General features: G+C 44.1%; 1 protein-coding gene across 1 annotated transcript; it reads left to right on the forward strand.

Moving 5' to 3' along the window:
* Positions 1-26000: 26000 nt before the first annotated feature.
* Positions 26001-93418, forward strand: KCMF1 (potassium channel modulatory factor 1). Its single transcript, XM_040324937.1, has 7 exons — positions 26001-26131; positions 77064-77231; positions 80659-80798; positions 81985-82086; positions 86956-87130; positions 89121-89403; positions 92128-93418. The coding sequence occupies exons 1-7, from the start codon at positions 26116-26118 to the stop codon at positions 92387-92389; spliced, it is 1146 nt and encodes a 381-aa protein (XP_040180871.1). The 5' UTR covers positions 26001-26115; the 3' UTR covers positions 92390-93418.
* Positions 93419-144179: the final 50761 nt, after the last annotated feature.

Here is a 144179-nt window from a genome sequence, read left to right on the forward strand (position 1 = left end):
TGGCCACTTGGGCCGTCAACCTTCACAACACAGGAACCTACCTATGGAGTTTGGCACAGCCTACTGCTGGGCAGACACTGCTGGTCTTCGAGCAGAAAACAATAGTCTTTTTGATTTTCTTATCACACAGCAAAGATATCAACAACCACTTCACCTTCAGAAGTCTTCCTCAGCTCACTGCTCTCCTTAACTCAACAAGCCCCAGGATGCAGCATTCAGTAGTAATCCTCTGGACAACTTATAGAGGCCTTAATTTTCTCATTCTGAACAGCTGAAGCTATTCAACGTCCTTAAACCTTTCTGGCTACCTCTGCAGCCGACACCTGATAGTAATTGGTGAATTTTCTAAACAAGGCAGAAATGTATCTCCCGTCTGTGACAACACCCCCAGATTTACCTGGCTTCCTGTCACATATCCCCCCTCTTGTTTCAACCCTAGGGTTGGGACACAGGTTGCCAGGCACGCATGTACTCGGGACAAGTCATCTGCATTCCCCATTTTAACACCGGGGCGATGTGTTACCACAAAACTAAATTCCTGAAGGGCCAGGAACCAACTATTTATTTTCCTATTGGTCTCCTTGTTTTCTGCCATCCACTTCAATGGGGCATGATCCGTCACCAGTTCCAACTGTCTACCCACAAGGTAGTACCGGAGAGAATCCATTTCACCACCAAACACTCTTTCTCAATGGTGGCATAATTCTCCTCATGGGCCTTCAACTTTCGGCTGAGGTAAAGAATAGGGTGTTCCTCCCCCTTAATAATCTGGGACAGTACAGCTCCTAACCCCACATTTGACGCATCTGTCTGAACCACAAAGTCCCGTGAAAAATCAGGCGAATTTAAAACTGGCTGACTACATAAGGCCTGTTTTAAAGCCTGAAAAGCTGTTTCTGCTTCAGGAGTCCATTTGGTCATGACAGACTCCTTCCCTTTTGTCAAATTGGTCAGGGGAGCAGCCTGTGAGGCAAAATGGGGGAAAAAGCGGCGATAATAGCCCGCGATCCCCAAAAATGCACGAACCTGTTTCTTGTTGGTGGGACATGGCCAATCCTGAATAGCCTCAACTTTGTTTATTTGGGGCTTGATTAGACCTCTTCCAATGGTATACCCCAGATACTTTGCCTCTTCTAGCCCAAGGGTACATTTTTTTGGATTGGCTGTAAACCCGGCTTTCCAGATGGAATCCAACACAGCCTGAACTTTTGGTAAGTGTGAGTCCCAATCCTCACTGTGGATGACAACATCATTGAGGTATGCAGCAGCATAGGCTCGATGAGGCCGAAGGGTCTTATCCATGGTGCGTTGAAATGTGGCGGGAGCATTCTGTAACCCAAAAGGCATCCTCCGATATTGGAAAGATCGGTCTGGAGTTACAAATGCTGTTTTTTCCCTGGCCGACTCTGAGAGAGGAATTTGCCAATAACCCTTGGTCAGGTCTAACGTCGTCATGTACAGGGCAGTACCTAGGCGATCAATCAGTTCATCTATGCGGGGCATGGGATAGGTGTCAAACTTAGTGATTTGATTCAGGTGGCGAAAGTCATTACAAAACCGCCAACTCCCATCTGGTTTGGGCACTAAGACAATGGGACTGGACCAATCACTATTTGACTCTTCTATCACCCCCAGCTCAAGCATTTTATTTACTTCCTGGCGAATTGCCTCTCGCCGGGCTTCTGGAATTCTATAAGGCTTCAACTTGACCTTATCCCTATCACTTTGGGTGATAATGTCATGTTCAACTCCGGAGACCCAACCTGGCAGGTCTGAAAACTTCTCCTTATTACGGAGCACAAATTCTTTAACCTCCTGTTGCTGAGTTTTGGATAGAGTCTCCGCTATCCCAACTTCAGGGACAGACAGGTTAAATGGAGCAGTAAATCTGGGAAGTCTTCACGACCAAGCACTCTCTATCCTTCCAGGGTTTCAGCAAGTTCACGTGATAGAGCTGCTCAGGTTTTCGTCTTCCCGGTTGGCTAATTTTATAATTCACCACCCCCATTTTCTCCAACACTTCATAGGGACCCTGCTATTTGGCTAGGAATTTACTTTCGACCGTGGGGACCAGCACCAACACCCTATCACCAGGTGCAAAGGAACGGACCTGGGCCCCACGATTGTAAATCCTTTGTTGAGCCAATTGGGCTTGGGCTAAATGTTCCTTCACAATCGGCATCACTTGGGCAATTCTATCTTGCATTTGGGCCACATGTTCAATCACACTTCAATGAGGGGAACTCTCACTCCCCCATGTTTCCCTGGCAATGTCCAGTAGGCCCCTGGGGTGCCTCCCATACAGTAGCTCAAACGGAGAGAACCCTGTGGACGATTGGGGAACCTCTCTTATGGCAAACATCAGATAAGGGAGCAGATAATCCCAATTCTTTCTGTCTTTATCCACCACCTTCCTCAACATTTGTTTTAAGGTTTTATTAAACCTTTCCACGAACCCGTCTGTTTGAGGGTGATATACTGATGTACGTAATTGGGTCACTTTCAGGAGTTTACAAAGTTCTTTGGTCACCCTAGACATAAACGGGGTGCCCTGGTCAGTTAGGACTTCCTTAGTGATCCCAGGCCAATAATTCCTCTAGGTGATCCTCTCCCGGGTTTTTTCTGCTCCCAAATGTCCCCCAAGAATGTGCCCATGGGCTAGTTCCAAAACCATCTCGCGGTACGGTTTAGGCACTACCAGTTGCTCAATGCTGTCCTCTATCATCTGTGACATGCGATATAACAGGTCCCTTTCAATAATGAAGTAAGGGAGGGCAACCCTCTCATCAGGGTTAACTAACTCCCCATCTATCTTCACTACATTCTCCCGGGCTTTTAGCAATGTGGGGTCCCTCAATTGCTCAGTGATGAAATTTTCTCTGTGCACCTCGAGGTCATCAAACCCTATCGGCCGCTGTTCCTCTTCTGAGGTAGCAGGCTCCTCCCTAGGGACTGGTGTTTCCCCTGCTAAGACTGAGAATGGAAAGTCAGGAGAATCCTCACAGTTAGAGGTTTCTGGAGTCCATGTTTCAGGCTCAGAAGAACCACCTACTGGGGAATCTGGGCAGTCCCAGAGTTCCCAGAACTTTGGGAAATCTCTTCCCACAATGGCGTCATGTGGCAGTTTGGGAACTAAACCCACCTGGTGACACAAGTTATCAAGGGAAGTTTCAAAGAAAACTGTAGTCACCGGATATTCTCGAGTGTCCCCATGTACACAAACTACAGCCATTTTCCTAGGATGCAAGGTTTTTCCCACCACTAGATCACTTTTCACTAAGGTGACCAGGCTACCTGAATCCAACAATACCACAACATCTTTACCATCTAAGCACATTCTATATAAAGGTTTCTCATTTCCCTTTACTGCAGTGCATGTGGTTGCAAAAAGGGACTGTCGTCTCTCTGTCAGAAAGTCACACTGCATGGGTTTATCACCCGCTGGGCAAACCGCTGCTACATGTCCCTCTTCCCGGCAACGGTAACAAATCAAACTTCTGGTCCTCTCCTGTGGGATGGGTCTTCCAGGCCGCTCTCGCCAAACATTAGCAGTAGTCCCGATAATTCCTCTGGTTGCTCCTTGGTCCCGCTCTCCACCCCCATCCCTTGATGCAGTCTTACCTATAGGTGGGGAGGGTCTGGTCTTGGATTGGAAAGTCTGTGCGTCTCTGGTGGAAGAGGATAAATTCTCTGTTGTTAGGTACCTTTCGACCAGGTCTACAAGTTTGTCTGCGGTTTCCGGACCACCATGGTTCACCCATTTCTGCAGGGTGTTAGGAAGAGACCTAAGAAATGTGTCCATGACTACTCGCTCCAAGATTTTTGGTCCGGACAGAGTTTCTGGCTGCAGCCATTTCTTAGCCAAATGGATGAGGTCATACATCTGCGACCGAGGTGGCGTCTTCAGCTGATAACTCCAATTGTGGACCCGCTGAGCACGGACATGCAGGGTTACACCAAAACGTGCCAATATTTCCTCTTTTAACCGATCATAGTTTTTTGCGTCTGCAAGCTCCAAATCAAAATATGCCTTTTGGGCTTCTCCAGCTAATAGGGGGGCCACTAGTCCAGCCCACTGTTCTTTAGGCCAACTCTCTCTTTCCGCTGCTCTCTCAAACGTGGTCAGAAACATCTCCGGGTCCTCATCTGCAGTCATCTTTGGCAATAAGTGTCTTACCTGAAAAGTCGGTATGTTACTGGCCTGACTCCCAGCCTCGGTCTGCTGTTTCTGAAGCTGTGTCACAATGGCCTCCATTTGCTGCTGGTGTCTCTGTTCCAAGCCTGCAATGCTCTCTTGGTGAGCCTGTTGTTGAGCTGCAATGCTCTTCTGGGGAGCCTGTTGTTGAGCTGCAAGGCTCTCTTGGTGAGCCTGTTGTTGAGCTGCAATGCTCCGCTGCAAACCTGCATTCATCTGCTGTTGATTTGCATTTGCTATAGCCAGCTGTTTCAGTATCTCCTCCATTTTGGGTTTACTTTAACTGCCCGTGGCACTCCACCATGTGTAAGGGATTAGCTCGTTACCGGGGGTGTGTGACCCCCTGGATGGGTTCACTACACACTGAACGATACAGAGAAACAGCCGAAGACGGTTGAAAACAAAGAATTTGGTTTATTCTTCCATCTTGCTGGAAACAATTGCAAGCATCCAAACAGCATAAACAAAATCAAACATAAAATAAACCCTGGCCACTTGGGGCATCTACCTTCACCACACAGTAACCTATGGAGTCTGGCACAGCCTACTTCTGAGCAGACACTGCTGGTCATACAGCAGAAAAATAAATAGTCTTTTTGATTTTTATCTCACAGAAAAAAATAAACAGCACTTTACCTCTTCAGAAGTATTTCTGTTCACTGCTCTCCTTCACTCAAAAAACCTCAGGATGCAGCAATCAGTAGTAATCCTCTGGATTACTTATAGAGGCCTTAATTGCCTCATTCTGAACAGCTGAAGTTTTCCAACGCCCTTAAACTTTTCTGGCTACTTCTGCAGCCGACACCCGATAATAATTGGTGTATTGTCTAAACCAGGCAGAAATGTATCTCCCGTCTGTGACAACACCCACAGATTTACCTGACTTCCTGTCACAGTTGGCATACTTGTTGCATACTCCTTTGGAGTGAAGACAGGTGTTTGATGTTTGTATGGAGGCTGGGTACCTTGTGGAGTAGAAGGTTTGGTTGGGACTGGATAGTCTGGATCTCCATCAGATTGTTCTTGCTTGTAGCACTGGGGTCCAAGGTCGGCTTGTTGCTGCTTTATTTGATGTGACTCACTGATGTCATGTTTAATTTCTTGTTGTGGGATGCTGCTTGGGTGACAGTGCTGGTAGACATAATCTGAAGTGCGTTGCAAGGAATCTTGGTGTTTCTCCTCTAGAGCTGGCATGCTGCTACCTACTCTTTGCTCATCGTAGATGGCTGCTTCTAAAGCTTCTGCAATGGTGGCGGCAGCGTCTCAGGCCATTGCCAGCCTCTCCATGTTAGCTTCTAACATAGCTTGCTGCAATTTCAGAGATGCCTCCTGCTGAGCTAGCTTGTCCTCCATGCGTACTCCTGCTTTCGTCTCACCTTTTCTGCTTCAAGGTGGGCCTTTTCTTTTTTCATCTGCAGCTCTTGGTCTGCGAATGCAGCCCTGGCCCTTGCTGCTTCAGCCTTTGAACGGGAGATAGCTGCTATATTTGCGACAGATGACCTAGATGAGCTTGCTTGTGATCATGTTTTGTAAGAAGATGTCCCACTGTGAGACATGGCTGCGGGGAAGAAGCTGTCTTGCTGTATAGAGACTGTTCTAGTGTCGATGCTGCTTGACAGAGCGCATCTCTGTGTAGCGTGGCTGCTTGTTTCGCCTGCCACGGGCCTGTTTCCTTAAGGCTTCTGACTGTATGGCTACTGCATAGCCCTGGGCTGTATAGACTTCCGAAGTCAGCTTATCTTCCTTTCACAGGTCAGCTTAAAAATGTCACTGTTCTGTCTCAAGGACATAGCCAAACCTTCTTGTCCCATAAACTTCAGATACCATATTTGTTTGATCTCAGTTTTATTAGAACAAGCCAGGTGAAACTACAAAATAACAGAAATAGACCTCAATAATGCATACATTACAGAAACAACGATATACACCACAAGATGAGATTATAAAAACTATGGGCCAGATCCACGTACCTCAGCGCATCTTTCCGTCCGGCGTAGCGTATCTCTGATACACTACGCCGCCATAACTTACAGCGTATTTTCCTTATCCGGAAAGAATTTGCACCGTAAGTTACGGCGGCGTAGTGTAACTTTGTCGGCGTAAGGACACGCAATTCAAATGGATGAGATGGGGGCGTGTTTTATGTTAACACGTCTTGACCCGACGTAAATGACGTATTTTTTAACCGCGCATGCGCCGTCCGTGGGGGTATCCCAGTGCGCATGCTCCAAATGAACCCGCAACAAGCCAATGCTTTCGACGTGAACGTAATTCTACGCAAAGCCCTATTCGCGAACGACTCACACAAACGAGGTCCATACTTAACATTGAGTACGCCTCATATAGCAGGGGTAACTTTACGCCGAAAAAAGCCTTCTGGAAACGACGTAAAAAAATGCACCGGCCGGACGTACGTTTGTGGATTCACGTACCTAGCTAATTTGCATACTCAACGCGGAAATCGACGGAAGCGCCACCTAGCGGCCAGCGTAAATATGCACCTTAGATCCGACTGTGTACTAAGACGTACGCCAGTCAGATCTAGCCCAGCTTAAGGCGTATCTTGTTTTGTGGATACAAAACAAAGATACGCTGGAGCAACCTAGCAGTTACGCAGCATATCAATAGATACGCCAGCGTAACTGCTTCGCGGATCTGGCCCTAACTTTTTAAGTTCTCTAAGGGGTGATGATGGCGATAGATTTAGAAAGATATGTCCTACTTTCTATGGTATCTTCTCAAAGAATGGTGGATTCTTCACTTCCTGTGAAAATTCTACCCACAATTCCCTGCTGACTAACAACTTCCTTAACTACACAGTAATAAAAAAAACAGAACACTGCAGCAATAACAAAAATGAACACTAGATGGAGCCTGCACTCCGCATATGATTGTCTTATGTAAATGACAAACTTTACATGTTATTTTTACAACACAGATACAGATAATCAGAATAGAAGTCTGGTGGACAGAACAGTACTCACTTTTGCGAGATACTGTATATATATTGTCATGGACCTTGGAATGCTGAAGTGTATCTCTTTGAAATCTGTTACACAGTGGGGGGTCTTCTGCCCTGACTTAAGGCTCCAGACGGCTCCATTGTTCTGTGTCTGGCTATTGTGTACATTGATTGCCCCCTGGGGCTTCTGTCTCAATACAAATAACAGTCCCTTCATTCAAGCTATTGGACCAATTCCTGCTGAACTAATTTTCAAGTCCTCATTTGCATGGTTATGAGGACCTAAAGAAGAACTCCATGTACTTTACAATTGACCAATAGGAAAGCGATTGTTGGGGGCGGGATGTTCCAAATTCTGTTTAAAAGTGTGTTGTGTACTTCCAATAAAGGTCTTCCTGTTTGAACTTACATACAGCCTGCCTGGTGTTTGTTCTAATGGATCCCGAACGGCACATAGCTGTAGTTCGGATCGCGGAGCCTTGGATGACCGAACCATCAGACGTTGCGATCTGCAAGCTGACTCACTAGTAGCAGAGGAGTGTCGGGAGAGCGGAAGCGAGCGAGCAAGGGTCTCGTTACATATATATATATATATATATATATATATATATATTATGTAGGGGGACTATTTATTTTATTAACACAAGGTGGGTCGTCTGTCCGTGTACTGAGCAGTGATCATTTATCACTGCTTAATAAACTGACACCTCAAGTGTTTTGGTGAATTTATGGTACTGTAATCTCGCTATGTCTCACGAGACTCCCAGATTCCCAGATCAGGGGGCATTCTCCACTGTTTGAAGCATTTGTAGATCGCTTCACTTCATAAAAGGAGAAGCGATTGTGGCAGGCGCAGCACTTTAAAGTGCCTCATGCGCTGTGGCTTTAGAAGAATTGTGATATCTCTGACTTTTTAGTCCAACAAGACTGTCTCTGAAATTCCTCTAGCGCCGTTCTATGGAAGCAGTAGGTTTAAAGAGCACACCAAATGCTTAAAATAACTTCTTTATTAACTTCACTTTTCTTCATAGATAACACTGCTGCTTTGCAGCAGACAGTCCATGTACAAAAACACGTGTTGAATAAAGTATAACAGAAAATGGCGGTTCAAATATTCAATCTTGTTGTTTAACATAAGATGGTGGATATATTTCTTTCTTCAGTATTTACACTCTCTCTGTAAGTTATTAAAGCATTCTCTAATTTCTCTGAAAGGTATAACTCTGTGGTTTGCAACTTGGTTTGCAGGGTTTGGTGAGGTTGCTTTAGTTTGTGAATTAGTTCGGTTAGGCTAGATGAGTTTGCTGAGTTTGTTGAATTTGTTTGGTGGAACTACAAGTGAACACATAACTAGTTCAGTATACAGTTCTAATGACATTATTTACAATAGGAACATATATATATAACTGTGTGACATACCTATTTGGCCCCTTGCTTCCATGAACTGAACTCTGATTCTGTGTGTCTGTTCTGTTCTCTGTCTGTGGTGGAATGAATTTTCCAGCCCATGTGCTGGGGAACTTCACAGACAGAATGGATGCAAAGCTGGCTGTGATAGGTCAAGACTCTGCTCAATGTAAGATTGGCTGTGATTGGCCAAGACTCCCGATGAGTCACAAAAGCTTAACTCTATACTTTCTGGTATGAATTCTACTGTGTTATCAAGCTTACCTTTACTGTCATATAAATAAATGATTCTTTTGCTTCTGTGAACACAACATACAACTGTTATATGACATCCAAGCATAATATCACAGTGAATAACTCTGCTTTTGTCTCTCAGATAAACATGTGCACTACATTTAGGTTATTAGCAGGTCTAGCTGTAGGTTATATTAGCGACCTAGGACGGGTTCTAGCTGGCCAGCTACAGCGATCTCCACAGCTTCATAAACTGGCACTGAGAGGAGAACAATCTCCTCTGTGAATGCCAGAGAATGGAGCAGTGCTTTTCTACTGCTTCATAAACTAACACCTATAAGCATGAAACTGTGGATTCACCATCTGTGAGGGTTATACAAGATCTAGTAGCTTGCTGTCAAAGGCCACAAACACACCTAGTGTTGAGCGGAATACGCCATATTCGATTTCGCGATATATCACGAATATATAGGCGAATATTCGTGAAATATTCGCAAAAATCGAATATTCGTGATATTTAAAAAAAAAATTCATTGCGAAATTTCGCTAATGCGCATACGAAAATGATTGCAAAATTCTCGTCCGCGCATGCGCGCGAATAACACGCGAGAAAGAAGAGCATTTCCTGGATCTTTGCCAGTCGATTTTCGGATCGCTATTTTGTGCTGCCCAGCGAAGCGAAGATGGTGGGAAATAACTTTTCATCCAGTGAGGAAAAACTGTTGATTAGTGTAAGTAATTTCACCACTGTTATTTCATTATCTTTAACTGCATTTTAGACTAGTTTAAAAGTTAGGATATAAGATCAGATATTAGTATTTCCCAAACAGTGTGTCTCCAGCTGTTGCAAAACTACAACTCCCAGCATGCCTGGACAGCTGCAGACACCCTGGTTGGTAAATGTGTATTTAGGCACTTTCCTTGCTATTTAGCATAATTAACATGTTGTGGACATAGGACGTATGCGAACGTCCTGACTTCAGGGTCCTTAAGGCCCAAGGACGTTCGAATACATATTGCCCTCTAGATGTTTCAGAACTACAACTTCCAGCATGCCTGGGCATGCTGGGACTTCTAGTTTTGCAAGTTCTGCAGGCCCACATTTTTCAGACCACTATACACGGGTCTCTAAACGGTGGCACTCTAGATGCAGCAAAAGTAAAATTCTTAGCATGCACTGACAGACCATGCCTGATGGGAGTAGTAGTTTTGCAACAGCTGGAGGCGCACTGGTCTTGAAACCCTGAGTTAGGTAACAAACTCGCAGTGTTTTGCAACCATTGTGCCTCCAGCTGTTGCAAAACTACAACTCCCTGCATGCAACTGGCTGCAATAACCCCCCCTCTCCCCCAATGTGAATGTACAGGGTACATTCACATGGGCTGGGGCTTACAATGTGCTTCTATCTGAAGCAAATTTGGCACTGCAGCTCAAACCCTCAGCGGGAAACTACTGTGAACCCCACGCCCCTCTGACTGTACCATAAAAACACTACACCACACTAAATAAAAATTAAAAAACACAACATATACACATACCCCTACATAGCCCCCCTCCCCTCCACAATAAAAAAGAAAAATGTCTGGTACGGCACTGTTTCCTAAACGGAGCCTACAGCTGTTGCAAAACAACTCCCCAGTATTACCGGACAGCCATTGACTGTCCAGGCATGCTGGGAGTTAAAGTATAATTGTGGTACAGCTGGTGACGGTGAGCTACATGGTGTATCAGAGCATGCTGGTAGTTGTAGTTTTTAAATAACATCAACTCCATTATTTATTCAAAATTTATTCATGAAAAAGTCAAAAGAAACAAACATATTATTGTTCATATATAAAGATAGGGATGAAAAAAAATAATCTATTGTACAGGCCCAGAATAAGGGTCAAAAAATAATTATAGCGGTCAGATGAATAGCAACTCATTTCTCCCCTATACGTGTATCCTGTGTTGTTACTCATATATACATAATTATGCAAATGATAATGGCTGCTATATTTATGCAAAAAAGGTGGCGACCAAAATGGCAAGATATAAAATCTGTCATGTTACCCCTGTCAGTGATTAATAAGGCGAGAATGCTTCCAATTGTTGAATACCATACATTTACGTCATATATCCATAAGGGTTTAAACAAAAGTATTATAATATACTTTGTTCTTCATCTTGCAGAGGTTCCTGCAACAGGGATATGATGAAATCCGGAGCCAGCAGGACAAAAAAAAAATAGTCCACTCCCTATTGCGGGAGTTACGGAAAATTCATGGCCGCACACATGACCACATGGCCATCCTAAAAAAGTGGTCTGACCTAAAGAGGCGCCACATGGCCCGGGTCACACAGATCCGAGATGAATTTCATCCAGGTAAGTTATTGGTGACAGTTATGTAAGGTCATATGTAATTAACCTTAGGGCAGATGTTGTTAACCCAGACGCCATGGTGTGGTAACATATATCTTCACCACCCAAGGTATTCATAGTACTGTTGAAAAAAGACATGGGACAGCAGACAGGAAGACTTATTAACTATAATTAAACTAAATAAACAAGACACACCATTATTGGACTAATGCTGGCCGAGGCTGCTTTATTATTGGATTTCAGACATATATTTTAAATAAATACTTTAATAACTTAAAAAAAAGCCTAGTAGTCACTACGGCTCAGGCTGTACATAAATATATTCCAACTTTAAAATTTATCCAACAACAACTAAACTAAACAGATTTGTCCCCTTAGTATAATTTAAAATTGATTTTTTTTTTTTTAAAACAAAGGTGACCATCCCACATAATTAGCAGCCGCGACAAAAAGAAAAGAAAAAAGGGGGGGGTTGGGGAATACCACAGTCCTGTCTACTGAGGCGACAGAGAGCAAGGCTGATGGAACCCTACTTATATACCCCTAACTAACACTGGATTTTTCCAGAACCAACTGGTACCAGGCCCACAGGCCTAAAAAGTGCGGGAAAAGCACGTGTAGGCCGCGTGATTACCTCGTGCTCACCAAAAAAACAGGAAAACACGTTTTCCAGCTAACTAGGCCACGTGAGGACCAGCTTACACCTAAAGAGCCCTATTAGGTTCCCAAAAGGGGAACTTGAAACCGTCACTACTAATTTTATTAAGTCCTGCCGCTTTCCCATGAGAAAAGGGGGAATTGAAACCTTCTCCCCCTTTTCTATCATTATTCCATCAAGTTAAACCATGGAATTAAAGTGGTGGTGTGGTGGGTTAAAGGGGAAGGGGTGGTATTTTATAACTCAATTACCACTAAATTCCTGTGCTAGGCGTGGGGTTATCATAGTAATCCCGTGTACTCCATCAGGCCCTTTTTTTAACATGAGATCTTCAGAATAATACAAAGGAAACACAAACAGCTCATTTTACCATGGTGGCAGCCCAGCTCACACTCAGTCCCCTGTAGTGCCAGCAAGACCCTTTAATATAACATTATCCCATTGGTTAACTGTCTATATAAATACATTTGTATTCATATACAATACAGCAGAGTACACAGAATTTGCATACGTTATTAGAAATCATTTTTACATATATGAACATTGTGTTATTATAGGAGCTCCTCTACCATCTGTGCGCCCCAAGCGCACAAGGCGATAGGCCGCAGAGGAGGAAGAGGAGGATGAAGAGGAGGAGCAGGAGGAGGATGCACAGGAGGAGCAGGAGGAGAATGCACAGCAGGAGAGGGATGAGGAGCAGCCAGGGCCCTCCCAGTGTTTACCACCCCCAGCTCCTGTTGAGGAGCAAGAGGAGGAGCTGCAACCCCCCCCAAACTCCTGGTGAATCGGGTGATGGAGAAGAGGAGCAGGAGGATGAGACGGTTCCTGTGAGCCTCAGTCAGGAGGGTAAATATGTGCACAAAGATTAATAACATTTCAACAATAAGTTGTAGATATAAAAATGGACAGCATTTAAAGCGCACCCGTCAGATTTCAGAACAATAATATGGTATTTATAAAAGAAGTATATGTGCTAGACACATAACAATTGTATAGACATGATAATGATTGTTTAATAAGCAACATATATATATTATTTATTTGGTAACGGTCTTTGAAATCCTATTTTTTTTTCTTATATAATAACAGTTTTAAAAAAGATGGAGGAAAACCACAGTCTCATCCAGAGGACCAATGATAAAATCCGGTCAAATCGCCGCAAAATGCGGATCCTAGACCTCCAAAACCAACAGCTGGAGCAACAGCAGAGGAAGAATTTTGACGCGATGGCTGAGCTTCACAAGCTCATGCAAAATTACATTAAAAATTTTTTTCTTTTAATAAAAAATGTTATTCTTTTAAAATGTTTCCTTTCTTATTGAGATTGTTAGGTTTTTCAACACATCTAACTTCACATCTAACACATCAACATCAACATCAACACATCTAACTTCATAATAACCAAAAACATTTTATACTATTATTTTATTTAACACAAACCTAAGACAAACTTAAATACACGGACACAGACACTACTAACACAAACTAAACTGTTGAAAAATTAATATAACAAAAGCTACAATATATATATATAGATATAGAGAGAGAGAGCGAGAAAGAGAGAGAGAGTGCAGATTTGCTCTTGCAGACAGGATAATGGTTGCAGTATAAAGGCCGCAAACCAGGGTTTAACATAAAGTTCAGTGTTTTAGTCACACTTGCTGTTACGATCCGGTCTGGTAGCTTGTAGCGGAGGCTGTTGGTGGATCCGCTGTGCCAGAGAGGTCATGAAGCATTACTCAGCATGAAGGCAGCAGCAGTAGTATTAAAATATAATGTAATTATCACACAGGCAACATTTACAAGCAGTAGTGGTAATAGTACTAGATAGCATCTAAACACTTGGGCAAGACTTGACAGCAGCAGTAGTGGTAATAGTAGTATATAGTGGCAAATAACTGACATAGGTGTCGTGAGCAGCAGCAGTAGTAATAGTAGACAATATAGTGTCAAATCACTCGGGCAAGAGGTGCCATGATGAACAGCAGCAGCAGCAGTGGTAATAGTAGTATATAGTGGCAAATAACTCGTGACATAGGTGTCGTGACTGAGCAGCAGCAGTAGTAGTAATAGTAGACAATATAGTGTCAAATCACTAGGGAAAGAGGTGCCATGAACAGCAGCAGCAGCAGTGGTAATAGTAGTATATAGTGGCAAATAACTTGTGACATAGGTGTCGTGACTGAGCAGCAGCAGTAGTAGTAATAGTAGACAATATAGTGTCAAATCACTCGGGCAAGAGGTGCCATGAACAGCAGCAGCAGCAGTGGTAATAGTAGTATATAGTGGCAAATAACTTGTGACATAGGTGTCGTGACTGAGCAGCAGCAGTAGTAGTAATAGTAGACAATATAGTGTCAAATCACTCGGGCAAGAGGTGCCATGAACAGCAGCAGCAGCAGTGGTAATAGTAGTATATAGTGGCAAATAACTTGTGACATAGGTGTCGTGAGCAGCAGCAGTAGTAGTAATAGTAGACAATATAGTGTCAAATCACTCGGGCAAGAGGTACCATGAACAGCAGCAGCAGCAGTGGTAATAGTAGTATATAGTGGCAAATAACTTGTGACATAGGTGTCGTGACTGAGCAGCAGCAGTAGTAGTAATAGTAGACAATATAGTGTCAAATCACTCGGGCAAGAGGTGCCATGAACAGCAGCAGCAGCAGTGGTAATAGTAGTATATAGTGGCAAATAACTCGTGACATAGGTGTCGTGACTGAGCAGCAGCAGTAGTAGTAATAGTAGACAATATAGTGTCAAATCACTCGGGCAAGAGGTGCCATGAACAGCAGCAGCAGCAGTGGTAATAGTAGTATATAGTGGCAAATAACTTGTGACATAGGTGTCGTGACTGAGCAGCAGCAGTAGTAGTAATAGTAGACAATATAGTGTCAAATCACTCGGGCAAGAGGTGCCATGAACAGCAGCAGCAGCAGTGGTAATAGTAGTATATAGTGGCAAATAACTTGTGACATAGGTGTTGTGAGCAGCAGCAGTAGTAGTAATAGTAGACAATATAGTGTCAAATCACTCGGGCAAGAGGTGCCATGAACAGCAGCAGTGGTAAGAGTAATAAAAATGGCAAATCACTCGGGCAAGAGGTGCCATCAGCAGCAGCAGCGGTAAGAGTAATAAAAATGGCAAATCACTCGGGCAAGAGGTGCCATCAGCAGCAGCAGCAGCAGCGGTAAGAGTAATAAAAATGGCAAATAGCTCGGGCAAGAGGTGCCATCAGCAGCAGCAGTAGTAATAGAAAGTGGCAAATCTCTCGGACAAAAGGTGACAGCAGCAGTATGAGTAATATATCGGTACATAATCACTCAGCCTTTTGGCATTAGCAGTATGGAGCCCATATGGTGGCAAAATTACAAAAGCTTGAAGTTGCAGTAGCATGGTGATTAAATTTGAAAAGCAGAATGGCACAGGCCTTAAGTAGCTGTAGCCTGACTATACCATAGTGCCTCATAATTTAAAAGTTGGTTAACGTTATTTCTATGCTATACGTGACTTTTTAAATTCGTGATGAGCAATTACTTTTCAAAATAATGTGGCAGCAGCATCAGGACTCCTTATAGTGGCTTAATGACGCAGCATGGAAATATTTATGCCCTTAACACTACCTGCCCACTATGAGTTTCAAAGGTATAAATACATCAGGGAATGAATGACAAGGGACCTTTCAGCGCCCTGAACCGAAGGCGGGTGCCAGAAAGTCACCGCCGATCCAGGACTCATTCATCTTGATGAATGTGAGTCTGTCCACGGAGTCTGTGGACAGACGGGTCCTCTTGTCCGTGACCACCCCACCTGCAGCGCTGAATGTCCGCTCAGATAGTACGCTGGAGGGGGGGCAAGACAATAACTCCAGCGCATACTGAGAGAGCTCGCGGCAGGTGTCTAATCTGGCAACCCAGTACTCCATGGGGTCGTCGGTGCTCATACTGTCAGAAGCACCGACGGACCCCATGTAGTCTGCCACCATGTGGGTCAGCCGCTGGTGGTGACTGCTGCTGCTGCTGGTACTGGGTCGCTCAGATTGGAAGAACATCCTCATCTCACCCATTAGGTCCCCTGCTCGGCTGCTGCTGCTGGGTGCAGCCACCTGCTGGGTGAGATGAGGGGGGACAACTGGAGGCCGGGGAGTTGCCTGCTCCAACCGGCTGACTATGCGTGCCTGCAGTTCCTCCATCCGGTGCTGCATCCGGCTGGCTGGGAGGAACTGCTCCAGTTTCCCCTTGCATCTTGGATCCAAAAGGGTGGCCATCCAAAATTCATCCCTCTCCTTGATAGTCTTAACCCGGGGGTCCCTCCTGAGGCATCTCAGTGTGGGCAGCCATGGGGAAGAGCACAGCCCGATGTGACTCCTCATGGCTGCCCGGGTCCATGATGTCTGACTCTTCATGCTGGAGGCGCTGCTGCTCGCGCTCAGAGATGCCCAACCCCCAGACTATCGGTGCCCCCAACACCGGCTCTCCCTCCTGACCAGGCCCTGACTCCAGGACGTCACCAGTAACCTCCTCATAATCATCATCCTCCTCCTCCTCGTCCTGGGCCTGGTCTTGGTGGAGCAGTGTTTGCCTCCTCCTGCTCCACCAAGGCACTCTCCCCAGCTTCGAGCAGGCGATCTAGTGCCCTGTCCAGCAGGAACACTATAGGGAGCACGTTATTGAGGCTGACATGCTCCCTGCTCACCATCTTGCCAGAATTCTCACCGCTCCAGGTGAGCCTCTTGATGATCAGGGGTTGTTGAACCACCAGGGTGCTGGCGATGCGGTAATAGCAAAAAACAAAAGAACAAAAGCTGGACAGCCGCACTCCAAAATTTTCTTTAAAAGAGATGTCTTTTATTTTCAACTGTGCATACAGTCACTGCAAGCCCACAAAAATCAGTATGGCCAACGTTTCGCACTGGCGTCAGTGCTTAGTCATGGCTGAGTGCGGAGTGCGGCTGTCCAGCTTTTGTTCTTTTGTTTTTTGCTCACCATCTTGGTCGCCTGCTCGAAAGGGGCCAACACATGGCAGACCTGGTGTATCTGCCCCCACTCCGCACTGGTGATGTACGGGAGTGTTTGTGATGGCCCGGCAGTGCCTTGCTCCAGCAGGTATTCCTTCACCGCCCTTCGCTGCTCCCACAACCTCTCCAGCATGTGGAGGGTGGAGTTCCACCGCGTCACACTGTCCACAATCAGCCTGTGAAGGGGCAGGCTGTTGTCCCGCTGCAACTTGGACAGGGACGCGGTAGCGGTTGGGGAGCGCCTGAAGTGGCTGGCAATCCTACGTACCCTTAGCACAATGTCACTCAACCCGGGATAGGTGCGCAGGAACTTCTGCACCACGAGGTTGAGGACATGTGCCAGACAGGGCACGTGGGTCAGACTGCCAGCCTGGAGGGCGGAGAGTAGGTTGCTGCCGTTGTCACAGACAACCATACCTGCCTGGAGCCTTCGGGGTGTCAGCCACTTCTGGACCTGAGCCTGAAGTGCGGTCAGTACTTCTTTTCCAGTGTGTCTCCGGTCCCCTAGACTAACAAGCTGGAGCACGGCCTGACAGCGCACGTGCCCCACACTTGAGTAGCTACGGGGGCGCTTGCTGGGAGGCTCAGCAGCTGCGGAGACAGTGGCTTGACGGAGACCAGCAGTTCTCCCCTGGACACCCCAGGGCGGCACCACAAAATCTGATGCCGCCGATCCCTCCCCGGCGCCTCGGAGGGAAACCCAATGGGCCGTGAAGCTGATATACCGGCCCTGCCCATGCCTGCTTGTCCAGCCATCCATTGTGAGATGCACCCTGTCGCTGACAGCGTGATCCAGCGACAGGGTTACATTCTGCACAATGTGCTGGTGTAGGGCAGGGACACCAGTCCTGGCAAAGAAATGGCGCCTGGGGACACGCCATTGGGGTTGGGCCTGCTCCAACATCTGCCTGAAAGGGTTGCAGTCAACAATGTTGAAGGGAAGCAGATGTTGGGCAATAACCCTTGCCAGGAGCCCATTGAGGGAACGCACACATCGGTCTCCAGGGGGGAAGGGAGTGGTGCGTTCGAAGGCGTCGGAAAGCGACGCCTGGCGCCGGACGGCAGTGCAGGACACAGACAAGGAGGGTGCTGTGGAAGTAGAGGTCTGGCTGCCGGTACCAGTACCTCTACTAGAGGGAGCGGGGGGGGGCATGACCTGCTGGGAACAGATAAAGCTGTGGCAGGGGCTGCTGTACCCTGCTCATTTGTGGTGGTGACGCTGTTACCACCACCACGCTTCATCTGGTCATAGTCCCGCCAGTGGTTGATTCTCAGGTGCTGGTTCAGAGCTGTGGTACCCACCCGAGCCAAGCACTTCCCTCTCTTCACCCTGGCACGACAGATCTGGCAGATGGCTATGGTCTGGTTATCTGCTACCAGGGTGAAGTAGGCCCAGACAGGTGACTTCAGCGCCGCCCTCCTGTCAGATGGGGTGACGCTGACTTGCACCTGCTGGGACTCGGTGCGCACAGGTGGAGCTGCCTGCTGCTGCTGCTGACACCTCCTGCTGCCATCACCAGTGGAGACCCTGACGCTGGTCTCCCTGGTGACCTGGCGCACCGTTTCCCCAGGGTGCCTACCTTCCTTGTCGTCACTGCTGCTGTGAACCGACAAGGCAGGTGGCACCCATGTTGGGTCACCCTCCTCTTCGCCCCCAGATATGTCAGACCCAGGGCTGAAATGTGGTGGTCTGAGGGAACCAGCTGACATGGAGCCGCTAGCCTGTCTCCGCTGCCCCTCACCGACGCCTGGGTCTGACTAGGTGCGGGTGTTTCCTGCCCAAAAACACCAGCACCACTTGGAAGGGATGTCTCTGGGATACTGACAGCAGGTACCCCATCCTCCTCCTCCATCATCCCTTCAAAAAGGTCCTGACCATCAGGACAGAACTGGAGGTCTGCCTGATGCAGGGCCTCCCCCAAGATATCCCTCTCACTGTCGCTGTCAAACAGTAAGAGGCTGGACTCTTGGGGGCTGGGGGTGGGTCCTAAAGGCACCAGTGTACTGGTGGTGCTACTGGGAGTCGGGACTGACGACTCAGTGGCACTGCTGTGCCCCATATACTCCAACACTAATAGAGCCTGAGAAGGCAATATCGGGCGGCTGCCCGAGGGAAAAAAGTCGCGGATGAGGCGGACTCCCCTTCCACCTGATCCTCTACCACTAGTAGGGGCGCGAGAGGTACCCCGTGCTGGCACAGACCCAGCACTGGGAGTAACTCCCCTACCCCTGCTGCCACAGCCACGGCCAAGTATGCTGCTCATACTTGCTGATGTGGGGGGGGGGTAAACTTTATTGGGGGGGGGGGGAATGTGAGAAAGGAGTGTTTGTTTTTTCAGCAAGACAGGCACGCAGACAAAGACGCAGACAAAGACGCAGACAAAGACGTAGACAGCTACTAAACTAGAAAAAAAATACAACACCTAAAACTTTTTTGGGTTTTTTTTTTTTTTTTTTAGACTGAAGGACGCAGACAAGGACGAGGACTACAAATACTAAACTAATATGCACCAAACACTAACTCTACTTACACAAACTTATATGACTAAACTAAAGCTAAAAAAAAATTGGGTTTTTTTTTGTTTTTTTTTACACTGACTGACAAGGACAAAGACGAGGACTACAAATACTAAACTAATATGCACTAAACAAACACTAACTCTACTTACACAAACTTATATGACTAAACTAAAGCTATTTTTTTTTTTTTTTTTTTTTTTTTTAGACACAAAACACAGACACTAAACACACACTAAACTAAGCTACCTTAAAGAAATGTACACTTACACTAACTACACAGAAATCTATCTAACACTAAGCTACACTAACCTGGACAAAACAACACAAATCTGAGCTTTTACAAAAGCTGTTGGGTCTTTTGCTTTGAAAAAAGCAGTTTATTAGCATGAAAATCAGAACTGAAAGCACTATAGGAAGCACAATGCTGATGCTCTAAGCTCTAAGGGGCAAATCCACAAAAGAGATACTCTGGCGTAAGCCGTCGTATCTCTGGTTCTAACTTTGGAACTGATCCTCAGAAGCAGTTTTCCTAAGTTAGGCAGAAGATCCGACATCTGTAAGGGACTTACACTGCCGGATCTTAGGATGCAGTACCGCATCCGCCACTGGGGGCATTTCGAGTCGAAATGCCTCTGTTAGTATGCAAATTAGCACTTAGGGCGATCCTCAAAGCTTTTGTACCTAGTTTTTTCGCCGTAAGTGTTAGTTTGCCTGGTGTAAAACTAGGGCTGCTTTTACAAGGTGTAAAGTTAGTCACACCTTGTAAAGGCCCATTCAAGCGACGGCATTTGGTATGCATTCCAGAGGGAGAACTCCATGCCAATTTTCAATGAAAAAAACGGCATGGGTTCCCCCTCAGGAGCATACCAGGCCCTTAGGTCTGTTATGGGTTGTAAGGAGACCCCCCTCCGCCGCAAAATTGACGTAGGGGGTCCCCCTACAATCCATACCAGACCCGTATCCAAAGCACGCTACCCGGCCAGCCAGGAAGGGAGTGGGGACGAGCGAGCGCCCCCCCCCCTCCTGAGCCGTGCCAGGCCGCATGCCCTCAACATGGGGGGTTGGGTGCTCTGGGGCAGGGGGGCGCACTGCGGGCCCCCCCACCCCAGAGCACCCTGTCCCCATGTTGATGAGGACAGGACCTCTTCCCGACAACCCTTGCCATTGGTTGTCGGGGTCTGCGGGCGGAGGCTTATCGGAATCTGGGAGTCCCCTTTAATAAGGGGGCCCCCAGATACCGGCCCCCCACCCTAAGTGAATGGATATGGGGTACATCGTACCCCTATCCATTCACCTGTAGGCAAAAAGTAAAAGTTAATAAACACACAACACAAGGCTTTTTAAAATATTTTATTATTCTGCTCCGGACGCCCCCCCTGTCTTCGTTATTAGCTCAATTACCAGGGGGGGGCTTCTTCTTCCACTCTCCGGGGGTCTTCTCCGCTCTCCGGGGGTGTTCCGCTCTCCGGGGGGGGCTTCTCCGGACTCCGGGGGGCTTCTTCCATCTTCTCCCCTCTTCCGCTCTTGACTCGGCGAACCCCGGTTCTTCTGCAGCTGTCCGGTGCCTTCTTCTTCAGCGCTGGCTGCCTGCTATGTTTGTGTGTTAGCTCGATTTCAAACAGGCAGCCGGCGCGGTCTTCTGTGGCGTCAGGGTCTTCTGGTCTTCTCCCCTCTTCCGATGTTGCCTCGTCGCCTGTTGTCGCTGTAATGATGGAAGCGCGCCTTGCATCACATTTATATAGGCATCACCGTCCCATCATGCTCCGGTAGGTACCCACGTGGTGGGTGCACGTGGGTAGGCACCCACCACGTGGGTACCTGCCGGAGCATGATGGGACGGCGATGCCTATATAAATGTGATGCAAGGCGCGCTTCCATCATTACAGCGACAACAGGCGACGAGGCAACATCGGAAGAGGGGAGAAGACCAGAAGACCCTGACGCCACAGAAGACCGCGCCGGCTGCCTGTTTGAAATCGAGCTAACACACAAACATAGCAGGCAGCCAGCGCTGAAGAAGAAGGCACCGGACAGCTGCAGAAGAACCGGGGTTCGCCGAGTCAAGAGCGGAAGAGGGGAGAAGATGGAAGAAGCCCCCCGGAGTCCGGAGAAGCCCCCCCCGGAGAGCGGAACACCCCCGGAGAGCGGAGAAGACCCCCGGAGAGTGGAAGAAGAAGCCCCCCCCTGGTAATTGAGCTAAGAACGAAGACAGGGGGGGCGTCCGGAGCAGAATAATAAAATATTTTAAAAAGCCTTGTGTTGTGTGTTTATTAACTTTTACTTTTTGCCTACAGGTGAATGGATAGGGGTACGATGTACCCCATATCCATTCACTTAGGGTGGGGGGCCGGTATCTGGGGGCCCCCTTATTAAAGGGGACTCCCAGATTCCGATAAGCCTCCGCCCGCAGACCCCGACAACCAATGGCAAGGGTTGTCGGGAAGAGGTCCTGTCCTCATCAACATGGGGACAGGGTGCTCTGGGGTGGGGGGGCCCGCAGTGCGCCCCCCTGCCCCAGAGCACCCAACCCCCCATGTTGAGGGCATGCGGCCTGGCACGGCTCAGGAGGGGGGGGGGGCGCTCGCTCGTCCCCACTCCCTTCCTGGCTGGCCGGGTAGCGTGCTTTGGATACGGGTCTGGTATGGATTGTAGGGGGACCCCCTACGTCAATTTTGCGGCGGAGGGGGGTCTCCTTACAACCCATAACAGACCTAAGGGCCTGGTATGCTCCTGAGGGGGAACCCATGCCGTTTTTTTCATTGAAAATTGGCATGGAGTTCTCCCTCAGGAATGCATGCCGAGCGACGCTGTCATTTTTTTTTATAATTATTTGTTTTCCCGGCGCGTCTTTTTTTCACCCGTCGTAACTTTAGTGTCCCGTCGCAATCCACAAAGCCGCCCGGCGTCAATTACGTTCGCGCGATGCACGTCGGGAAAATGACGTCACACGCATGCGCAGTACGGCCGGCGCGGGAGCGCGCCTCATTTAAATTGTAAACGCCCCCCGGAGAGGAGGAACGCCTTACAACGGCGGCACTTAACTTACACTGCTTGAAATTTTTACGTAAGTGCTTTGAGGATCAGGCACTTAGGTAAAAACTTTAAGTCAGTGTAACTTAACTGCTGAAAGTTAAGTTACGCCGCCTGGCTGAGGATTTGGCCCTAAGATCACACAGAAACACTCCACTCTCTCTAGCCACCTTGTGAATCTGCACTGAAATACTGCTGGGAGTGATCTTATATACTGGTCGTGCAGGCAGGTTCCTATTGGTTGCTATGGAGGTTGCTAACCTCTGACAACTGTGGTAGGAGAACTCTGATTGGCTCTGATGCAAAAGAAGGGCGGAGAAAGTATTCGCGAATATTCGGAAATCGAATATTCGCGATTGCGAATATTCGGCAACATAAAAGGATCGCCTCAGCTTAGCTACTCGGCCCAGGGTCTCTAATCATACCAGCAATGCTTTTAGATGTCGATGGAGATCACTAGGATGTGATCTGTTTTAAAAATAAATTTGAAAAAATATGAATATTCGGAATAGCGAATATTGGCCGCGAAATTCGAGTTATTCGCGAATACTCGAATATGCCATATTCGGAACGAATATTCGCAATGCGAATATTCTTGAGCAACACTACACACTACTATGCTGCGTACACACAATCGGACATTCCGACATCAAAACTGTGGATTTTTTTCCGATGGATGTTCGCTCAAACTTGTCTTGCATACACACAGTCACACAAATGTTGTCGGAAATTTGATCGCCAAGAAGGCAGTGACGTACAACACTACGACGAGCCGAGAAAAATTAAATTCAATGATTCCGAGCATGCGTCAAATTAATTTCGAGCATGCGTAGGATTTTTGTGCGTTGGAATTGGCTACAGACGATCGGAATTTTCAACCAGCTCTCAAACATTTGCTGTCAGAGCATACACACGATCAGATTTTCCGACAACAAGCTCACATGGAACATTTGTTGTCGGAAAGTCCGACCGCGTGTACGCGTCATTAGATTTTCTGCAGATTTTTGTCTTCAGATTTACTAAAACCATAAAATATATGTGAACACAGCGTCTCCCCGCAGGGATGTAGTCCCAAGGGAGGGGGCGAGCATGTTGACTAACCCCCAGCCAGAACGGCTCGAATGATGGGGGCAAGCTTACTGAGGAGAAACAGTAAGGCCGGGTACTCACAAGCAAACATGTACGGTGAAACCGGTCCGTCGGACCGTTTTCACCGTACATGCCTGCCAGAGGGCTTCTGTACGATGGTTGTACTAACCATCGTACAGAAGTCCGCGCGTAAACACTACGCGGGGCGTGTCCGCGCCGTTGCCGCGACGATGACGCGGCGACGTGGGCGGGCCTGCCATTTAAAGGCTTCCACGCATGCGTCGAAGTCATTCCACGCATGCGAGGGACGGCGGGCGCTCGGACATGTACGGTAGGTCTGTACTGACGACCGTACATGTCCGAGCGGGCAGGATTCCAGCGGACGGTTTTAAAACACGTCCAGGAATATTTGCCCGCTGGGAAAAGGCCCGGCGGGCAAATGTTTGCTGGAATTCGGCCTGCTCGCGCCTACACACGACCGAACATGTATGCTGAAACTGGCCCGCGGACCAGTTTCAGCATACATGTTTGGTCGTGTGTACGGGGCCTAAGTGAGAAATTCAGACAAAGAAAAAAAACATTGAGAAGGTAAATCGAAGGAAAAGGTAAGTGAACCAACAATGCACTAGCTTAAAGAATCCTATTTAGAAAATAAAAAACAAATCTTTACAACCCCTTTAACCACTTCCCTACCGAAGCATTGTCAAATGACGTCGGCAGGAACCCTCCCTCGATCCGGGTGGACGTCATATGACGTCCTGTATTCCCGGCGTTCTAGGGCGCGCGCGTCCGCGGCACCGCTCGTGACCCGGCACGCCTGCCCGGCGGCTGCGATTGCCGCCGGGCACCCGCGATTGCTGGTAATCACGGCAGGAGTGTGGATCTGTGTGTGTAAACACACAGATCCACCTCCTGTCAGAGGTGAGGAGACCAATGCTGTGTTCCCAGTACAGAGGAACACACATCGGTCTCCTCCCCTTGTGAGTCCCCTCTCCCTACAGTTAGAACACACTATAGGGAACATTTTAACCCCTTCAGCGCCCCCTAGTGGTTAACCCCTTCCCTGCCAGTCACATTTACATAGTAATCAGTGCATATTTATAGCACTAATCACTGTAAAAATGTGAATGGTCCCAAAAACGTGTCAAAAGTGTCCGATGTGTTCGCCGCAATGTCACGGTCACAATAAAAAAATCGCAGATCGCCGCCATTACTAGTAAAAAAAATTATAAAATAAAAATGCCATAAATCTATCACCTATTTTGTAGACGCTATAACTTTTACGCAAACCAATCAATATACGATTATTGCGATTTTTTTGTGTTTTTAAAAAAAAAAATCGCTCTTCTTTTGTTTATAGCGCAAAAAATTAAAAACGCAGAGATGAACAAATACCACTAAACAAAAGCTCTATTTGTGGGGGGAAAAAAAACATAAAGATTTCATTTGGGTATAGTGTTGTATGACCACGCAATTGTCATTCAAAGTGCAACACTGCTGAAAACTAAAAATTGGTCTGGGCAGGAAGGGGGTGAAAATGCCCTGTATGAAAGGGGTTAAGGGCCCTTTCACACGGGGCGGATCATTAATCCGCCTCCGTGTGTCCGTAAGCTCAGCGGGGATCGCTCCGTATATCCCCGCTGAGCCGGTGGCTGACAGGGCGGTCCCCGCACACTGTGCAGGGACCGCCCTGTCTTTTCTCCGCTCTCCCCTATGGGGAGATCGGATGAACACGGACCGTATGTCTGTGTTCATCCGATCCGCCGACGGAAGAAAAAATAGGACATTCTTCCGTCTGCAAAATCGGATCTTTGCGGAGGCGGGTGATTACGGGTGTCAGCGGATGTTTATCGGATGGATGAAAAAAGCGGACAGACGTCTGAAAGGGCCCTAAGAGTTTCAATTTGTATGCAATCAGGCATACCCTTGCACTACACGGTTTTTGGAAATCTGAAGACAAATATCTGCAGAAAATCGAATAGTGTGTATGGGGCTTTAGTGGAGATGTGACCAGCCTGTGGATATACACTATGCCTGTTTGACCACCTATGACCTAGTGGTCCACTATTTTGGGTAAGAGGCCGGGTGTGTTGATGTTCGGTAAAGGATATCATTATTTCACTCTAGTCTGTCTGAGTTGGGTGACTCCAGAAAAGAAACATGGACTTTTGTGAGAGCGTTTGTGGACTTTTATAAATGTAAACATTTCTTTTCAGCGCTGCGTATACCCATCTTTCTAGTATCCAAACATGCCCTGGTGGTCATAATAGCGCAGATTGCCCACACGCATAAACAAATGGCTCTTGCGGTCTCTGCAACCTGTGAGAATGAGCCCTAAATATCCCAGGGAGTGTAAATTTTGGTATGCATTGAACTTGCTATGCAGACTTATTTTTGTTATTGTGAAGGCCAGGGCAGAGCTGCTGGTGTCAGCTGACAGTGTGAGGAAGGTTCCCCCATAGTGTGTTGACATAGGAGATAGGTGGAAGAAATATGTATGAGGTGAGGTAGTCTGGTGTGTAGTGTGTCAGGAGGAGGAAGAGGAGGAGGGTGTAGAGGAAGCACACACACTCTCTCTCTGCTCTCTCACTAGGAGGAGGAGTCGGAGGAGCAGCTGCAGCGGCGGCGGCCTGAGCGATAGGATGTCCCGACATGAAGGTGAGTGGCGAGGGGAGGACACAGGCGACAAACCGCCGACTGAGCCCCCTTCCTCCGCCGTCTACACCCACGTCTTCCCGGGCAGGCCCTCCTGTCCGTACACTGCATACACAGTGCTGTGTTCTCAGGCCCCGGGCCTCCTCCCTCCCTCCCCCAGTGTAACCGGCTCCTCTTCCCCATTCCTGCAGGCCTCATACTCCGACATGTATCCTCCTCTATCACCCTCTCCTACCCCCCTCCGCTCTCACACCTGTCTCCCTGGCTAGGCCTTGTTTTTCCTCCCCCCTCGGCTTCCCCCGCACAGCTCCCGGGGACACCCTCACTGCCAGGCCGAGGCTTTAGGCCCTCAAACTGTGTCCGCCCTGGTGACACTCTATGACTTGACACACGTGTGTATGGCCGGGAGCTCCCCTATGTGTGGGGTAGTGTGAGCAGGCTGGGGGGGCCCCGTCAGGTGTTTGCGGTGCGGAGAGGAGGGAGAGGCCTGGGAGGAGGGATTGCACTGTCATCGGAGGGAGGAGGAGGGGGAGCCGTGTGGACACACACCGGCACAGGAGCCTCTTCCTGATCCCCCATCACTGGGGAGACACAGGCACCTACTGCTCGTCAGCATTATTATGGTGGTAATAATGGGATCAGAGGGGGGAGCTGTCAGTGTGGGACACCTGTGGATGTATAGGGCTCTGCTCTCTACCTATGGGACACCTCCTGTCAAACTTTACTGCACCCCTTGACAGCTACAGGGCCAGTGTTTGTACTGCTGGAGATCAGCTCTGTTTAGATAATGGGAGATTGGTTGCTGGGAGTAACGGCAGGTTACCAGAAACATACACACACTGCATTTCCATCATTGCTTTCTGACTTAATTTTACTGTATGCAAATGGTCAGGATCGTGGCTGGGGATCATCCTTTCTGTTGTATTGATGCATCTGAAAACCCCGGGTCACTAGACTTGCATAAGCTTTAGAATATGACTAAAGATTATTATTATTTGGGATTTTGGTATAGTGGTGAGGGGTTAGAACAGCTGGCAGGTTTTACAAGTGGAACTAAACCATCAATTTTTAAAGCTGTTCTTCCCTTTGTATATAAAGTCACCATCTACAAATACTGTAGTTGATGACTTTTAATATAAGGGCACTTACCTGTCCAAGGATCCAGTGCTGTCCTCAAGCCGGTCCTTCAGCTGTCTTCGGGTCTGTATTGTTTACTAAGGGAAGCTGGCTGTGACTGCTGCCCGAGCCACAATGCGGTTTCTGAATGGTCCCTCAGCTTTCTGGGACGTGTAACTTGTCCCAGAAGGCTGCGGGCAAAGGGGCGATCTGGATTACCTTGGTGATCTGAGCAGGAGGGGGTACCTGTCAAAACCAGGTAATGACCCCCTCCCTGCCAAAACTGAAATGGGCAGACAAGTGGCACCTCCCCTTTTGGGTGAAGTTCTTTAAAGTGCAACTAAACCCTCCTATTGTTTTCAGCCAAGGAAACTACAATCTTTTGGCCTCTGTTTAAAGGGGCATCTGTAGATAAAAACAAACACCCTTTACCTGCATAGGCATTTTTTTTGTAAAGGTGAACTATCTTTTTATATTTCAACTGCCAGTTGCTGCACATGTGATCAGTTATGACACCAGCCATTGGATGGTTTGACAGTTACATATTTGGCATGTTCCAAAAAAGTAACTGTTAAAGCGGAAGTAAACCCATTGATTTAACAGTTTTTAAAAAAAAATAGTTAAATTCCCAGCAAGTGCCAGGAATCTATCACATTGGTTGCGTTCCCAACCAAACTGTCAAACCATCAAATATCTGGTGTCATAACTGATCATATGTGCAGTGCCATGGCAGTTGAAGATCAGAGGCCCAGATGGCATCTTCCTTGGCTGAAAACGATAGGAGGGTTTAGTTCTGCTTTAATTCTGTCTGTGTCCCTGATGGTGACATTCCCTCTCTTATGCTGCATACACACGATCTGCATTTCGACAACAAGACCGTGGATTTTTTTCCGACCAAATTTCATCATAAACTTGTCTTATAAACAAGAACGCGGTCACGTACAACACTACAACGAGCCGAGATGAAGTTCAATGATTCCGAGCATGCCTCAAATTCCATACATGCGTAGGATTTTTGTGCGTCGGAATTGCATACAGACGATCAGAATTTCCGACAAAAACTTGCTCTCAAATTTTTCTTGTCGGAAATTCCGACAGAAAATGTCCGATGGAGTCTACCCACGGTCGGAATTTCTGACAAAAAGCTCACATCGTTGTCGAAATTTCCGATCGTGTGTACGCGGCATAAAGCTGGCCATATACAGAAGATAAATTCATAGCTAAACAGTGTGAGTGGAGGAATCTCCACTGCCTGGTGATTGTATTCTGACAGCTGCTGAATGCTTGAATAGTGACTGCTTCTGACCTGGATGTGACCGATTTTCGGCTGACAAATTCCCCCTCTGGCTCCTTCGATTATTTATTTTTCAGATTGAAGGATTTTAGGCAGTATGGTGCAGGCAGAGCCTCCCCATGGATCGGATTTTTTTTTTTTGTAAACAATTTTATTGATTATTCAGCAAACAGAAATTCACAGTACGTGTCAGGACTGGGTGCAACCAGTAGCATGCGTAAGACGGTACAGGAGTAATCGCAGTCAAAACACATAACATTTCAAACTTGAAGCATTACCACTAAGTAAGAAAGTTAAAGTGGAGGTTCACCCAAAAACTTAATTTTCAACATTAGATTGAGGCTCGTTTTGTCAAGGGGAATCGGGTGTTTTTTTTTTAAATCAAAGCAGTACTTACCGTTTTAGAGATAGATCTTCTCCGCCGCTTCCGGGTATGGGCTGCGGGACTGGGTGTTCCTATTTGATTGACAGGCTTCCGACGGTCGCATACATTGCGTCACGATTTTCCGAAAGTAGCCGAACGTCGGTGCGCAGGCGCCGTATTGAGCCGCACCGACGTTCGGCTTCTTTCGGCTACTCGTGACGCGATGTATGCGACTGTCGGAAGCCTGTCAATCAAATAGGAACGCCCAGTCCCGCAGCACATACCCGGAAGCGGCGGAGAAGATCTATCTCTAAAACGGTAAGTACTGCTTTGATTTTAAAAAAAACCACCCGATTCCCCTTGACAAAATGAGCCTCAATCTAATGTTAAAAAATTGTTTTTCGGGTGAACTCCCGCTTTAACCATCAAAACAGCGTAAGTACATCGACAGGGAAAATTCAGTGTCATGGCATTACTAGGAGGCCACGGTTTGTATATAACACCGCCTCGGGAGTAAGAACGGCTAACGTTGCCGAGAACCGTAAACGGATCTCCCCTCTATCCGCCCACCCCAATGGGGAGCTGTCTGTGAGCGGCGGGAGTCCCTGAGGAAGGCTATAAAATCCTTAGTAATACATGGTTCACTTCCGGAGCGAGGAGGAGGGGGAAAAAAAAAAAAGGGGGGGGGGGTGAAGGAATATAGATAGGTAAGGGGCCAGAGGAGGAGGATGAGCGCGATCACAAGATAGACAACCAAGTTGGAGGCCGACTCATGGATCGGATTTAGGCTGATTCATCAGGAACTGGCAGATGTTCATTCTGTGTGAGGCTAGCTTTATTGTTCAGATTAACGATTTCCCAAGAATTGAAAATGAAAGTAAATCCAACATTTTGAGTTGCGGTCAGAACAGAGATGGGAAGTCTTCCTATGGGTGCACTTGTTCTGGTGACAAAGAGGGGGTTGCCTCACATGTGTATCCTCTCACTTCCTGTTGAGTTTACAGGAAGTGAAGGGAAATCTCACTAATGAGACAGAGATGGCAAAAAAAAAAAACGAACACCTCCAAATTCTTTTTAAAATGGGGGATTGTGTTTTGATGTTAGGCGTACTTTAATGCTATATCAAAAGGTTGTTTCATTCTATTTTTAATTTACAGCGTTCATTTACAATAATATCTAATGATAACCCAAAGGTCCTTGTTCAGGCGCTTCCGGCTGTGGTGTTACCTTGTCAGATGTGCCCCTGGTTGAGACTACAAGTGGCTGTGAGGAAACGCATTACACTGGCATTGCCTTCTCTTGATGGGCAGCCAATGGTAAAGCAAGTGCATGTGGCTGCAGGTGATCTGCTGCGTTGGGATGCAAATGAGTAAAAACACAGGATTGTTTAGAGAAAAAAAAAAATTGTTTATGATTCAGAGTGCTTAAAGTGGTAATTGGGAATGTCATTATTTTAAACCGATTGCTATTAGCCTTTTTTTTCTTACCTGTATACTTGTGAAGTTACAGGTGCATTCACGAGTGGGGACGTGTACCGCGCATGCGCCGGATCCCTGTTCATTCCGGCATACAGAGCCTCTGCCGGATAGATTCTGTGTCGGGGCTGCGTCATTTCCTGTTGTAGACGTCAGCCCCGACATCCCGCGATGCTTGGTCTGAATTTTCCCCCCAGGGGATCCTGGACTCACTACGTCACAGGGTGGAGGGTTTTCTCCTGTATTGGAGCAGCTGTGATTCGCTATGCTTCGTTTCCATAGTAACCGGAAACGAAGAAGAGGCTTGGATATATTCCTATTAGTGCGCATGCACGGTATTATTACCGAGAGGAGTATGTACTGTGGGCGGAAATCCATAGCTTTACAGACACGGAAGACCACAGTGGAGATGGCGCCAGCTAATATGCAGAGAAACTTTTACAAGATAAAGAATATTTGCAGTAAGAGCGACATTGTATATATATATATATTCAAAGTAACCATTTGAATCGTAATTGCTATTTATTTAATAATAATGTGAAAATCGTTTTTATGTGGGAGGGTTTACTACCTCTTTAACTAACTAGCAAAGGGATTGAATCGTTAACCTGGATCTGTGGGAATAAATTCAAATGCTTAAAGCGGGAGTTCCCCCAATTGTTTTTTTTTTTTCATTTCCCCTTAGATGGATGCTCGTTTTGTCTAGGGGAATCGGGTAGTTGTTTTAAAATATGAGCCGTACTTACCGTTTTCGAGATGCATCTTCTCCGTTGCTTCCGGGTATGGGTCTTCGGGAGCGGACGTTCCTTCTTGATTGACAGTCTTCCGAGAGGCTTCCGACGGTCGCATCCATCGCGTCACTAGTAGCCGAAAGAAACCGAACGTCGGTGCGGCTCTATACTGTGCCTGCACACCGACGTTTGGCTTCTTTCGGAAAATCGTGACGCGATGGATGCGACCGTCGGAAGCCTCTCGGAAGACTGTCAATCAAAATAGGAACGCCCGCTCCCGAAGACCCATACCCGGAAGCAACGGAGAAGATGCATCTCGAAAACGGTAAGTACTGCACATATTTTAAAACAACTAGCCGATTCCCCTAGTAAAAACGAGCATCCATCTAAGGGGAAAAAGTGTCCTGTGCGGGTGAACCTCCGCTTAAATGTTATTACCCCACCCGGCTGATGAAGAATGATCTACTACAGAGGAATACTTGCTTTACTCCTAAGTCACAGGGCACTCACACCTATGTTATCATGTACAATACAAGACCAGTGATTGCCACTGGTTCTGCTTTCTACACAACAATGAAGAGAGGGGCAACAAGAGGACTGATAAGAACAACAGCTTTTGGGGAAACGTCATAACTGAAACCAGCAGGGAGAAAAACAGAGATAGGTGGATTCAGGTAAGTATTCCTCTCTAATAGATCATTTCATAGTAGAATGAACATCATATATCTCATTACCTGAGGGGGAATAGCCTCTACCTCTTAGGATTGTCCTCTGCCCAGCTTAAAGGATCACTAAAGGAATTTTTTTTTTTTTTTAGCTAAATGGCTTCCTTTACCTTACTGCAGTACTGGTTTCATGTCCTCATTGTTCGTGTTTGCTTTGAAGTAGCTGTAATTCTGCTGTGATCTCCACACTTCCTGCTTGTCTGGCTCCTTATGAAAAATCTCATGGGAGCTTCTCACTGTGGTCCAAGCTGTATGTCTAAAACTCCTCAGAACCAATCGGATTCATTTTAAAAACAAAACACTGCCCTGGATTTGTTTGTTTTTGTTCTGTGGGTCTCTTTACTTCACAGAAACATGAAACCAGTTTAAAAACGAAAGTGAAACTGCAGGCACATTATATGATAGAATTTAATCTATTTTTAAAAGGAATCAGTTAACTTTTATGTCTCTATACCCTGTAAACAGTCATTTTAGCAAAAAAAATGTTTTCCTTTAGTGACCCTTTAATGTTGTTTACTGTACAAATCTAAAGCAGCGTGCGCTAAAATGATCTGGTTTAGTGTGTGGGCTAGTGTCTGCTGTGTGTTTGTAGTGCCTTGCAATTTTACAATGCAATGTGCTACCACAGTGGTGCAGCGATCAACATTGAAATTGGGTGAGCTCTTGTGCATTGTGGAAAAAACGCAGCATGTCTGCATTTACCACAATGCACTGCAACCTTGCATGAAAGCAGCTTAGGAGTGTGAGCAGGTCACACGTTTTAAAGTGAAGGTTGGTGTCCTTGCTGTGTTTGCTTTGGGGAACAGTGTTGGTTGTTACAATGCAAGGCACTGTTTACCCCCCCCCCCCCTTTTATTTTTATTTTTTTAACTTTTTTTGACCTTGAAAGTGCTATTGCATTCACATCTGCCTTTACCGGTGCTGAAATCAGGTGAGCTCCAGAAGAATGCAGCATGAATACTGCACTCACATCACACCAGAGTAGTGGTGTAAAAGGGGCAAATAGGATTACATGGTGTGAATGGGTCTTCATCCACCACCTCTCTCTGCTTGGCATTTTACCAAACTCCTTGCATTCTGTGAAAAGAATACAAAGCTTTTTGTGAATGTATGAGGAATAAATATGACTGCATAACCTTCTCTGTATGACACCCAGAACTCTGTTCTAGTGGTGTATCCAGGATGCATGAAATTACAATTTGTACAGTAAACTGCAGTGAGCAGTCATGAGCTATTCAGCATTAGAAGTAACATTTGATCTGTGGCTATTCTAAAACAAAAATAAGTTCTACTGAGTTCTACTTTAAGTGGCCATTTCTTGACATTGACGCTATTCGATATCAAAGATCACATACCTACATCTCCGTGCAGGTGGTGAAGATAAAGGTTAACAAATCGTATTGCTAAAAAAAAAAAAAAACTGCTTGTGATTATGCAAACGTTTGGTGTTTTTTCACAAGTCTTCGTCTTTTAGAAATCTGCCAAGATTCCAAGAATTTACTAGGCCTGATCAGCTAATGCCTTACTTGTGCCACAAGGTGTGCTGTTTTGTATTCCTTATCTGTAAAACTGGCATTCAACTTTCACTTTCCTTCATGTACTTTTCTAGTGGAGAGACTTGCTTAATGTTCTTATATTGTTTTGATTGCTTGGTTTGTCCTGTTTGGAACATGAGCCTTGGAACATTGAAACTTTCAGCTAATATCTAAAGATGGAAGAACTTATTCATATTGGGATTGTATATATTGTTGGCTTCTACATTTGACTCACTGGCTTCTGAGTGTTCTGTGGTTTGGGCTATTTTGCTTCTTTAAATATCGGCGTATAAAACGCACCCTTACTTTAAGAGGGAAGTTTCAGGGAAAAAACTTTGCACAGCCCCCTGTGTATAACACGCAGGCACAGTTTACCCTCTATTTTCAGGGTAAAAAAAGTGAGTGTTATACGCCAATAAATATAGTAATTCCAATACAAGCACAAGTTTTGGAACAAGATTCTGATTGGTTTCCGTCTAATGTAATGCGTTTTGGATAGATAACTCCACCTAAACTGATATTTACATTCTGCATATATGCTGGTGGGTTAAATGCCATCATGATTATACTGTATCTGTTGGGCAGTACTGGTGGTGTAACTCAAGATTTGAGTTTCAAAGTCTATTAGTTTGCTGCAGTAATTACATGGCTGTCACTCTTACCATTCAGTTAACCATGTACTTTGCATTGCAGAGAATGCAACACAAGCATTGAAATTGACCCTAGTAGGGCGAGTGAGACTTCATAACAGGTGTTAGAACCAGTACAAGTAAGATTTACCCACTGTACATACCAAGTGATATAACCTAATGGTTACTCTAGCCAGCAAACTCCACCATTAACTAAAATATTTTTACTTTTGGCTTGCACTTAATTTTTTTTTGGTGCAATTACACTTGTGGACGTGTTTCATAGCTTTACGAATAGCCAAAAAGTTTTGTGAATGGGTTTGTTGACACGGATTTCATTTTAGATTGTAAGCTTTAACGAGCAGGGCCCTCTGATTCCTACCGTATTGTTACTGTGCTGTCTGCTCTCATGTTGTAAAGATCTGCATAAACAGTTGTTGCTATATAAATCCTCTATTATGAATAATAATCTAAAATGGATTGGCAAGAGATCCAGAGATGTCATATTTTAAATACAGTATATTTTTGATTTTTGCGTAATTATGCTGTCTTATATTTTTATCTTTAGGCTATTTTAATATGGGCGATTTACAACAGTGCATTCCTGCAGCAATCAGCACTTTCTGTGGCAGGAATAACAGGTGAGCAGCTGTGGCCAGGAAGTCTGTTCAAAGGAATGACATGCGCCTGTGGCTGTCTGCATGTAATAATTGCATATGGAGCGGTACCTGTGACTAGGCACAGATCAGCCCTGGACGCAGAAATATAGGCTACAGGGTCAATCGTCTGTACTTAACCACAGGCAACAAGCTTCATGTGCAGTTATATGCAGACGGCTTTGGCCACCTGTCTTTTTCATTTGTACAAATTCCCAGTGTTTCGTCAGATTTGGCGACCTGTCAGAATTTGTAACGGCCGTGACGGAATGTCACTTCCATCTTGCTACACCCCACACTCGGCCACAGTAAGGATACAATGAGAAGGTGGCAAGCGGATATCTTGTTACACCCACCAGAGCCTGGCATTTCAAACTTATTTTAACCACTGATTGGAGCTTATATAATGGCAAGCCTGCTGAAATGCCAGACTCTGGTGGGTGTAACAACATGTCCGCTTGCCACCTTCTCACTATATCCTAAGGCTGCTTTCACACCGAGGCATCGGTTTACTATCGTTTTTGCAGCGCTATTTGGCCGCTAGTGGGGAGCTTTTAAACCCCCTCCCCCCACTAGCGGCCGAAAAATAGTTAAAATTGCCCACAAAGCGCTGCTGCCGCGGTGCTTTGCTGGCGGTTCGGCTGCGCTGCCCATTGATTTTAAAGGGCAGGAGCAGTGTATACACTGCTCCTACATCACCTCAAAGATGCGGCTAGCAGGACTTTTTTTTTTTTTACTGTGCTGCCAACGCACCGCTCCAGTGTCCGCTCCGGGCTTTCAAATTGGAGTGAAAGGAGAGGCTCTTTCAAGGCCCTATTTTTAGCGCTATAGTGCCTGCAAAGCACCTCGGTGTGAAAGCAGCCTTGTTGTGGACAAGTGCGGGGTGTAGCAATGAACGTCACTTCCGTTTTAAAATATAATGGGTCGCCTAATCTGATGAAACACCGTCAGCTGCAGGAAACTGCTCATTTTTGCTGCAGGACTCCACTGTTCATAACTGCTTGTGTGTACATGGCCTTAAGGCGGAGGTCCACCAAATATTTTTTTATTTTTTTTTTGAAAGCCAGCTACAAATACTGCAGTTGCTGACTTTTAAAAAATGGACACTTACCTGTCCAGCGCGCCCATGATGTCGGCAGCCGAGACCGAGCAATTGCTCGTCTCTCGGCTGCCCCCGCCGCCATCCTCGTGAGGGAATCGGGAAGTGAAGCGTTGCTGCTTCACTGCCAGGTACCCTACTGCGCATGCGTTAGTAGCACGGTGCGCCCTCACTGGTCCCCGCTCTCTCCTGAGACCAGTGTGTTTCCCAGGAGACAGCAGGGGGGGGGAGTGACATGACCCCACCCCCTGAAAGGTGCCAAATGTGACACCAAAGGGGGGATGGTTCCGAAAAGCGGAAGTTCCATTTTTTGGATTTTAATAGTAAACAGCACAAATAGGGTAAATCTCCCTAACAGGGCCATAGGCAGCAATAAAGACAGGACAGGGGTTCTAATCACTCTCCTCTCTATCCAAAACCAACAAGATGGTTACAATGCTCCAGATCTGGTCTGCTCCACTTTTAGTAAGTTCCCCCCACAGTGTTTTGTAAACTACTGAGGACCCTAGACTGTTAGTGTTTTTTTTTTTTTTTTCTCTTCCTTGCAAAGGTGAACTTGGCATTTAAAGCTGAACTAAACTGAATAAGGGCTCATTCATACAGGCGCAAAGGGATGTACCCTGGCAGAATTGAGCACGTTTCTGCACCAGGTGTTGAACAGCCTTAGCCAGCGGCTAAATCGGTGTCATGCCTGTCCATCCCTGTATACATGTAACCACTGAAATATGTATACTGCAGCTGTACCTGAAATTTAGGTTCAACCCTCTGCCTCCATTTAAAAGAGCATTTACAGTTTGTTTTCTTTTAAAAGCAGCCACATAAACCTGTTTCTATTTAGGATGCTGTACAGGCGTACGCTTGCTCTCTGTAGATGTGGTCTCTCACCAGAGGCCACTGACATTTTTCCACACTTGATCAACACCAGTCACCTCAAGGGCATATAGAAAACAATTGTTTTCTGTGTTCTCCGTTTATACCACAACTCTGGTCTGACATGCTTCATTTTTCTGTAACGTTGCAATGCAGGGTGCCACTCCCCATGACAGTCACAGAATGGACATCCATCTGCATGCTAAGTGCCAGTTCTCACCTGAATGCGGTGTGGAAAACCCACATTCCGTGTGCTCAAAAAGCAGTTGCGATCTGCAGCAGGTTACATAGTAGGTGAGGTTAATAAAGAGACAAGTCCATCAAGTACAACCTATGTGTGTGATTATATGCAGGGCTTTTTTTCAGGGGGAACTTGGGGGAACTCAGTTCCACCACCTCTGGCTCAGACCCTTTGGTGCCTCCTCACCACAATCACATGTATACACAGAAGTCTGGTTGTAACCCCCTGAACTCTGCACTCTGTATGTAATGCAATTCTGGTATTTAATGCCCCTTTAAGACCCTTCTACTGTTTGTGAAATCTGAACAGGGTCGTGGTTGAGTTCCTGCACCTATTTTCTGAGAAAAAAAGCCCTGATTATATGTCATTGTATATACCTGTATGTCGCGGTCGTTCAGGTGCTTATCTAATAGTTTCTTGAAACTATCGATGCCCCCCCGCTAAAGGTGTCTGTGTTATTGACCAAATGTTGGTCACAAACGCAGTGCGCATGACTGCATCAGGTTGCATGGCAAAGAAGTACCATGCAATCTGGTTGCAGTTCATGCACTACTTTTAGTGCGGTGCAATCTGAGCCCATTCAAACATGAATGTTGTTTATCAATGGGAGACCTGAGCCTTCATGTTTATATTTATTTGTAAAAAATGTTGAAAGCCATTTATCATTTTCCTTTCACAATTATGTGCCTCTCTGTGTTGGTCTGTCACATAAAATAAATTGACGTTTTTGGGTGTAACGTGACAAAATGTGGAAAATTTCAAATTTATGGTCATTTTCATCCGCAGTATTGAGAAAATTTGAAGGAATGAGTTGGAAAATGTTGCTTGAACAAATATCAGTGAATGTGTTTTTTGTTCTGGAAAGTTAATTCACGCAGCAAAATTTCGTAGTACTTTTGAATGACATTTGTCAAGTCATTGAACGTACTGAGGATTTGTTTGTGCTTTGAGGTTAGGGGGTGTGATGTTACTGTGGTGGCAGCTTGAATGCAAAGAGGGGAAAGAGCTGTGCTAGGGATTGGATGCTTCCTGGAGTGCTGGAAATTACATTGCAAGTGAATAAAAAATAACTATCTCAGGGTTTGACAAATTTGCTTGGAATCTAGGAGCCAGCTAAAAAAAGTTAGGTGCCAGAAACGTGCCCCGTCCCGCCGAGCTTACGCCCAGAAGCGAACGCATCCGTGAGTTGCGCCGGCATATGAAATCAGTGTTCAAACCACACGTGAGGTATCACCGTGATCGGTAGAGCGAGAGCAATAATTCTAGCCCTAGACCTCAACCTAAACGTTGCCTATGGAGATTTTAAAGGGTAAAAGTTTGTCACCATTCTAGGAGCGGACGTAATTTTGAAGTGTGACATGTTGGGTATCAATTTACTTGGCGTAACATTCTCTTTCACAATATAAAAAAAAATTGGGCTAACTTTACTGTTGACTTATTTTATTAAAAAAAATTGTATTTGTTCCCAAAAAAGTGCGCTTGTAAGACCGCTGCGCAAATACGGTGTAACAAAAAGTATTGCAACGACCGCCATTTTATTCTCTAGGGTGTTAGAATAAAAAATGTATATAATGTTTGGGCGTTCTAATTAGAGGGAAGGAGATGACAGTAAAAACACAGGGGAAGCTCCATTAGTCTTGTCATGATCACAGAAGGAAGCGTAGGCCTGCAGAAAGGCGCAAAGCCGCGGCCTCAATTGCCGGCGCAACACGATCGCGAGGTGGGGGCGCATGGAGACACAGGATGGTCCTGTAATTCCGTGCGCACCCGCAGCGCCAGCCGGTAATTGAGGCCGCGGCTTTGCGGCCTTCTGCAGGCCTATGCTTCCTTCCCCAGGCGCCAAGTCGCAAATTCTAGTCGCAATTTGCGACCTGGCGCCCAGATTTTGTCGAGCCCTGCTCTATCTAATTACAAAAGCATTGTAAATAAACTCGGACTAAATTGGTTATGTTCTTTAAAGTGATTGTTAAGGCAGTGCACACAGCAACTGCCAGCCCCTCTGCTAGGAAATGATGTGTATATACTATATGCCATTTTTCTAAAATTCTCTTGATAAATACCATTTTTCTTATCCCTGATCACTGGTCATCATGTGACCGCCCGCCCGGTGCTGTCTTTCGCCGCTGTATGTATTACAGAGGGAGGGGATGAGCTATTAGCCCTCTGATGTCTGCTGCGCGGGCACGTGAGCTCCCTCTGTAATACAAACATCGAAGAAAGACGGTGCTGGGCAGTCATGTGACCGCCCGGCAGACAGGGAGAGCTTAGCCCCTCCCTCTGTAATGCAGACGGCGCCGGGTTGTCACATGATCGGGGATAAGAAAAAATGGTAAGAATAAAAAAAAAGTGTGTGTGTGTATGTGTGTATATGTGTATATATGTATATGTGTGTGTGTGTGTGTGTATATATATATATATATATATATGTGTATATGTGTGTGTGTATGTGTGTGTGTATGTGTATGTGTATGTGTATGTGTATATATATATATATAATGAATGAGGCTTGCGGCAAATTTGCTTGGAATCTAGGAGCCAGATAAAAAAGTTAGGAGCCAGGTGTTTTTTTGTTTTTTAACGACCGACAAAGCTGATTATGGTGTGTGTGTGTGTGTATATATACTGGAGTTTTTCTTCTATTTTTTAATACTAGTAATGGTGGCGATCAGCAACTTAGAGCGGGACTGTGATAGTGCGGCATACAATCTGACACTGGGTCGGAACTAATGACACTAATACAATGATGATAATATACACTGTTTTTATTTCCTGCCTTGCAGGGACACAAGACCGCCATATCCCTGCTTAGGCTTCCACACGGGGACAGATCAACTTGCAGCGGTCCGCCAGCTCAGCGGGAAATCTCTCCGCTGAGCCGGCGGATGACAGGTCCCTCTCTGCTCACTGAGCGGGGAGGGGCTTGTCCAGCACCGCTGTCTCCTATGGAGAGATTGGATAAAAACAGACAGCAATTTTTTGTTGTGAGCTGGCGCCATCTGGTGGTGAGCCGTTGGTATTACAAGTTACCACCAGATGTGAGCTGGCGCCATCTGGTGGTGGCCGTTGGTATTACAAGTTAAGCATTACAAGTTAAACAGCAATTCTAATGTCATTTTTCACTGCCATCTTCTTCCCTCTATTTAGAACCCCCAAACATTATATTTTTTATCCTAACACCCTAGAGAATAAAATGGCGATCGTTGCAATACTTTCTGTCACGCCGTATTTGCGCAGCGGTCTTACAAGCGCACTTTTTTGGGAAAAAATTACACTTTTTTTAATTTAAAAAATAAAACAGTTAAATTATCCCCATTTTTTTTTATATTATGAAAGATAATGTTACGCCAAGTAAATTCATACCCAACATGTCACGCTTCAAAATTGCGTCCGCTCGTGGAATGCCGACAAACTTTTACCCTTTAAAATCTCCATAGGCGACGTTTAAAAAAAATCTACAGGTTGCATGTTTTGAGTTACAGAGGAGGTCTAGGGCTAGAATTATTGCTCTCGCTCTACCAATTGCGGCGATACCTCACGTGTGGTTTGAACACCGTTTACATATGCGGGCGCTGCTCACGTATGTGTTAGCTTCTGCGCGCAAGCTCGTCGGGACGGGGTGCGTTTTCTGGCTCCTAACTTTTTTAGCTGGCTCCTAGATTCCAAGCAAATTTGTCAACCCCTGCTTTAAACCATATGTGAAGATTATTACTGTTGGCAACAATTTTCATGCTTCAACATATTATTATTAATAATAATAATAATAATAATAATAATAATTTTTAATTGTTTATTTTTAAGAATACGAATGTTAACATAATTGTGAACATACAATGTTTACCCTGGGTGTCAGGCGGTGGGCCATATGGCCCCAGTGGTGTGGTCTTCAGTGTCCTGAAACGCTGAATGGCTGGCCGAAGGATGAAGACTGACCACGCCAACACAGATCGGCTTCTGTGCTTTGTGTGGTCAGTTTAGAACACAAAAGAATGGTGGCTGGCAGGATCAACCAGGTAATTCAGATGGAAGAAGTACATGGAAATGATGGAGACTCTTATCTATTCCTGGGATATGTAATTAGCTGTTGCAGAACTACAAGTCCCATGAGGCATAGCAAGACTAATGGCCCGTACACACGATCCGAATATCGGACGAAAACGTTCGTTCGATGAAGAATCGTACGATTTTCGGATCGTGTGTACACTACTTTCGAGAGCCGATCACGACAGTTCATCCGATATTATTCGATCTGGCATGCACGAAAATTTTCCTCGTACGATGTCAGATCGTACGATTTTCGTTTAGTCAGTACAGTTGTCGTCCGACAATACAAATACATTACAACACATGACATCACTTCCGATGATTTTTTCCGGTCGTACGAGAATTTTCGTGACTTTAATAACCTATTTCATTTTTCTTGCGACTATTAAGCGAAAAAAGTCGTACGATATTCGGATCGTGTGTATGGGCCATTACAGCCACAATCCTGACACCCAGAGGCATGATGGAACTTGTAGTTTTGCAACAGCTGGAGGTCCGCTAATTGCATATGCCTGATCTATTCTATAAAATACACATGTAAACAGATGCATAGAAAAAAAAAATCCAGGGCAAACGTACTTTATTTTTATATAATTACTTTTGACCAACCTAAAATGCTGTTTACAAGGTAAGCTTCAGCATTAAAGTTGAATACAATTAGTGGATGGCCAGTCAACCGTTGTCATAATGTACAAGAATACACAGCACACTGAGGCGGTTTGCAGGCGCTATTGCGCTAAAAATAGCGCCTTCAAGCCGGCCTGAAACAGCGGCTGTTGTTTCTCCAGTGTGCGCTAGCAGGACCGCTCCAAAAGGACCGCTTGAAAGCAATAGGAAACTGCGGCAATGCGCCTCTGCATGCGGGCAGTATTAACCCTTTTTCGGCCACTAGCGGGGGGTAAAACCACACCGCTAGAGGCCGAATATGCCGCTATTTCGACGGTAAAGCGTCGCTAAAAATAGCAGCGCGTTACCGCCACCGCATCTCCCGCCCCAGTGTGAAAGGGGCCTTGGAGGTTGGTGTGTTATGATGTTTGGAGTGGCGCTTTGCCAGCGGTATAACCGCGGTTTCAATGGGAAGGAGCGGTAAACACACCGCTCTAAAGATGCGGCTAGCAGTACTTTTGGAGCGGTCCTGCTAGCGCACCGCTCCAGTGTGAAAGCCCTCAGGCTTTCACACTGGAGAAACAGGAGCCGCTGTTTCAGGTCGGTTTGCAGGCGCTATTTTTAGCGCAATAGCGCCTGCAAACTGCCCCAGTGTGAAAGGGGTCTTAATGTGCTCTTCTCCTCCAACCTTCTGAGTTTGCTGTCTTTTATTCTTCACCATTGGGTGGGCACTGATATATACATTCCTCACACATAGTTACATTATCATGGCAGTTAACTTACAGATGCTGGTAATGGGCCAAGACAGAAACTGCTCTGTGCAATCCCCCTTAGTCGGTGTACAGATAGATGTGCCCGTAGCTTTACTGAAAGCCTTCTGGCAATTTTTTTGTTTTAAAGGTGTGCTTATGCCTAAACGTTCAACTCTAGCCAAAACCTTTTATTTGGGCTAGAGCAGGGAAGGTTTAGCCTTTGTCAGGTTTTTACTACTTACTATCTGTCTCTATTGAGGAAAGGGCCTCTCACTTTTTGTCTAGACGGGAAGTGTTCATAAATCTCTCTCGTGGTGACACAAATGGGAAAAATACAGAATAGTATGAAGAAGCATTATGCACACCTATGAATGGGGCAGTTTGCAATTACCCGTGGGGTGACTCAGAAGGGTCCCCTGCAATTAGCTGTGGGCAAGACGCCCCATTGAAAGCATTGGTTGCCTGACAGCACCTGCAGCTATTCATGCCCATTCAAATGTAATCGCTTATGAACACATTACCTGCATGTGATTTGCACTGGATGCAGACTGTCTCCTGTGGTTAATCGCAAATGCCCCCATATGCAGGTGCGAATGGGGCCTGAAAGTTCTAACAATAAACTTTATTGCCATCTGTGCCTTTTCTGTTCCAGGTACAACCTAACCTCCCATTTCTTGTGGAGCTGTCACCGAGACAGGGAGTGAATCTCCCAAGTGGTGTCATAGACAGAACTTGACTTGACTCTTCTATCTAAAATGTATAAAATAAAAAAGTATGACAGGTGTTCGGCTTTTATTGCCTTTCACTGTAGAGTGTACAACTATTATAGTTTTGAATATAGTGCAAACTCCATGTTTGAATTTTAAAAAAATAAAATTGCTACACTTGCAATTCACTTTATATGCCAATGTGCACTTGGCACTGATAAAAAAAATAAAAATAAAACATTTTGTTCGGCTTAGGTAAAAATAAAAGTACTTGTGGATGGATAGGCTGAATGGGAAATGTAAAAATCAGATTAAAGGAGAAGTATGGTCTTATTTCTCCTTTGGATCACAGGAGTGCAATTTGTGCTGAAAAGATCCAGACCACTCAGAACCCTTGCCTGGCACCTGGCTCAGCCTCTCAGGGATACGCTAAGAGCCTGAGCCAGCCGCTCCTGCCCCCCTCTACAGCCCGGCGCTCCAGTGAGGAGAGGAGTGACTCGGAGCATAGGGAGAGATCCGAGCGATCAGTGGTCTTTGATCGCTCAGCTCTTACTGCAGAGCTGGCGGGGGACATTGGGCCCATGCTGCATCCACCTATGAGTATACAATACTTTTTTTTTTTTTTTTTTTTTTTTAAGGCTTATTTCACATTGGGGCAGGGGGGGCGTTGGTGGTAAAGCACTGCTAGTTTTAGCAGCGTTTAATCGCTGTTATAACCGCGCTTTTCAGCCACTGGCGGGGCTATTGTAACCTCCGCTAGTGGCCGAGGAAAGGGTTAAACTGCCGAAGCTCTGCCCATTGATTTCAATGGCAGTGGTGGTTTAGGAGCAGCGTATACACCGCTCCTGCACTGCCCCAAAGATGCTACTTTTTTTCTTCTGTCCTGCTAGTGCACTGCCCCAGTGTGAAAGCACTCGGGCTTTCACACAATGGGGCTGCAGAAGATGCAGTTTACAGGAGCTTTTCAGGTGCTATTTTTAGCACACAAAAAAAAAACGCCTCCAGTGTGAAAGTAGCCTTAAAACCCATACTTCTCTTTTAAACTTTTTGCTGCTAGCAACCAGGGTTTTTGCCATATTGTGCAAGCTTGCCTAACATATTTGCACCGTATGGCAGACTTGTCTACCAAAACAACTCCCCCATACCAAGCACTAGATTGCTGCATCACTGCAGCTGACGTTTTCGCCTGGTCTCCGTCCAGGTTTAGTGTCCTCGGCCATCTTGAATGGCCGGCTGGGGATGACTTTGCTTGCATACACGTGTGGCTCAGTGTACATTTTAGATAAAATATTGCTGGCAGATAAGATGCAAGGCCAGCAGTTGTTTTTAAAAGCAGAGTTTAATGTCGCTTCAATTTTTATGACCTTGGCTGTATATTTCTGAATGACTGGAAACTATGGGAAGGTGAGGACAGGGGGAAGAAGCAGGAAGAAAGACAGAATAGTACACGGTTACTTAGTATGGATGTTTTTTGGCTGATCGCTGTATAATTGTCAATGGTCCCCAAATAGTGTGAAAAGTGTCTGATCTGTCCGCGGCAATATAAAACGGTTCCGAAAAAAAATCGCAGATCGCCGCCTTTACTAGTAAAAATAAATAATTTAAATAAATGCCATAAATCTATCCCTTATTTTGGTTTACGCAAAAGTTTTAGCATCTACAATCAATATATGCTTATTGTGATTATTTTTTTTAAATAATTTTTTTTTTTTTTTAATTGGGATATTTATTATAGCACAAAAGTTATATTGTGTATTTTTTTTTCAAAATTGTTTTTTTGTTGTTTTTTTGTAGCGCAAAAAAATAAAAACCACTGAGATGATCAAATACCACCAAAAGACAGCTCTATTTGTGGGGGAAAAAATGATCAAAATGTCATGTGGGTACAGTGTTGCATGACCGCGCAATTGTCATTCAAACTGTTACAGCGATGAAAGCTAAAAATTGGCCTGGGTAGGAAGGGGGGTGAAAATGCCCTATATGAAGTGGTTAAAAATCTGCAGTTACAGTATTTGTATAGAGGGGTGGCTGGAGCTCCGCTTTAAAGTGTTATTGAACCCACAACAGTAAAACCAGTCTGTATATGCAGTAAAGCATACTTGTTAGGGCTCTTTCACACGGAGCGGACCGTTTCTGGGTCCGGCTCTGTGTGTCTCCGTCGGTCAGCGGGGATCCCCCGCTGAGCTGTCGGCGGATAGGGCGGTCCCCGCACACAGTGCAGGGACCGCCCTGTCTCAGCTCCGCTCTGCCCTATGGGGAACCGGATGCAGACGGACCGTCTGTCCGTCTGCATCAGTTCCGTTCCGCCGGACGGAAGAAAAATAGGGTTTTCTTCCGTCCGAAAACCGGATCCCGACGGACACTAGCGGATGCTCCATCCGCTAACGGACGCGATCCCATAGGGATGTATTACAAGTCCCGTTAACCTGACTTGTAATAACGGACAGGCGGAGCGGACGTCTGAAAGGGGCCTTATACTTACTGTGGAACCTAAGGGGTTAATCCTCTGCATTGTGTGAAAATGCTGCTTTATGCTGTTTTCTTTGATCCTCCCCTTATTCCTCGAAGTCAGAGCCCTAGGAGGCACTCTGCACGTGCTCAGTTTGGTGTTTATTGCTAGAGTTTTTGTTTTTGTTTTTTTTTTCTCGGGTGCATGTGATCATCACAGGGCCAATCGGCACTGTCCAGGAAGAGGGTCAGCGGTCCTGCAGCTTCATAATTCAGTCAGAATAGAATGAAACTCCTCCCTACAAGCTTTAACCAGACACTGATAGATGTCACAAGACTGCTATATACTGCTGGTGAGGAAAGGTATTTAGCAGTTTATATTTATGAAAATAATTGCATTATCATGTTCTATGTAGTGTGGGAGACCAGATTTAGTAAATTCAGAGTCCTGGGTTTAGTAACACTTTAACTGGGGAGAAACAAGCTTCTTCATGACCTAACTCAACTTCTGCTAGTATCTGCTACTCTAACATCATAGGTTCCTTTTTACAGCATAAGGACTATGGCACACTAACAACTTGCAGCAACAGGATTATTGATCAGCAATGGAAACAAATTCACTAACAAATCCATTACATTTTTATTTTTTGTATATTCAATCCATGGTGATGTGCAAAGTGAAAAATCTTTCTTTTCTTTCCTTTCCTTAAAGTGTGAAGAAAGTCAATAAATAGTCTATTAACCACTTCAGCCCCGTAAGGATTTACCCCCCTCCTGACAGCCATTTTTTGCGATAAGGCCTGAGTCGATTTAACTGACAATTGTGCGACGTTGTACCCAAACAAAATTGATGTCCTGTGGAAAATAAAGTGTAGCGCTAAATAACAAGATCCAAAGAATGAATGAATGATTTGAAAGAAAAAATATGGGATATTGATCCCTGAAAACAAAAAACGTGATTATAATATCCTTATAAAGTGCAAATATATACAGAAAAAATGTAATAGTCCATATAAAACTTGAATTTCCACGGTGTATCTAGACCAAAAAGGTACTTTGAAGAAATGTGAGCTAAAAGTTCAAAACCTCATGCTGGCGTCCCAACGGTGAACGCAGACAAATGTTTGAAGTGAGGGGCACCACCACCGATAAGATGAAGGCTTACCAAATAGTTTGAACCCAAAAGAACATATGTTCTATGAGTCAAACAGGCTTGTGTTGACAGGCAACAAACTGGCTGGAGGCTTGAAAAAGCATCAATGACTTGACCAAAAACATCAGACTATCCCTGGAATGGCGATCACCATAGGAAATGGTTACGTGGGAGACGATCAGGTTCTCACAGATACAGCATAAATGTTCATAAAAAGAACAAAAAATGGCCACATAGCGTGAATCCGTATAAAATGAAAAGAGTTTAGTGTAGCTATAAAACTTACATTTGGAAGATCAATAAGCTCTTTGGTTTACGTGTGTGTGTGTGTGTGTGTCAGCAGTGGAGCCCTCCTCGACGCAATTCGTCTCCTTGGACATCGTCTGGGGTGTCCCTCCTCTGCAGCCATCCAAATATATATAGGCAATATGACCCCAATAATGAGAGCCAAACCCACGAATTATCCCCCAATAGATCTAGCCGTCGCTTCCTGTGAACTAAAATGGCACACCGATGTGAGTTTCACGCCTCAATACGGCAGAACACTGTGTTCCACGCCTCACTATGGGGGAATGTGTTGGTCTCAATGTGGAGTATATGTGTGCGTACTGACATCAGGCGTGGAACAGTGTGCGCTCCACGCCTCAGTATGGCAAAGCCACGTATGTTCCACGCCTCGCTATAAAGAATGTGTTGGTCTCAATGTGGAGTATGTGTGCGCGTGCTAACATCACTCTGCATCAGGCACATTAATGAATATTAAAAATGTCACTTTAAATAACAGAATAATAAAAAATGTAAAAGAAATAACGCAATCTAGAGAGAGAGAGATATCTCTATCAGGAGTGCAACATTGCGGTGGACACTTTTTTGACACATTTTTGGGACCATTGACATTTGTACGGCGATTAGTGCTATAAAATGCATTGATAGATCTCACTGGCAGAGAAGGAGTTAACACTAGGGGGCAATCAAGGGGTTAAATGTTTCTTACTGTGGGGGGATGGGACTGACTTGGCGAGGAGACTGATCGTTGTTCCTATATACAAGGAACACACAATCTGTCTCCTCTCCCCTGACAGAACGTCTATGTTTACAATACATGCACAAAATCCCCGTTCTTGCTCTGTCATGGAGTGATCGCCTGGTGGACATCGCGGCCGCTGGGCACGAGCATCGGCTCCTTAGGGACACGCGTGCGCCCCTATACTCCTTTAAGGCCCCATTCACACCTGAGCATTTTGCAGCTTGAAGCTTCAAAACGCTGGAGAGGAAACAAAAATCTATTCTCTATGAAGATGGTTCACATCTCCACTCCAAAATGCTTGAAGCTCAAACAAGTTCTGGAACTTTTTTTTTTTTTTTAGGCAGATTACAGGCGTCTTTCTGCTTTTTACATTGGTGACTTTTTGACCTGTACAAAAATGCATCAAACTGTAAAATTGCACAACGTTCTGCCTAAACGCTACACTTACAGGTGTGAATGGGGCCCTAAGCGCCCGCAGTACAGCAAGCGTTTAAATCAATCTTTGTTAGTGATAGTTTGAAGCCATCCAAAAGAAATGCACAGAAACACAACCACAGTGTACTTTCCACCACCACCAGTGGGCAAACTCGCCGCCTTCGATTAGACCCAAAGGTTATTTAAGGTCTCAATAGGATTTGTTTTTTCATCAGGCCTCCCTGATGAAGTCAGTGATGTAACACATAGGGTGGAGCGCTGAGCCTTTGTAGTGTTGTATGGAAGAGAGGACCTTCTTGTTTTCTTGGTGAGATCATAAGTTATCAGTTTGACAAGTGTCTCTTCTTGCTGTTCATTGAAGAATGTGTTACATTCTTAGAACTTCTTAGTGAAGTATGGGTTTCGTTTTTTTCTTTTTTAAAGATTATTCTTATCTTGGTGGATGCAGCATGGGTTCGATGCTGCATCTGTCCTCGGCACCACTGCACTGATTGGAGCGCTGGCTGAGATGGGTTACAGTCCTGGCAGATCCAGACTTCCATTGTTGGGATGACATGGTGCCTGGACTGATATCCGTGACGTCGGCAGAGAGTGGACTTCAGTCCTCTCTCTGCTGAATACGGGTCACAGGAGTGCAAAATTAACTGCATTCCTGTGATCCACAGGAGAAGCCCAGCCAAACCACCCTACCATCATCACAATACTTCTGTGTCTGCATTGGGTACTGTCCATTTGATTTTATCTGTCAATTTATTTTTGCTGCAATTTCTACAGTTCATGTTTATAGTCTAAAATGTTGAAGAGTGAAAAACATAAAGTGTCATTTACTAAACCTCTGCGCGCTGTCTTTTTTGTTTATTGCCCATGTCTCCTAGTGGTTGACAGCTGCACGGAAGGTTTTTTTGTTTTACTTTTCATAACTCGGAACACTGTGTATCACCTTTCTCATGGTGTAGCGCTACCAGCGGGATTTTCTTGTATTAGTTGGTTTCCCACGACTCTGTATTCCACCCTATTGCTTGCTGCAATATTGTCTCTCGCACCATAGAGAAGGTAAAGCCTGACTGCTCTCAAGGAAAGAGGCACTGATGTCTATGGCGCTTGAGGTGTAGACAACGGCGCGCAGGCGCACTGAGCGTGCATCATGCCGTTAGTGGCGGCTCCCGCACACATGTGCGGGAGTGACATCATTGCTTTTTTCTGATTTTTACATTGGTGACCTAAATAAAATGCGGTAAAAACATGTGACTTTGATACGCTCAGGTGTGAATGCAGCCCAGTTGTCTGTTATTGCTGTGCTGTCTGTATACATCTGCAGCCAAAGGAGAGTTGCAAGTGATTTGAAAATAAAGAACAATCGCTGATATTTTTATTTTACCAAAAAGTTGTAGTTTACCTATTGGTAAGTGCTGCTTACGCCGATGAGGCTTTTTCTGGCTGTGTTTTGGAAAGAGACGTATTGCAAAATCAATAACTCCTGGCAATTTTTTATTTTTTTTATTGTTGGTATAGAAGCTTTGTATTTTTGAGCTTTTAAACTGAACATGGACCTCTGATGGAGCTAATTCTGATGTCTCAGTTCACTTCAGTTTCCCACTCTTGTTGAGTGCCCTACTGTGGAGAAAGTGCCCACGCAGCTTAGGTGCAGGTTGTATGTTTTATTCACAGCTTGTGTGTACAGATCCTACATCTGTTATAAGTTCATTGTAGTCTACCTGGGCATAGATGGATTGAAATTGATCGGTTCAGCAGGGAACAGTTGAATTTTGATCCATGCATGTCCATTCCCTTCTGTCAAACTGGAATGCTGGGAAAACTTTTCTCAATCGCCCTGTCCGAATACAAAGGCACAGCTGGAAGCATTCTTCTATCTACCTTTCTTGTGTGGATGGAGGAATCAACTTACTTTTTCAGCCAGCCCAAAAAAAAGTAATTTATGTTGCTATGCAAATATCTCAATAGTGATCCCAGTGTAAGTATGAAATTTTTCAGTCACAGGGAGTGTAAGAGGACACAGGGCCACATGATGAAACTGGAAGAGAAGTGGTTTAACCTCAAGATGGGTAGAGGTGTTTTGCACTGTTAGGGCGGTAAGGATGTGGAACTCCCTTCCACAATCGGTAGTATCAGAATCGGAAGTATGGATAGTTTTAAAAGACTTTGATGAGCATCTTGGCAAAAACAATATTTGGGGATATGGGAAATACGCATACACCTACACCTACAGAGGTTGAACTGGATGAGACTGTTCTCCTCAACCTTACCAACTAGGTAACTATGTTTTCTTCAATTGTACATTTGTTTTCTTTAGGTTACTAATATGCATTAAAACCTATTCACACTAAAGTCGGCCATAAACTTTTGGAATCTTGACCATGTATGGACGGGCTGGTGGTTGTGCCCAAGTTGATCCATGTTGGCTATAGCCGCTGGGAATAATCACTGTGTTCTCAGGGAGAGACCGATCCTGGCGCTCCCTCACTGGAAGAACACCATAGCTCTATGAGAGGTATTCCCCCATCAACACTGAAGGTGTTGAGGAAATAAAAAAATTATCAGGAAAGAAAATCGCACCCTCAGACTGGCTTAACCACTTAAGGACCAGGCCTATTTTTAAAGCTTGTTTCCAAGTTTATTTTATTTTTATTTTTTTTGCTATAAAATTACCTGGAACCCCCATACATACATACATACATACATACATACATACATACACACACACACACACACACACACACACACACACACACACACACACACACACACACACCCCTAGAGATTAAAAGGGTGGTCATTGCAATACTTTGTCACACTGTATTTGCGCAGCGTTCTTGCAAACACAATTTTATTTTTATTTTTTAGGGGAAAAAATACTTTTTATGAATTAAGAAAACAGTAAGGTTACACACACACACACACATATATATTATATACATTTTTTTTATATTGTGAAAGATAATGTTACGCCGAGTAAATTGATACCCAACCTGGAACCTGTCTTGCTTCAAAATTGCGCCCGCTCATGAGTGAGATGGCAACAAACTTTGACCCTTAATCTCCATAGGCAATGTTTAAAAAGGTCTACAGGTTACCAGTTTTGAGTTGGAGGTGGTCTTTAGCTAGAATTATTGCTCTCGCTCTTAGGAATGCGGCAATACCTCACATGTGGGTTGAACACAGTTTACATATGCACACGATTTTCATATGCGTTCGCTTCTACGCGGGATGGGGCACGTTGAATAAAAATAAAAAAATTGTATTCACCCCCCCCCCCCCACTCGACTCGCAGCCTCTGAGGGGAAAGCATCGTCTTTGCCACTACCGACGGGTCTGGTAAGCAACGGAGATGACCTAAACGCGGCGGGAGGGGGGTGGGAACCTCTAACGTCACCGATAACTGATCTCGCGGCCAATCCGCCATGGAGACCACTTTTATCCTAAAGAGGACCACCCACCGTTTAAAAAAATAAATAAAAAATACAGAGGTTATGGCAGCTGTCTGCTGCTAACAACGGTATGCTACGTCAAAGTACCAATGTATAAAGACGGTGGGCGGTCCGGAAGCCGTTAAAGTGATACTAAAGTCTTGTTTTGTTATTTTTAAACATAAAAAATGTCATACTTTAATCAATGCTAGTTCATATCTGTGAGATTCGCCAGGGTGTGGTGTTTTATTCTTAAAGTGTTAGTGCGCTATAGGGACGATTGATAACAATTGCAGTGCATGATAATACTTAATAAAACACACTGAAGCACACATGGAAAGGTTAGACTGAATTAAATTTCTTTTTTTTTTTTAGGAAAAAAACGTTTTTTTATGGTTTGCAGAAGTTTTATGTTCCTATTTCCCATCTAAAAGTACAGCATTGGTTAGTAACGTGTTTTCAGTTCCCCCTGCAGTCTTGTCTAATACTCTGTTTGCTCCATGTGCCTATTCTTTTTGTCTACCGCATGGCTGGTATGACCTGGTGCTGGGCCGAGTTCTAAGTTTCCCTGTGTTCAGTTGAGTGAAGCATGAATCACAGTTCTTAGTCCAGCCCAGTCTCACATGCTTCTCAACATTTCCTGCTTTCTCCCTCCTCCCTCCTCTTTTAACTCGAAGTTCATATTCCTCCTCTACTACTGTGTTAGGCTCAATTCAAGGAAACTTGTTCTTTTTTTATTAGGAAGCTTGAACTGGAACGTTCATTATGATGTCTAAATTCAGATACATTTTGCACTAAGCTGATAAGTAGGAATTATATAGAAATATCTGTGTTGTATGCCAATGATCTGATCACATCCAAAGTGGCTTCATCTTCAAGCAAAAACATAGGCATGAGGGGAGGTGAGTATATTGTATAGATTTTTTGCTTTCTATGTATTACCCATTAAAAGCCGAGAACACATATTTGCGTTGGTCAACGTGAAGGGGTTAAAGCGGTTCTCCAGTCGCTGGTGTGAAAATAAAGTCTGCACCTCCAAAAACTGCAGCCACTCGCCTGTCCAGGGATTCAGTGCTGTGCTCACCTGAGTCGGTTTCTTCACTGCTCTTCAGCCCCTGGTGTCAGCATCTTAACTGAGCAGCCAACTGTGACTGCTTGCGGCTTCACAGCCGACTGCAAATGCGCACATGGTCTCTTGGGGCTTCTGACGTCCCAAAAGCCTGCAGAGACAGGACGGGGAGGTGAATTTCTGCTCCAATTGCCTCTGTGGTTGAAGGAGGATCAGTGGAACTTTCCCTTTTCGGCAAGTTCCCCTTTAAGCTCAGTGTGCATGAGTCCTAATGCAGATGGATTCCCTGATCTGAAGACAAACTGTTGCTTAGTTACTTTTTTTTTTTTTTTCTATGCATACTTTGGCTTGATGTTTGCATGACTGATGTGTGAGTATTGCTAGAGATGATTGGGCAATGTGAAGGTTTATGGATGAGCAAATATAGAGCATTGAATTGTGTGCTAATTTAAAAAAAAAAATGCTCAAATGGCAACAGCCTTGTTTAAATGTATAAATAAAAATGAATAGCGTGTAATACTACTTCCCTGGAGAAACTGCTCTTCCCTTCATTGCTACATGCATATCTGAAGGCCTAGCTCACATGATCTTTGCTGCAGGGGAAGATCGGCCAATCAAAGGTTCTCTTTTGTTGTTATTTGAGTACAGGTCTACTTTAATTGTAATATCTCAGTGCTTGTCTGTCTTTATAGTCAGACCATCTAGGATCAATGCAGTCTGTGTGCCCATCATAAAAGTGAGTACATCTCTCAGCAGTTGCTCAAGTGACTCACAAATGATTTCTGAAGCAGGCTTGGTGAATCTGAAAATATAATCGTGTTAGCACATTTTCTATAGTCAAAAAAGATAAAAAGTATCACTGCATCTGTGTCTTAAAAATAAAATTCAGAACCTGTAAGCTGATTCCAAATGGTGCCCTAAATGAGTCTAATGCCCCACTTTCAGGAGCAGAATGTTACCAGAACTAAGGGAGTCTGCCAGTTGTGGCTGTAGATAAATTATGCTGTGATATTAATGCTTCATCAGAAGTCGATCGAAAATCAGTTGATTTTCGAAATTCGGCCGACCAAACCTTCATGTTGCTACCGAAAATAATTTTTGTGGCCGGGAATATTCTTTTCTCTCTGTGAATTTTCTTTTCTTGCACATGCACATTTATTCCCCCCCACCCGCCCCCCCCCCTTTTTTTAACCCCTAGAATTCCCCATAATGGTGCTATTTTTCCATGCACTCTACTTAATGCTGGAAGCATTTTTCAAGGTTCAGCGTTTAGGAGCAGAAAGGGGAAAAAAAAGCCAAGTGCTTTTTTCGAACATTTAAACTTTTTTTTTTTTTTTATGTATTTTAAGAAACGCTAAGCTGCTATATTTATAGAAGAGGTAGAGCCACATTATACTCGCCTTTAGGCCCCTTTCACATCTTTGGAGCGGTATAGGAGCAGGGTGTTTACTGTTCCTATACCGCTTCTTCCCATTGAAATCAATGGGAAACCGCTGTAATACCTGCAGAGGCGCATTGCGGGCAGTATTAACCCTTTTTCGGCCGATAGCGGTGGTTAAAACTGCACCGCTAGCTGCTAAATATCACGGTAAATACGACGGTATAGTGGCGCTAAAAATCGGCGCTATACCGCCACGGCACCTTACATGCCCAGTGTGAAAGGGGCCTTACAGTGCACCTCGTGCTCAGTTACCCCGTGTAAGCTCAGCATTGGATAGTGTCGGCATTACATGGGGCTGGCGATGTCATCTCTCTGAACTCTGCACCATAGGAGCTGACTTATCTATATTTTGTGGCGTCTGCAGTGGAGGAAGTACCTGCTTGGAAACACTGCAGAAGTTGAGTAGAAGGCTGTTGGTACTGAGTTATAAATAGACTGGCCCTTTGTCTATTCATTGCAAACTGATGGTTTCTTGGGCCTCATGCACATGGAATTTGAGAAGCTGAAAATATGCCCAGCGTAAAACTCCATCCGTTTCCCACTTCCAGGAAGACTCAGGAGCCATGTACAGCCTGCCATACAAGTGAGTGGTTGGACACCTGTATATACTGATGCTTCTGTACCACATACTTTCATTAATTTTGCAAAACATGCTGTGCATGACGCACATGGCTCCCCATGCACAGGGCATTGCCGAGAATTTTACACTGGGCATATTTTCAGCCCTTCCGTGTGCATAATACCTTTTAAAGAGGACATAAACCTTGATGGGTGTTACCTCCTCTTTGTTTCCTCTTTGTTTCCTCTTTGTTTCCCCTTTGTTTCCCGGCGTCTTCATCCTAAGTGTGGGCACCCGGCCGTGACCGCTTTCGGCTTCACGGCCGGGCACCCACTGCGCATTGCGCGAGCGGCGCTGCGCTCTCTCATTGGACAGGCGATCGCATGGGACCTGTCATGTGTCCCAGGCGATCGCCTACAGGGAGGGGCTGCAGTAAGGCGATTAAGCTATTCGCCTTACCAGCCCCTCGGCGGAAGGAGGAAGTGGGACAAGAAGTCCCACTGCTCCTGAAGCCCCCCCCCAAAAAAAAATTACATGCCAAATGTGGCATGTGAGGGGGCGAGGAGTGGGTTAAGTGGAAGTTCCAATTTTGGGTGGAACTCCGCTTTAAAGTGGTTGTAAAGGGTTTACAACCACTTTAAAATCAGTAAATGTATTGCAGTAATATTTTTGGCAGAAAATGTGACTGATATATTGTATATTTCGGTTAATCAGAATCGGCTAAATAAATGTAACTGTGACACCGTATGAGAGAATACAGTCATACCATTAAATATATTAGGCACACTGGACTTTATTAAAACGGAAGGCAACGATCTGCATGCCTTATTTCGATAAAGTGAAGAGACAATTAAAATAATGCTTTTGTGCCCCTAGGATGATTTTGTGTCCAGAACTGCTGTCTTGTGGAACAGATACAATCTTGCAGACTGTTTGCTCCCTCTACTGGCTAATCTGCAAATGGCTCTATTAAGATTAAAGGACTAGCATGTAAAAATGTGAAAGTCGCATCAAAAATTGCTTAAGGCTACATGTGCACGTAAATTAAAAAAAAGTGCTGGCAATTTTCCCTTTGTTGTGTTTTAGCAGCGTTTAGGAGTGCTTGTTTAAGCTTTGTGTGTTTTTTTTATTTTTTTTTATCTGCTTTTATTCTGGATATAGAAATGAGGATCTATTTGCTCTATTTCATGACTTGAAACAACATTAAAGTAGAAATATAGCCACATTTTTATTGATTTTTTGGATAGAGTAAGGGAGGTTTATAACAGGTTTATTTTTGCCATCTGTGACCCATTGGGGAGATTTCCCTTCACTTCCTGTCCTATAGTCAAAACAGGAAGTCAGAGGAAATCCCTGCAAATTAGGGGAGTCATTCCCACCCCCCAGGTCACCAGAACTAGAGTCTCCATTGGAAGGTTTCCACTTTATTACTTTTTGGGGACAACCATATTTTACTTTAATTTTCATTTATGATGTCAAACAGGACAAATAGGATGAATCTCCCTAACGGGGGGCAGAAAGCAATAAAAATGTACAGGTGTTCTAATCCCTCTCAACTCTATCCAAAAAATATTTTTTATGCCTTTTTAGTTATACTATCGAATAATTGTCAATAAAAAGGGTAGTTCTCAATTGAATTAGTAAAGCACACGTAGTAAGAGAGCTTTTATTTGTTTATGGTGCAAAAGTTGCCCAAGGTTTGATGGGAAATTATGAATGGGGGAATATCTGAAGTGAAAGTCAGATTGTGGGTTTTGAATCGCATACTATATACTGACTGGTATGTGATGCTCTTCATTGCGGGTGTAGGGAAAAAATCTCTTCCTTGTATTTTTAAGATTTTACATGTTCGTATGTTGTTAGTTACTGATGAGCATGCAGTTGAACAGATTGTGGATATTGGATCAATCCCATATGGAGAGTCGAGCAATGAAATATTGTGCCTTGAAGAAACGTTGACATACTGCCTTTTTCTGCATCATAGTTTGAACCATAGCTGTCGTGATTACTGAACCAGTTATATGACAAATTGTATTTATTTTGATCATTGGAGGATGATTAAATATGAGAAACTACAGACTTTTTGTATGACATTTGCATCAGTGCTGAGAAACCATGTACAGAGGACAGCCCTAAATGCAGCTGGTTATGTATTGAGGTGGTATGCTCCCGCTGTGCAATTAGGGGCAAGGGACCACTCCTCTGATGTGATCTTTTTTTATGTATCGCACGACATGTGCATTGTGGTACACCAGTGTGGTGTGTTGCCCGGTATGTAATAGTGCATTATGGTGTCATTCAAAATGAATGGCACTGCAGCAAAGTTCATGCATTACCACAGGCGTACATTATGTATATAGATCCTTCATGGTTTTCTTAGATGTACATGTGAATGCAGTCAAAGTAAAACAACCATGTCAATATATATATTAAAAAAAATGGTATTTCTGTATCTATATTTTGATCTTATTATTTCTCTGCTGATTGAAAAAAAAAATTACTTTCGGAAGTAATGATTGGTGATTGGCAGACTGTCATATTATCTGCCTGTGCTGGAAACTGTGGAACAGCTTTCTATTCATAGGAAGAGAGGTATTTTTGTACTCAAACATATACATTACATTGATTTATTAATCAATTTTAAAACCTCCAAAGACAGCTCCACTCAGGATTTAAGGTTGCTGATGGATTGAATTTTTTCAGGTTTCCAAGTTTGACTAGTCTGAAGACATCACCCCTGAGAAGATAGATTGGCAGTGGCAGCCTGCGTATTTCTCAAATTTTGCATGCTTATGTTAAAGTCCAAAACCACTTAGATTTGATTGCTTTGCAGTTGCCTCCTGTGCATCCCTCGAGTTCCATTCTGGAAATGCACACTCATAACATTACTAATCTGCACTGATCAGACCTACATATCCTGTTGCTAGCATGCATGCCCCTTCATTCAGTCAACCAGAGAGGGGAAAAACACACTTGGGAGCGGCTACCAGTCATGTGACTTGAAGGAGTGGAGGCATACCCTCTGTGTTTTTACCTGTCTGGCTGATGTGCATGTGTCTTCACATAAAACGATGCTAAAGAAATGATGATAATAAATATATAATCTCTCATAAAAAAAAAAAAGACAACATGTTATACTTGCCTGCTCAGGACAGCCCTGAAACTTTTTTTTGGGTCCTCCACTGAAAAACCTGGTTTCTTTTTTAGGTATTGGGTACCTGGTATTGACAGGTATCCACTCCTGCACAGATTGCCTAGGGGGTCCTTGGGCCACCTAGGGAAAACCTCAAAAAATGCTTCAATGTATGATGTAAAGGGGGGGGGGGGGAGGCGTTAAGCAAAAAAATTGTTACACACTTTCCTTTAGAATGCTAGACTGTATATGGAAATGTTGAAATCTATCTGTTCAATGAAAAGTTCACTTTTGGGAACAAGTTGCATATTCCACCCATTTTTAGGTTGAACATGTAACATATTCTCCCTGCTGTAACCTCTCCCTGACCTCCCGCCTCTAGTGACAGCGAGCCCTGGGGATCTTCTCCCCAAAATCGCTGTCGCAATAAACAAAAGGTGTGGGGCTCTGCCCATCCGGCCACATTCATTCATTCATTCACTCACAGAGTAGCTCCTCCACTCAGAGTTCTGTGAGTGGAGGAGCTACTAGTACCGTCAGCCTTTGTGGCTGTGGATTTGTAATTCTCAATACCAGGACATTGGTACAAGGGACGAGCAGACCACTTACACAGTCTGCAGGATTCCTGCATTGAATTTGCAATCTGCTGATCACAGGTTCAATATTTTGCAGGCGCCTAGTAAAAAATAATAATATTAATAATGCACATTGTATCAAAAGGCGGTTTGATCCTGTCTTCTCTGATCCTCCTCCTCTTCTTCCACTGACTCCAGAACATGGAGCCTTTGAAATCAGGCTGCACAGCTCTGTTTGGTGTGTATTGCTAGAGATTTTTTTTGGCACTGTCCAGACAGAGGGTTAGGGGTCCTGGATCCTGATAGGACAGCTCAGTGCAGTATGAAAACGTCTCCTACAAGATTTACTAGGAACTGATCAAAGACACAGGGCTGCTATATATACTGCTGATGAGAAAGGGTATTTAGCAGTTTATATTTACTAAAATAATTTAATTTCCATGCTCTGTGTACTGTGGGACACCAGATATAGTGAATGCAGGGTCCTATGTTTAGTAACACTTTAAATACACTAACAAATTGATGCCAAACTTTATAACCAGTTATAACAAACCTTTTATTTTTATTTATTTTTTCCCTCTTAGGATCTGATATACAATGCCTTGAAAAAGCATTCAAATTTTCCACTGTTATGTTACAACCAAAAACGTAAATGGATTTTATGTGATCGATCAACACAAAGTGGCACATAATTGTGAAGTGGAAGGAAAATGATAAATGTTTTCAAATCTTTTTACCCCAAAAATCTGAAAAGTGTGGCGTGCATTTGTTTTCAGCTCCCTTTTACTCTGATACCCCTAACTAAAATATAGTGGAACCAATGGCCTTCAGAAATCACCTAATTGGTAAAGAGTTCACCTGTGTGTAATTTAATCTCCGTATAAATACAGCTGTTCTGTGAAGTCTTCAGAGGTTTGTTAGAGAACTTTAATAAACAAACAGCATGATGAAGGCCAAGGAACACACCAGACAGGTCAGGGATAAAGTTGTGGAGATATTTTAAAGCAGGGTTAGGTTATAAAGACATTTCTCTTCCGTTCATAGACGGACACAGCCTTCTTTGACATTAGGTTATGCTTCTTCCTACCAGGAGATCTCCTGGTAGGAAGAAGCATAACCTAATGTCAAAGAAGGCTGTGTCCGTCTATGAACGGAAGAGAAATGGATTTTACAGTGAGTACAAAAATCCTATTATCTCAAGCTTTTAACATCTCACGGAGCACTGCTCAATCCATCATCCGAAAATGGAAAGAGTATGGCACAACTGCAAACCTACCAAGACATGGCTGTCCACCTAAACTGACAGGCCGAGCAAGGAGAGCATTACTCGGAGAAGCAGCCAAGAGGCCCATGGCAACTCTGGAGGTGCTGCAGAGATCCACAGCTCAGGTGGGAGAATCTGGCCACACGACAACTATTAGTTGTGGACTCTACAACTATGGCCTTTATGAAAGAGTGGCAAGAAGAAAGCTATTGTTGAAAAAAAACCATAAGAAGTGCTGTTTTACAGTTTGCGAGAAGCCATGTGGGGGACACGGCAAACATGTGGAAGAAGGTGCTCTCATCAGATGAGAACAAAATTGAAGTTTTTGGCCTAAAAGCAAAACGCAATGTGTGGCAGAGAACCAGCGTTGCACATCACCCTGAACACACCACACCTTTTCTTTAGCAGGGACAGGGAAGCTGGTCAGAGTTGATGGGGAGGTGGATGGAGCCAAATACAGGACAATCTTAGAAGAAAACCTGTTAGAGTCTGCAAAAGTCTTGAGACTGGGGTGGAGGTTCACCTTCCAGCAGGACAACGACCCTAAACATACAGCCAAAGCTACAATGGAATAGTTTAGATCAAAGTATGTTCATGTGTTAGAATGGCCCAGTCAAAGTCTAGACCTAAATCCTATTGAGAATCTGTGGCAAGACTTGAAAATTGCTTTTCAAAGATCCAAAATCCATCCAAATTTCACTCTGGATGTGCAAAGCTGGTAGAGACATCCCCCAAAAAGACCTGCAGCTGTAATTGCAGTGAAAGATGGTTCTACAAAGTACCAGGGCCCGAATACAAATGCACACCACACTTCATGTATTTATTTGTAAAAAAATAAATAATTGAAAACCATTTATCATTTTCCTTCCACTTTCACAATTATGTACCACTTTGTGTTGTCTATTCGACAAAATCCCAATAAAATATTTTTTTACGTTTTTGGTTATAACGTGACAAAATGTGGAAAATTTCAAGGGGTATGAATACTTTTTTCAATGCACTGCATATCTGATAGTTGTCTATCACAAAGGATAAGTTATTACTGCTTTTATATTATCTATATTTTGAGGAGTAATAAATTATAACTGTTGCACTACAGATGTGAACTCTGATGCTAAGGGTTTAACGGTTAATGGACATTTATGAAATAATATGACCTCTTAAAGCAGAGGTTTACCCTCATAATAAACTGCAGCTCATTCAGACCAGCACACAACTACATAAACAGTCCGCTATGCAAAATTTTTAAAATAATTTCAATACCTTTAATTGGGGCGAAATTGGCAGCCACTTCCGGGTATCACTCCCGCGGGAGTGGGCGTGTCACTTCATTCCCAGATGTATAACGCTGTATCAGTAAATATCGCAGTGCTTTGTGAGATTTTGCTGCCAACACTGCCCATGCGTGGGATAGAATCCCGGAAGTATTTGCTTGTGGGCTTCACAGTGCCCACAAGCAAGATGGAACATGACAGGACAATTTTTTTATAAATATTTCTTCACGGCCGAATGTGCATGCGGATGGCTCTAAAATTCAGAGACGTAAGTACATTTACAACTATGTTAAAGGCAGTAGATGCAGATGAGAAAAAAAAATCCTGCGGAACCCCCGCTTTAAGTTAATACGTTAAAATGCTTTTACTGGATTTGTGATGCTACAGAAATGGGGCAGGCAAGTTTATCAGAAGGTTTCTGTGCTCTGCATTTGCCTGCTTGGATTCAGGCTTCTGTTATAGCATATTAGTGATACCCACAAATAATTCTTGGGTTGTAATTACAATCCAATATTTAAAATGGTGGTTGTAGACAACTTGCATGCTTCATTGATGTTTAACAGAAAATGATTCCAACTGTCATCTTTTTGATTAAAACCAGTAGAGGAGGAAGTGGGAATGTGCCCGAATGCAAATGGCAAGCGCGGTTCAGTCTGTGTTGGAAGTCACTTAACCACTTTAGCCCCGGGCCTGTTTTTCAGAGTCGGTGTTTACGAGACAAAACCATTTTTTTTTTTGCTAGAAAATGACTTGAAACCCCCAAACATTATATATTTTTTTTTCTAACACCCTAGAGAATAAAATGGCAGTCATTGCAATACTTTTTGTCACACCGTATTTGCGCAGCGGTCTTACAAGCGCACTTTTTTTGGAAAAAATTCACTTTTTTAAATAAAAAAAATAAGACAATAAATTTGGCCCAATTTTTTTATATATTGTGAAAGATAATGTTACGCCGAGTAAAATGATACCCAACATGTCACGCTTAAAAATTGCGCCCGCTCGTGGCATGGCGTCAAACTTTTACTCTTAAAAATCTTGATAGGCGACGTTTAAATTAATTCTACAGGTTGCATTTTTTGAGTTAGAGTAGGCCTAAGGCTAAAATTATTGCTCTCGCTCTAACGATCGCGGCGATACCTCACTTGTGTGGTTTGAATACCGTTTTCATATGTCGGCGCTACTCGCGTATACGTTCGCTTCTACGCGCGAGCTTTTGCTTTTCGCATTTATTTTTATTTATTTTAGAATTTTTAACACTGGAAAAAAAAAAAAAATTATCGCTTTTATTCCTATTACAAGGAATGTAAACATCCCTTGTAATAGAAGAAAGCATGACAGGTCCTCTTAAATATGAGATCTGGGGTCAAAAAGACCTCAGATCTCATATTTGGGCTTAAATGCAAAAAAAAAAAAAAAATTGGAAATGTCATTTTTTTCAAATGACAAAAAAAAAAATGTTTCTTTAATACGCTGGGCGGGACTGACGTTTTGACGTCACTTCCGCCCAGCAGAGCTATGGGGACGGGCGAAGGAGATTTTTCCTTCAGTCTCGTCCCTGCTCAGCTGCCGGATGGTCGCGATCTCCTCCGCCGCTACCGACGGCTACGGTAAGCGGCGGAGGGCGCGGGAGAGCGGCGGGAGGGGGGGGGCCCTCTCCCGCCACCGATAACGGCGATCTCGCGGAGACCGCCATTATCGTTAACACGGCCGCCCACAGAAGAGATGAATATCTCGATTGTGGCAGCAGCTGCTGCCGTTACCGAGATATTCATCTCTAAAGTGAGGACGTATAACGACGGTGGGCGGTCGGCAAGTAGTTAAAGGACCTATGAGGGCACAGTGGCCCAACGTGCTAAGGAGGTATGTGCGTAGTCACTGGGATTCACACAAGGGCAGTATAGGCCTAAAAATAAAATGTGTGTGTGTAATATATATATATATATAATCTATATCTCTCTATCTATATATATATATCTGTGTGCTACATATTGTAGCCTATGCTGAGCTAAAGCAAGAGCAATGATCATATTTATAGCTTCATATTAGAGCTGCACGATTCTGGCCAAAATGAGAATCATGATTTTTTTGCTTAGAATGAAGATCACGATTCTCACGGCGTAAAATATTTTGCATTTATACAAAAAAAAAAATGGGCTAACTTTACTGGCTATTTTTTTTTTTTTTTAATTCGTTAAACTAATTTTTTTCCAAAAAAATTGCATTTAAAAAGACTTTTGCGCAAATACAGTGCAACATAAAATATTGCAACAACCGCCATTTTATTCTCTAGGGTCTCTACTAAAAAAATATATAATGTTTGGGGGTTTTAAGTAATTTTCTAGCAAAAAAAAGAATGATTTTAACTTGAAAAGAGCTGTCAGAAAAAGGATTGGTGTTTAAGTGTATAAACGTTCCCTAATTTACATACAGAAGTTTATTCCTTTGATGTGATACAATGTTTAGACTTAACTTTCCACTGATAAAGAAAGTTTTCAAAACTTGTCAGGCTGCCCAGACTTTGACTTTTGGCTAAGAGTAGAGTGGAAATTCTTTGCATACCAAAGTGCAGAGAGAAAATTATTTTCATGTCAAAGATCGTGAAACCCTGTGATGTATTTCAGTTATCTTGCAAACCTGGCCTGTTGGTGGGCCCTGCGGGACAGGGTTGATGACCACTGGTTTAAAGGACCGCTCACTGAAAAGATGGATATCTCGGTTGTGGCAGCGGCTGCTGCCACTACCGAGATATCCATCTTTTAAAAAAATTACGTATATATTGGTTAAGGAGAATTTTTTTTTTTTTTTTATTGCATTATAGTGTAAATATGGGATCTGAGGTCTTTTTGACCCCAGATCTCATATTTAAGAGGACCTGTCATGCTTTTTTTCTATTACAAGGGGATGTTTACATTCCTTGTAATAGGAATTAAAGTGACCAAATTATTATTATTTTTTTAAAAAGACTGTCAAAATAACAATTTATTTTATTTAAAGCACCCTGTCCCTACGAGCTTGTGCGCAGAAGTGAACGCATACGTGAGTAGCGCCTGCATATGAAAACGGTGTTCAAACCACACGTGAGATATCACCACAATAGTTAGAGCTAGCGCAATAATTCTAGACCTCCTCTGTAACTCAAAACGGGTAACCTGTAGACATTTTTAAATTTCACATATGGAGATTTTTAAGGGTAAAAGTTTGTCGCCATTCCACGAGCGGGCGCAATCTTGAAGTGTGACATGTTGGGTATCCATTTACTCGGTGTAACGTTATCTTTTATAATATAAAACATTACTGTTGTGCTTGTAAGGCCGCTGCACAAATACAGTGTGACAAAGTATGGCAACGACCGCCATTGTATTCTCTAGGGTGTTCACATTTTTTATGTGTGTGTGTTCTAAGTAATTTTCTAGCAAAATAAAACTGTTTTTAATTTTGTGAACAAGTGTCAAAAAGAGGCTTGGGGCTGGAGTGTTTAAATGGGAAGTTCAGCCAAAACCTATTTAACACTAAACCTAATCTCAGCCACATTCTAAACCTAATCTATCTAACTCTGTAAGTAAAAAAATCACTGTACTGGCCTTTTCTGAAGCCGGTCTGGGCTTTGGAAGCTGCTGTGTACAGAGAGAAAGCCGACAACTGTCGTAAAATGCCTGGGAGGTGACACCACCCATTAGGGGTGCAATGGATCGTCATTTATCCGCACGGATCAATGACTTCGGATCGGCACACACGTGATCCGTGGCGGGACTGCAGAGCAAAGCGGTAAAAAACACATTGAAATTGTCTCCGCTCTGTTTGCACACAGCCCCGCCTGCTCCTAACCACGCTGTGATAGACAGAATGCGTGTCCAATGCGCTGATGTGTTTTCTCTATGACAGCGTGGGCTTAGGAGGAGGTGGGGCTGTGTGCGAGCAGGAGTGGAGATGTTTAAACATACGGGCGGTGAGTTGGTTTCTAGCAGAGAATGTGCTGCTGCCGTCCGTCCGTTCCCCCCACACCTCTCCCGGCTGGCTCCGCCCCCCCCCCCTCCCCCCCCCCCAGCTGCCATCCTTCGTCCGTTCCCCCCCTTCCCTCCTCCCCCCAGCTGCAGAGTCTCCTGTCCCTGCTGCAAATGGCACACAGTGAGAGGGGTGAGCTGTGCTCTTCCCATCTCAACTGTGACGACTGTTTTTGGAGGTGACGGGGTTAACAAAGTGAACCTGTCGCCTTCAATTGCTATGACACAGGGAATTGTTTTCTTCTGTGTGATAGCAATAAAGTTAAATGTAAAAAAAATAAGAAATAATAATTCAATTAATAAAAAAATAAGTAATTAAAAAGTAAAGAAGAAGAAAAATATTAAAAATAAGAAAATTATACAAAAAGTAATAACGACAAGCTACAAAAAAAAAGTGATAATGTAAAAAAAAAAAAAAAAAAGAAGAAACAAAAAATATTTGAACTAACCGTGCCGCCCCTGCCATCCAACTGCTATTCTCCGGGGGGGGGGGGGTCGGTTGGTGGGGAGGGGGTGCATTACAGAACCTGGCCTTGGGGTGGCAGGGAAAGGAAATCCTGCCCTCTCACTTCTTCCACCCTGGCGAGGCGCCAATTTGGGGCACAGTGAGGCGGCAATTTGAGGCACAGTGAGGCTGCAATTTTTTTTTTTTTGCTGATCCGAAAAATGATCCGATCCGTGACTCCTGATCCGAGGAACGATCCGAACCGTGCGTTTTTTTTGATCCGTTGCACCCCTACCACTACCGCTGACGGCTCAGCTTGGGCTGCAGAATAGGCAAGTATAGCAGTCTATGCTTTAAAGGGCTAGCTAGATTAGGCTTGGAATGTGACGGGATCTATCATCTATTTATTATCCAAAATGTGCACAAATTTTACTGCTGCTATTGTCAGCTAGGTGAGTGGACCATGTGCTTACTGTGTCTTTGGTTACAGCTATTACACAATTAAACCTTGTTGTGCAAAATGGATTTGCCTTTAGTAAATAACCCCCAATGTCTTGTGTAGTGTTGGCGCTTTCCATACAAGTGCATACTACACTTAAAATTGAAATTTGAAAATTGAAAGTGCCCTTGGAAGTGCAGTCGCTGTAGATCTAAGGGGGAATGCAAGGAAAAAATACATTTTAGCTTGCACATGATTGGATGTTAAAATCGGCAAAGCTTCCCCTCATTTCAGATCTACCCCTCAGATTTACAGCAACTGCAATTTCAAGTGCACTTGTAGTATGCACTTGTAGTGTAGTGCAAAGTGGATTTGCCCTTCATAAATAACCCCCATTGTATAGTAAAAACTAAAAAAAAATATTGTTTTTTTTGTTTTGTTTTGTTTTTTTGCCTGTGTTCTTTGCATACAGTTTTACTGGATTCCGGCTTACAATTGCCTGTTTTGGCTGCATTCAGTGAACTAACTCTGCTCGAACAGACTTTAGACATAGGAAGAAGAATGTATAGACAGTTGCTGATCAGCTTTAGCTTAAAATTTTCAAGTCGCTCACTTAACAATCTATGTACTTTTGAAATATAGCAGCCAGACACAGCCAGGTAACTGGCATTATCAGAAATGTGTATTTTCTATATATAAAAAAAAGATTTATTATTGTGTTTATTTACTAAACCTAAGGAGATTAAAATAAAAACAAAAGTGGGATTGTTGCTTATAGCAACCAATACAATAAGACCTGCTATGCGATATCCAGAATAAGGGTTCGTTGTAGGGAATAATAAATGGTAAAGTGAGAAAAGGAACACCAAATAACATTGAGCATTACATGCACTATAATAGTACTAAACATGTTAGTGTCGTATTTCAATCTCCTCGTTGAGTCCCCCAGGGGTGAGGGTATTGAGGGAATAAATCCAGAACGTTTCTTGTTGGCATAAACGTTTAAAACGTTTTGCTGCTGGTAAACTATTAGGTATTGAATCAATCACACACACTTTTAGGCCTGCTGTGAATTCATGATGTTTAGCTAAAAAAAAATTGGGGACACTTCATGTCACGGCCTTCCTCAATAAACCAAAGCGTTTGCGTAGGGTACGAATAGTCCTCCCTACGTATAATAAGCTACATGGACAGGTTAAACAATGGACCACGTACTCACTAGAGCAATTATGGAATTATTTAATTGTATATGTCTTGCCTTTAGCTATAAAGCTTTTTTGGCCATGCTCTATGTACTGACAAGTTGGGCATAGTTTTTTTTCCGGCATTGAAACATGCCCACCAGAGGTATCGCAGGAATGTGGTACTTATGTATGGATTGGAATGGCTTCATTTTGCTCTGTGCAACTTTCCTTTTAATATTTTTGGCCTTACGGTATGATAATTTAGGTTTAGGTGTGATGATATCCTTTAAAAGGGATCCTCACGAAGGATGGACCAGTGTTTGGACACGATACTTTCCATATTCTTATACTTGGCGTGGAACTGTGTGGTAAAACGCATAATCTGGAATTGGTTGTTGCTGTTCTTTTCTTTTTTGGGGTGGATGTTTATAGTGTTCAAAAGCATTGGACACTATAGGGGGTGGATAACCTTTCTCAAATTTTTAAATTTAGAAGCTCTCTCTGGCTATGGAAATGAAAGTTCTGGATGCAATTTTGGATTCTATAATATTGACTTTTTGGAGTATTGATTCATTTAGGCAGCTTTTATAGTGGGGGAGTGAATTACCAGCCGTGTGTTTTACATGATTGGAAGCATGGATGGTAGAACAATCATGGCAAAGCTCTCGATCTAAAGAAAGCAAGTTTTTCTGGATCCATAACATGGGTAAATGAGAACGTCATCTCGCCGAGCAGCCAATAGGGGCGCGCACCGTGCTCGCCCCCGATCACCGCTGGGCACCCGCGATCGCTCGTAAAAGTGTCCGCCATAAGGTCGCAGTACCGATAAAAATCACTGATCGCCGCCATTACTAGTTAAAAAAAAAAAATAATAAAAATGCCATAAAACTATCCCCTATTATGTAAACGCTATAACTTTTGCGCAAACCAATCAAACGCTTATTGCGTTTTTTTTTTTTTTTTTACGAAAAATATGTAGAATACGTATCGGCCTAAACTGAGGAAATTTTTTTTTTTTATATATATATTTTTGGGGGATATTTATTACAACAAGAAGTAAAAAATATTAATTGTTTTTCAAAAATTGTTGCTCTATTTTTGTTTTATAGCGCAAAAACTAAAAACCGCAGAGGTAATCAAATGCCATCAAAAGAAAGCTCTATTCGTGTGAAAAAAAGGACGCCAATTTTGTTTGGGAGCCACGTCGCACGACCGCGCAATTGTCAGTTAAAGCGACGCAGTGCCTAATCGCAAAAAGTGGCCTGGTCTTTGACCAGCAATATCGTCTGGGGCTTAAGTGGTTAATGTTGCAGCCTCCAAAGAAAAAAAGGGAAGGGGGTATTTGGGAAGTTTCTTATAGGTATTGGAATCCAATATTCTTGTAGCCTCAAGAATGTATATATGTTTGTTCTGAATTTCTGTTCCACCTCCTTTATCGGCCTTATGATAATGTTTTTGTTACTGGCCAAATCCACCAATGGCTTTCGTTCTGAACTGATGAGGTTGGATTTTTTTTTTGGGGACTAATATTGACACATATTATTGAAATCTGAATATACAACTTGGTAGTCTGTATGTACGGTTCTTTTTTAATGTACAGTAACAGGATTGAAATTTGACTTGGGTGTAAGGTTGGTATGCTGTATAGGTGGAGAGGTGGGGCAATGTTGGGACAACCTTTCTAAGTCGTCATGGTGACTTTCCAGATATACTTCTTCTTAGTCATTGAGGATAGGAAGATCAGAATCTTCCAAGGATAACTCTAGGGGAGGCGACTGCATATTCGTGATATGATATATGATAAAATATTTTGATAGGTCACAAATAAATTTATTGAGATCTTTGAAAAGCAGGAACGGATTAGGGTGGATAGTGGGGGCTATTATGCAGACTTCTTCGTTGTTATGCGCTGGGTAACCTTTTCTCTTTAGTTTGTTTTTTGTACCTGCCTTGCATGGTTTTTAAACAGATTTATAATGAAGGATTATGTGTTATATTCCAGGCCGTGGTTTCAAACTTGACAACGTGGAAAAACGGATGGATTGTGCACCTCAGATCCATCTCCAGTAAGATCAAATAAAGGGTCACCTGATTTTGACATTTTTATTTGGTTTGTTTACCTGGAGAGAAAAGTGCAATTAAATAAATGTTGCCAAGGTACTTAAATTTCTTGCTTCATTTTTACTAATGAAATAAGGATGAAATATGTTTGATCATTCTGATGAAAGCAGTTGTTATCCTTTCTTTTTTTTTTTTTTTTACCCACAGGTAAGTCTATTATAAGGGCCTATCGGTGAAGGAGAACAATTACTTATTTACAAAATGTACTGACAGAATTTTTTTTTGTGTCTTTTTTCCTAAAAAAACAAAACAAAGCAATTGTCATTCAAAATGCGACCGCGCTGAAGGCTGAAAAATGCTTGGGCAGGAATGGTGTAACTGCCCTGTATTAAGTTGGTTAAAGGGGTTGTAAAGGTTTGTTTTTTTATTTTCTAAATAGGTTCCTTTTAAGCTAGGGCATTGTTGGTTCACTTACCTTTTCCTTCCATTTCCCTTCTAAATGTTTTTTCTTTGTCTGAATTTCTCACTTCCTGTTCCTCCTCAGTAAGGTGTTCTGGGTGACTAACCAAGCCTACTGAGGAGAAACGGGAAGTGAGAAATTCAGACAAAGGAAATAAAACATTTAGAAGGGAAATCGAAGGAAAAGGTAAATGAACCAACAATGCACTAGCTTATAGGAACCCATTTAGAAAATAAAAAACAAACCTTTACAACCCCTTTAAGTGGATAAACAGTCCTCTTAAATGCACATATGTTAGCATTTCATCTGTATGATGGAATACCTTGCAAAGCTTATCCTGTACAAGTGTTCCATTTTTTAAATTTTGCCAAAAAATGTAAGCGCAAGTTAACCGTTACTATTTGGCATTACAGTAAAATGGTTTTCAAATACTTCCATTTTGGTTTTATGTTGCTATTGTCTGTCAACCCTGTACACTTTCACTGGTTGTGAGTGATTAATAAATAAAGCAGTTCTGTAACTGAGACTTGTGGCTTGTATATTTGCTGCTTGGAAACTGGTCTAGGCTTGCTTTCTCTGCTGTAGAAATTGTCAGATGCATCATTAATATGGTAAGGACTTTTGTTTCCCTAGCATTTGCTGGGCTGACAGTTTCCATGGCCATGCTGAAACAAACGCTGCAAAACACATTCATAACCTGTTGGTCTGCTTTTTTTTTTTGTCCAGGAAATGGGGTCTAAAAAGAAGTTCAGTTTTATACAAATGAAATAACAGCACTTTATTCTGGGGCCCAGGCTGCACAATGTCTTGAGCCGGCCCGGACCATACCCCCTCCACACAGGTGACTAGAGGTCGACCGATATGGGTTTTTCTCTGGCCGATGCCGATATTTAGAATTTGGGGCGGCGATGGCCGATATATGATGCCGATTTTTATTTTTTGGCAGGTGGCGCTAATTGGCACTGGCAGGTTGCACTGGATGGAACCAATTGGCAATAGCAGATGGCACTGATTGGCAGGTGGCACTGGTTGGCACGTGGCACTAAGGTGACACTGGCAGGTGGCACTAATTGGCACTGGCAGGTGGCACTAATTGGCATGTGGCACTGGATGGCATTGGCAGGTGAAACTGGTTGGTACTGGCAGGTGGCACTAATTGGCAATAGTTAGCACTGGAAGATGGCACTGGTTGGCACTGGCAGGTGGCACTAATTGGCAGGTGGCACTGGATGGCAATAGTTGGCACTGGCAGGTGGCACTGGATGGCACTAGTTGGCATTGGCAGGTGGCACTGGATGGCATTGGCACTGCTAGGTGGCACTGGATGGTATCGGCAAGTGGCACTGGATGGCGTTGCCACTGGCAGGTGGCACTGGATGGCATTGGCAGGTGGCACTGGATGGCATTGGCAGGTGGCACTGGATGGCATTGGCAGGTGGCACTGGATGGCATTGGCAGGTGGCACTAGATGGCATGGCATTGGCAGGTGGCACTGGATGGCATTGGCAGGTGGCACTAGATGGCATGGCATTGGCAGGTGGCACTGGATGGTTGGCATTAGATGGCACTGGCAGGTTTCACAGCACATAATGTAGCTGATAATGTGTGAAACTCTCTCTCCATACAGTTTCACATGGTGCTGCAGAGAGAGGAGCTCAGATTCATTGTGATGTTGAAGGTGGGCGGGACCGGGGTTGGGCGGGACTCAGCTGTCCAACACCAGCCAATGGGATGAGATCATTGGCTGGATAGCTATCCCGCCCACCTTCAACATCACGATGAATCTGAGCTCCTCTCTCTCTGCAGCACCATGTGAAACTGTATGGAGAGAGAGTTTCACACATTATCAGCTACATTATGTGCTGTGAAACTGTGAGAGCAGAGAGAGAGAGGAGCTCAGATTCATCGTGATGTTGGAGGTGGGCGGCACCCGGGGTGGGCAGCTATCCAGCCAAAGATCTCATCGCATTGGCTGGTGTTGGGCAGCTGAGTCCCGCCCACCCCGATATCAGTCCGACAGCTCCATTCTCTATCTCCTTAGTGTTTCACACACACGGCACTGCTCTGCAGACAGTGTGGAGAAGGGAGGGGGAACCCCATGTGCCTCCTTCCTTCTCCACACTCTGCTGATGCAGATCTGCTAAATATCGGCCACATTTGGATAATAATCGACCGATGCCGATTTCTCCAAAATGACTGAATATCGGCCGGCCGATATATCGGTCGACCTCTACAGGTGACATGTGGGACAGGGCCACTGAGTGAAAGAGAAATGATCCATGACTACTGCGCTGTCTTCTCCACTCCCCATGTCCTCCCCCTATTCATGTTCCTCTGTAGGCTTGTCCCACACTCCTCATCGCCTCCCCTCACTCCTACCTCCATGTCTGTCCCTGCAGCTCACTACCCACTTCTCTCTTTGCCCTGCCCCCGATTTGCTGTCAGTCATGGCGGGGGTAATGGCGTTTAGCTGGAGTCAGCTTGGAGATGATACAATGGGGCAGCTCATCAAGATAAAGGAGGGGATATGCTGCTATGTAATGGTGTTTTAGCAGCTGCTCTCTTGATACAATGCATGGATCTGGCAGAAATCTTCCTCAATGTGCCTTTATCTGCAAGAAACCCATCTGCTCTGAATCTGCCACATATCTCTTAATAGTGCGATGATCAGCTTAAGTTTCCGTGAAATATTTAATGTTTTCATACATCGTTCAAAGCATTGAACTACTTAAAGCGGAGGTCCCACGAAAAAAAATCAGGTGCGTAACTCCCGCGGGAGTCTATTCCCAGAAGTGGGTGCAAATACCTGTACTATACAGGTATCTGCACCCCCCTCCCCCTTGAAAGATGCCAAATGTGAGGGGGGTTCTGAAAAGTGGAGGTTCACTTTTTGTGTGGCCCTCCGCTTAACTCTCTTCCACAGCACAGAGATCCTTTTTTCTTCCCCATATTGCTTGAAAATGGCGCTCTGCTTAATAATGTGGAACACCCTCCTTTAGTAGATTTTCCTTTAATTGGGCTCACCTGGCAATCTAATTATCACAGGTGTCCGATATTGTTTTCAGTTATCAAAAGAGCCCTGAGACACACTGCCATCCAGGAGTTACACTGAAAAACAATATATTTAATCTTTGTGACACTGAAATAGAATTTGCATAATAATTTGGAACAGGGTGTATTAGCAGTGTGTTTACGTTTTAGGCAAGAGATTGCAGGAGATTTTTCTTGACCTTTCTTGCACTAAAGGTGCCAATAATGGCCAACAATAAATTCATATTAATTTAAATTGATGATATTAAAAAGTTGAATAAATATAATACAAATATATAAAATAAACAAATATTTTTTTAAAAACTGTCGTTTTCGGTATCGGTTTTCGGCCTAGTGCATCTTTCGGTATCGGCACGAAAATTTCCATTCGGTGCACCCCTACTTGGAACCCCCAAACATTAATTTATTTATGTTATATAATATATTAGTGTGTTTTTAGCAGAGACCCTAGAGAATAAAATAATAGCTGTTGCAATATTTTGCGCAGCGGTCTATGAAATGCTATTGTTTGGAAAACAAAAATGCTTCAATGAATTAAAAAAAAAACAAAAAAAACGAAACCGTAAAGTTAGCCTGATAGTTTTTTCTTTTTTTTTGTGATGTTAAAAAGACTGTTACGCCGCGAGAATCATGATCTTTATTTTAACTGCTTGCCGACCATCTATATGTCGACAGCATGGCACGGACAGGCAGAAGGACGTGTATATATTCGTCCCCTCTAAGAAGCAGCATTGTGGATGTGCCTGCCGCAAGCTCCGTGCCTCCGACTGCGGGTCTCGCGGACTCAATGTCACGTTGAGGAAGAGGGGGGGAAATGTTTATGTAAACAAGCATTTCCCCAGTCTTCCTAGTGACATGACGGTGACCACAGCTTCCTGTAATCTGAAGCAGTGATCACTGTCCTGTCCCACACAGCCCATCCCCCCTACAGTTAGCACTCCCTAGGGCACACTTGACCCCTTCAGCGCCACCTAGTGGTTAATCCCTTCACTGCCAGTGTAATTTTCACAGTAATCGGTGCATTTTATAGCGCTGATCTTTGTAAAAATGACAATAGTCCCAAAAATGTGTCCTGTGTCCGCCATAAAGTCGCAGTCACAATAAAAATCGCAGATCGCCACCATTACTAGTTTAAAAAAATAAAAAAAATGCCATAGAACTATCCCCTGTTTTTTAGGCGCTATAATTTTTGCGCAAACCAAAAATATGTAGAAGAATATGTATCGGCCTAAACTGAGGGGGAAAATATAGATTTTTTTTTTTCCAAAATTGTCGCTGTGTTCTTGTTTATAGTGCAAAAAATAAAAACTGCAGCGATGATCAAATGCCACCAAAAGAAAGCTCTATTTGTAAGATAAAAAGGACGTCAATTTTGTTTGGGAGCCACATCGCACGACCACGCAATTGTGAGTTCAAGCAACGCAGTGCTGAATCGCAAAAAGTGGCCTGCTCTTTGGCCAGCAAAATGGTCTGGGGCTTGAGTGGTTAAACAAAAAATTGTGATTCTCAGTTTAGCCACAATCGTGCAACTCTATAGTGTAATATACTATATTGCACTGAATATGCTATCCTGTTGGCTCCCCCTTCCTGATATGGAAGCTATTGCAAGTTTAAGCAAGTGATGGTGATATAGCGCCAACAGTTTGCGCAACGTGTAACAAAATAAATAGTTTGCTGTTACGTTGTCTGGCCTGCCCGTGCCGTCCATCTGCAATGAATCTACTGTGGGCAGGCGGCAAGTAGTTATACTTGCCGCTAGCCCACAGTAGATTTACTGCAGATGGGCAGCACAGGCAGGCCAGACAACGTACCTGTACGCCGCCTTTCTTCTGTGTCCGGGTGTGCATTTGGGTGTAAGATGCTTAAAAGGTGACCTGTTTGATTGTTTATGGTGCTTCTCAAGTAGAGGTGAAGGCATATCCTTGTGTCCCAGAACAGGTCCTGATCCTTGTGTCCAGATCCTTATCCAGGCGGGTTGTAAATGTAAAGAGAAAATCTTTGCTACTGACCAGCCCAGGTGAATAAACAATACAGAGCAGCCCACCGGGGTTTAATTATAGGATGGGTGGGGTGAAATGCATCAGGGTGTGGGGTTTGGTGTAGACTGAGGCGGCTCTTTATCATTTATTCACCTGGGCTGGTTGGAAGTGGTGGCGATGCTCCTAAAGGTGAACAATAGCCTTCAACTACTAGCCGGCCGGGGGCAGGTCGGCTCTCCTGCGTAAATCGCCATAGCTGTACAGCGGCTTGCGCGAGTGTGCCCATGTGTCGGGCTGATTCGATGTCTGCTGGCGTCCCGTGATCGCCTAGTACAGAAGCAGAACGAAGAACTGCCTATGTAAACAAGCTAATTCCCTGTTCTGATGACCCTGCCAACCCATCCCCCCTACAGTTAGAACACACCCAGGGAACATAGTTAACCCCCTTGATCGCTCCCTACTGTTAACCCCTTCTCTGCCAGTGCCATGTTTTTTCTTTTAATCACTGCATTTTTATAGCGCTGATCAATGTCGCTGGTCCCCAAAAAGTGTCATTTGGGATCAGATTTGTCTGCTGCAATATCGTAGTCCCGCTAAAAATTGCAGATTGCTGCCATTACTGGTAAAAACGATTAAAAGTCCCTAAATCTATCCCATAATTTGTAGATGTGATAAGTTTTGCGCAAATCAATATACGTCTATTAGAGCTACACGATTCTGGCTAAAATGAGAATCACTATTTTTTTGCTTAGAAGATGGATCACGATTCTCGCGGCCTAACCTCATCTTTTACATTAAAACAAAAAAGGGGCTAACTTTACTGTTTCATTTTTTTATTCATTGAAGTGAATTTTTCTCAAATTGCAGACCGCTGGGCAAATGCAGTGTGACATAAAATATTGCAGCAATTGCCATTTTATTCCCTAGGGTCTCTGCTAAAATATATATGTGTATATGTTTCGGGGTTCCAAGTAATTTTTCTAAGAAACGAGTGTCAGAAAAAGATTTGATCTAAGAAGGAAATTACCGTAGTTGCAATGTTTCATGTTGTTAAAAACTTGGCAGACTGCTCAGATTTTTTCTTTACACACCACACACGTTCAAACATTTATCCCTTTGATCTAAGATCATTAGTTACAATGTTGCCTGTTAAAACTTGGCAGACGGCCTGGATATTTTCTTTGGACAGCTGAGTGAGCAGATAGTCTTTCCACTTGTTATATGAAAGAATCAGCAAACTCTGCATTGGAGATCGTCAGGAGGGTTGAACCTAGATCACAATTTTTTATTGATTTTAATTGTGCAGCTCTAGCGCCTATTATAATTTTTTTTTTTTTTTTTTTTTTACCAAAAATATGCAGAATATATATAGACCTAAACTGATGAATACACTTCTTTTTTTTTTGGGGGGGGGGGGGCACAGAGGTGATCAAATACCACCAAAAGAAAGCTCTTTTTGTGAGGAAGAATGAATGTCCATTTTTTTTGCGGTACAGTGCCGTACCGCAAAATATGGCCTGGTCATTAAGGCGGAAAATCCTTCCGGGGCTGAAGGGGTATAAGTCGGGATCTCTTCAGAGTCTGGAACAGCTGAGTGATGTCAGTCAACAGCTGACTTTAGCCCTATATATCTATATGTGTTTCTTATATGGTGATATCTGTAAATAACTATCCCGTTAGAAGTTAAGGAAATGCTTTTGTTGAAACTCAAATTGTTCTTTAATTTGTCAGCTGCCACTATGTTTTTGTGAGCGAGTGAAATTTGATTTTCCTCTTCCCATCGGCCGCACGCACATATACAGCCTCTCGGTGGGTAGACTTTAACACAGAACGGTTGCATATATGTGGCTATATATGAACAGTTTACTGTGCTGAGAACAGAGCACGCTCACTGCTCAGTAACTGAAGTGTCAAGGAAATGTGACTGCTGTGACAGCCAATCACAGCGGTCACATAATTGGAATGCCTGCCTCCTGGCATTTTGATCCATTGGGAGGTGGCAGCGGGAAGGGGTTAACAGCCCATCAGGCTGTGGAGGGGGGCGGAGCAAGAGCGTCTCAGGCTCTCCGCGGCTTGCTGAGAGCCTGAGATGAGTATCAGTCCAGGCACCTGGTGGATCCAAACTTCCATTGTCGAGGTGAAGCAATACCTGGACTGATTTCTGTGACCTCAGCAAAACTTAGTACATTGCTGTGATCCATAGGAAAAGCCCAGCCAAATGAGCTTTGGCTGGTCTTCTCCTTTTTAAGGCTGCTTTTACACCACTGCAGTGCAGTTTTTCTGCACCATGGGTGCAGCGCAGCTTACCCGTGTGTTTGGAGGGGACCAAACACAAAGGGCACAATATAACTATATGGGGAAAGTGCAGCTAACCCACTCCAAACATGCAGGTAAACTGCAGTGCGGGACAACGGCACTGCAGCAGTGTGAAGGCAGCCTGAGGCCTATGTTACACGGGCGATTAATTGCTACTCTGCCCAATAAGTCATTCCTTTGTTTGCCTAATTTTGACGCAGCAAGAGTGACATCTTTCTGGTCTGGCCAGTACATTTGTAACACCAAAGAAGGCAAGTGGACATATAATCTCTAGTGTAATGTGAGCCCAATGCTTCCTATTTCAAATAGTTTACGTTTTCTTTCTAAAAAAAGTTTATTTTCTTCTGTGCAGGTGTCAGCTGCGATGCATGTTTAAAAGGAAACTTTAGAGGCCGACGATACAAGTGTTTAATTTGCTACGATTACGATTTGTGTGCATCTTGCTATGAAAGTGGTGCAACGACGACAAGGCATACAACTGACCATCCAATGCAGTGCATATTGACAAGGGTAGACTTTGGTATGTATTATATTTACATTTTTTTTTCTTCTATTGCTACACGGAAAAATACTGTCTTGATTGTACAATACAGGAAATCTTTACCTATCACTGGAAATTTATCACAATGGATGCAAAGGTTGGGGAGGAGTTTATTTCCCTAACAGCCCGAGCGAGGCACATGGTCAGGGAATTCAAGCTCCCCACCAAAACTAACCCCCCCCCCCCCCCCCCCCCCAAAACAGAAGTCCAACTTCCAAACATGAACTCAGTAATGAGTAGCTCCGCCGTTATTGTTGATCACTTCAAAAAAAAATTTGGCATGCTTGATGCAAGCGTTTCCATGAGGTGAGTGGGAACATTTCTCCAAGTGGTGAAGACAGCCGCACGAAGGCCATCTACTGTCTGGAACTGTTGTCCATTTTTGTAAACTTCCCTTGCCATCCACCCCCAAAGGTTCTCAATTGGATTTAGATCAGGGGAACACGCAGGATGGGCCAAAAGAGTGATGTTATTCTCCTGGAAGAAGTCCCTTGTCCTGCGGGCATTGTGTACTGTAGCGTTGTCCTGTTGAAAAACCCAGTCGTTGCCACACTTACGAGGGCCCTCAGTCATGAGGAATGCTCTCTGCAACATCTGGACATAGCCAGCGGCCGTTTGACGCCCCTGCACTTCCTGAAGCTCCATTGTTCCACTGAAGGAAAAAGCACCCCAGACCATTATGGCGCCCCCTCCACTGTGGCGCGTAGAAAACATCTCAGGTGGGATCTGCTTGTCATGCCAGTAACGTTGGAAACCATCAGGACCATCAAGGTTATATTTTTTCTCATCAGAGAATAAAACTTTCTTCCACCTTTGAATGTCCCATGTGTGGTCCTCTCTTGCAAAGTCCAAACGAGCAGTTCTGTGGCGTTCAAGGAGACAAGGTTTTTGAAGAAGTTTTTTGTTTTTGAAGCCCTTCAGTCTCAGATGCCATCTGATGGTTATTGGGCTGCAGTCAGCACCAGTAAGGGCCTTAATTTGGGTCGAGGATCGTCCAGTGTCTTGATGAGAGACCCTGCTTATGCAGTTCAGCAACCCGACCACGTTCAAAAAGGGAGAGTTTTTTTGCCTTTGCCATCACAACGTGTGACTACCTGACAGAAAAGGACAATGAATCCACATCTTTGCACAGATTAGGCCTTTTTAAAGGCATGTGGTCCTAAACTTTTGATCAGCTGAAAAACAGCCTGTTTCTGTTTGTTCGTTATTTTCAATTAATTGAATGCTCAAAAAATGTTTTGTCTCATTCTAATTTCTTCTTGTTGCATGTTGAAGCTCTACTTGGAACCTTGTTAAAGCGGGAGTTCACCCGAATTTTTTTTTTTAACATTAGATTCATGCTCATTTTGTCAAGGGGAATCGGGTAGTTCCCGTTTTACCGTTTTAGAGAGCGATCTTCTCCGCCGCTTCCGGGTAAGGTCTTCGGGACTGGGCGTTCCTATTTGATTGACAGGCTTCCGACGGTAGCATACATCGCGTCGCGAGTAGCCGAAAGAAGCCGAACGTCGGTGCGGCTCTATACGGCGCCTGCGCACCGACGTTCGGCTACTTTCGGAAAATCGTGACACGATGGATGCGACCGTCGGAAGACTGTCAATCAAATAGGAACGCCCAGTTCCGCAGCCCATACCCGGAAGCGGCGGAGAAGATCGCTCTCTAAAACGGTAAGTACTGCTTCGTTTAAAAAAAATAAAAATACCCGATTCCCCTTGACAAAATGAGCGTGAATCTAATGTTAAAAATTAACATTTCCGGGTGAACCTCCACTTTAAGATCCAACAATGTAAAATATGATTTTTTGCAATTTTTCAAGTGGTCTTAAACTTTTGATCAGGACTGTGTATGTATATATGTGTGTGTGTGTGTGTGTGTGTGTGTGTGTGTGTGTTTATATATATATATATATATATATATATATATATATATATTTACATTTTTAAGCTAAAAAAGAGATGAACTCTTTTCCACACAGTACAGTCTGTAAATTGACACATCTACAGTGCCTTTTAAATTCTTCATAAGCCTAGAAATGTTCTACATTTTGTCATGTTGCAACCAAAAAAGTAAATATATTTTATTGGGATTTTATGTGATGGACCAGGGATATGCAATTAGTGGACCTCCCAGCTGTTGCAGAACTACAAGTCCCATGAGGCATAGCAAGACTCTGACAGCCGCAAGCATGACACCCAGAAGCAAAGTCATGACGGGACTTGTAGTTTTGCAACAGCTGGTTAGAGGTCCACTAATTGCATCTTCCTGTGATAGACCAACACAAAGTGGCCCATAATTGTGAAGTGGAAGGAAAATGATAAATGGTTCTAATTTTTTTTTGTTTGTTTACAAATATGTGAAAAGTGTGGCATGCATTTGTATTCAATTTGTGATAACGACCCTAATTGTACAGCCAGAGCTACTTTGGAATGGTTTAGATCAAAGCATATTCATGTGTTTGAATGGCCCAGTCAAGTCAAGACCTAAATCCAACTGAGAATCTGTGGCCAGACTCAAATTGCTGTTCAGATGCTCTCCTTCCAATCTAATAGAGCTTGAGCTATTTCGCAAAGAAGAATGTGCAAAGCTGGTAGAGACCACCCCAAAAAGAATTGCAGCAAAATGGTATTGACTCAGGGGGGCTGAATACAAATGCACGCCACACTTTTCACATACCGTATTTATCGGCGTATAACGCACACCTTTTATTTTTGGAGGGAAGTTTCCAGAAAAAAAACATATTTTTTAAATAAATAACTTTGAAGCAAAAATAAGGGTCAGTGCCCATCTGCAGCCTGATCACTGGCCATCTGCAGCCTCAATGCAGCTTGATCAATGCCCATCTGCATCCTCTCCATCTCCCATCAATGCGGCCTGATCAGTGCTGGAAATCGCAAGACTGCTCAGGTAGATTCTGGTGGTGCTCATCCTCCCCCAGGTAACATTGGCGTAGAACACGCACCCGTGATTTGCCTCCTATTTTCGGAGGGAAAATAAAAATAGATTAAAATCATTTTCCTTCCACTTCACAATTATGTGTCACTTTGTGTTGGTCTATCACAGAAAATTCCAGTAAAAAACATTTTACGTTTTTGGTTGGAACATGACAAAATGTGGGAAATGTCAAGGGGTATGAATACTTTTTCAAGGCACTGTATGTCCAGGTTAAACTTCCAGCCTCTGTCATCTCTTGCACTCCCAGACTGCTTATTATCAGTATAATTGCCTATGTCCATTGAACACAGAGGTGGCTCCAGAAGCCGTAACGCTGATCCAGAATAACCTTCTTGGCTTTGCATTATGGTTGAGGTGTATGAATCATAGAAGCAGCTAAACAAAGTTACAAATACAATGCGAGATAAAACCATAAATGTACACATTTTTTAAATTGCGCATTTTTGTTCCTAAACAGATTTATATTATGGTGGGGAAGCCTTCTCTGTAGAACAGCCACAGTCTTTTACTTGTCCTTATTGCGGTAAAATGGGTTACACAGAGACCTCGCTACAAGAGCATGTGACTTCAGAGCATGCAGAAACATCAACCGAAGTGGTAAGTACATATGGCAGTGCCATTTTCAAAGTGGTAACTCGCTTGGAAACTAGAGAGAGAGAGTGAAATTGGTGAGATACTAATGTAAGTACAACATTTCACTAGCTTTGACTTAAACTGTTTACTCTTGTCGAATGACAAAATGACAGCCAGTATTGTAATACCCACGGACGTGTGAAAGAGCCCTTAATATTATCCTGAAAGAATGACCAGAATAAACTACGGGGGTTATCCCTAGGTTTGTCTGCTGTTGGCACCATGCGCTGGTCCAAAACTGTGACCCATCACCAAGCATTGCTGGTCTTAAAAAAAAAAAAAAAAATGTAATGTCTGTACCGGCTCCTATCTGCTGCGTCTTGCACGTGTCCAGATGCAATTGGAAATGATCAGGGTACCTAACTAACTGGCTGATTAAGAGACTCCAGGAATTCGTCCCAGTATGAGTGAATTCACCCGGTCTGAGGAACCCGTAGAAAGCTTGTTAGCCGCTTGAAGACCAAGCTGGGTAGCTGCCCGAAAGGAGACCTGGCCAGCAAATCGGACATACCCTGGAAAATATGCCCCGTGATGGGGAGTCTGCTTGAAAGGGGGACTACTCCTTTGAATTTTCCCAAGAATTAGACTTGATGGGATGAGCTGCAAAAATGGATGGCCTATGTTTTCCAGTCCATGTTGTATGCCTTCCTGGTGTTAACTGATAGCGAATTGTTAATCAAGGCTGCTGCGTCGGCCCAGTGAGAAGCTTGTTCATCTTCGGTAACGAGAAATGCGGGGACGGTATGGCACAGTCTGATACGAGATGAAACGCTGACAGGAAAAGGGGTGCGGTTAGCCTTCCTATTTGTATGTATGTGCACCATTCTCTGGCTAAAATGCTGGTCAGTGGAGCTCCTTGCGAGATATGCCTTGAATGGTTACCCATTTTGAAGGTGAACTCTTGTTTGGTCCAACTTTGGTCAAAGGATATCTAGGATTTTACAGAGGCATCTAGGATTTTATGGAGGCATGGGAATTTGGTGCTTTTGAGATGCTCATGGGGAAAAAAAAACAGACCTCTGTAAGCTTGCATTGTTTCTTCCTGTCTTGAAGATGGGGTTTTTTGTTTGTTTTTTGTTTTTATTGCCTAGCATTTTTTGTGTTTTCTGATGGATGTGTGTAGTTATTTTATATGCTCTTTTCTCTGCAGATTTGTCCAATTTGTGCAGCGTTACCAGGGGGAGATCCAAATCACGTTACAGATGATTTTCCTGCCCATCTTACACTTGAACACAGAGCTCCCAGGGATCTAATATCCTTTATTTAAATTTTTGTTGTGTGTATTTTGTGTGTTTTTTTTACGACTTGTGTTTACGCTTCATTGGAACCAATAACTATAAGACCCCTTTCACACTGGGGAGGTTTTCAGGTGCTTAAGCGCTGGAAATGGCCTCTGCTAAGCAGCCGAACACGTTGATTCCAGTGTGAATTTTTACACTTGGGCAGTGCGCTTGCGGGACATTCCGAAAAGTCCTGCAAGCAGCATCTTTGGGACGGGTTGAGAGTAGAGGTCGACCGATATATCGGCAGGCCGATATATCGGCCGATATTTGGCCGTTTTGGTGAAATCGGCATCGGCCGATTTTCATCCAAATCGGGCCGATATTTTACAATTTCCGCTAGCGATGCCACGGCTCCGGAGCTAGGCCGGAGCCGTGGCCTTTCCTGATGCTGTGACCGCGGTCACAGCATCAGGAATGACCGCGGCTTCGGCCTAGCTCCGGAGCCGCGGCCATCTTGGTACACCTAGCGCGGCGTCCCTCCTCTGTTTACGCCCACAGAGGAGGAGGGGCCCGCGCTCGTGGGACACACACCGCTCTGGTGTCTGTACTACGGGGGTCAGTGGGGGGTGTCTATATTGGAGGGAGAGGGGGTCTGTACTGAGGGGGGGTGACACAATTTTTTTGCACCAGTGCCAATTAGTGCCACTTGCCATCTGCCAGTAACAATACCAGTGCCACCTTCCATCCAGTGCCATCTGCCAATGCCACCTGCCAGTGCCAATACCAGTGCCACCATCCAGTGCCAATTAGTGCCACCTTCCATCCAGTGCCATCCGCCAATGCCACCTGCCGGTGCCAATACCAGTGCCACCATCCAGTGCCAATTAGTGCCACCTTCCATCCAGTGCCATCCGCCAATGCTACCTGCCAGTGCCAATACCAGTGCCACCATCCAGTGCCAATTAGTGCCACCTTCCATCCAGTGCCATCCGCCAATGCCACCTGCCGGTGCCAATACCAGTGCCACCATCCAGTGCCAATTAGTGCCACCTTCCATCCAGTGCCATCCGCCAATGCTACCTGCCAGTGCCAATACCAGTGCCACCATCCAGTGCCAATTAGTGCCACCTTCCATCCAGTGCCATCCGCCAATGCCACCTGCCAATGCCACCTGCTGCCAGTGCCAATACAGTGCCACCATCCAGTGCCAATTAGTGCCACCTTCCATCCAGTGCCATCCGCCAATGCTACCTGCCAGTGCCAATACCAGTGCCACCATCCAGTGCCAATTAGTGCCACCTTCCATCCAGTGCCATCCGCCAATGCTACCTGCCAGTGCGAATACCAGTGCCACCGTCCAGTGCCAATTAGTGCCACCTTCCATCCAGTGCCATCCGCCAATGCCACCTGCCAGTGCCATCTGCCAATCAGTGCTAGTACCATCTTTCAGTGCCATCCAGTGCAACCTGCCAGTGCCAATAAGTGCCTTCTGCTAGTGCCATCTTCCTTCCAGTGCCAATTAGTGCCACGAGCCAGTGCCACCAATAAAAAAAAAAAATCGGCCTAAAATATCGGCCGCAAAAATCGGCATCATATATCGGCCATCGGCCGCCCAGATTTCTAAATATCGGCATCGGCCAGAGAAAAACTCATATCGGTCTACCTCTAGTTGAGAGCGCTGTGTTTGGCGCTCCCAAAACGCCCTTCCCATTCAAATGAAAGGCAAGGCTTTCAAAGCACCTAAAAAGCACTGCAAAACTGGAGTTTTTTACTTTTTTGGGGGGGATAAAAGCACCCTGCTAGTGTCCAAAAACCAGCGCTAAAGCGCCACTAAAACGAGCTGCGCTTTCAATGTGAAAGCACTCTTGGGATAAGCCACAACGGAATGACCAATCTTTTGCAGAAAAACAAAATAATAAAAATTTCATTAACTGCTTTTTTTGGTTTACTAAATATGGTTCAGTCTTCTTACAAGTATCGCTAATCTACAGACATTTCCAGCTTGCATGCATCCAGGAAACTCATCCCGAGGGATCAGCAGCAGACTATGGCTGTGCAATGTGTGCCACCTGTAGTGTCCATTGGAGAAGTGTGTGACAGGATGACGAAACGGGAGAATGATTGATTGGGAGACAGGGACAGGTGTGTTACCCTAGAGTGCCTGAACAAAGACCTTGATGGCAAGATCACTAGGTGGTGTTTGAATAAAAGCTGAGGAATAAAAAAAAATACATTTAAAGCAGAACTTTAGTCAGAAAATTAAGTCCCACTACATCACTTCAGACTGGCCCCTTTTGCAGGCACAGCTATGTAAAACACTATAAAAAGAAATTTCTATGTTTAAAATCCAGTAATGCACGGTCTCACCCTGCTGTGCATGTGCTCAGTTGCTTTCTATTTTTAGGCACTGCTGAATTTGTAGAGGCCGATCTTCTGACAGTTAGATTGGAATTAAACCCTCCTATGCTTTACAGCAAAGGAAGCTGCTTCTATTTGATCTGCAACTGCCAAGGTGCTGCACATGTGATCAGTTATGACACCAGCCGTTTGTTAGTTTGACAGTTTGAGGAAACCAGCAAATGCGACAGTTGTCATTCCCAGCATAACGGGAATGTAACTGTTTTTTGAAATTGTTAAATCGATGGGTTTAGTTCCACTGTATGATTTACTGCTGTTCAGGGGATCTGGGCTTCAGCAAAATGGCAGCCTCCAGCAGGAAGAAACGGTAGCAATGCTGGAGGCAGTTTACAGTACACACTAATTTTTGGTAGCATTAATGTGGAATGTATGTTCCCTGTAGGAACATTACCCATACCAACTTTCTAAAAATAAAGTTCCATTTTAGGTTTGACTTTCAGACAGATATAAAACACACAGTATTGTAGCTCTGTGTGTGTTCATGCAGCTTTTATTTATTTTTTTATTTAACCACTTCGTTACCGGGCCTATTTTGGCACTGTTCTCCTTTATGTAAAAATCAAAAATTTTTTGCTAGAAAATTAATCAGAACCCCCAAACATTATATATTTTTTTTTTTTAGCAGACACCCTAGGGAATAAAATGGCGGTCATTGCAACTTTTTTTCTCGCACGGTATTTGCGCAATAATTTTTCAAACGCCTTTTTTTAGGGAAAAAAACTGTTTCATGAATTAAAAAATAACAAAACAGTAAAGTTAGCCCAATTTTTTTGTATAATGTGAAAGACGATGTTACGCCGAGTAAATAGATACCTAACATGTCACGCTTTAAAATTGCGCACACTCATGGAATGGCGCCAAACTTCGGTACTTAAAAATCTCCATAGGCGACGCTTTAATTTTTTTTACAGGTTACTATTTTTGAGTTACAGAGTAGCTCTAGTGATAGAATTGTTGCACACGCTCTAACGCACGCGATGATACCTCACATGTGGGGTTTGAACGGTGTTTACATATGTGGGCGGGACTTGCATGCGCGTTCGCTTCTGGACGCGAGCGACCGGGACAGGGGCGTTTTTAAATTTTTTTTTTTTATTATTTTATTTTATTTTTTTACTTCATTTTTTTATTTTTACACTTTTTTTGACTTTTTTTTTTTTTTATCACTTTTATTCCTATTACAAGGAATGTACACATCCCTTGTAATAGGAATCACTGTGACAGGTCCTCTTTATGGAGAGATGTGGGGTCAATAAGACCCCACATCTCTCCTACAGGCTTACAAGCATGAAATCGGTGAAAAACATTTCACCGATTACATGCCGACAGCCGCGATTGCGGCTTTGTTTACTTCCGGGTACCGGGCGTGACGTCATAACGTCACGCCCGGCCCTCCGACGGTCATAGAGATGACTGTGACCGTCTGGTCACCAGTCATCTCTATGGTTCAGCAACGCGCGCCGGCCGATTCGCTCTCCGGGCCCCCGATGGCACGGGAGAGCCCGGAGAAGCACCGGATGGCGGCGGGAGGGGGGGGACGTCCCCTCCCGCTGCCTAGAAGAACGATCGAGCGGCGGAACCGCCGCTTTGATCGTTCTTCTGGTGCACAGAATCGCCGGCTGAAGACAGAGATATCTGAATGATGCCTGCAGCTGCAGGCATCATTCAGATATCACCACTCAAAGTCCAGGACGTCCCAGGATGTCCTACGGGTCTGAAGTGGTTAAGCCGTGTGACTGAATTTGATTTGGTATGAGCCTCTTGCAGTCTGCTGATCTAAGCTCAGATGGAAGAAGGGGGATTAGCAGCACAATGAGCTGATCCTGTACCTCATACATTCGTTAAGACTGCTCATAGATGAATAATTATTTTCGTTCAACCAGTGGATTGAACAGTGGTGTGCAGCTTTGCCAGTGTCCAATCACTGAAGGTGGAGCATAGCCCAATAGTCTTAAGATTTAATTTGCCTGTGTACTGTGATGTACGTTAAGGGATTTTTTCATGCAAGTATAAAAAAGTTTTTGTACTCCCTGTAATATCCTTTTAGGGACACAGGTCCCACCTCTGTGTTTATGATCTTGTTCTCTATACTGCTTTGCTACACAACTGAGGCATGCTGGAAGTAGGAGGCATTATGCTGGCTGGTCTACGTTTTTTATTTATTTTATTTTTAATATAAAAAAATTGGTTTGCAGGTTTTTGATCCTCCTTGTAGGTGGCAATATAATTCGAAAGTACTCCCTGTGTTAGTCAATAGACTTTTGGAAGAAGGTTTTATAATGGGTCCAAAAATCCTGTTATCCTGATTAGTTAGAATTATAACTTTGTTGAATAGTATGAGTAGTTCTCTCTTAACCTTTATCTCTAGCAACAAACATTTGTGTGCTTTCTTGAACAGGCGATTCCTGTTTAGTGTTAAGCAAACTACATTTATTTTTGGTCTACCATACTTAATATTGTTTTCCTTAAGTATTTCTTACGATGAATCCAGTGGAGTTCGGCATGTACGAAGGATGTTTCACCCTGGCCGAGGGTTAGGAGGGCCACGAGCTCGGAGATCAAACATGCACTTTACTAGCAGTTCCACTGGAGGGCTTTCATCCTCACAGAGCTCGTATTCACCAAGCAATAGGGAAGCCATGGATCCTATAGCAGGTAAATCATCAGCCCTAAGAGGGTTTGCTATTTAAATGTTAAACTTCAGGTTTTTCTAAATTTATTCAGACTAGACATTTGTAGCAATTGCACAACCATTAATTTATTATGTTGGTTTTCTTGTGTTATTGCCTGCTACACATATTAAAGAAAAATTCTGGGTATATTAGAGCCTGTGAATGCACCCGCACTCCAATTTGACGCAGGGGTTCCCACGATTAGCTGCAGGAGGCAATGGATGGCTGACAGCTCTTGTAATCACATGTGAGTGGTTGCCGATCGCTGCATGACAAATTACACACGAGCGGCCACAATTAAATGCGAGAGCCGGAAACCCTCCCACTGCACCCTAATTCACCGTAATTCTGTTTAAGTGGCTAATGCAGAGGACAAAACATGACTTGTACCTTTTTGCATAAAAAAAATAAAAGTTTTTTTCACCTAAGCAGGAACTGACATTTTCTGTGGGTGTTCTCTAAACCAACTAGGTACAGAACGCTTCCAGGGTCCCATATTGCATAGAATTTTACAAAAATGTACAGTTTTGCAAGTTAAGGAAAGGTCATTTTTAAAAACCTTTAAATTACAATGTAATTATGCAAACACTGCACCATGATGGCACTTGCCTTCCAGCAAATTAGCTAAAGAAGAAAACTTCCAAGATAACCCCTTGGTGTTCTCTTGTGGTTCACTCATTTAGAATCCTAATAATACACTGTAGTCACACTATGACAATATCGAAGATCCTTCAGCCCATCTAGCATTAAAGATCAACTCCACCTTTTCCTCAAAAAAAAAATGCATTGTGCATGTAAATGAATCACAACCTCACAGTAAGTTTATGTGCAACTTACCTCCTTTAGCTGTACAGAGCAAGTTTCTGTGTCTGTGATGTCACTCTTCCCACTGGCTGAATTTCAAAGTTCTCCGACTTCCTGTTTTCTTCCTGTTCCAGTTCTGATACTACATGCCCCATGATCCTTTCAGCCTCTGTAGCTTCACGGTGGGCTATGAGAGTCACTTGTACCAATTCTGGGAGTTGATGTGGGTGGGTCATAGGGTTACTGTGGGTGTTTCTAGGCCTTGATGTTTGTGGTGAAAGGTGTAAATGTGTCATGCCTCCTGTATCATTCCTCCCTCCTGTGTCATTCCTGTCTTGCAGCATGCAAAAGATAAATAGCTTACTGCAAGGCTACAGAGGAAGGGCTATGGGAGGTTATTATGAAGGTGCTTCCTTTTTATGTAAATCTCTCTGGGAGGGTGGTATCGGAGTGGTGGGACTCTACCTGTTCACACTGGTCAGAATATTTACCTGGGCAGTATTAATATCTAATTTTGATTAATTTAATCCTGCCTAGCAAGCAGCACAGTTGGCTTTCAGAGCAGGCTTTGTATATTTTATGAATGTGTTTCCTTCATGAATAATGCTGTGATCTGTGAGGTGGGACTTGGGAGGGTTGGACTCTTCCTGTAGTGTGACTGGGTCGTAAAGAATGCAAATTAGGATGTATTTAATACCACCCACCATCAGAGCTGTGAAGGAAGTTGCATAATTTGCAGTGTCTGAAAGACTACAGAGGGGAGTGTACAGACTGGGCACTACAGGAAGTGGCTATGGAATGGAGAGAGTCTATCGGCAGTATATACAGTGTCGCATAAGACCAAGCCACAACTAAACCCAGAATATCGGGAGATCTGCAGACAACTGAGCAACATGGTATAGAGTTATAATCTATGTTGGGATCAATTATTCCATTCAGTTCTAGTGAAAAGAGTTTGAATTGAACTTTAACTCTGGTGGCACTTAAAATGTGTCAGAATCGCCTCCCTTTATTTCTGCATCACTGAGGCAGAAATTTAGTGCTTATATCGTTAATGCTGGCTCTGGAGAAAATAGTAAACTGATGCATGTATTGTTTTTTAGAATATATGTTTAAATGATGGAGTCTCGTGGTTTAAAAAATATACATGTACGTTTTCTTCTTTACAGAGTTGTTATCCCAATTATCAGGAGTTAGGCGTTCAACGGGTGGTCAGCTCAATTCCTCTGGGCCTTCTGCCTCTCAGCTGCAACAGCTACAAATGCAGTTACAATTAGAGCGGCAACAGGCACAGGCAGCACGGCAACAACTAGAAACGGCACGTAACGCAACTAGACGCAACAATGCAAGTAGTGTCACTACCACCATTACCCAATCAGCAGCAGCAACCAACACATCTAATACGGACAACAATCAGCAAACTATACAAAATTCACAGTTTCTCCTCACAAGGTATGCATGTATTGTAAATTTTGGCTACAGCTTTTAAGTCCAATCTTTTTCAGACTAGTGTGTCATTAAGCATTCCTTCCCCAGGGATGCCTACTGTTTGTTGGTTTTAAGTTGTGTTTGAAGCCAAGAACTGGGTCAAAACGGCCATCCTGCAGATCATCCAGTTAAAATATACCGTTGGGTAGTTATTGAATTTGTAAGTCCTATTTTTTATTTATTTTTTTACCTAATGTTGAAAGTCAGTGCTGTAAGTATCCTAGGTATATGGTCCAAAACGTATTGTAACGGAGTTGTAAATAATTTTTTTTTTTTTTCACCTTTAATGCAATCTATGCATTAAGGTGAAAAAACATTGAATGCTGCCGCCCCCCCAAGCCCTCGTTATACTTACCTGACCCCTCGGAAAAACCCGCGCGGTCCCAATATCCTCTTCGCCGCTCAGCCTGGCCGCTGATTGGCTAGAGCAGATGGATTGAGAGCAGCACAGCCATTGGCTGGCGCTGCTGTCAATCACATCCAGTGACGAGGGGCGGGGCCGAGTGATACAGTGAGCGGCTATGGCCGCTCGCTGTATCACGGGAGCGAGCCCGCAATTACTGACCACCATGCAAGCTCTTGCATGACTGTGGTGAGTAATTGCAGGGAGGACCAGAGACAGCCGCCGAGGGACCCCAGAAGACGTGGATCGGGGCCACGATAGGCAAAACGAACTGCACCGTGGAGGCAAGTATGACATGTTTGTTATTTTAAAGGTAAAACATTTTTTCCTTTACAAACGCTTTAATGTCTATGGCCAGCTTTAGTCTATTCTGGTACCATGGACTAGGTGCATTTCCTGATGCTAGAAAATCTTCAGTGAGTTCTAATGTCACTTGGTAACTTTTTAGTTTAGGCTTCTTTTTGAGCAGCTTGATTGTCCATTTCTTTGCTGAGCTTATCCTTTGAATTCCAAGTTGACAGATAAAGTCTAATTTGATATTCAGGGCCACAAAATATTAAACTGTGCATTGTGGTGTGCCATGCAAATACAGTTTGCAGTTCATATGGATCATCTAATTATTGCTACCCGCACACATTAGATTTTGATTGTACAATGTTTTTTAGATTTACCACCAACAATGAATTGGGGCCTACCCAAACTTTTAATCTGTATCCAGATAGACAGGCTCTCGCACTACATAGTTGGTAATTTTAAAGGTGATTGTGCGTGTGGCCAATTTTGGGAAGCACTTAACAATATCCTTATTCTACAATAATAATCCATTTACACACTTGGCCCTGTAATCCATCTTTCATGAAGTTGTCTTGTGCAATCATTCACGAACATTTGCATTTTCTGTCCCACGGTGCCACAATCGACTGTGAATATTAGTGATGTGTATACATGTCTGTGGAAAAACTGGCCTGATTTGATCACGAAGCGCACCCTGTTTCTCCAGAACAATGCACAAGCTCATACTGCTCACCGCACTATGTGCCCATTACAGCAACTTGGTTTGGAGGTATTGCCACATCCTCTTTACAGCCTGGACCTTGCTCTTAGTGGTTTAAACCAAACAGGTGGAAATCACTCAGAGTTCCTCAGAGGTCAGCATTTCGGGACTGATGAAGTGATACAGGTTGTCCTAAGATGGTTCAGGCGTACTGACAAATCTTTCTATGTCAAAGCTTTCCAGGCATTAGTTAAATGCTGGGATACGTGTATAAATGTAGCAGGAGATTATGTTGAAAAATAAATGAAGTTTCTGCTCCTTGAAATTTGTTATTTTAAACTCCAAAGTTCCGGTTTGACTTGACTGACCCTCCATATGTTTTTCTGTTTCCTTGTAAAGTCCTCCTGTGTTTGGAACAAAGAGTGCATATTTATTGCGGTCATGTACACTGCCCTGTGCACACTACACATATCATAGTCCTTAGTCTCTGGAGCAAGCCTAAGAGGATGGTTATGTTTTTATGCATGGTGGGACCATAATAGCCATCCTTCAACAAAGTCGCATCACAGCAGCAAAAACACAGAATTGGAGTTGTGAAGGAGACTAGAAGAGCCTTTTTTTTTATTTAAGAATAACATATTTGCATAGACTTTTTTTTTTTTTTTTTTTTAAACCCAGAGTTTAGTGTAATTTTAAATGCTGGCTGATCAACTTCCCTACAAGTTGCACTTGCCAGACAATGCTCCCTTGCTTTCTCTCCACTGCTGGCGTCACCTCTGTCTAAGCTCCATTGTCATGTAGTGTTGGAACCTACCAAGGTGGAGGAAGTCATATTGAGGTGGTTACTTGCTCCCTCATATCTGGAAGGCCCACTCCATTGGAGACTGCTGAATGGTGAGTATCATTTTCTCAAGGGATATACTACCAGCATGTGCTGTCACTTTATGCTAAATGGACAAACTGACACCGGGGTTGATTTACTAAAACTGGAGAGTGAAAAATCTGTTGCAGCTCTCCGTGGTAGCCAATTATTTTTTTGTTTGTTTTTGTTTTGTCAAAGCTTAATTGAACAAGCTGAAGATGGAAGCTGATTGGCCACCATGCACAGCTGCACCAGATTTTGTACTCTCTAGTTTTAGTAAATCAACCCCAGTGTCTCTGAGTCTTTTCGGTTTTAAAATGTGAAAAAAGGTGTCTGTATACTTGATCATCTGGAAATAATATGAATTTCTTTAGATGTTTATCTTATTTTGTATTTATTTTTTAATCTGTGTTTCCAAATCTGATGCAGATTGAATGACCCGAAGATGACAGAAGCTGAACGACAGTCAATAGAAAGTGAACGGGCAGATCGCAGCCTCTTTGTCCAGGAGCTCTTGCTTTCTACATTGATGCGGGAAGAAAGCTCCTCCTCAGATGAGGATGAGCGGGGGGAAATAGCCGATTTTGGGGCTATGGGTTGTGTAGATATAATGCCTTTAGATGTTGCTTTAGAAAACTTAAATCTCAAAGAGAGTAATAAAGGAAACGAGCCTCCGCCACCTCCTCTTTGATGACATCCCCCTTTGCAGACAATGTCCTCTGTGCTGTAACTGCCAATGAAAGTGGACAAACAACTATCTTTGGGTTTGTTTTGGTGATTGTAATTTCCAGTCTGTCACTCTTGTTACATTGTGTACATTCAAAAAAGTAAAAAAAAAATTGAAAAAAATTGAAAAAAAAGAGACAGAAGCAAATATATATGACAAAATCACTTAACTAATTTTTACTTCTAGCAAATATACATAGGTAGCAGTTCCAGAGGCAGCCGTCTGCTTCCTGTACCTTGACGTAAACACAAATAAAGCTCTCCTAATCTCCCACATTCAAACTGAAGAGGAAAAATCTATATGGATAAAAAAAAATCTAATGAAGCTGCTGTGTGTATTTATGAATATTAATTAATAAAAACTGCTTGGATGGTTTACCATAACTACTGCATGAGGTTTTTTGCAGCGTGCATGAGTTTTTAGTGACATTGTCATTAAGAAAAAAAAAAGACAAAAGAAACAGACTTAAATTCTAAGACTGTTAAACCGTAAATCCCAAAGCTTTCCTAAACATTATTCAAAAGGTTACAGCACCTGACGACATGCAAAGTTGACCTAAACTCTAGTGGGTTTCAGCCTTGGATCTTTTGAATAATGTACGAATATTTTATGTGAGTGAAAAGCAAGTTCTGCAGTGGCATTAACTGTATGTCTGCTTGGATTTTCATGTGACAATTTCTCTAAAATGCCATCATATGCAGTTGCCACTAGAAGGGTGTTTTACTAAATTATAAATAGTTTTAAAAAAATCTTATAGATTTGTTGTGTATTTTGCTAAGTATACTGATAAGGCATTATTTAATCATTAGATGGCAGCATTTTCCTTTTTTTTTCTGATCAGAGATGCATGAGGCCTCCATATGCAGAAGGAAGAATAAGTATATTTGTTGCCTGTAGAGGCCAATAAAATACTTTCATTTTCTAGCTTGAACTGGAAAATGACAGCTGGAATTTTGCTATGCGCAACATTAGCCCCCTTTTTTTTTTTTTTTTTGAACACTTTAAATAAAATGGGGTCTAATATATTGGCTAATCTGAGCAATCTATGTGGATGATCTCAATCAAGTCAGTTAAAGGGGTTGTAAAGGTTCGTCTTTTATTTTCTAAATTGGTTCCTTTAAGCTAGTGCATTGTTGGTTCACTTACCTTTTTTCCTTCGATTTCCCTTCTAAATGATTTTTTTCTTTGTTTCAATTTCTCACTTCCTGTTTCTTCTCAGTAAGCCTTTCGCCATCATCCGAGAGCTGGAAAGTCATTTAGAACAGCTTACTGAACACCTTACTGATGAGGAACAGGAAGTGAGAAATTCAGACAAAGAAAACAAAGGAAAAAAAAACATTTAGAAGGGAAATTGAAGGAAAATGTAAGTGAACCAACAATGCACTAGCTTGAAGTAACCTATTTAGAAAATAAAAAACAAACCTTTACAACCCCTTTAAAGCAAATATTCAAAATTGACTCCATAGTGACCTTTTAATTGCAGTTGAAACTTAAATTACAATAATATATTGACATTACAGTCAGGCCGCTGCCAGAAATTGCAATATGTGATCCTTTGAGCAAACCTTGTTTTCTGTTTAATTTTTTCTTTTTTTTTTCTTCATGTGGTTGTTAACAAAGCCTTTTCAACTGTTCAATTTGTTTTATCCAGGTGTAGAGTAATTCATTTAAATGCTGTTTAAAGGCAAACGTTATCCCAGGTTATGTTGTCTTCGTTTTAAAAAAAAAAAAACATTTTCACATTCTTAATTCTATTTTTCCTGAGTTCTCTTATTTATGTATTTGCTTCCTAGTTTGCAACGATTGTCCACAAAAAGGAGAGCTTGAGGATTTTCCTTCCCAGACTTTGTCAGTATATAATACGTAATTCCTAATGCTGTTGTTAGCACTTTTTTATTTATTGTTACTTTTTTTTGATTTTTCTTTTGGCATACAATTAAAAAGCCTTTGATTTAAAAATCATGCCACCTACATGCCTATACTATATATCCTATATGAAAATATGTTCGGTGTACAGTGCATAGAATTTCATAAGGGTCCCGACACAGTGGGTAGCAGGTTACTTTTTGTTTTTGTTTAGCAATGTACAGTTAGAATATAAAGAAAATAAAAGGACAAAAGAGTATGCACAGCTTTCTGATGAATCTACCAATATATTATCACTTGATCATGTCTGCATTTTTTCCTCTTTTCCTTCACTTGGCAACTACCAGTTGTTGCAGCATCACCTTGTGTGCAATTGGAAATACAGTGGTGTGTTGTAACCCACGATAACACTGGGTATATTAGTGATTGTTCCTCTCACCTATATACTGCTGACATTATGTATTCCTGCAAAGTGTTGCACCTGAATGTTTCACCCCATCCATTCAAGGGTTATAGTGTTGAAGGGTTAAAATGAAGAGGCGCTCCTGGTTTTCTAGTCTTCTGTTGTAGCAGTCCCCCTCCCTATTTTTTTTTTTTTTTTTTTATCCCCCCCCCCCCCCCCCCCCCCTCTTCTTTTTTTTTTTTTTTTTTTTTTTTGAAGGTTTCCAGAAAAAAATAAAAACAAGGAAAAAAAAAAACTTAACAAAACGTTTCTTCAAGCTGTAGTCTTTTCAAACACATTCTGCACATTACAGCTATAAGTTCAGTTCAATAAAGCATTTTCAAGACTGTTGCCCCTTTGAGTTTCTTTGTCAGTAAACACAGAGGAGTCTTTGCTCTGAAATGATGGTGGAGCTCTCATTTTATGCTGCAAAGCAACCATGTTTGGTTCTTTGTACTGGATTACATGGAAATCTTACATTTACAATAGTTGGATTAAGCATTTCGTTTGAAGCAGTAACTGACCACCAGTTTGAAACGTACTTGGGCAAAATTAGTAAAAAATATTTTTTTATGTAAAGACTGGCTGCACTTTGTGTAGCTGTTGGTAGTTGAGAGATGCATACACTTGATGAGACCATATACAAGTGCTTCATAGGAGTCCTGGTATGTGCTATTGTTGGTCAAATTACAGAAAGGCACAATAAATTGGGTATCTGCTATAGTTTTGTAAAGCATTTTGCTACCAGGCTCCTGAGATTTGTCTAGGAACAACATGTTGCACAACCTAATGCAAGCAGTCCCTTTTGAAGAAAGGAAAAACCTGATCTTAGCATGCAAGTAAGTGGCTATTGAAACCTTACATGTAGTAAAATACATTCCTTCTAGTAAAGAGTGTATTTTTTCCAATGTTTACCTGAATTAAACTAAGATTTTTGTACAGTAATTTTTTTTTTTTTACTTGATGTCCATTAAAGAGAACACACACACACACACACACACACACCATAATTCTTAGATATTTGAGTTGTACTGCTACCTTCAGAAGGGTTGGGAACTGGCAAACAAAACAATTTAACCATCATGCCTCAGTAAGCCAAGAAAACAGGGGCTCTAGACCTGTGTCTTTAAATAAAGAAAGAAATAAAGAAAGAAAAAAAGATTTAATAGTAACTGAAAAAAAATCCTTATTTCCTGATTGTATAGTAAAGGAAACAGTATTATTATACAGGATTTATATAGTGCCAACCTGTGCAAACAAATGGAAGGAATGACAACATGACCTGTTGGGGCACCTTGAGGACTGGCATTGGGAAACACTGCCTTAGGTGGTTGTCAAAGCAGGAGTTGTTTTTTTTTTTTTTTTACCGTTCGACATTAAGGTAACCCCCCCCCCCCCCCCCCTTAATACTTACCTGAGCCCAATCCTGATCCAGCGCTGTGCCTGAAATAAGCAGCACTTCTCTCTTTCTCCTGACAGCAGTGGGAGCCACTGTCTTCTGCTGCTGTCAACCAAATCCTGTGAGGAGGGGGCAGGGCCGAGCCCTGTTCGTGTGTGAGTGTCAATGAACACACATAACCCAACTTGGGAGCGGGTCTGAATGAGTGCCACCAAAGCAAGCAGATCAAGCAAAATGTGTGTTAGCAAGGAAGGAACCCAACAATATAATTCATATTCTACGCCTTAAAGCGGAGCTCCACCCAAAAATGGAATTTCCACTCTGGTGTCACATTTGGCACCTTTCAGAGGGGAGGGGGTGCAGATACCTGTCTAAGACAGGTATTTGCACCCACTTCCGGGAATACGGAACTGCGGCAGCCATGCCCTTTCTCGCAGCTCCCGCTGTCTTCTGGGAAACGCACTGTTCCCAGGAGAGAGCAGGGACCAGTGACAGCGTGGCGCGCTACTCGCGCATGGGCAGTAGGGAACCGAGCTGTGAAGCCGCAACGCTTCACTTCCCGATTCCCTAACCGGGGATGGCGGCGCGTGCAGCTGAGGGACGAGCGATTGCTTGTCTTTGGCTGACAACATCGCAGGCATGCTGGACAGGCAAGTGTCCATTTTTTAAAAGTCAGCAGCTGCAGTATTTGTAGCTGCTGGCTTTAAAAAAAAAAAAAGGGGGGTAAGTTCACTTTTATAGAAAACTCTGTATTGTGAACTTATACAGGTCCTCCCCTGTCCCGCTGACCTGTACCATTGCAATCTCCAGTTCTAAGCCCCAGTATATCTGCGCCAGGTGTCCGGGGCTTAGAAATCTTCCTGAGCTGAATGTCCAAAACGTCCCTTATCAGAGGTATGTTGTGGAGCATTATAATTGGTCAGCGCCATCACATCAGCAGCCACATAGCCTATCCTGTCAGTTTTGCAGAAGACGCCAGGATGGAGAGAGGATTTCTAAGCTTCAGGCTCCTGTTGTGGGTAAGCCGGGGCTTAGAACCGAAGTTACATTTTACCAATAACTTGTCTGATCTACTTAGCAATTGTGGAGGGGGAGACTGGGGCACCTTTGCAGTATAAGAAGCACAATGGGGATCAGATTTCCTTAAAGTGGCATTAGCTGAGAGGTAAACTTAGCATGTGCAAGACATCCAGACAATGGGGAAAGATTTTTCCATGGGATGCATCAGAACAGGACTAAAGATAGGATAATATTGTATTTTTGTAAGTGGAAGTCAGAGACCACCTTCAGAAAAAGAACGCCTTCGTTTTGTACAAGAATAGGAGGTTCACTTATACAAATTTCTTGACTTGCAACTTCTGAGTGGTCCTTCAAAGTGCGATGGTAGAGTTTAAGAAGTGGTCTTTTTTTTTTATCCTTCTAGAGCAGGGGTGTCAAACTCAATTTCATTGTGGCCGCATCAGCATTATGATTACCCTCAAAAGGGCTGGTTGTATCTGTAAGATTAGATGTCTAGCGCATCCCCTCCCCTTTTACATTAGATGTCAAGAGCCACCCCACCATCAGAAGTTGAGTCCCCCACTCTCTCTTACATAACAGTGCACCCGCTTTTCTTATGCTGCTGCTGGGAAGAAGCTGGATGCATTGCTTGAAAGCAGAAAGTAAGGGCCGGGTGGAGGGCCGGATTCGGCCTGCGGGCCTTGTGTTTGACACCTATGTTCTAGAGCATGGGTCTTCAAACTACGGCCCTCCAGTTGTTCAGGAACTACAATTCCCATCATGCCTAGTCATGTCTGTGAATGTCAGTGTTTTACAATGCCTCATGGGATGTGTAGTTCTACAATAGCTGGAGGGCCATAGTTTGAGGATCCCTGTTCTAGAGGGTAGGGATAACTGAATCTTAAAGGCGCCTCATTTAGGATCATGGCATCAATAGCCATGTCTTTAGTGCCAGTTTCCGAATAGTAGGATGGAACACAGGCCCTTAGAACAGAAGGCCTGGACAATGCAGAGAATACCACAGATGCAAGCAAGGAGCTTGAGAATGTCTGAGTACCTTGTCCCCCTGGGCCTATTTGGTGTAATGAGAGACACTGAGATGTCCCCCTTATTGATCTTGCAAAATAGGCAAGGGAAAATTTGGACCAAAGGCATTGATCAGTTTAAACTAATCCCATGACATTAACAGGGTGTCCACTGCAAATGCCCAAGGGTTTCTGGACCTGATGACAAACCTCTCTAGTTTGGTGTTGAAGCTGGAATCCAGTAGATACACATCTGGCATTCCATTGTGTGGCAAAGTGCTTGAAGGACTTCTGGATGGAAATACTAGATTTTGATTGAAAAATCAACCTGACAACTTTCAACGCCTGTGATGTGAACAGCAGACAATACTGGAACATGCGTTTCAGCCCAGGAGAGGATCACGTCTTTCCTTTAGTGCCTTGCACCTTTTGGTGCTTACTTGATGTAAGCCGTTACTGTGCTATTGTTCGACTGTATTCTTGTCAGGTGCCCTCATAATAGACCAGTTCTAAAATGTTGCATAAAAGGTGAGTCTCTAATGATGACCAAGTCCTCTACACTGAAAAAGTGTTCAGGACTGTTTCCCTGCTAGATACAATGGGGCAGATTCATGAAGCACTTACACCGGTTTTTTGGTAGATGCACGGCGTAAGTGCAGATTTGCGCCGGCGGATCGCTGCGCCTTACCCAGAGAACCAGATTACGCCTCCAAATAGACTATATCGCCTCGGTGTAACCTTTCCACGCCGGCGCAGATTTACGCTGGTCGGATCTGGCGCGGCCATGGTTTTTGTGTTTTAAATATGCAAATGAGGTTTTTGGGCCGATTCATCAACTTAAGCTTGACCGGCGCAGGCTACTCCCGGTGAGCGGAGCTGAAATTTCCAGTGCAAAGTTACACCTCATAAAAGCAGGGGTAACTTTGCACCAAACTTGCAGAGGTCAGCTGGAGAGCAGCTAAAGCAGCAGCGTTACAAACGAACTGAGCAACAACACTTGCTGGACAACACATAGAGGCGGTCCCCATGTTGGGAGAGGCCCTTAATAATTACAGCCCTCTCCTCTGGGCTGAAATTGGTCATCCGCCCACCTGAGGATTCCTCATCAGCCATAACTGCCCCACCACAATGCAAACGACCTAGCTTAGAAAAAAAAAAAGCTTCAGTACATTTGCACCTGCAGGGCGGAAGTCTGGGCTGATTCATGGACTGGGCTTTGGTAGTGGGTCGGCGTAGCTCAGGGATCACGCCGGGGCGCAGTTCTGAGCATGTGAAGATTGGGGCATTTACCCCTGGATGTCACTGAGCATGTGCGGTCTAAGATGCGCCCCGGCGTGACCCCTGCGCCACGGTCGGCACTTCATTAGCATAGGGTGACTCCCATTTGGCCTTACGCCGTCTAAAATCCGCCCCGCTGGGGCATCGTAGACAAAAAAAGTTTCTTGAATCACCTAACTGCCTCTCCGCGCTGGACCGGTGTAGTCTAAAAATGATGCACCATGCCGGTGCAAATCTGCACCATTGTACATGAATCTGGCCCACTATGTTGAGTTTCAATGGTCTGGAATAGACTCAACACTCCCATGCATGCACAAACTGATGGCTTCTTCTGGGCCCCAAGGGCACTGGCATGAGAACAAATACAAAGTTATTCTTGAGGAAGAAAGATTCTGAACAAATTCATGCCCAGCACCAGACTCCTGTGCTCCAGTCTTTGAGATAGTTCCAGCAGTGACTTTTTAAGGATCCAACTGAAGCTCTACAGAACCTGTACTGTCTACCTGAGAACTAATCTATTAACAGAAGATGACCCAGGTACCCCATAGCATAGATCCCCTGAGAACAGAGTAGAATCAAAACTGTGGCAAGTAACTTGGTGAAGAGCTGTTTGCCCACCACAAAATGCAGCTAGTGTAGATTAACTGCTCCAATTCAGATTACAAGCCATAAAGAAGATCAAGTAAAACCCTTGAAAATATTCTGGAAGTACAATCCCTTGTTTTAAAAACTGTTGGACAGCTGAAACCAGATTCCCGTGATGGGGAAGGAGACAAGTTGGAGAGTGGGGAGAAGGTAGAGTGCAAAACTCCAGTTTGTAGCCCCTGAAAACAACTATCTGGACCCAGACATCAGGGATGTACTGGGACCAGAAGTCAGAGAAGGTGAACAAACTTCTCTCCACTTTGAGAGGTGGGTGTGCCCAATCACTGTGCATTGGCCTCGGTTCCAGTCTTGGCTGGATTGGAAGACTATATCTTCTTGAGAAAGTATGCTCCTGACTTAAACTTAGCGTTGGAAAACTGGAAGGGATGAATGATGCCTCAGAGGTCGCAAACTTGCTGGCAGAGACTCAAGCCTTGTTCTTTTAAGAGAAAAGACTCCTACGGCCTGCAATCTCTTAAATGTACTTTTTCAAGGTGATTGCCTTTTAAATGGTAAATGCTCATGGAGTTTCTCTCAGGTGAATTCAGTTAAGCGGCACTTAAGCCAGAGAATTCTGTGCATGTGCTGTAAACAGAGGCCCGGATTCACAGGGAGTGGCGCATCTTTAGACCGGCGTAGCGCATCTCATATGCGCTACGCCGACGTAAATCAGTGAGGCAAGAACAGTATTCACAAACCACTCGCTCCCAACATTGCGCCGGCGTAACGTAAATTGGCCGGCGTAAGCCCGCCTAATTCAAAGTAGGAAGGAAGTGGGCGTGATCCATTTAAATGAACCATGACCCCATGCAAATGAATGGCCGAACGAACGGCGCATGCGCCGTCCCTTGGGCGCTTTCCAGTGCGCATGCTCAGAATCACGTCGGACCTAATGCCTAAGATACGTCGAATCACTGAACGTAACCTACACCCAACCCTATTCACCTAGTCCTACTCAAACGACGTAAAATACGACGGCTGTTCCGTCATCCATACCTTTGCATGGGATGCGCCTCCTATAGTTGGATAACTTTACGCCGGACGTACGCCTTACGTAAATGGCGTATACTACTGTGACGGGCGCAAGTACGTTCGTGAATCGGCGTATCTCGGTCATTTGCATATTTGACGCGTAAATCAATGAAAGCGCCCCCTACGGCCAACGTAAATATGCGCCCAGGCTCCGACGGCGTAGGAAACTTACGTCGGTCGGATGAAGCCACATTTTAGGCATATCTTGCATTAGGAATCAGGCGCATAGATACGACGGTGCATCAGTGCACTTACGCGGCATATATAAAGATACGTCGGTGTAAGTGCTTTAAGAATCCGGGCCAGAATGTCTTCTTTGGGTGAAGCATGTCCCTCAAGCCATTCATGCAGCAGCGCAAGGCAAAATGTGAACGTTACAGCTGACTATGTACAGAGGGATCTGTAAAGATGAAGCCATGGCCATATGCCATGTCATGCACCAGTGGTCTTACAAACTGCCATAGACAGAAAAAGGTTGAATAACAGGGTCCTCCAGGGCAAATTTAACCTTGGGGAGGGCCTTTAACCTCTTATCTACCAGATCTTTTAACAAAGGATCATCTTCCATAGGGCTGTGAGGGATTTTTTTTAAGTAGAAAATGCCTGGATGTACCACAGGGTTTGCCCACTTTTGAAGGAAACATTCTTCAATGGTATATTGTTGGGTGAAACATTTAGGGGGAGAAAGAAAATAATCCTCTCCATTTGAGGCTATTTTCATATAAGACAGGCTCAACCAGTACCAGGACCAAAAGGTCTAAGGAATACAAGGGATCCTGTACGTAATTTCTTTACTGTCTTTTTAGGGACGCAGGTAGATAATATTTCTTAGATATGGGATTTCCTAAAGCAATTCAACTGAGAGGTGGGTCACCTATCGATCCAATGCATGTGGAATCTAGTACAAGGAAATGGTATCAACACTAAATAAAGGCTAGTTGGGGAAAAAAGGGGTACATAGACAAATCTGTAATTGCCACGGCCAAAGAAACAGAATCGACCTTATGTTCCAGAACAGTACAGGTCCACATTGAATTGCTATCTGAATGCAATGATGGGCTGACAATGGGGAGAACAAACAAACACTCATAAGAAAAAAAAATGTTGGAGGTACAAGTTTCTAAACAAGAAAAAACAAATTAACTAAGCAAAGAGGCAAAAAAAAAAAAAAGCCTAGGTAACTTTTTTTCAGCAGGAAAGGGAGGTAGAACAGATATAGGGGGTTATTTACAAAAGGCAAATCCACTTTGCACTACAAGTGCAGTCGCTGTAGATCCGAGGGGGACATGCAAGGAAACTTAAAAACAGCATTTTAGCTTGCACATGATTGGATAACAAAATCAGCAGAGCTTCCCCTCATTTCAGATCTACCCCTCAGATTTACAGCGACTGCAATTTCAAGTGCACTTTGCACTTGTAGTGCAAAGTGGATTTGCCTTTCGTAAATAACTTCCCACAGTATCTCCAAGTACAAAGACCAAACAAGCAACAATTAGGTTTGTGTGAAACACCAAGTTATATCCAAATAAGACAGGTGTTTTGTAAACTGCAAAGGTTTAAACTGAGCACCATTGATCCTTCAAGGAGTAAGGTCAGTAGTGTACAGTGCAAAGTTGACAGATAAGCCTCTTATGAGATAGGAATAAGTATGACTCTTCTATCAATAAGAAAGGGAGAGAAACGTAAATCAGAAATAAAGTGCAGACATCCCAGCTCCTTTAAATGATAGGCTGCTTTCACACTGAATCGCTTTGCAGGCGCTATTGTGCAAAAAATAGCACCTGCAAATTGCCCTGAAAGAGACGCTCCTTTATATCTAGTGCGAAAGCCTGAGGGCTTTCACACTGGAGCGTTGCGCTGGCAGTGTTTTTGCGGGTGGGTTTAACCCTTTTTCGGCCGCTAGTGGGGGATTAAAACTGCAATGCTAGCAGCCGAAAAACACGGCAAAAACAACAGTAAAGCGCCGCTAAAAATATCGGCACTTTAGCGGTGCCGCACCCAACGCTTCAGTGTGAAAGTAGCCATAGGGTGAAAGAACCGCAACAATCATATAAAATATAAATAATATAAAATCCATATAAAAAAAGTCGTTTGGCTTCAGGGACCAAAAAAGGTGAGGAGACCTTTTAGCTCAGATTGACGCCGCATACACACGGTCGTTTTTTGTGATGAAACAAAACAACGTTTTTCAAACTTCATTTTAAAAAACGACGTTGCCTACACACCATCGTTTTTTCAAAATGCTCTAGCAAAGCGCGGTTACGTTCAGCACGTACGACGGCACTCTGTTCCATTCAAGCTTGCGTCATAACTTGCTTCTGAGCATGCGCGGGTTTAAAAACTTTGTTTTAAACGTCGTTTTACCCACACACTCATTTTAAATGACACAAAAAACGAAGTTTTGAAAAACGACATAAAAAATTGAAGCATGCTCGAATTTTTTTTTTTTTTTTTTTTTTTGTTTTTCAGAAGACATAAAACTACGTTTTCCCCACACACGGTCATTTTAAATGACGTTTTTAAAAATTTAGTTTTTTTTTTCATCACAAAAAACAACCATTAGATTTGAGAAATCATGAAAACAGTATTATAATGGGCAAATGATTTTTCCTAACAGGAACCAGGTGGAGTAACAATGTACTGGTGTAAGGTAAACCAGATTCTCCAGAGCAGAAAAGCAGTACGAACTTCTGCTCATGCACATTACAATACTGCTTTTACTCCTGGGCAAAAGGGAAACGCCAGATGCGCTGTGATGGCTTGGCACACGTGCATGCAACAATTGGCATGCACACTCGGTGCCCAGTATCTGCTTTTTGCCTCAACCCTGTAACTCTGACCTTGTCCTGTTTAGGCCTGGTTCACACTTATGCTTTTTTTTTGTGCGTTTTCAGTTTTGCAGAAACACACTACAGTCCATTTAACATGGTTTCCTATGGATATAGTTTACAGCTGTGCATTTTACGTAAATGGCCAGGGACTTTTTTATGGTTTCATAGACTTCAATGGATTAAAAGCATATATTAAACAATGCAAAATGCACCTGCATTATGCAAACTGCAACCTGTGTAGGTGTGAGTCAGGGTTGTCTCTGTCTTCTGATTCTGTACTGCTTTGCCTGGCTGTTACTGACCTTGGCCTGCTTCTTGTATGCCAATTTAGTCCATCACTGCCCAGCTGTTCCTGACTGCCACCTGCTTCCTGGCCCTGTTACCATCTCCTACTCTGGTGCCAAGCTGCTTCATCATCCTGTCCTGAGCATTGCAACATCCAGCTCTACCCACCTAAAGGCCATACACCACCAGCCAGATACACTTGTGCCACTCCTTGGCTTAACACTCTCTATCTCCATTTTCATCTGTGTTGGGCTTAAGGCTTCCCAAATCCTCATGAACTGTGGACATTTTTTCATTTCATTTGGAAATCAAGGTCACAGAGTCTGGAGGAAGAGTGGAGTGGTACAGAATCCAAGTTTTTTTTTTTTTTTTATAAATCAAACGGTTTTTATTGCTCAAGAAACACACAACAACATTTTTACAGGCAAGTCAGAACATTTTGCCTCATCATGCAAAAACAGTCTCATAACCAACCGTCACGGCTTTATAGTATATACAAATTTGAGAAAACTAAATCATAAACCTCCTACCGTATGTGGCTTAAAAAGGTAGAAGAAGTGAATAGGATGGAAGGGAAGGGGAAGGATGCAGCTTTTTTTTGTTTAGTTACCATTTTTTTTTTTAACCTTCATCCTCTCATCCTCATCCTGCCTTTTACTGCGAATGAGACTAGATATCTTACTCTATCCTCCCCGCCCCTAACGGAGATTACTTTAGGAAGGAGGAACTAGTGGGATATGGGCGAATTAAATGTATCAATCTATTTCTGCTGGTATTTATCGTAAGAGGATAAGTTAAGTCGAAATTATGTGAAGACGATTTATTCTCTGTAAATTTTTGTTATTCCTTTTCATGTATAAAAGAAAAAAAAATGAAAAATAAAGAAATTGAAAAAAAGAAATTGGAGAATACCCATTTCCTAGCACATAAATCATTAAATCGCCATTATACGGTATTGCCTTTCTGTCTTTTATCATTAAATCAATAACTCTAGCATCTCCTCCCCCACCATATTTCTCATACTGTTACCTCCCGGGCATGTCCCCAGGTATCTCTATACATGTCTAAGTAGTATCATCTGCACCGGTTCTCTGGGGCTTATCCAAGTTTAATGAGGTCCATAGTGATGTTTCCACAGTCAGTGATGATTTGGGGAGCCATGTCATCTGCTGGTGTTGGTCCACTGTGTTTTATCAAGTCAGCGCAGCCCTCTACCAGGAAATTATAGCGCACTTCATGCTTCCCTCTGCTAACAAGCTTTATGGAGATGCTGATTTCATTTTTCAGCAGGACTTTGCACCTGCTTACACTGCCAAAAGTACCAATATCTGGTTTAATGATCATGGTATCACTGTGCTTGATTGGCCAGCAAACTTGCCTGACCTAAACCCCGTAGAGAATCTGTGGGGTATTGTCAAGAGGAAGATGAGAGATACCAGACTCAACAATGCAGATGAGCTGAAGACCCCTATCAAAACAACCTGGGCTTCTATAACACCTCACCAGTGCCACAGGCTGTTCGCCTCCATGCCACGCCGCATTGATGCAGTCATTTATGCAAAAGGAGCCCGGACCAAGTATTGAATGCATACTATAGTGCAGGGCTCAAAATTTCAAGTCCTGAGCTACTAGCCAGGCCTCAAGAGTTACTCGCCACCAGTTGCCCCACCTAATTCATACACTGCCCTGCGCCTAATTGCACCCGTAAACACGCCCTCGTAGATTATCTCATGGAATGACAATGTTTTATGCAGAATCAAGTTACAAAATTAAATATTACCAACAACAACTTTAACAAAATGGGACAGGGCACTGGGGGCAGACCAGAGGGACAGGGCACTGGGGGCAGACCAGAGGGACAGGGCACTGGGGGCAGACCAGAGGGACAGGCCACTGGGGGCAGACCAGAGGGACAGGGCACTAGAACTGGATCTCTTCCCCATTCTCTTGCTGTCTCCTCTGCAACTCCCATCCATCCTCTCTCTTGATCCCATTCATCTCATCATCAGGAGCCTGTGTGTGCGGCTCCACGCTTGCATGTCCCCACTTCCCCCCTTTTATTCAGGCTGGCAGAGAGGAGAGGAGCTGCAGCACAGTGGGAGGGAGTACAATCCAGCACTGAGATCCGCACAGCCATTGACATTATAGCACAGCACACATTGAGACCAGTCTGTTAACAGTGCTCAGGCTAAACTGTTGGACACTTACATAGAGCACAAGGAGAAGAAAACTGCACAAACTAGAAGGCTGCCGCTCTCATGTCAGGGCAACTTTCAGTGAGCGCTGCACCGGAGTGGTAATTTTGGCAATCCTCCACCTCACCAGTGGCGGCTGGTGAAGTTTTAGGATGGGGGGGCGCAAGACCCCGCCCCTCCCTGTTTGACCCCTCCCACTTCTCATAAGCCACACCCCTTAAATAATCCACCCACTCCGTCCCCTGTATTCCACTTGCTTCCACTCATAGTGTCAGGAGTATACAGCTCAGCATCACAGGATAGAGTATACAGCTCAGCATCACAAAACAGAGTATTTAGCACCAGCATCACAGGACAGAGTATATAACACCAGAATAACAGGACAGAGTATACAGCACCAGCATCACAGGACAGAGTATACAGCACCAGAATAACAGGACAGAGTATACAGCACCAGCATCACAGGACAGAGTATACAGCACCAGAATAACAGGACAGAGTATACAGCACCAGCATCACAGGACAGAGTATACAGCACCAGCATCACAGGACAGAGTATACAGCCCAGCATCACAGATCATGGTATATAGCGCAACCTTACAGATCGGCACAAACAAGCTGAAAAATTACACTGTTAGTAATGAAGGACTCTAAATAGGCATTTATCAGGTGATTATGTGTCATTGCTCCCCCTACATTAGGGTCCCCAGAGAGCCTACCTACTTATATTAGGGTGCTCAGAGCCTACCTCATTACATCAGGGTCCCCAGAGAGCCCCCCTTACATTAGGGTCCCCAGAGAGCCCCCCTTACATCAGGGTCCCCAGAGAGCCCCCCTTACATCAGGGTCCCCAGAGAGCCCCCCCTTACATTAGGGTCCCCAGAGAGCCCCCCCTTACACTAGGGTCCCCAGAGAGCCCCCCTTACACAAGGGTCCCCAGAGAGCCCCCCTTACACTAGGGTCCCCAGAGAGCCCCCCTTACACTAGGGTCCCCAGAGAGCCCCCCTTACATCAGGGTCCCCAGAGAGCCCCCCTTACATCAGGGTCCCCAGAGATCCCCTCCCTACATTAGGGTCCCCAGGGATCCCCTCCCTACATTAGGGTCCCTAGAGATCCCCCCCTTACATTGGTGTCCCCAGAGAGCCCCCCTTGCATCAGGGTCCCAGAGAGCCCCCCCCTTACACCAGGGTCCCCAGAGAGCCCCCTCTTACATTAGTGTCCCCAGAGAGCCCCCTCTTACATTAGGGTCCCAGAGGGCCCCCCTCTTACATCAGGGTCCCCAGAGGGCCCCCCTCTTACATTAGGGTCCCAGAGGGCCCCCCTCTTACATCAGGGTCCCCAGAGGGCCCCCCTCTTACATCAGGGTCCCCAAACAGCTGACTCCCCCCCCTTGCAGAGGTTCCCTTGTACCTGGCTGGAGGAGGTGGAAGGCAGCGATCGGCAGCTCTATGGTGTCCACAGGCAGGGGGATCTCCCTGGGGCTAGAAGTTCTATCTCCAAATGTATACAGAGGAGTGAATGTGATACCTGCCCCTCCCCTCTCCACTGTATACACTGACACTCAAGAGAGTACTACAAGCCCCAGGGAGATCCCACCACACCACACAGGCACCATAGAGCTGCCGATCGCTGCCTTCTACCTCCTACCACCTCTCCCCCACTGCACTCTAAATGGCCAGCACCAGCCAGAGGTGCAGGGGGAGATGCGGGGTCTTGGGGCCTCTCCACAGCGGTATAACGGAAGGGCCCAGTCGCAAATGCGACTGCAGCGACCCCTAAAGTTCTGCCACTGCAAAAAGGGGATATAAAAGAAACTACACTTAAAAAAACTATAACCCATATCCGTTTATCTTAGCATATTTAATATCTAATAATTACAGCATTATCAATGAAACACATTCATTTTTCCAGTTTGCTTTACTAATGCTAGATTTATGTAAAGTTTGCATGCAATAAACATGAAGCAGCAATTTTCACAAATGTAACCTTAGTGTTAGAAAAGCAAGCCTGCTTTAAATAAAAATGTACAAAGACACCAGAGAAAATAAATAGCCTACATTAATAACAACCCTAAGGAGTTTCAGTGACATTGCTAAAATTGGGTCAGCACAGCATAGGTTAAGTCTGATTTAAAATCTCCAAATGCTGTGTTCAGGAAACTGCACAGAGATTAAGACAGTCTGGATGCAAAGTAATTGAGGGATATAGCATTAGCAAGGAGCCAAGGTACAAAGCATTGTCTCAGTCACAGTGACAAGCTCTCTCTTACTTTTCTTGCTCTGTTCTGGCCATGCAAACGTCACTTCCGGTTTTCGAGCAGAGATTAAGACAGTCTGCACAGAGATTAAGCAGTCTGGAATCTCTGTATGAAAAGATATTGAGGCATATAGCATTAGCAAGCCAAGGAGCCAAGGTACAAAGCATTGTCTCAGTCAGTGACAAGCTCTCTTTTACCTTGGTTGCAGCTCCGTTCTGGCCATGCAAACGTCACTTCCGGTTTTCACGAAACCAGGAAGAGACCTCTGAATTGAAACAACAATGCTCCCGCCCAGCGCCCATAGTGATTCTAGGGCGGAAGCTGATGGCGTTTTGCATTGCGCCGCAAGGCGGGTTTAAAGCCCGCAAATGAAGTGCCACATCTGCAATCTTGTGATTGCATTGACGTGGCACTTCCCATAAGGCACATGGCCGGCGCCCGACTATAGTACATTTAGTTAAAGGACTTTTTTTGTAATTTTTTTTTTCTTAAAGGGGCCGTTTTGAAAAAAAAAAAAAAAAACTTTTTTTTTTTTTTTTTTTTTTGTGACTACAGGAGGGGGGGGCGGCGCCCGGGCGCCCCCTATGGACGGGCCGCCACTGCACCTCACTCATTACTTTCTGCTCTCCAGCTACATTGGTCGGGGCCCGGGGGAGGGGGGCAGGCTCAGAGAGGTCATACTGTTGGGTCCCATGGCTTAATGAGAATTGTAAGTAGAGCACCTGTGTACTGCTCTGCCTGTGCGCGGCTCACCAGACTACTTTTCCTGAGCATGCACCTTTCCTCTTCGGCCGCTAATCTCATCGGGACTCTAAGTGTAAGCACAGATTGGAGGGAGATTGGTCATGTAGCCCTGTCATCACTCGCCCCCAGCTTAAATCCACTCGCCAAATGCTAGTAGGCGAGTGGAAATTTTGAGGGCTGCTATAGTGTACATGAGCATACTTTTCAGCAAACCAAAATTTCTGTATTAAAAACCTTTATTTTTATTTTTATTGATCTTATGTAATATTCTAGGCAGTTATAAGAGGAATATTTAAATATTCCTGGGTGGATTTTTCTTATTAACCACTTCCTTACTGGGCACTTAAACCCCCTTCCTGCCCAGAGGACTTTTTGCGATTCGGCACTGCGTTGCTTTAACTGACAATTGCGCGGTCGTGCGACGTGGCTCCCAAACAAAATTGACGTCCTTTTTTTCCCACAAATAGAGCTTTCTTTTGGTGGTATTTAATCACCTCTGCGGTTTTTATTTTTTGCGCTATAAACAAAAATAGCGACAATTTTGAAAAAAAAAAATTTTTTTTACTTGTTGCTATAATAAATAGCTCAATTTATTTTTATTTTTTTATCCTCAGTCTAGGCCGATACGTATTCTACATATTTTTAGCAAAAAAAAATAAGCGACTGGTTTGCGCAAAAGTTATAGCGCCTACAAAATAAGGGACAGAATTATTTTTTTTTTATTATTTTTTTTTTTTACTAGTAATGGCGGCGATCTGCGATTTTTATTGCGACTGCGACATTATGGCGGACACATCGGACACTTTTGACACATTTTTGGCACCATTCACATTTATACTGCAATCAGTGCTATAAATATGCACTAATTACTGTATAAATGTGACTGGCAGGGAAGGGGTTAACACTAGGGGGTGAGGAAGGGGTTAACTGTGTACCCTAATATTAGTGTTCTAACTGTTGGGGAAGGGGGGTGACTGGGGGAGGTGACCAATCTGTGTCTATGTACAAGAGACACAGATCCGTCTCCTCTCTCCCTGACAGCACCGCTGTCTGCGAGAGCCGGCAATGAGAAATGATCTCATATGTAAACATATGAGATCATCTCTCATTGGCCGCACAGATTGGCCGTTCACGGCGATCTGTGATTGGCTGTGTCCAAGAGACACAGCCAGCACAGCAGTTCCCCGCTGCGCGCTCGGGAGCTTGCGCGGGGGAACGAGCAAAGGGGCGGACGTCAATTGACGTCGCCTCAGAGAAGTAGAACCACCCTGCGGCCGTCAATAGTCGTACGGCCGTCGGGAAGTGGTTAACCACTTGCCGACCTCCTCATGTAAATATACGTCAGCAGAATGGCACGGACAGGCACATGTACGTACCATGACGTGGGTCGGGGGTCCGATCGGGACCCCCCCGGTACATGCGGTGGTCGGCAAGCCTCGGGGAGCGATCGCTCCCCGGAGCTGAAGAACGGGGAGAGCCATATGTAAACACGGCTTCCCCGTGCTTCACTATGGCGGCGCATCGATCGAGTGATCCCTTTTATTAGGGAGACTCGATCGATGATGTCAGTCCTACAGCCACACCCCCCTACAGTTGTAAACACACACAAAGTGAACCCTAAGGCCCCATACACACGGGAGGATTTATCCGCGGATACGGTCCAGCGGACCGTTTCCACGGATAAATCCTCTCGAGGATTTCCCCGGATTTCAATGCGATGGCGTGTACACACCATCGCATTGAAATCCGCGCCAAAATCCTGTGGCGATGACGTGTGGCGCCGTCGCTGCGATTATGACGCGGCGACGCTGTCATATAAGGAATTCCACGCATGCGTCGAATCATTACGACGCATGCGGGGGATCCCTTCGGACGGATGGATCCGGTGAGTCTATACAGACCAGCGGATCCATCCGTTGGGATGGATTCCAGCAGATGGATTTGTTTGGCATGTCAGCAAATATTCGATCTGCTGGAATCCATCCCAGGGGAGAAATATCCGCGGAAACAGATCCGCTGGAGTGTACACACCATAGGATCTATCCGCTGAAACCCATTTGCTGGGATTTTTCAGCGGATGGATTCTATCGTGTGTACGGGGCCTAAATGTTACAGCGCCCCCTGTGTTTAACTCCCAAACTGCAACTGCCATTTTCACAATAAAGAATGCAATTTAACCACTTACCCCCCGGATCATATTGCTGCCCAAAGACCAGAGTACTTTTTGCGATTCGGGACTGCGTCGCTTTAACAGACAATTGCGCGGTCGTGCGACGTGGCTCCCAAACAAAATTGGCGTCCTTTTTTTCCCACAAATAGAGCTTTCTTTTGGTGGTATTTGATCACCTCTGCGGTTTTTAGTTTTTGTGCTATAAACAAAAATAGAGCGACAATTTTGAAAAAAATGAATATTTTTTACATTTTGCTATAATAAATATCCCCCAAAAATATATAAAAAAAAAAATTTTTCCTCAGTTTAGGCCGATACGTTTTCTTCTACATATTTTTCGTAAAAAAAAATCGCAATAAGCGTTTATTGATTGGTTTGCGCAAAAGTTATAGCGTTTACAAAATAGGGGGTATTTTTATGTCATTTGTATTATATTTTTTTTACTAGTAATGGCGGCGATCAGCGATTTTTTTTTTCGGTACTGCGACATTATGGCGTACACTTCGGACACTTTTGACACATTTTTGGGACCATTGGCATTTTTATAGCGATCCGTGCTATAAAAATGCATTGGATTACTATAAAAATGCCACTGGCAGTGAAGGGGTTAACACTAGGGGGCGGGAAGGGGTTAAGTATGCCTGGGTGTGTTCTTACTGTGGGGGGGGGGTGGCCTCACTAGGGGAAACACTGATCCTCGGTTCATACATTGTATGAACCGAAGATCAGCATTTCCCCTGCTGACAGGACCGGGAGCTGTGTGTTTACACACACAGCTCCCGGTCCCCGCTCTGTACCGAGCGATCGCGTGTGCCCGGCGGCGATCGCGCCCGCCAGGCACACGCACGGGAGTCGGGGGCGAGCGGGGGGCGCGCGCACGCGGAGAGAGGACGTCATATTACGTGCTCTCGCCCAGCCGAGCCAACTTGTCGACGTATAACGGCGGTGGCCGGTCGTCAAGTGGTTAAATGCATTTTTTGCTGTGAAAATGACAATGGTCCCAAAAATGTGTCAAAATTGTCCGAAGTGTCCGCCATAATGTCGCAGTCACGAAAAAAATCGCTGATTATGATCGTTTAGATTGAAACATGTCGGGAATTTGCTGACAATTCTGCTTTTTGTTACATGCCTGTTACAAGTGCTGAAAATGTGAGTGTAACCCCTTTTTTTTGATTTTGCTACCAAGTAAACTTTTAAACGGATTTACACTATGTGCATCTTTGCCTTCTTTCTTCCTACTTTCGTTGTATTGAGTGTCTGAACCTCCATATGGACCCAAGTCTACAACCTATTACAAGGTGCCTCTGAACCGACCTACACCTGATCCTGTGTTGGACTTCACCTCCTCGCTGGTATCATCAACTTTAAGCGCAATTGACCCATTAGGTATATGCCTATTTTGGGTCCACAGCTTCTGGTAAGCCTCCATTCACTTCGGTGCTGGATTTATACATCTTTTACCTATGAAGATTTATTATTATTTTTATTGAAGCTTTTTGCACATTTACCCACTTTGAACTGAATTTTGAGGATCTATTTAGTAGTAACTTTTTTACAGTTTATGTTTATGGACTACTTCAACGTGTTTCATATGGACACTTTTCTATGATTGGCTAATTATCAATATACCCAATCCTTTATTTCACTTATAATTAGCGCTACACTTTATGTTTTATTTTGTTTGTTTTTCGGAATTGATCTATTCTGTGGTGTTGGCTGCAATTTATAAGTTTTTCATAGTAGCGCGGTGTTTATCTATACTTCCAGTATAGTTATTTTCTACACGAAAAAAATCGCTGATCGCCGCCATTAGTAGTAAAAAAAAAAAATGCAATAAAACTATCCCCTATTTTGTAAACGCTATAAATTTTGCGCAAACCAACCGATAAACGATTATTGCGATTTTTTTTTACCAAAAATAGGTAGAAGAATACGTATCAGCCTAAACTGAGGGAAAAAAAATGTATATATGTTTTTGGGGGATATTTATTATAACAAAAAGTAAAAAATATTGCATTTTTTTCAAAATTGACGCTTTATTTTTGTTTATAGCGCAAAAAATAAAAACCGCAGAGGTGATCAAATACCACCAAAAGAAAGCTCTATTTGTGGGGAAAAAAGGATGCCAATTTTGTTTGGGAGCCACGTTGCACGACCGCGCAATTGTCTGTTAAAGCGACGCAGTCCCGAACTGTAAAAACCCCTTGGGTCTTTAGGCAGCATATTGGTCCGGGGCTTAAGTGGTTAATGTATCCATTCGCCTACTATTTGTACACTGGACCCTATAAAAAAGACAGTAACGTTAGCCATAGAAAGCTGTAGCTGTAGTTTGAGTTTTCCAGTGTTTTTGTAGTGGCATTTTTTTAGCTTTTTTTTTTTTTTGCAAAACTGTACTCCCTTAAAGGCTTATGGCTCATAAACGGTGAATAGCTGCATTTTTAAGCTGTTTTCAGCTTTTTTTCATAGTTAGAGCAAGAACTCCTCTCAAAACCCAGAAGTTCTGGGGGGGTTTTTCCAGCTAGAAAACGCCCCTGACAAAAACTGCTGATAACAGCCTATGTGTGCATGGACACATAGGATAACATGCTGGTGAGTTTATTGACTGCAGAAAAAAACATCTGAAGCCTAAAACAGCAGCTGTAAAAACGTCCAGTGTGTATGACAGTAGGCGATAAGGAGAATCCACCAAGGAAGCAAAACGGAAAGAGGAGATAAAACATACTTTGATCAAATTCCTGCTAAACACAGAACTGAAACTGATTGATAGATCTGAAAGAGCAGGCTTTTTATATTCTGGAAATTCCAGATTCTTCCACACAGATGTATAATGAAAAGTACTGAAGAATGTAAAGCGTGATATGAGAAAAGTGGTACCTCCACAACTTCACATAAGGAGGTCAATGGAAGAGATCCATTGGGGGTGTCCAACTTGATCTTCCTGGGCCACATTGTAGGAAAAAAAATTGTCTTGGGCTGCACATAAAATACGCAAATAATACGGAGAGCTGATGAGCAACTTTTACTGGGACTTTCGGGTGGTGGATGTGGCAGCCTGTCATTATATTGAGCGAGCCCAGTGGCCGTATCTACCACCTATTTGCAGCTCTCTGAACACCCAGAGATTGCCTGCAGTGATCACTGCTGGATGCAGACAAAATGCATCCAGCAGTGATCACCGGAGGTAATTGCTGGCTGTGTAGAGAGCCGCAATCTGGTACGACTGCCAGCGAACTGTCATAGTAAATGGGGCCGACAGCTGCACTTGCCTGCTGAGAGGTGCAGAAGGAACTGCTCCTTCAATTCATGCCCTAATTGCCAATGTGAATGTAGCCTATATATGTGCTGTGATGGGGCTTTGGGTGGTGCAACTGAAATCTGGGGGGTACAGTCCACCCTAACACTCCCCTAGATTCGGCCATGCAGCATTTACTTACCTGGCACCTCTGCATTCCCTGATGCCTCTGCAATTGCAAACTTGATCAAAACTAAAAGTTACCATGCTAAACAATCAATTAAATGTGGGGAAAAGAAGTCCATAAAGTGAAGCAGTTCATGCTATTCTTCATAGTGACAATTACAATAATCCACAGTCTGAAATTCTCCTAGCATGCATCCAATTTGAGTAAATAAAAGCGCTGATCACCTAAGTGCACCTCCACCATAAATCATATGAAATTGTGTACAGCGCAAATTATGAGCGCTGTTCACAAATCCATAAGGTCTAATCCTCCCCCTCTGTTATACTGATGAGGGTAATGTAATCATGGCTAGTGATGAGGATCCCTCCGTCACAACACCCATGGGAAAGAGCTAAAGAATGCCCATATAGTGTAAAACTAAAAAAACATTTATTCAAACATAATGATACTAAAAACTCACAGATATATTCCAGCATGTAAACAATCCAAAGTTCCAAGGGACCAATACACATATAAAGCAACCTCTGTGTGTGTGGTGATGTCACAAACATGCACTCCATTTTACGCATTTTATCAGTGGGGGCATGGAGTCCATGTTTGTCACCATGCATACTTATAGTGCCCAGAATAGAAGAGAACCAGCCGCCCCTGCCGGCATAATCAACCCTCATATGGCTGCCTTTGCATTGAGCCTCGTTTCAAAACGAATATGGCCACATGAGGGCAATCAAGCCTCGTTTTAGTTAGAGAGGCCAACAATAATAAGGAACGCTTGTGTTTCTAAGCCTCAATTTCAAATCAAGCTGGCCATCTTCGGATATATGTAAGGAATGACACAGCCTATTTCCAGTTATATGGGACCCCGTCTGATATATCTGGTATTGAAAAGTTAGTCAAACCAGAGGTGTCACCACTGGGCAGCTAACTATAAATTATATTAAAAGGAGACTGTAAGGGTCTTGAAAAGACCCCCCCCCCCCTTAATTATGTGCTTAGTTTGTGCTTTGCTATAACTTAATTTTGAGTGCTTCTGTAACCTCCCTGGCGGTATGATTATTTCAGATTTTAGGTGCCATCTGGCCAGTCTGCAGCCTCCACCGGACATGAGTCTGAGGAAGACCCCCAGGCAAGCCCGGAGTCCTCTGAGGAGGTTGAGGAGGAGGAGGTGATGTCAGGAAATGATCTCACGCTCCATTTGGAGGAGTCTCCCCCTAGGGCTGGCAGCAGTCAGGCCTCCATCAGGGGTAGCCCCTCCCACTCCTCCCCCAACAGGGCTTCCCCCCAGGGGTCTCCCCTTCTCCCAGGCCACAAGCCTCATCTGGAGGCAGGAAGGCGACCCGCAAGACCAGGGGGGTGGCAGAGGTTCTGCCTGCAGACCTAAGAAGGGACCAGGCCCGTCAGACCCGCCATCTGGGTCAGGTCACCCAGACTTTGGGCCGGATGGAGGAGAGCCTGGCCTCCATCAAGGAGTCAGTTGTGGACATGTCTTGCAACTCCCTGGCTCTCATAACATGTCTCAACGTCCTGCAGACTGCCATAGCAGGTGTTGGTCAGGATGTGCGTGCCCTGACCCAGGCTGTCCAGGCCAACACGGCAACCCTCAATGTAGGCCTCAGCAAAATAGCCGTGGTCTTGGAGAGCAGGCCGTCAGGTGGGCAGAGACCAGGGGATGCTCCTCCTTCCCCTAATTCCCCCCCCATGAGTCTCCCCTGAGGAGCCGGGGCAGTGGCCGCCAGCGGCGTTAAGTTTTGGTATTTTTTTGTTTTCAGTGTTTTTTTTTTTTATTATTATTTTTTACTGTGATTATGATTTGTTTTATGTTTGTGAATGATGTATGATTGTGGGAGTGATATTCCTGCCGGAAAAGGGGTGTCACCCTCAGTTGTGGTGGAGAAGGGATCCCCAGGACCAGGGAGAAGTGATCCCCGGGTCCGTGTGAATGGTGTATGAATGTACAGTGACATAATTGGAGCCTTGGTGTGGCGTTGCTGCTCCCAAGTCCTGCATGGTGGGCTTGTGCTAATCCAATTTGATGAGGATGTGATGTGTCTGTGCTAGGGACCACAGTGGTGTGCATGCGTGCATTCTCATTGTGCCATGATTAATGTGTGGGTTTAACATGCAAAGATGACTAATGCGAGGCGTCTCTGGCATACAGATTGTTGTCCTGCAAGTGTGGCTGCTCAGCTCGTCCCTAACGGTGTTGCTTTAGCTGACATGCACACGTCTGGTGCAAAGTTAAAGCTGCTTTTATGAGGGGTAACTTTAGACCGGACGTACAGCTGATGCGCACAGCGCGTAGCCTGCGCCGGTCAAACGTACTTTTGGGGATCGCCGTATCTCCCTCATTTGCATATTTGCATAGCAAAACAATGGTGCGTCTCGCGTATTTTTGCACCCACGATGCGCCGGTGTAATCTTTTTACGTCGGTTGGAAAAATCTGGTTTTCAGGCGTATCTCGTTTTGGGGATACGGCGCATAGATACGCCGGCGCATATTTACACTTACGCCGCGCATCTCGAGATACGCCGGCGTAAGTGCTTTGTGGATCTGGCCCTAGGTGTTTTACATTGTACATTCTTAGGAATAACTCACTTAAATCTGTCCAAACAAGAGTCTAGTAGACATCTCGGCTATGAAAAAGTTTGAAAAACAAAATCATAAATTACAATATAATAAATAATTATAAATAATTATAAAAAATAATAATATAATTATAATAAAAATTATTCAATAATGTAATCAACTCAAAATCACTGAAATTTGCTCAGTAGCAGAATTGTCGCTGTCATTACTTTTATTTTTTTATGACGAATTTCCCCACAAATCGCTATCGCTGAATTATGCAAGTGATTATAATTTATTATCGGTGTTTTCTAGTTGGTCTAAAATCACTTTTGACATAAAAAGACACTTTTGGTTGCTATGGACCATCTACAGTTTGCAGGCAGAAAGAACAGTTTTTATTATATAAAAGTGCATGTAGGACACTGGGCAGACCACTAGGGACAAAGGGGGTGTGTATTTTTTACATACAGTACTGTAATCTGTAAGATTACAGTATACTGTATGTATTGTGTTTATTTCCTTTTTTTTTTATTTGGCGACGTTCTCCGCCCCTGTGCGTCGTAATGTCGCATGGAACGGAGCTCTGCGGCACACAGGGACACTGTGAATCGAGAGAGGAGACACCGCTCGATCACACAGCGGAGAGGCATCGCAGAATCCAGGGACAAAGTAAGTAAACCATGCCTGTGGACACTGCGAGGCGATCCCGAGTCTGGCTCGGGGTTACCGCTTTTGGTGCTGAAATTCCACCCCGAGCCAGACTCGGCAATACCGCCAGGGGGGTTAACATTTCTTTTAGCTGGTCAGTTTCAGATATTGTTATTATAGAAAAGATGAAATGAACGTGATAACTAGAAAATACTTGTAAAAAGCTTGGCGATACACTCAGACTTTGTTTATAAATAAAATCATAAATAATGATAAATATGTCTGGGACAAAATGGAAACTAAGGGGCAGATCCACAGAGAGAGTACGCCGGTGTATCTACTGATACGCCGGCGTACTTTCAAATTACCCGCGTCGTATCTTTGGTTTGAATCCTCAAACCAAGATACAACGTCATCTGGGTTAGATCCGACAGGTGTATGTCTTCGTACGCCTTCGGATCTAAGATGCAATTCTTCGGCAGCCGCTGGGTGGCGTTCGTGTCGTTTTCCGCGTCGAGTATGCAAATGAGCTATTTCCGACGATCCACGAACGTACGAGCGGCCGGCGCATTCCTTTACGTGTTCTCTAGTCGGCCTTTTCCGGCGTATAGTTAAACCTGGTATTTCGTCGCGTATAGTTAGACCTGCCATGTTAAGTATGGCCGTCGTTCCCACGTTTATTTAGAATTTTTTATTTTTGCGTAAGTCGTCCGTGAATCGGGATGGACGTAATTCACGTCTATGTTAAAAAAAATGACGTTGTTGCGACGTCATTTAGCGCAATGCACGGCGGGAAATTTAGAAACGGAGCATGCGCAGTTCATTCGGTGCGGGGACGCGCTTCATTTAAATGAAACACGCCCCCTAATCGCCGATTTGAATTCCGCCGCCAGAGATAGACTACGCCACCGTAACTTACGGCGCAAATTCTTCCAGGATTCGAACTAAAGCCAGGTAAGGTACGGCGGCGTAGCGTATCTCTGATACGCTGCGCGGGTGCAGATCTCTGTGGATCTGCCCCTAAGATTTTACAATAATACACACACATATATCCTTTTAAAATATATGTCTATTAATCACTAACAGGTGTTATTAAGGGTGACAAACCTATGTATTATAACAATTCTATGAAAGTGGGTTTGTCCTTAATGATGACAAGCAATGGGTGGACATTTTCTTTATTGGTGTAATGTTGTAAATATCACTTGGTCATATCTTGACAATATATTGTATTTAAGATACCGAACCAGGAAATAAAAGACAAGTGATGCATTATTCTGGGTCTGTGTGTTGACTTCGGTCTACATTGCTCCCCGCAGAGCTGTGTGTGTGCCTGAGAGTGTGGAATGGAGAGTGCCAGAACAGGTTAGTATTGGAGTAATATATAGAATAGGCATGTGCAATTTTTTAAGTTACGAATAAGTTTTCCGTCAATTTTCGTTATTTTAGTTGATTCGTTAACATACGAATGAACGAACAGTTTAGCGCAATTAATAACGAATAACGATATTTTCAAAATAACGAATATGAAAAACAACGAAGATACGAAAGATGAAAGAAACGAAAACATAGAAACAACGAAAATACCGAACCCAAAAAAAAAAAAAATTACGAAAAACAAAATGAGTGAAAATGCAAACTTACTAATATTCGAAGACCGAAAAGAAAACAACCGAAATGCCGAACAAAGACTAAAAAACGAAAATCAAAACTAACGAAAAATAAATTACGAATATTCGGAAAACTGAAATGAAAACAACGAAAATACTAAATAATGTAAATTAGCTTTCGTTAGTACTGAAATATTTCTGGACATTGACCAATAGCCACTGAGCGCTGTCCCTTTCCTCTGAAGAGGTTTGTTCCTTCCCCCAATGAGCTTCTTTCTCATTACCTCCTGGCTCCTTGTGTCTTTTTCTGTGTTAGACTGCATTGCATCTAATTTCCAGATTTGTATTTGTAATATCTGACATATTTTAGTTTTCTTCTACGTCAGACTTCATTCTAGACAGGGTGTGTGTGCTAACTAAGACAGTCAAGTCAATCACAGTAAAGTACGAATTACAAAATCACGACGAGTAGTGTGTCGAATAAACGTAAAATGTATTCTAACAGAATTACGAATGCAATAAAATCTACAAAAGTACGTTTTTACAATCAAAGGAAATTAGACACGAAAATAGGAATGATCATAATTCAACGAAAATATATTTCTTACGAAAATACGAATGCGGCATGATGGAAAATATAATGTAAATACGAATAGCAAAACAACGAAAATTAAACTAACGTAAAAACGAAGGAACAAATAAAATCATTTTAAAAAAATGAACGCGGCAGAATACAAAATATAACGAAAATACGAATCTCGATTCAACGAAAAATAAACTAACAGAAAAAAACGGAAACGGAAAAAAGAGTGTTACGAAAATACTAAAGAGTACGAATACGATAACTAACGTCTTACGAAATTACGACTCGTTACGAATCACGATAAACGAACAGAAACGAAACAGAAATAAACGAAAATTTTTGCTGTGAACATGTCTAATATAGAACATCCTTAATGATTGAAAGGTACTATTAACTTGTTGTAAGTCAGGTTGTAGTAACCTATCAGATGGTATAAGAAGTATTTGGGGTAGGTAGAGGCCATCTTTTTTGGTTGCCCTCCTAAAATGAACTCAAAGGGGCAGATCCACAAAGCACTTACGCCGGCGTATCTCGAGATGCGCAAATGAGGGAGATACGGCGATCCACGAATGTAAGGGCGCCCAACGCGGGCTACGCGCATAGGTCATACGTCCGGTCTAAAGTTACCCCTCATAAAAGCAGCTTTAACTTTGCACCAGACATGTGCAGGTCAGCTTCAGCAGCACCGTTAGGGACGAGCTGAGCATCCACACTTGCAGGACAACAATCTGTATGCCAACATGCCAGGGGCATCCATGGTCATAGCTATACTACTGGCTTTAGATGCACATAGAAGGAGGAGGGCACGGAGGAGGGCACGGGCGCGGATATACCGACCGCCCATAAACGTCTTTGGCATGGTGGATTCTGAGGTGTATTGCATCTTCAGATTCAGCCCTACTGCCATCCTGGAATTAACCACAACCCTGAAAGATGACATCACCTGCCAGACAAAACGCTCACATGCAGTGGAGCCACTGGTCAAGCTACTGGCAACACTCCATTTCCTTGCCAGTGGCTCGTTTCAGCGTACAAGTGGAGTATTGGCTGGGATGGCACAATCCTCCATTAGCAGATGTGTGCACAAGGTTGTCTCCGCAATCCTCAGACGCATGGCCAACCAAATCATCAGACCCACCCAGGAGCATCTGCGGGTGAAGGCAATGCGGGATTTCGTCAGAATTGCAGGATTCCCGCGCACTGTGGGGGCAATTGATTGCACACATGTGGCACTACGGCCCCCCCATGACACAGAGCACATATACCGTAATCGGAAGCATTGGCATTCCATCAACGTACAGGTGATAGCCGAAGCCTCATATGGCACGTCCGTGCCAAACACCCAGGGTCCAGCCACGACAGCTACATATACCGTCAAAGCCCCATCCCAATAGAATTCGAACAGAACGTGTATGGGGACAGCTGGCTGGTTGGTGAGTGACATGGGTGTCAGGCATGTCTGTCCTACCCCATGATGCAGACATCACGAGGGGCACATGCATGACTAACATCCTCCTGTCTTTTCCCTTCCAGGTGACTCTGCATATGCACTTGGACCCCATCTCATGACTCCATACCGGAATCCCCAAATCCCAGGAGAGCAAAGATACAATGAAGCACACGCACGTACCCGTGGAGTGGTGGAACGCACCTTTGGCCTCCTGAAGTCCCGTTTCCGATGCCTGGATAAGTCTAGGGGTACCCTGTTGTATTCCCCAAACTTTGTGTGCCAGATCATCGGTGCATGTTGCATGCTGCACAACTTTGCCGTGAGAAAGGGCCTGGAGATTGACCTACGTGAGGACCTGACCCCCGAACCAGACAATCCCCCCCTAACCGAGGCTACCCCGTCTTCTGAGGAAACAGCAGTCAGGAGATGCCTCACAGTAGGCATCTTTGCACATTAAACACACACATTAATCATGACATCAAGGAGAATGCACGCATGTACACCACTGTGGTCCCTAGCACACACCCCACATCCTCATCAAATTGGATTAGCCCAAGTCCACCAATCGGCACTTGGGAGCAGCAACGCCACGCCAAGGCTCCAATTATGTTGCTGGACATTCATACACCATTCACACAGACCTGGGGATCACTTCTCCCTGGTCCTGGGGATCCCTTCTCCCCAACAACCGAGGGTGACACCCCTTTTCCGACAGGAATGTCACCCCCACATTCGTACATCAGTCACACTGTAGCCTGCCTGGGCTACAAAAAACTAAAAAAACTCATAACCGGAGTATAATGGAACAATAAACATAAAAAAATAACCTGAGTCGAACTTAAAAAAAAAACGAACGGCGCTGCCGTGCCCCACGCCTGCAGCGGCCACGGCCCCGGCTCCTCAGGGGAGACTCATGGGGGGGAATCAAGAGGAGAAGCATCCCCTGGTCTCTGCACACCTGGTGGCCAGCCCTCCAACGCCAGGGCGATGTGGGTGAGGACCACATTGCAGCCTCACCCCCGCCTGGATGGCTGCCGTGTTGGCCCTGACAGCCTCTGTCAGGGCGTGGATCTCCTCACCCACGCCTGCTGTGGTGGTCTGCAAATCAGACATGCAGGTGATCACAGCTGAGGAGTTGCAGCCTACATCCTGCACAGACTCCTTTATGGAGGCCATGCTGTCTGCCATGTGCTCCATACTCCTCACGACCTCACCCAGATGGCGGGCCTGGTCCCTCCGGAGGTTTTCTGGCAGAACGTCTTACACCCCCCTTGTCTTCCTGGTCGCCTTCCTGTGTCGGGAAGAGGCTTGGGGCCTAGGAGAAGGGGAGCCCCTTGGGAGGGAAGCCCTGTTGGGGGAGAAGCTGGAGGGGGTACCCCTGATGGAGGCCTGACTGGTGCCAGCAACAGGGAAAGACTCCTCCAAATGGAGCCTCACCTCATTGCCACTGGTGACCTCCTCCTCCTCAACTAATTTCTGTTCTCTTCTTAGCAACCTTTCTAGTTATTCTCTTCAGCACTTCCTCCTTTTGCTTTCTTGTTTTAGTTAATGCTTTAATTCTAGTTTTCACTGCAAAATCCCATTCCTTACGTATATTCTGTAACGATATATATTTTCTTAAAACTCTAGATGATGCTAGAAATAAATGTGAGACCCTCCCTTTACCTAAGGCAGGGGTGCCCAACCTTTTGAAGAGCGAGAGCCACTTAAGCAACTCGGTAACCAGTTGAGGGCCACAAAAAGCGTAGCTGTTGGCTTTTAATAAACATTAGGGATAAGCTTCGAGTTTGAGTCGAACTCATGTTTGACTCGAACATTGCCTGTTCGTCTGTTCGGCGAACAACAAACAATTTTGGGTGTTCGCGGCAAATTCGAAAATCCGCGGAACACCCTGTTAAAGTCTATGGGAGAAATCTAAAGTGCTAATTTTAAAGGCTAAAATGCAAGTTATTGTCCTAAAAAGTGTTTGGGGACCTGGGTCCTGAAACCATGTTTCAATGCAATTTATTTTTTTCAAAAACTGACATTTTTTTGGGAGCAGTGAATTTAATAATGCTTAAAGTGAAACAATAAAAGTGAAATATTCCTTTGCATTTCGTACCTGGGGGGGGTGTAAAGTAAGCATGTGAAATAGCGCATGTTTCCCGTACTTAGAACTGTCTCTGTACAAAGTGTAATTTCTGAAGGAAAAAAAGTCACTTAAAACCGGACTCACGGCTATAATGAATTGTCGGCTCCCCGCAATTCAGAGAGAATTCATTCATAAAAAAAAAGTGCGGGGTCCCCCCAAATTCAATTACCAGGCCCTTCAGGTCTGGTATGGATATTAAGGGGAACCCGCCATCAATTTAAAAAAAAAAGACGTGGGGTTCCCCACAAATATACATTCCAGACCCTTCAGGCCTGGTGTGGATTTTAAGGGGAACTCCACCCAAATTGAAAAAAAATGGCGTGGAGTTCCCCCAAAAAATCCACACCAGACCCCTTATCCGAGCACTTCACGAAGGAAGTGGAAAAAAGTCCTTTATTAAAAAAATAAAATAAAAAATAAATCCAGCGGTGGTAATCCACTTGGTCCCGGCTCCCCGCTCCAACGTTGTCGGTGTCCAGCGACAGGTGATCTCCTCTCCGGTCCAGTGATGAGAAGATTGTCTGGGATCCAGAGCGCAGCATCGCCGGCCGCCTGTCTCCACCGCCCGGAGACAGCCTGGCGAACGACAGCTCCCGGTTCTCGCTCTGTAAAGAGCGATCGCGGGTGCCTGGTGGTGATCGCAACCACCGGGCACGCGTGTCAGGGGCGAGCGGGGGGCGCGCGCCCCCCTATTGGCTGCTCGGCAAGGTGACGTAGAGCTACGTGCTCTCACCCAGCAGAGCCGACCTGCCGCTGTATAACTGAGGTGGCTGGTCGGCAAGCAGTTAAGCTAGTGCATTTTTGGTTCACTTACCTTTTCCTTCGATTTCCCTTCTAAATGTTTTTTTTTTCCTTGAATTTCTCACTTCCTGTTTCTCCTCAGTAAGCTTGCCCCCTTCATCTGAGCCGTTCTGGCTGGGGGTTAGTCAGCCAGAACAGCTTACTGAGGAGGAACAGGAAGTGATAAATTCAGACAAAGAAAGCAAAGGAAAAAAAAAACATTTAAAAGGGAAATCGAAGGAAAAGGTTAGTGAACCAACAAGGCACTAAGCTAACTAAGCTTAAAGGAACCTATTTAAAAAATAGAAAACAAACAAATATATATATAAAAAAACAAACTCTTAAACAAATGTATTTATGAAAAATAGATTTAAATATTCAAACATTCAATAACGATTACTTGTTCATCTCCCCTCTCTTCTCCCACTTTATGTTTTGTGAGACACCGCTGCACATGCAACAGTATGACATGTAACTGCATTTCTGTCTAAGTTCTACACTGTTTTAGTTGGATTTTACTAATAAGTAACTATAGATGCGCCAGAATGACATGGTGCTTGTATAAAAATCCATTTATATGTTATATACGCAATGTCAATGTTCATTTATTATCAATTCAAACCTATGCTAACTTTATTCAATGTTTTCTTTTTTTTTTTTTCTTCTTTTTTTTTTCTCCACTTCAGACTTTAACCATTACCGAGAGAAGGTAACGAGCCTTGCCCGTCATTCATTTTCCACCATATCTCCTTCATGGTTTTTGCATCATATGTGGATGTTTTGTATGTGGGAAATGATTATTATTATTTTTTTCCCTTCTTTTTTTTTTTTTTTGAAAATTCTCTACCTTTATTATTATGACCCTTCCGCCTCCCCCCCCCCCACTTCCCTCCCCCCCTCTTCCCTCCCCCTGGACCTCCAGTTACTTTTCTTGTATCTTCTGAGTATTCTTATTTTCTATATTATACCTTTCTTATGTTATATCTAACCTTATGGTTCAAAAAATCTAACAAGGTCCTATGCCCTATGCACCCATTTGCTCCGCAAACATCATGGAATGTTTGAACTCCAACCACTTAGACCAGGTCTTTTCATATTCCTCCAGGCCATCTATGTCACTTAACCTTAAAAATTCAAAATTTTGAATGGAATTTATTTTATTGCACCATTCTTTGATGGGAGGACTTTCCCTATCTTGCCAGTGACTGGCTATCAGGCTTTTGGCAGCTGTTAGAAGATGAGGTAGTAGACTTTTCTGATATTGTTTCATAGGTAATCTTATCCTCTGATGCAAACATCTCCAGGGGTCATCTGGAATCTCTATGTCTGTTACTTCAGTAATTAACTGTCTAATCCTTCTCCAAAACCCTTTAATTTTTGGGCATTGCCACCATATATGAGCCATATCACCGATCTGTCTGCATCCGCGGCCAGCACAATTCTGAGGCTTCTTTCTTATATTTGTGAGCCTTGTCTGGGGTGATATACTACCGCATCAGACATTTGTAATTTAATTCAATTATTTTACAGTTTGCTGATGAGGTATGCACCCTTCTCCATATTTGTTTTAGTTCTAAAATACTCAGAGAGGAACCCAATTCTTCCTCCCACTTTTGAATATATGGTGGAATGTCCTAATTGATCTACTTCTATGAGATATTTGTAGATTTTAGAGATAACTCCTTTCCCTGCTTCTCCTTGACTGATTCTCTCAAGGGGACGAAGATCTTCCGCAGATCTACACGGCTGTGGAAGGGCCTCAAAAAAATGTTTTAACTGGCATACCGCCATTCGTTTATCTCAATTACTCCCCTCTGTCCTTTAATTCCTCATAGCTGCTTAACTTATCTCGCGTCATGACATCCTTCAACTGAGCATTTTTTTTTTAATCCATTTCCCAAATATTTTCTCTAACCCCGGTTGAAAAATATTTTGAGTCTTGTAATGGTATAAATGGTGAATTGAAATCCCATTTTTCCCTCTTGTGAACTTTGTCCCAAATTTTGATAGCATGCCGTGTAAGGGCCCGGTACACACGAGCAAACATGTACGATGAAACCGGTCCGTCGGACCGTTTTCACCGTACATGCCTGCCAGAGGGCTTCTGTACGATGGTTGTACTAACCATCGTACAGAAGTCCGCGCGTAAACAATACGCGGGGCGTGTCCGCGTCGTCGCCCGCGACGATGACGGGCCTGCCATTTAAAGGCTTCCACGCATGCGTCAAAGTCATTCGACGCATGCGAGGGACGGCGGGCGCTCGGACATGTACGGTAGGTCTGTACTGACGACCGTACATGTCCGAGCGGGCAGGATTCCAGCGGACGGTTTTAAAAACACGTCCAGGAATATTTGTCTGCAGGGAAAAGGCCCGGCGGGCAAATGTTTGCTGGAATTCGGCACGCTCGCGCCTACACACGACCGAACATGTATGCTGAAACTGGCCCGCGGACCAGTTTCAGCATACATGTTTGGTCGTGTGTACGGGGGCCTTAATACTATGTGATTGTTTACCTAACTCCCTGTATTTATCTGGAATCCAGATAACACTCCCTAATCGAACGTTGCTCATCTGGTATTCCATGCTTACCCACCTTTTTTGCTTAGTGTCCCTAATCCGTCTATCACTCTTGTGAGAATTACTGCTTCATAATAACTTCTAATGTCAGGTGCTCCCCATCCCCCTTGTGTCTTATTTTTTTTTAAGGTTGCCCAGCTGATGCAAGCTTTTTTTACCCTGCCAAACAAATTTTAATAAAAATCGTTTGTAGAGTCTTAAAATACTTCTGGGGTAAAAGCAATCGGTAACATCTGTATCTTATACATGATTTGGGCAAAATTACCATCCTAAAAATATTCATTCTCCCTCCCAGGATATCTGACCTGCCGTGAGTCTACTAAGTTCAATTTTAATATCTTCCAGCATGGGTACGAAATTTACTTTATACATCCTCTCTTTTGAGGTTGTTATTTTTACCCCTAAATATTTTATTTCCTTTTTCCCCCACACAAATGGGAACTCCTTTTGATAGGTATTTTGGTCTTTCTTAGCTATATTGATAGTGAGGGTTTCGGATTTAGATGGATTCATTTTGAAATTAGAGAGCTCTCCATATTGTTTCATTAGTTTTAGTAAATTTCGTAACGTTATTCTCGGATATGTTAAGTAAAACAGGATGTCATTGGCGTAGGCTGCGAGTTTGTGTTCTTCCCTTCCTACTTCTATGCCTTTTATATCAGAATTCTTCCTTATTCTCCTTAATAATGGTTCTAATGCTAGGACAAACAATAGGGGGGATAAAGGACATCCCTGTCTTGTGCCGATGTAAAGTTCAAAGACTCCTGAAAGGGTCCCATTAATTTTTACTCTTGCTCCAGGTTTATTATACAATACCTTGATCCGGTTTAACATTTTTGGGCCAATTCCTATTCTCTCTAATGTCTTGTATATGAAGCCCCAGTCCACTCTATCAAACGCTTTTTCCGCGTCTACTGATAAGAGTAGACCTGGGGCTCCACTATCGCTAATTTTCTGGATGGCTAACAACGTTCTTATCCCATTATCTCTCCCCTCCCGTCCTGGTACAAAACCAACCTGGTCGGGGTGAATCAAGTCCTTCATTATTCCCTTCATCCTCTCTGCTAATATTTTAGAGAAAATCTTGGTGTCACAGTTCAATAGAGAAATGGGTCTATAGTTCGAGCACAGTGTGCTATCCTTCCCCTCTTTCAAGATCAAAGTAATAGTAGCTTCAATAGCTTCTCTACTCATGTCCCACTTTTCCCCTAAACATTCATATATGAACACATTATCGGTGCCAGAATGTCAATAAACTTTTTAGAGCCGTTAAACCATCCGGTCCTGGGCTCTTACCGTTTGGCGCGTTTTTTACTATTTCCCTGATTTCCTTTTCTGAGATCGGGGCTTCAAGCTTATTAATATTGTCTTCAGATATTGCCTCCCACTCTATTTCCTTTAAGAATTCATTTATTTTTTTTCCCTTTAAGTTTTTCTCTTCCATAGTCTCCTGTTTATTAATAGAGTAACGTTTTTTCATAATATTCTTTGAAACTCTCCACTATTTCACTAGTTTTATGCACTATTTCACCCCGACTTGTTTGAATTTTCTCAATAAAGTTAAGATTTTTTTTTCTTTTTTAATAATTTTGCTAGATGTTTCCCTGGTTTATTATCCCATAAATACCTCTCTTTCTTTACTTGATTAATGTACTTTCTAGTTTCTTGTTCTATTTGCTCTCTTAACTCTTCTCTCTTGATATTTATTTTTAGTAAAGTTTCTTTAGTTCTGTCTTGTTATGTTGTTGTTCTAAGTTATAAATTTCTTTTGTGAGAGTTATTCTATTCTTGTTTTTTTTGTTTTTTTCCGCCCCGATCTTAATTAGCACTCCGCGCATAAAAGCCTTATGGGTATCCCAGACTATAGCCTCTGAGACGTCCTCTGTTAAATTTAATTTCAAGAATTCCTCCAATTCCCCTTTTTAACCTGGATTCTAAGGGCCATATTCTCAGTGAAGTTACGATGGAGTAAGTCAGGATACTCCATCGTAACTCCCTTTTTTGGCCAGTGTATATATGCTCCTGATTCTCAGAATCATTTTTGCATAGATACACTTAAGATCCGCCATCTGTAAGTCATTTACACTGGCGGATCTTAAATGCAATGACGCCGGCCGCCGCTAGATGGCATTTACGTGAAGGAGTCATTTGCGTATGCAAATGATCCTTCTACGGCCGATTCCCGAACGAGTTCGCGTCGCGTAACCGTCGCTAACGTCGTTTGCGTAAGCGGGAAACTTACTCCTGCTATATGAGGGGTAAGTTTCCGCAAGTCTTGCGTAGGCCATGTTACGGATGGCGTCGGGTCCCCGTCGTGTTTTTTCGTCGGGTACCGTCGTTTACGTAAGTCGTTCTTGAATACGACTTTACGTCAATGACGCACACGTCGGCGTCATTGACGTTTTTCCGCCGAGAACTAGAGCATGCGCACTGGGCTTTTTGCAGCCCGGCGCATGCCCAGTTCTTTCGCATCGGGGGCGCGCTTCATTTGAATAGAAGACGCCCCCTTGGAGATCCGCCAGGCTACGCCGGGACACTTACACTCCGCTGTCCAACTTATGGAGCAAGTGTTTGGGGAATACAACACCTGCTCCAGTAAGTTGGGACAGCGGAGTGTAAGTGCCCTAAGCGCAGCAGGCGGATATTTAGAGAGAATATGGCCCCATATCTTTATCCTGAAGGAGTTATTCATTAAGCCTCCATTTCATGTTATTTACCGTTTCTCCCCTATTTTTAGTCGTAATAAAATTGGTGCATGTTTGGAGAAAGTTGCTATACCTATGCTGGAATCCTCTATATTTTCTAGATACCTATGCTCTACCAAAAAAAAATCAATCCTTGAGTAGGTCTCGTGTACTGGTGAGCGGAATGTATAGTCCCGCTGTCCATTATGCTGTATCCTCCACACATCTACTAGTTGAGATTGATGAAGTTTTTTTTTCAACTTGTTTCCCATGCCATTCCGGTCCCCTGTGCACGAGACGTACTATCTAAATCTGGATCCATGTGAAAATTAAAATCCCCCTATTATAGCTATTCCCGTTTAAACTCCATAAACTCAGTTAGCGTTTTCATTACATAGCGGATCGGATTTTTACTTGGGCAATATATATTTGCTAATGAGATCTCTGCTCCATTCAATTTTCCTCTCAGGAACAAATATCTGCCCTCAGGATCTGCCTTCTCTCATCTATTATAAACCTGATCTCCTTGCAAAACCTATCGCGACCCCTTTCGCTCGACTAATTGGAGAATCACCAAAATACCATGCCGGGTAAAGTTGTGTCATATTTTTGCGAGTTGCTTCTATGGTCAAATGGGTCTCCTGCAAACATAATCACGTCCCCCTTCAGTAAAGCTAAGCTCCTTCATTATATTTCCACACTTAATTGGTGCATTTAGGCCCTAACGTTATAAGATATAATGTTTATCTCTGAAATTTTTTATAAGATTTTCTTGACTTTTCATGGATTTCTGGGGTAACTTCTTCCCTACTATAAATCCCCCCTCCCTGTCCCCCCCCGCCTCCCCTCCCCCCCTTTCCCTTGGAGGAAATACTGGCCTCACTGAGGCCCTTGACCGTGGCCCTCCTTTCAATTCCCGGGCCCCCGGCTCCTCCTCCTTGAGGTTGAGCTCTGCGGGATTACAGAAATCGGTCTCCCTGCCCATCCCTATCCCCCATTCCAGCTCCATCCCTCCAATCATCCTCACTTATACATCCCTCTACTTATTTGACACAAAACGTAAACATTTCTCTGACCTCCTTTTTTTTTTCTTTTTTTTTTTCTTTCTATCCCCTTCCCCTTTTCTTTTACCCTTTTTTTTCCCTTCTCCCCTTTTTTCAGCATAACACCCACTCTACTGTGCCCCCCCCTTTTTCTCTCTCCCTACATTTTTTTTCCACCCGGTGGTCTCTTCCAGACCGGTTGCCAAGCCTGAGCTTCTTCTGGACTGTCTTTTTGTTCCAGTTTCTCCCACCATCCTGGTATATCAATTAAGTCTATGTTCAGTCTCCTACAAAAATTTGGGGTCTCCTCTGGAAATCTTAATGTTGCCGAGCGCCCCTCCTTACGGCCTGTCAAACAAGCCGGAAAAACCCATGTATACTGGATGTTTTGTGATCTGAGTAGGTCTAGTAATGGCTTCAGTGTTCTTCTCCGGGATAACGTTTCACCTGATAAGTCTGGGAAAACCTGTAAATTAGTCTCTCGATATTTAGTCGGTTGGTTAACTTTCATATAGCTGTTTATTGACTCCTTGTCTTGATAGTTATGAAATCTAGCTATCACATCTCTTGGGGCCTCAGCCCCCACTTCTGGTGGTTTTCTAATCCGGTGTATCCTTTCAAACTTAATTTTCCTGGGAGTCTCTTTCGTTCCCACCATGTGACCAAATATCTCGTCTAATTGTTCTTGTAAATTGTCTTCTCCTTGATGTTCCGGTAAGCCTCTAATCCTTATATTCTTTCTTCTATTTCTATTCTCCTGGTCCTCAATTTTGTACCTCATATATCTCTGTTCTTTATGTAACTCCTCTACTTGTTTCTTTAACCCTTTTATTTCTCGGCTATGGCAGTCCATTCTTTCCTCTACTTCCTCCACTCTTTTCAACATATGTGTCATGTCCTCCCGTGGGCTGTTTATTTCTCCTTTTATAGAGGACTCTAACCTTAATTCCATGCTTGCTAGCATTTCTGCCATATCCCCTTTAGTTAATTGTTGCCTTTTTTGTTTTGTTTACCATTTCCCGTCGTCCTCTAGTTCTTCTCTCAACAAACTGGGAGGATCTAAGTTTGTTTTAGCACCTGCTTTATTGCTAGGGCTGGCTTTTCCCCTTCCTGATAATATATATTTTCTTATGGATCCGGGGCTCGCGCTTGTTCTAGGTATGTTTGCCACCGCTCCTCTCCACGATCTCCCCCTCATCTTTAAACTCATACAGGCAGTACTCTGTATGTGCCCCTTCCGTAGGGGAGAGCGAGGGATAATGAGGGGTATGCTATCCCAAAAAAAAAAAAAAAAAAGAGGATATGGGAACGTCATCTGAAATATGGAATCAGACATAGGAGATCTGTATAACCTGATGGAAAACAGTGGAAAACAGTTGGAACATATGATTTGAGGCCGGGTAATTGCAATAATTCCAATATATCTAAAGGATATAGACATTAATGTCGCACTATAAACAAAATAGAGAACATCGAGTATACTCTGTATACTCAGATATCACCATGGAGAACCATATAGGAGAGTGGCAGTATAAGTGATAACATAACTAATCAATCATAATAATAATCTAGGCGACAGTATCAGCGATAATCAGCGACAATATCAGGGAATTAAAAAAAAAAAAAAAAGTTCGAGCAATATTCAAAAATGTTCAAAGCATCAAAGCTATTATTAAATATATACATATAAATGTGCCTGGATGTACCATGAACAGTTCTAGTAAATGATAAAATCCACTGACAACTTATCCACAGAAGATGGATATCTTTCCTTCCAGCAGGGGACAGAATGGGTCAATAACCCAATATTCATAACTCAGATCAGTGCACGACCAACAGGTCATTATAGGTCAGCCAGAATATTGCCGAATATTGCAGTCAGCAGGATATATGTCAGAATATATATCAGCACAGGCATAAGGTAATAAGGCAAAAAAAAAAAAAAAAGGAAGCTTTCCCCATTGTTTGCAGGTGCAAATACCAATCTGGCTCTGGACATACGCTAGACATACACTTGTCTTAAGCAAGGTCTTGAACAGTCTCCGGGGGTGACAGAATAACTATAGCAGCAGTAGCAGCAGTAGCGGGCAGCAGCGGCAATGGCCACGGTAACCGTTAGCAGAGCGGGGGTATGACAAGCAGCCAGCCTAGAGCACGGAGCCCAGAATTGGCGCCTAACTGCACCCGGCAAAACTCAACCCAACCCGGTCACCTGTCCTCCCCGTCTCCCATCACTATCCTCTCCCATATGTAGGGGACACTTCATATAACCATACCGCCCGACAACCCCACAATCCTTCTGTACCCGCTATGCTACGGTAAGGAACAGAGTCTGAGAGGCTGAGGCTGTATGCTATAGGCTGTAGCTGAAGCTAGGTTTAAGGGCAGTCAGGGTTCACAGGGTGCACAGAGTACACAATGTACCCGGCACCCAGCACAGAACTCACGGTACCGATACACGGCGCTGTCACGGCATGGAATCCACACGCTGTGCGGGTGCGGGGGACGCACGGACTGGATGGAAGCTGGATGCTGGATGCTGGTGGCGGCTCTAGATCTCCATGCTGCCGGGAGGTGGATAGTACGCGCTCAGCACGCGGACGCACAGACTGGATGGACGCTGGAAGCTGGCAGCGGCTCTAGATTGCCATGCCGCCGGGAGGTGGATAGTACGCGCTCAGCACGCGCTGCAGCAGCAGCTCCGTCTCTGCTCTCCCATCAGGCCCCTCCCTATTCAATGTTTTCAATATCTTTATGATGTTATACTGTATGATGTTTTTTTTGTGCTATCTTGAAGGTCCTGACGAAGAAGGGTTCCCGCGAAACGTGTAGGCCATATCTTTTGACATCTCCTACCAGGACCTGCACATCCTGAATTCAAGAAAGTGTAGACTGTATTTTGTCTTAAATTGTAATAGATTTTGAAAGAAGTTTCTGCCTATGGATGGCAAATAAAACTTTTCTATTTTTTCATAATTGTGGTATATATCTTTGTCCATACTCCACTGAGGCACATTAAAGTCACACTCCACCCACTATGAACTCCAGTCGCATATCAATTGGGGATGGTGCCTCTGTAGGAGTATAACCAATTTCATGTCTACCCCAACCCCTACACACAACTTAATCATGTGCTGTGCTTCTAAACCAACCTACAACCTCCTTCTCAACATATCCTGTGTATCACTCTATATTACACATAACTCATCAAGTGCACACTTTAACAGTGTTCATATAATAAATCCGTAAGTGCAGAAATGACAAAGATGAAGAATAAAAATAAAATGTTAAAATATATCAACTTACTTTTAAATCAAACCAATCCAATATCAGTGTTCGTGAAATATAGTGACAAGTGAGCATATATGAAACCATACAATCCTTGATATTTTAGTATATGCTCAAACAAACAGAATATATATGAAGGGAAATAAAATTGAAAAAATTATCTGATTTAAAATCACTGTATGTGTGATCACCACTGCTTCTGTGCAATCCTTAAAAGATGCTCATCTACTACAGCAAGTGATGAAACCCCACTAGTGCTCCCTGCTGGGTGTGCTCTATCTCTATGCTCACAATTAAGTTTGGTCAGTGTCAGATTTTTAGTTACCAACGGACTAATGAATAAAGTATTGTAACTTAGGGGGGCTGAGGGGGCTCCTGCACACAGCAGGCTTTTTAGCCTACATGCATAGACGTTATATACAGTGTCACGATAACTAAATCTGTGACTGTAGTGGGTGTTCAACTTATAATAATTAAATAATAACATCTTGTTAGATTGTTACTCCAGGAGTATGCAATGCTAGAGACATTATTAAATAATGCATTACAATTTAACTTACCATTCGATTTTAGTTGATTAAAATGTACTGGAGATTTTAGTCGACTATAATGTACTGGACATTTAGTCGACTAAAATATGACTAAAACAATTCAGATTACTTAAAATTGACTAAAACTAAAATGGCATTTTAATCAAACACTATGACTAAAACATAAATTGAAATTTGATGTCAAAATTAACACTGTCCAGGTGTTATTTACCAGTAAACTACTTTACATCTGGAACCTTTCTGCTACTATCTTTATGTGTACTAGTGGATACTCAAAAATCTCACCATCCTGAAACTGGTTAGTACATTGCTGTAATAGCTGTTGCTATGGCATCAGGATTTGCTTATGCCTATTTTAAATGTTTTTTCTCAGATAAAAGGTGCAGGAACTCACCCTCCCAGCCAACTCTCCACTCCCAATCCTGGCGTTCCACGAGGAGAGAAGTAAAGCGGCGCCAATCTGTATAGGCCCAAAAAGACACAGAGTGCCCGCACTTTGGGAACACATAACACACAGGGCTCAGGAAAGTGTACTCTGCAGTGATAAGTTGTGTATCACACGAGGGCACAGAAAAAAAAATCAGCACCACGGACAGTACCTACATATGTCCCCCCAATGTAACCATCAATTGCTCACACTCTGTGCCCATTCAAAGCTTACCTCTGCAACCCTTGTCCACAGCTTACCTATGCCCCCATCCACAGCTCACCTCTTCTTTCCCCCGTCTGCAGCTCACCTCCTCTTTCCCCCGTCTGCAGCTCACTTCTTCCCCCATTCGCTGCTCACCTCTTATTCCCCCATCTGCAGCTCACCTCTTTATTGCCCTGTCCGCGGCTAACCTCTTCTCCTCCCCGCCCTCAGCTTACCTCTTCTTCCTCCCGCCCGCAGCTTACCTCTTCTTTTCCCTGTCTGCAGCTCACCTCTTCTTCCCCCCGCCTGCAGCTCACCTCTTCTTTTCCCTGCCTGCAGCTCACCTCTTCTTTCCCTTGCCCGCAGTTCACCTCTTAGTCCCCCCTGTCTGCCGCTCACCTCTTCTTTCCCCCGTTCGCAGCTCACCTTTTTTTCCCTCTGTCCGCAGCTCAACACTTCCTCCCCGGGTATGCAGCTCACCTCTTCTTTCCCCCGTCTGCAGCTCACTTCTTCTTTCCCCCATCTGCAGCTCACTTGTTCCCCCATTTGCTGCTCACCTCTTCTTCCCCCATCCGCAGCTCACCTCTTCTTTCCCCTGTCCGCAGCTCACCTCTTCTCCTCCCCGCCCGCAGCTCACCTCTTCTTCCCCCTGCCCGCAGCTCACCTCTTCTTTCCCCTGTCTGCATCTCACCTATTCTTCCCCCTGCCTGCAGCTCACCTCTTCTTTCCCATGCCTGCAGCTCACCTCTTCTTTCCCTTGCCCGCAGCTCACCTCTTTGTTTCCCCTGCCTGCCGCACACCTCTTCTTCCTCCCGTTCGCAGCTCATCTTTTCTTCCATCTGTCCGCAGCTCACCTCTTCTTCCCCCGGTATGCAGCTCATTTCTTCTTCCCTCTGTCCACAGCCCACCACTTATCCTCCCCCAGTCCTCACCCCTTCTTCCCCCCATCCGCAGCACACCTCTTCTTCCCCCTGTCCCTGCTCAATCCTGCACCCCTGTTCACAGCTCATCTTAGCATCCCCCACAACTCACCTTTGTACCCCCTGTCAACAACTCGACTCTGCACCCCCACCTGACCCCCATCTACAGCTTACACCCCCAGTCCACAACTGCAGCTTGTCTCTACCCCCTTTCCACATTTCACTTCTGCACCCCAATCTACAGATTACCCCAACCCGCAGCTCTCATCACTTCAGCCCTTCAACTTTTATCACTTAACCCCCTGTCACCTCTACACAACTTGTCACTGTACCACCTGCCCCCCATCTCCACTAGACATATGCATTCATTTTCGTCCGAATGCATTTTCATCCAAATTTCAGTGATTTTCACATTCGTTTTAACAAACGATAATGAATGTGCAGAATCCGAAATCTGAAAGATTCAACATAAAAAATGCTTTATTTTTGCTTCGTTGCGACAACAGTTAGATATAGATAGAAGATTCGACATGATGGTGCCAATAGCGATCTGTGTATCGAACCTGCGGTCGAATGTGCCAAACCTAACTCTATTAGTCAAAGATTATTCGACATAGAGAGAAAAGATTCGACAAATGGACATTATGGTCAAATGCTCCACCCAATAGGCTATAGAAGATTTACTTGTTGGTTGGACTACTAATAATAATTAATAAATATAATTATTACTAGTCATACAACATTAAAATTCTACTATAGCTTGTGGGCGGAACATTGGGCCAGAAATGTACGATTGCGATGTCGTACAGTTTAGCTGCTTCGTCGAATCTTCTTAGAACTTTCGACTGACACCATGAGCTTTCGATGACAGATTCGACCTTACATAATTCGGAACGAATGCATTTTTTAATGAAACTAAATAAATAAAAACAAATTTCAGGAGTAACTAAATAAATGTATTTTTCAGACGGAAAACGAAATTCCGAAACAAAATATTTCAGTGTGCACCTGTCTACTCACCACTACTCAGCTCTCACTTTGCACTACCTTTCTCTTTTCCAGCTCTCATAACTTCACCACCCTCTTCACAAATTCACCCCCACTTCGGTTTACAGCTATCACCTCCCCCGCAGGATTCCACTCACCCTCCCTTTCCTCTATCGTTTTCGCTCACCTCCTCTCAAAAGCTTGCAGTGCAGCTATCAATGGTCCTTTAAGAGCATGCAGGCTTTTTTCCAATAACAATGCAGTTCTGGCCCCTGCCTCGCCCCGCCTGTCAGACCTGTGTAACCAAAGAGCCAAGAAGGAGTTTTAGAACACTTCACTCGGCTCTGCGCTACACAGGTCTCACAAGGAGGCAGTATGGGGTGGGACGGGAGCCGTGTGGGCTCTAATAGTTTTTTGAAACTATCAATGCTTGTGGAAGAGAATTCACACATCTAACCGCATTATACAGTAAAGAACCTCTATGCAGTTTAAGGTTGAACCCTTTTCTAATTTTAATGAATGGCTGCATGTCTTATTAAATTTCCTTTCGTGGAAACGTTTTATCCTATTGTGGGGTCACCAGTAGAGTATTTGTACGTTGAAATCATATCCCCTCTCAAGCATCTCCTCTCCATAGAGAACAAGTTCAGTGCTTGTAACCTTTCCTCATAACTAGGGATGAGCTTGATGTTCGGGTCAAAAATAAGTTCGACTCGAACATCAGGTTTTTGCCGAACAGCAAACATTAAGGGACGTTTGCGGAACATTTTGAGCACCGCGGAACGCCCCATAATGCACCTGCATGCTTTGGCCAATCACACCGCGCTCTGCTAAGAGAGACATAATTGGCCAAAGGCAGGGTGCCTTTGGCCAATCATGGTTCAGGGGGACTACGTCCACGCCCCCCACACTATAAAAGGCTGCTTACAAGGCAGCTATGTGTAGTGTTGCTGGTATGGACAGGGAGATAGCTTGAGTTAGATTAAGCAGGCAGGTTATTCAGTTAGTGGCAGTGTATTTGCTATACATATATACAGTCAGTCTAATATATATAAATATAAATATATATATATATATATATATATATATAATATATATATATATATATATAGGGCCAGATTCAGATAGAGGTACGACGTTGTCTGTCGTATCTATGCGACTGATTCATAGAATCAGTTACACATTGATCTCCCTAAGATCCGCCAGGTGTAAGTGACTTACACCGTCGGATCTTAGGCTGCAATCTCACGCTGGCCGCTAGGTGGCGCTTCCGTTTGTACATAGTTCAGGGACAGGTTCCAGAAATTTTATATAGGGGCAGTCAGCAATCTATAGGTGACTCTGAATATTTCAATCTATAGGTGACTCTGAATATTTCAACAGCACTGCACCTGCCACCACCTGTGCACCTGTGATATACTGTGTTTTTTTGTCAAGTACATAGTTCAGGGACAGGTTCCAGAAATGTTCCTATAGGGGCAGTCAGCAATCTATAGGTGACTCTGAATATTTCAACAGCACTGCACCTGCCACCACCTGTGCACCTGTGATATACTGTGTTTTTTGTCAAGTACATAGTTCAGGGACAGGTTCCAGAAATTTTCCTATGGGGGCAGTCAGCAATCTATAGGTGACTCTGAATATTTCAACAGCACTGCACCTGTCCCCTGTGATATACTGTCAGTGCAGTAAATTGTTTAGGGCTGGGTTCCTGCTTCTTGCTATAGGTGGAGAAATATATAGGTGAATCTCTGCCCATTTCACCAGCACTCCACCTGTCCCCTGTGATATACTGTCTGTGCAGTACATTGTTTAGGGCTGGCTTCCTGCTTATTGCTATAGGTAGAGAAATATATAGGTGAATCTCTGCCTATTTCACCAGCTTACACTATTTTTGTATTTAAAATTTCTCAAATTAGGGCAATACCCTAAATTTGAGAAATATATAGGTGATCTCTGCCCATTTTCACCAGCACTCCGCCTGTCCCCTGTGATATACTGTCTGTGCAGTACATTGTTTAGGGCTGGCTTCCTGCTTATTGCTATAGGTAGAGAAATATATAGGTGAATCTCTGCCCATTTCACAGCACTCCACCTGTCCCCTGTGATATACTGTCTGTGCAGTACATTGTTTAGTGCTGGCTTCCTGCTTATTGCTATAGGTAGAGAAATATATAGGTGAATCTCTGCCTATTTCACCAGCTTACACTATTTTTGTATTTTAAAATTTCTCAAAATTAGGGTAAGACCCTAAATTTGAGAAATATATAGGCGAATCTCTGCCCATTTCACCAGCACTCCACCAGTACATTGTTTAGGGCTGGGTTCCTGCTTCTTGCTATAGGTAGAGAAATATATAGGTGAATCTCTGCCTATTTCACCATATTACACTATTTTTGTATTTAAAAATTTCTCAAAATTAGGCCTTCCCGCTCACGCCTCATATGTGATGTGCCCACAAGGTGGAACTCCACCTTGCACATGCTGGCCAGACTGTGCGAGAAGCAGCAGGCGATAGTGGAGTCGCAGCTGCAGCACGCACGCGTGAGTCGCTCTGCGGAACAGAACCACTTTACCACCCAATAACTGGGCCTCCATGCGAGACCTGTGTGCCTTGTTGCGCTGTTTTGAGTACTCCACCAACATGGCCAGTGCCAATGACGCCGCTCTCAGTGTGACTATCCCAGTTCTATGCCTCCTTGAAAAAACGATACGGGCGATGATGGAAGAGGATGTGGCACAGGAGGAGGAGGAGGAATCGGGATAATTTGCAAGGCTTTCAGGGCAGTCATTCACAAGTGGCTCAGAGGGTGGGTTCGTGCACCAACAAAGGCCAGGTACACAATTGTCTAGCAAGGGCACAGTTCTGGAGGATGACGCGGTGGAGGATGAGGAGGAGGAAGACATAGAGGAGGAGGAGGAACCATGTTCACAGCAGGATGGCATCTAGACCAGCTCATGGCCATTACTGGTGCGTGGCTGGGGGGATACAGAGGACACAGATGATACACCTCCCACAGAGGACAGCTTTTCGTTGCCTCTGGGCAGCCTGGCACACATGAGCAATTACATGCTGCAGTGTCTCCGCAACGACTGGCGTGTTTCGCACATTATGACAGGTGCTGATTACTGGGTGGCCACGCTGCTGGATCCCCGTTACAAGGACAATGTTACCGTCCTTAATCCCCTCACTGGAGCGTGAACGCAAGATGCGCGAGTACAAGCGCACGCTGTTAGACGCGCTGCTGGTGCAATTCCCACCTGGCAGCGGGGGCACAGTGGAAGCAGAAGGCGAAGGCAGAGGAGGAGGAAGAGGTCGCCAATGCAGCAGGGGCACCGCCAGCACCTCAGAAGGCAGGGTAGCATGGCCGAAATGTGGAAAAGCTTTGTCAGCACGCCACAACAAACAGCACCACCAGCTGATATGGAACGTTTTAGCAGGAGGCAGCATTTCAGCAACATGGTGGTGCAGTATGTGCGCACACCCCTACACGTACTGAATGACGGCTATGCCCCCTTAAACTTCTGGGTCTCCAAATTGGGCCTTATGGCCTGAGCTTTCCCTTTACGCCTTGGAGGTGCTGGCCTGCCCTGCGGCCAGTGTATTGTCTGAACATGTATTTACCACGGCAGGGGGCGTTATCACAGACAAGCGCAGCCACCTATCCAGAGCCAATGTGGACAAGCTCACGTTCATTAAAATGAACCAGGCATGGATCCCACAGGACTTGTCCGTACCTTGTGCAGAATAGACACCGGGCCGCCCTTACCCAGCCATTGTTTTTTTTCTGAGCTATCTAGGGTTGCCATCTCATCCCTTTCAAAGCAAAAACATTAATTACACAGGTCTCTTGGCTGATTAAGGTGCTGCTAATTAACTCACTTGGTGCCTTATCGACATTAAATTAGCCCCAGAACCTGTGTAACTCTGTGTTCAGGTTTAAAGGGATGAGTAGCAACTCTAGATCTGTCTCAATATTTTGGGGTTTACCCTAATTTAAAAATAAATCAATTAAAAACCAAAACCTGCTGTGTTGGCTACCTTTCTCCACCGCCGCTTCAGTCACTTCTTAGGCTTGCGCACTGCAACTGCTTTCTTTAAGTTCCCACCAGAGGTTCTCAATTGGATTTAAGTCTGGTGACTGCGAAGGCCACTCCAAAATGTTCCAGCCTTTAATCTGCAACCATGCTCTAGTGGACTTTGAGGTATGCTTGGGATCATTGTCCTGTTGAAAGGTCCAACGTCTCCCAAGCCTCAGGTTTGTGACAGACTGCATCACATTGTCATCCAATATCTCCTGGTACTGAAGAGAATTCATGGTACTATGCACACGCTGAAGCTTCCCTGTACCTGCAGAAGCAAAACAGCCCCAAAGCATGATTGACCCCCCGCCATGCTTCACAGTAGGCAAGGTGTTCTTTTCATCATAGGCCTTGTTCTTCCTTCTCCAAACATGGCGTTGATCCATGGGCCCAAACAGTTCTAATTTTGTTTCATCAGTCCACAGAACACAATCCCAAAACTTGTGTGGTTTGCCCACATGACTTTTGGCATACTGCAGTCGACTCTTATTCCTTGGAGACAGCAAGCCTGGGAGTTCTGGCATGGAGGCCTTCATTACGCAGTGTGCGCCATATTGTCTGAGCAGAAACTTCAGTACCACATCTGACAAACTCTTTTCTCAGTTCCTCAGCAGTCACACGGGGACTTTTCTCCACTCTACGCTTCAGGTAGCGCACAGCAGTCGAAGTCAGCATCATCTTTCTGCCACGACCAGGTGGTGATTCAACAGTGCCCTTTGCCTTGAATTTGCATTTACTACAGTATTACAAAACCAATTGATGTCATATTAGTTGCATATGGTTCTTTATGAAGTCCTTGTAGGATTTCATTTCTGAATACAATTACAAATGTACACTGAATTCCCTAAAACCCTTTACAGCATTGGGGGTAGAATAATTTTGAACAAAACTGTAATGGACCTCGTCTCCAAGGTCAAAATCATTATATTTTTTATTTTTATTTGTTTTATGTTATTTTAAGTTATTTCCCTCTCCACATTTATTTCCAGAGTCCTTGCCATGCTCTTCCCGACATTTTGCTGCCATTTGCAGCCCTCCAGCCCATTCCCTTAGTTTTTTAGAGACATTTTTGTAGTCAAAAGTCCGGTTTCCCCCTGACTTCAATGGGGTTCGGGTCAAAGTCCGGGTTCGGCGTTCGGTCCCCGAACCCAAACTTTTTTTTCAAAGTCCCCGCGCCTAACGAGCTGCGCATGCGCCGTCTGTAAAATATCCAGTGTGCATTGCTACAAATGACGTCGCAAGGACGTCATTGGTTTCGACCGTGAACGTAAATGACGTCCAGCCCCATTCACGGACGACTTACGCAAACGACGTAACTTTTTAAATTTCGATGCGGGAACGACGGCCATACTTAACATTGGCTGCTCCTCATATAGCAGGGGCAACTTTAAGCCTAACGTAAACGTCGTAACTTACCTGCGTCGGCCGCGCGTACATTAGGGAATTTGCGTATCTAGCTAATTTGCATACTCAACGCGGATTTCGACGGAAGCGCCATCTAGCGGGCAAAAAAAAATTGCAGTTTAGATCCGACGACGTAAGAGACTTAAGACCTGCGGATCTAATGTATATCTATGCGTAGCTGATTCTAAGACTCAGTCGCATAGATACGACGGGTCAGATTAGGACTTACGACGGCATACATGGCGCTGCGCCGTCGTAAGTTCCTTTGAGAATCTGGGCCATGTTTTTTAAATATATTTTTTGGGGATATTTTATTATAGTAAAAAGTAAAAAATATTGTTTTTTTTCAAAATGTTCGCTTTTTTTGTTTATAGCGCAAAAATTAAAACTGCAGAGGTGATCAAATGCCACCAAAAAGAAAGCTTTATTTGTGGGGGAAAAGGACGTCAATTTTGTTTGGAGCCACTTCGCACAACTGCGCACATGTCAATTAAAGCGACGCAGTGCCGAATTGCAAAAAGTACTCTGGTCTTTGGCCAGCCAAATGGTCCGGGGCTTAAGTGGTTAACCACTTAGGACCCGCCTACTGCAGATATACATCGGCAGAATGGCACGGCTGGGCACAAGCACGTACCTGTACGTCCTCTTTAAGTGCCCAGCCGTGAGTCGTTTTTTTTACAAGCCGAAAAATGATCGTGTGTACGCGGCATAAAACCTTTTTTTGCATTGATACATGTTGTAACGGATTATGGACTATTCTGCCTGGACATTGATAATAATTGCAGGATCTTGAGAGACTACAAGATGTTGGTTAATTGTGACCCCAACCAGTCAATATCTATGACTCAGTCTAGTGACATGCTAATTGCGTCAGGGCCTGGAAGGACAGTCCATTGTCCTTGTATAAAGGTGTTGTAATGGACAGGTGTTAATCCCAGGTCTGCTCTCAGAACTATAATTATGCATGCTAAAAACTGTTTATTGTGTGATAACACTGTCTCTGTATGCGGAGACGAAACGTCTGCCTAGGAGACGGAGTGGGTGAAGGTTTTGTTGTTATTAATTAAAGAATGTTTAGTAATTAGCCTTAGTGTGTGATGAGGGGGGGAGTGTCATTTGTTTCTGTACAGTTGTAACCAGATATAAGGAGGAAAAATGTGGAAAATAAAGTCTGTCTGCTTGACCCTTCAAACGTAGCCCGTCTCGTTTCTTGGAAGGGCGTTCGA

Source organism: Rana temporaria, chromosome 1 (assembly GCF_905171775.1).
Source record: "Rana temporaria chromosome 1, aRanTem1.1, whole genome shotgun sequence".
In the NCBI taxonomy this organism is placed as follows: domain Eukaryota; kingdom Metazoa; phylum Chordata; class Amphibia; order Anura; family Ranidae; genus Rana; species Rana temporaria.

What these genes read in the sequence shown, in the direction of transcription:
- KCMF1 (XM_040324937.1), top strand. An exon ending in ACAGAGCTCCCAGGGATCTA is followed by an intron (nt 82,087 to 86,955) that starts ATATCCTTTATT and finishes AGTATTTCTTAC; the next exon opens with GATGAATCCAGTGGAGTTCG. An exon ending in TCACAGTTTCTCCTCACAAG is followed by an intron (nt 89,404 to 92,127) that starts GTATGCATGTAT and finishes AATCTGATGCAG; the next exon opens with ATTGAATGACCCGAAGATGA.